This window comes from Aotus nancymaae, unplaced genomic scaffold (assembly GCF_030222135.1).
Source record: "Aotus nancymaae isolate 86718 unplaced genomic scaffold, 86718_ANA_hifiasm-v0.15.2.pri h1tg000008l, whole genome shotgun sequence".
Taxonomy (NCBI): Eukaryota; Metazoa; Chordata; class Mammalia; order Primates; family Aotidae; genus Aotus; species Aotus nancymaae.
Window position 1 is genome coordinate 6,604,698 of NW_026988419.1, and position 109,405 is coordinate 6,714,102.

General features: G+C 38.0%; 1 protein-coding gene across 9 annotated transcripts; it reads right to left on the reverse strand.

The window, feature by feature from the left end:
• Positions 1-5,326: 5,326 nt before the first annotated feature.
• Positions 5,327-76,735, reverse strand: AGFG1 (ArfGAP with FG repeats 1). 9 transcript variants are annotated; one of them, XM_021666399.2, is made up of 15 exons: positions 76,566-76,735; positions 61,754-61,847; positions 37,901-38,016; positions 34,067-34,229; positions 33,081-33,234; positions 28,259-28,378; positions 27,260-27,331; positions 25,739-25,948; positions 24,189-24,369; positions 22,759-22,838; positions 22,467-22,559; positions 16,197-16,244; positions 14,061-14,219; positions 12,714-12,799; positions 5,327-12,075 (listed from the first exon to the last, which is right to left on the reverse strand). In XM_021666399.2, the coding sequence occupies exons 1-15, from the start codon at positions 76,730-76,732 to the stop codon at positions 12,016-12,018; spliced, it is 1,803 nt and encodes a 600-aa protein (XP_021522074.2). In that variant the 5' UTR covers positions 76,733-76,735; the 3' UTR covers positions 5,327-12,015. The 9 variants fall into 9 exon arrangements, with proteins under 9 accessions (XP_021522074.2, XP_021522071.2, XP_021522088.1 ...); XM_021666396.2 differs by having other exon boundaries at positions 12,714-12,805; XM_021666413.2 differs by lacking the exon at positions 27,260-27,331 and having other exon boundaries at positions 12,714-12,805.
• Positions 76,736-109,405: the final 32,670 nt, after the last annotated feature.

The window sequence follows — 109,405 nt, forward strand, 5'->3', positions numbered from 1 at the left end:
ATTTATGATAGAAAAAAGTTACTATTAAACCTTGAAAGCAAATAAGCTACACAAATTGTACACAAGAAAGCAATTATATAGAATGTATATACACACACAAAATAACTAAGAAAAAAATATACACCAAGTATTTTGAAACCAGTGATCTCAGGGTAATGAAGTCAAGCGTATTTTGGTGGCAAAGGGCTCTCCTTAAAAAAAAAAGTTTTGTAAAAGTGCCAAACAGATGTGCAAAGTGAATGCTTTTAAAATTTCAAAGGTAAACAGGACATAAGAAAAACAGCTTTAAACACCATTTCTTTAGTTCAGGAACCACTGCCCCTTTTCAGCCAGTTTCCGACATCTGTGCCATACCTTGGCCAGCAGGGTGTACGATTAATGTATCCTCTTCCTCCTCAATGCTGCCACTCCTCTGAGCCAACTGCTCAAATGTGGACCAGCATTAAGGAATATTTCAGGTGTTCTCAGGTGCTTTTCTCATCTGCAAAGCCTCCTTTCCTCTTCCAGTGACTTCATGATGACAGCGAAACCTGTGCTCTTACAATTTTCCTCTTCCACAGTATCTTCCAGGGGAAGTCTACTGCCTTTGCGTTTATCTTCATTGCATGGCATCACCTAATGACTTTATGTGTGTGAGGCTGATACCAGCATACTTCTCTACTACTTTTTGCACAAACTCCTGACTCCTAGCAATACATGTATAAAACTGAACACACATAAAAAGGAACTTAATTCAAATGTACTTGCACGGAATTTATTTTTTCCAATCTCCCTAAGATTCTCCAGTGATTTTAGTATGACCAACAAAAAGCTATATACAAAAATGATATACCTAACATAGAAACTAAATTAGTGCTTTCTATTCTTGAATTTCCATACAAATCACCTGGGGATTTTGTTAAAATACAGATTCTGATTTACTACCCTGGGATGGGGCCTGAGATTCTGTATGATTAACAAGCTTTGAGGTGACTACGTCCAGGCTGTAGGTCCTCAGACCACATTTTGAGTAGCAAATGACTGTAATCATCTTTAACGCCTCAGGTGCTACACAGAATTCCAATCTAATACTACTTCACACTAATTTTAAACACAACTATTATACCCATTCCATGTTCTTCATGCCAAAGGGATCTAGAAAGGAAGTATTTTACAGTAAGTACTCTTACACCGACAGACACACACACACACACACACACACACAACCATCCTTTAATCAATGCCCTGAGGAAGACAACCTGTCCAATATATTTTCAGATCCCTGCTTGTCCACCAATACAGCATAACCCCAATATACGGACTTATTTCCTTCCTGCTTCCTTCTCACTCTTCCCCCTTAGTCTTACATTCTACTGCTCCTTCATAAATCTAGATTAGGTCAGACTGAGATGTTTTGTACTCTCCCACATCCCCACTTTCTAGCCCTTGGTGTGGACTTACATGTACATCATATTCCCTTACAAGAAGACCAGCTCCTTCAAGGCACTGTGGTGGAATGGTTCTGAGCACCTACTCTTGAGCTGAATTCAAAGCTCAGTTCTGCCACTTACGTTACTTGAGCAAGTAAACCATCATTTCTAAGCCCGTTTTGTCTAGTAAAATAGAAATCATACCTACATATAAGATTGTGAAAATTATAGGAAATACTATTTAGAAATCACTTAGCAAAGTGGCACCAAATTAACACCTACTAAATGGAAGATACTAGGACAATGACATACAGCATTTAGTGTGATTTCTGTTACATGAGCAGCTCTCAAACATCACCAAATAAGCCAAAATTGTTCTGCATTTTAAAGTATTATTTCTTAATAAGAAAAAAAAAATCTCTCTGGCCTGCTAGAATTTGCAAGTTTCTCTAAAGTTTCCATAGTTGAGAAAACTGGAAATCTTATCTGGAAGGCCTGGTAATTCCTCTTTGCTCTTGTTATTTGGGAGACCTACCCAAATACAGTTAGCAACTAAAATAGAAAAGCTGAAAGAACCTGTACTGTTCTAAAATCGTATTATGATTTATGTATTCTAAATTTATATTCTTCTGTGATAACTTCATGGAAATTTAGTCTGAATTGATACTGATAGCCATAAACATTTTAAATGTTTAAAATCCTTCAAGGATTCCAAAGAATTTTACTTAATTCCTTCTTTAAAACCTTTATAAACATTAACAATTAATGCAGAAAATAAGGCAATTAATACTTCAATACAGAATGGTTAAGAAACTTTCGGAGCTGGTAGCAACACACACACACACACACACACCAATACAGATTCAAAAAGCATATCAAATCCCATGCAAAACACAAAAATAAAACACCAACATTCAGACACATCACAGTGAAACTAACACACCAAAAACAAAAATAAAAAAAATACAACAGCCATTATTGTGTGTTCTAGATACAGGGTAGAGTGAAGAAATAAGCTTTTAAGTCTGAATAACAAACAGTTCAACTAGAGTATCAGAGTAAGTTATCCTTCTCTGATTTTTAAAAAATGATGAAACTAGAAGAAAGTTAACAGTTATCTAGATTTTTCAATGTCTCGATTAGATTAGGTTATTCAGCCTAAAAGTTAAATGGCATCATTTAACAATAGAAAAGTCCCAGTTTGTGCCATCGTTACCCCAAAACAATGAGATATAATGAATAAAAATGTAAATTTAGTTAATCCGATTAATGCCTTAAACTTTTTTTTTTTGAGATGGAGTCTCGCTCTGTCACCCAGGCTGTTAAAATAAACTTTTAAGACAATTCCTAAATGAGAAAATGCAAGTAGAAAATCATGAAAAAAATCAAACTCACCAATAATCAAAAAAAGAAAAAAATTAGGAATCTTCTGAAATTAGCGATCATTAAAAAGAACTGGAGTAAAAATGGCCCATGTGACTTTTTTGGCATTATATAAATTAAAACAATCTCTTTAAATAGTAATTGAGAGAATGTTAATCCTTATAAGCTAATAGTATAATTTACAAGTATTTATTCCAAGATATAATCCAAATGAAAGGTTATAGTGAGGTATTCAATTAACATTATGAAAAATGACAAATGACCACAAAAACTACACTGCAGTAGAGAAAAGGAGATGCATCAATATTCTTAAGATGTACATTGTTCACTTGGCAATTCCATTTCTAAGAACACGATTCCAAGTCACGTGTACAACACGGGTAAAATTCCTGATGTTGAAAACTGGAAATAATATCAATATTTGTCATAGAGATTATGTGAACTCCATATAATGAAACTTCATTGGAAGAGAATCTGGGTCTATACTTACACTGAAAGAAAACCATGATATATTGAGGAAAAGATTACAAGATACCAAGTATAATATGCCATTCTGTAAGAAGTCTTAATATTTACCCATAAAACAAAATCCAGATATACTTATGATATACCTGCACAGGATTAAACTTTCATTTTCAAATTCTTTGCAGTAAATATATATTTTCACCATCAGAAAAAAATAATACATGTATTTTGTTTGGAAGAAAACTGGTATGTAGGAAGAGTTCATTATTAACACATCAATGCCAGAAGCTGCAAATATTTGTGAGTGAAAAATCAGACTTTGGCAATAATCTTGAGCAGTAGGATATAAATAACTCCCACAACAAGCTTAGTGTTCCAATAATGGTACACTAGGCATAAATGGGTTAAAAATTAACTGGCTATGGTCACAACAAAACTATTTCACATGGGCAAGAAGGAAATATGGAAGGAAAAAAACCCAAAGTTGAATCACTGGGGACAGAAAGGCTGTGAGTAGTCCTTACAGTTTCCAATAGTGCTTGTTAAACAGGTTTGTTTTTTTTTTTTAATATCCATACTCTTATTAAAATTGCTAGAATGAGGAGCTTCAAAGTAGGAATACAATATTGATGGGAAGATGAATTGTAAAATCAGACAGAATTCTACTCCTGCCACTTACTAATTAGCTGTGCAACCTGGCCAAGTGAACACTTGTGTTTTCTTCTGACCAATACTACCTTAAAGGGTTTTTGTGTCCATTAAATGGGATTAATTACATGAGGTAAACGGCACAAGTTGATTAAAAAATTAGGTCAAAGTTGCTGACACTTGGCAATTTTTATCTACAAAAATGTGTTTTATATGTTCACTCTAATAGCTTTTTTTAAATAATTTTTTTTTTTTTGAGATGGAATCTCCCTTGTCATCCAGGCTGAAGTGCAGTGGTGCAATCTTAGCTCACTGTAACCTCAACCTCCCTGGTTCAAGCGATTCTCTTGCCTCAGCCTCCCAAGTAGCTGGGACAACAGGCACCCGCCACCACCCATGGCTAATTTTTGTATTTTTAGTAGAGATGGGGTTTTATCATGTTGGTCAGGCTGGTCTCGAACTCCTGACCTCAGGTGATCCACCCATCTCGGCCTCCCAAAGTGCTGGGATTACAGGTATGAGTCACTGAACCCAGCCTAACAGCTATTATTCTGAAATGTTTAATTCCAATTCCTAAAACATTACTGTGTAATTTAAACACATACTCCAAATGGCTGTGGAGAATCTTATTTTGGAGGAGATCTCATTTTAAAGTTGGAAAAGTGGAATTATCTGAATTTCCCACCCCAAACCAGTTAATGGCAGAAAAGAACACAGGCAACTTGACTCTGGCATAGTACTTTTCACAGAGTCCCAAATCTTGAGGTCAGCAAAAATCATTAGCATGCCACTTATGAAAAAAATATGAAGAAAAATAAATTGAATAGTTTCTCATTAAAGAGGCTAAAACAAACATTAGTTCTTTCCTTCTTGTCCCCACCCCCGGGTGGTGGAAATACTTGTTGATTCTAAGGAAACAAAATTTTCTTCTGTGTTCTGGTGATGATTGGTGAAAATAATTTAAACAAACCACCAGATGTACAGAATAATCAAGATGGACCCATAACAAATAATAGTGAGTGACCACTACAGGGAAATAAGATTAGTGGTGTGACAAACACAGTTCAATATTTACCTTCTAAATTTCAACAGTAGTAAGGTAAATAAAATCCCATTACAACGCTTTCTTAAAATCAACATACATCAAGGTATGTGCAAGAAAAAAAATCAGTCTTTGAAGAAAAAAAAAAATTGCAAATTAAGTAACAGATCCTGTTTTTTTTTTTAAATAAGACTTTTTAATTAAAAAAAAACAAAAAATGGACAAAGTTTAATTAATGGAATAAAACAGGTTAAGCTGGAAGTAAATGCACGAGCTGTTTTACAGGAATGCATAATGTGAGTGACGAAAGAAACAAATATTCTTCCAATTTTCCAGATTATTTGACACCCATTTAAATGAAAGAGGCTATTCCCAAATGGTACACAAATTCATAAGTCTTTATTTTGAAAAAAATTCTTCCAACAGTATTTCACAATGAACAAGAACTTAACCAAATGTATCTATCATACTAAAGCATTTCAGAAATGAATATTGAAATCAGCCTGTAAGTTTTCATCCAATATTTAAAACCACCTCCTGAACTAAAATTGGTCTTCAAAAATCATGGTGTATTAACATTTTCCAAACATGCCCTGCTGACTAGAAGGTCCTGTTATTCTTTCTTTTGAACTTCTCAGTAAGTTTCCTTGTTCCCTATTTCTAGGATTTAAAGTGCAAAGGTACTTTCTATCAGCTATTAGGACAAGTATTCCTTAAGGAAAATAAACTTTTGCAGGAAACAAATCCTGTGCTTGACTAACAGCAAATACAAGTTAAGAAATTTCTGAGCTCTAAACCATGAGGAACCAAAATAAGAACTTTCGGAGTAATAACTCACATTTTTTTCTAAAGCATAGGAAGCTAATTTTGAAGAAATAATGAACAAACGTGGTTGTGCCAAAATAGTTTGCCATAGTTAATTGCTATTTTCTCTTCTTAAAAATAAGGTATAGTCTAAGCTAATGTAGATAAGAAAAGGCACGATACCAACAAATTGTAAAACAAAATACAGCCCCAAGCCATGCACTTTTAGAGTCATGAGTAGGGACAACGAAAAAATTAAGGTGCAAAATAGATGTGAGTTTGCACAATCTTTCAATGAACTGAGTCCCTTAATAGTTTTAATTTAAAAGCATAGGATTTTTCATGTATCTTCAGTCAATTAGAGAGATTTTTTTTTCCTTCTTTAAATTGAAGAATTCCTTTAATAGGGAAGCACAAGATCATACCTACACATCTGGTGAGTCTCAAAATAGAATGATGTGTATTTTATTAAAAGTTTCCAGTCAGGCAGAATCAAGAGTAATCTTCATATATGCATAAGGATATTAACATTTGTAACAATATTTTTAGTAGAAAATTCTATAAACAACTGTTCTCCCAAAGGGACATCCATATAATGGAATCCTGGAGACATTAAAATAATGAGTTAGAGCTGGATGTGGGTAATATGGAAAGACAACCAAGTTAAACAAGAACAAAGTCACAAAACTGAACATTTAAAATAAGGAAGAACAGGAAGAGTCATACAGAGAGAGGTATATATAAAATAAATGATAACATTTCTGAAAGACTATACAAGAATACAAGAAATTATATACCTCTTGGGTGTGAGAATAAAGTCACAGAGGGAGACATACTTTTTGACTTTATGCCCTTTTGCATACTGATAATTTTTAGAAAACATAAGCATATATTATAACAAACAAAAAAACCTTTAAAGTCTTTAAAAAACCTGATTGCAACCAAAGCATTCTATGAAACATTGACTATATAAGATTAGTTTACAACCCCTTGCTGCCTTTAGTTAATGATCATATAGTCAAAATTAGAAGGCTCCTTGGCGTTTGCTTCCTGTCTCTCCACTCAAGATTGAGGGAAGATGCTGAGAATTTAGACTTCAAATTTCATTCTCATTGCTTAAATTGTAACATGCATAACATATCAAGATTTCAGAGAACCGATTAAAAAAATTAAACTATGGGCATTTTAATAACCATTGAAAATATTTTATCCAGCATCACTGTATCTTTTTTATAAAAGCTCAAATCACAACATTCTCTTTTTATCAGCCCCTACAGCCCTATGTTGGACAAGCACAGATTTCAAAAATACACTGAAATATATGTTGAATTTTTATCCACTAGAATAAAATAATCAGAATGGTATGGATTCTTGGCAACAGTCTTCACTGGGAAATACCATTGTCAGCCCAAACTTACACAACTGACTTCAAAATCAGAATAAGATGTGGCATAAGAAGAGCCATTTCCTACCTTCACTATCTATTCAGGATTTGCCAACTCAAAGGCCTTGAAAAGCATGTGAATGTTTGAGACTAAGGAAAACTGAGAGTGGTAAGCTAGTAGCCACCTTAAGAGTACATGCCCCATTTAAAAAAGTTGAAATCAGAATGCAACATTTTAAAATACTGTGCTGGTCAAACAAAACAGAACTGTACACACAATTTAGAGTATAAGCTTTGAATGTACAATCCCTATAAGAGCACAACAATTGGACTTTTTAAAACCATGGTTCACAACACTTGGCTCTTTGCAGATTAAATACCTCAGTGCCCAGTATATCTCTAAAAATGAACAAGTGTCCAAATGCTTGCTGAATGAATTAACAACATAAAAGCTCTTCAAATATTGGATATAATCATCAAATGAACAATAAATGTAATTAATGAGTTGTGGTATTATATGTCCTTACTGTGCTAGAGCTGGTTTGTAAAAGCTTGGGAGAGCCACTGGTCTGCTATCTCTTTAAACCGCATTTAACGACATCAGATTGGCAGGTAAAATCACCATGGAGATAGTATTTATACCACAAATATTAGTAAACCTACAAAACAGGGCCTTTTTTCTTTCGTGAAAGATGGCTGTTAAACATTCAGCAGCACACTAGATTACATCGTTTTTATATATTCGCTTGTTCACAAACAACCACAAGAAAAGTTTAATGTCACTAAATTTTAAAATATAAAAAGATAATTTTAACTAATGAGGATGAATTCAATACAACAGGTTAATTTAATACAAATTTTAATTATACTACCTTTTAAAAAGTAAAACTGTATAGGGCACAAACTGTAACAATAAAGGTGGAATGCTTTACAAAACAGGGGAGTCTGTGATACTTCAGATGAGTCTTCAATTTAAAACATGCTCCACTAGTTACCATATTACTTCTAAAGTTAAAAAAAAAAAACCCAAGAATAAACTGTACTGACTTCATCAAATTATGAAAAGAATTCAAGTGATTGAAGTTTTTTTTAGGTTTACAAGATATAGAATGTAACTTGTTCCGAATTTCAAAATATTAAGAAGGAATGTACTTGTAAGGAAATGTGACAGCATTTTCATCCAAATCTGTTCCCCAGAGCAAAAGCTACCACTAGCTTCACCTCTCTGTGCTTTGCTTCTTTCATCCTAAAAGTATGGGTCCACTGCAGGGACTGGAAGAGTTGAAATATGAAAATCATTTGGCAAGTGACGGTCTAATATATACCCCATACATAATACCACTGCTATTATTACCTTGAAGTAGTTAGTGTTAAAACATCTGCAATTTCAGTTTTTCTCACTAGCAAACACAAAAAAACCTCAGGGGGTAGTATGTTAGAACAAGGGAATACTGTTCTAACAAATTTAAAGTACAGTGGTTCTCAAAGGGTCTGGAGACCCTTAAGGTCTACAACCCTTTCTTTGAAGGGCTGTGAAAGGTCAAACTATTTTCATTGTCCTACTAAGACATTATATATCTTTTTCATTCTCATGATTTCACAAGTGCATAGTGGAGTTTTCCAGTGTGTATACTGGGTAATTTTTTTTTTTAAGTTGGAATGCTCTCACTGCTTTTATTAAGCCAGTTTTTTTTTTAATGCATAAAATGTAAAACATGTTCCTGTTCTCATTAGTTTTTGCTTTGGAAAAGTTATTTTTATCAAAAATGTTATTTATGCTAGCAAGTAGTTTATTATTGTTATATTTAAATAAACATGTTTTAAAAATATCTCAGTATTAATTTTAATACAGTATTTTCTGAGAGATATAACTACATCAACAAAAGCTCTTTGAGGATCTTCAATAAGAGTTATGGTCCTGAGACTAAAATGCTCCAGAGATGTTCGTACAGTGGTAAAGCAGCAGCCAGGTCACCTTCTCCATGTTGCCAATTGGTGGGAACTGTACTAAAGAGTGAGTGAGTGAGAGAGAGAGAAAGTGTGTGTGTGTGTGTGTGTGCGCGCGCGTGCGTGCGTGTGTAAGAGGCAGGGAATCTCACAGGTAAAGAAATGACGTGCTTTTACAAATTAATAGAAGGAATTATTTTTTCATAAAAATAGTAAAATATTCTCTATTTCAAAAAATGAGGAAAAAATGTCTTTAAACTATGTCAAAAGTTTGGATCCCAAAAAAAGATCTTCCTTCCTTAACAGGGATATCTGCAGATTGATACCTGAACAGGAAAAATGATCTGACTAAACCAGTAAGCCAGGAAATTTGGAAGTTTTCAGCCTTGTTACCCTTCCAGGATGTTTTTCTCCTTTTTAGTACTCAACATAATTTTGATGGTCTATATAAAACTAGAACAAATCTGAATATAAAAGTCTAACAAAAGCTAATTTTCTTTAATAGTAAACAGTGAATACCATAAGAAAAACTACTTTAATACTTTTAATACTTTAAAGCTACCTCTCTCTCTTTTTTTTTTTTTAATTCTTTTGAGATAGGATCTCACTTGATCACCCAGGCTAGTGTGCAGTGAAGTGATCACAGCTCACTGCAGCCTCCAAATCTTGGGCTCAAGTGATGTTCCCATCTCACCTCCAGGGTAGCTAGGACTACAGGTTCTGCACCACCATACCCAGCTTGGGTCTCTTCTTAAACTAAACATTTCTATTTTATAAGCACTAATTTAAAGTAAGTAGGAGCTCCCATTTAATTACAAACTTCAGTAGTTACCCAGAAAAAGAAATAGTCTTTAAAACTATTTTGATAACAACTGTTTAATTTACTACTCAGAAGGAAAGCCTGGTAGGTTATTTGGGTAATGGCCTATAATTAGGTGGTATAACTTCATACGCATGAATCAACTGGGACCCAATACAATCTAAAACAGAAATTCAAATATTGTTTCCCTCAATGAAAAGGACTGAGGAAGTCCCCCAAAATGCAGAGATATTTCAAGTCTACATCAACACACACCTGGACCTGTGAAGCATTCATTTAATTCTAAAAGAAGAGGCATACTGCTCAGAAAAGGGGCAGAGATTTCCCAGTCATCTTGCTTATTAAAACGGTTCAGATAAACCACACTTTCAGCTAGATGTACACTGGACAGCAATGTTTTAACAAGTCTAAAACACCATACAGATTTTAAAATACTATGATAACAACTCAGTCATCATTGCAAAAGGCATTCAACATGAATAAAATGTTTGAGGAAATTGATGTTTACCTCTTTGAATACCAAAGCTTTTTAAAAAGTTTTAATCAATTCAAGATAAAACTTTTAAAACATGTACTACATATCTGTGTATGCAATTTCACCTTCATTACCTTGATTACCTAGAGGCACAGTAAAGACCGATCATCAGATGATGTAGTATAGTGATGTCCTCTAGGCTGGCTAGTGGGTCTTACATTAATGGCTTTGGACAGTGTATGCTCCTCAGAGTTTTTTTTCCAGTCGCCTTCCTTGCAAGCCATCCCTTCTAAACTGCTAATATGCTATAGTCTGGACAAGCAAATAATCAAGTTTATTAAAATCTCTCATAAAAACAAATGCATAAGCTCTAACACACAGACTCTGTGATTTATATGGGTTGCTCAGAGGCATTTTTTAAAAAACTATCCCAAGTTTCTGAGTTGCATACTAAACTTAGTATCTTTGCCTTTTTAAACAAAGTATCCCGTAACTTCAAGGTAACACTGAGTTCCAGTTTCTTTCCCCTAAAAAACAAACATAAACAAATATCCTAGATATAATATCGTTTGCCCCAAAAAAGAAGAGAACTGAGGTGCAATAAATGTCACAGTTAATGCATGTCTACTTCCAATACATTCAAAGACAATATTGTTTTTAAAAAGTCAATAGTTAAAATAGGCCTTTTGCAGTCTGAGAATTCAAGATACTTAGAAAAATTTGTAAATACACATACATGCAAATTCTTCATATATACAAATTTCACAAAATTAATAAGCCGCAAAGAAATTAGAAGGATTATGGAAAATCTGACAAGCTACATTTAAATGCTTTACCACTGACATATTCCTGAATGTAGCAGTCATAGTAGTTTTAATAAATTTTCTACATGGCCTTTTTATAAAAAGTCACTAAGAAGTCTTTTAAGAATTCAAGATGTTCTCAATTCACTACTCATATTTAAGGCCACTTTGGTAAAGGCATTGCAGCAAGAACACAAAAACAATAGCATATTTTATAATATTTATTTTTTTCACCTGCAAACTGTAGCAAAACATGATCAGCTTTATTATGCAGACAGGTATCCCTCTACATTTTAAAAGAATTTAGGCATGTATAAATAGAAGAGCTCTTTAGAAAGGAAAAATTCAAGAATGAATAAAACCTTCCAATTTTGACTCTGTAACTTTCCAGTAGCAATGGTTAAAATGATTTTAGGTCATTCATTCCAAGATATACGACAGCACCTTAAAAAGTGGCTGATCTATTTCCCCAGTAACATTTCTCACATAACAATGTGTTAAAGTTACAAATACTGATATGCACAAATAGCTAATTTCTAAGAAAAATATGTACAGTACTGCAGCATAATGAATGTGGTATCTGCAATAACTTAATATTAGCCAATTTTAATATACACGATACCGCTACCCTTTTCTGCCAATTCACAGGTTAAAAGGTGTTACTGGAGCCCTCGGTTTTGCACATATCACCTGGTGTTTAATACACAATGCAGGCTTTTTAAAGACTTCTCTTGTGTTTAAAGCTAAGATCAGTGAAACAAGACAACAGTGCAAGAGGTGGAGAGATGTAATGTAACCACATAAAAGTTCGTTCCAGTAAATTGTCTATATAAGGCTATAAGAAAGGATTGGTTGATGAGCTTCCTGTTGGAAATTGTCCTGTTGGTGCACCAGTCTAAAGGAAAACATAAGACAAATAAAGAGATAAAAGTGGTACATGTACAGAATATAAAAACATTACACTGAATTTAATTTTATTTAATGAGACATTTTGGTTAAGAATTCTTTTTAATTATTGGCAATAGCATTTATTTGTTATTGGCAATATGCTATACAAAACTATTATGTGTCAGGAACTGTGCTATGTCTTTCATAACCATTATTTCACAGAGTTTTTGTAACAGATTCTAGGAAGAATATTAGAATGGTCTTAAAAAGCACTTAGAAAAGATTCAAATGAAACTTCTGACTCTTAAGACCTCTTTTTTATGTTCACTAATTCTTAGGGCCTCTGATAAAGTGTTATTTTGACAAGAAAGCAAATAAGTTTCATATTATAAAACAGCTGAACTACTGTCAATGCTTTAATTTGCAACTAGTTTTTTTAAAAGGTCAGAAAAGCATCACACATAATGGCTCCAAGTCAATTTGTACAATTTTATCATGTCACATCAACAGGATACCAAATACCATCTAGGAATACCATCTAGGAATATTAATATCCTGCTATTCCTAATTTTAAAATAAGATTTAATATTTATTTTTATAAATATAAAATAACTTATAAAGTACTTAATTTTAAATTTTGCTTACCATAAAAGGATTACTAGATACTCCAGCAGCTGCAACTTGACCAAAAGGGGTTACCACTGGCTTTGTTTGTCCAAATGCTGCAAAACCTGCACCTTGTTAAAACAGAACCACCAATTATAACCTATATCTTTAAGAGACAATCTGATGCTTATAAAGCCTCGTAATAACTTTCAGAGAAATTCCTATCAGAGCAACAAAAATAAACTATCAAAGTTAGGTTGTTAGGCCTCAAGCTCTTTCAGATACCAAAGAAAAACTGACGGTAGCATGTCTTAAAATAACTCTTTTTTGAAGGCAGGATCTCACTCTATTGCCCAGGCCAGAGTCCACTGGCATGATCGTGGCTCACTGCAGCCTCAATCTTCAGGGCTCAGGTGATCCTTCCACCTCAGTCTCCTGAGTAGCTGGAACTACAGCCACATGCCACCACACCCAGCTAATTTATATATTTTTTGTAGAGACAGGATTTCATTATGTGGCCCAGGCTGGTCTCGATCTCTTGGGTTCAAGTGATCCACTTGCCTTGGCCTCCCAAAGTGCTGTGATTTCAGGCATGAGCTACCACACCTGGCCAAGAGAACTTTCATTCAGCTCTTTCATTCCAACTTGTCTCAATAACTAAAATTCACAGGATTTCATTACTAGATGAGCTTGTGACTATTTGGGACAGGCCATGCAGACAATGCAATGATTTCTATGTAAACATCACAATATTTTGTAGAAAATACTTTTATTATTTATAGCTCTTCCATGGTCCATATTTCAGATTTTTAAATAACCATTTACTTAAAAAAAAATGTAGTTGTGATTCAAGAATCTTCCAATCTATACACTTTAAACTTGAGCAAATGACAGAAATAGGTAAAAATGGTCAAGTGAATCTTCCCATCTCTTCCTAAAATCAAATAACAAACTCTAACTACAGTAGAGTTATCAAATTAGAAAAGTAGTCTCTTTTACACACACAAAGGTACACATTTCTGTGATGAAAGGAAAAAAAAAACCCAACATTTTAGGTCTATGAAGTCTCCTTTAAAAATCGAGAGGCATATTAGAACATATAAGACAAATCAATCAGAAAAAGGCTCTAGAAACTCTGAGAATGAAGAGATACTCTTTACATAGTCACTGATTTCCCATAAATCGTAACCTGCTCACAAAAGCTTACAAAATCACTTAGTTTTCTGAGGTCCAAATCACCAAAAGCTTTTATTTTTGTGTAGTTAAATACTCAGTAGAAAATGCTATAGCATTCATTAGAAAAGTTTTTCTGCCCAAGTACACAACATTATGATATAAAAAGAATAAATAAAATGAACTTACAGCTTGCCAAATGTTAGATCTTACCATTGGGCTGTTGAGAAAAAGCTGTCTGTTGAGGGAAAGCTGCTTGGGCCGGGAAGGCAGGCTGCTGGAAGCTGCCACTAAAGCTGGTAGGAAGACTGTAGGGAGCAGGAGTGCCAAATCCCGTGGGCATGCTCATGGATGCAGTGCCAAAGGTTGCCGCTGACAGGAGAAGAGAAGGGCTGATCAGTTACATAAAACAGGACATGTTTTGTTTCTTATAACATTGTAAAAAAGACATCATCTACCTTGAAAAATACTAGGATGTACATTAAAGGCAGTGTTAATTCCAAAATTCCAACAAAGTTACCAATGAATTTTAGTGCTACACTGTTTTAACATCACCTGTAGAAATTTTGTTCTCCTAAAACCCAGTGCCCAGAATGAAACTACTAAAGCCGAAATTTGAAATCCCAAGAAAATTTCTCAAATTATAAATTCAAATCTAAACAGTAGTCTTTTTAAAGGCTCATCATCATGCAATTCACATGTATACTAGTGAATGTATACTAGTATACATTTTTGCTTTTAGTTTTGTTTTGCTATATGTAGTAAAATAACAGCCAAAATTTAATCTACTGAAGTATCTGCCATAACGTAATATGTGTTCCTGGAAAAAAATTTAAAAATCACCGAAAAATAATTCGTTAAAAAGAATAGGACTTATAGGAAAAACAGGGTTAGTTAGAGGCAGACCACTCAGAACCTATGCAGCTTTATAACTACAGCCAGAGAGAAACAGAGAGAAATTCTATTAACAACACTAACACAATTAAAGGACATGTTCCTATTAAATCAATTATATGGATATATATACACACATATGGACTCCCACCCTCTTCTGGAAGGTAAATAAAGACAGCTTTGGAAGACTGAAGGAAGGTTAGGGCAGCTGAGCTATTGAAATTAGTGGGAAATCCACAAAGACTGCATTCTTAGAAAGAATGCAGAATGAATGGCCATAGTGTTCAATGCTACTGTACTCTTCCTTGCCTTGTCATGTCTAGCTGGTATTACTTCGTGGACAAGGTATCACCACATTGGGGGAAATGTGTGTTATCAACTGCTACATATGTGGAATGCTGCCGTAATTTCCCTATTACTAATCACTTAGGAACTAAAGTGCGTTATAGAAACATATGCAATAACAGAGCAGTATGTTATTTATTACTAGTGAATATTAAAAACAGAACGGCCAACTATATGTTCTAGGAAGGGTCTCAGTAAAATAAGAGCCAATAATGTTGCTTTAAATACAGACTACTAGTAATTACATAATGAAATATTCTTAGCATGATGCAATCAAAATAACATGCTAATTCACTAAATTTACTGATTTTAACAAATTTACCAATTAGATCACTGATTTAATGCACAGAAATTAAACACTAAAAATGTTACACAGAATGTCTTTCCCATTTTTAAAAAGCTGAAAAACAAGTAATTGATGTTGTCCAACGTAATCCCTGTAGTCGTAATGTTTATAACAATGCAATTTTGCTCGATGAACCTAATTAGAATATCAAGAAAATTACTATTTTATTATTGATGAGAAAAAAAGGAAAAACAGGCCATCGGGAAGCAAGTGAATTAAAGAATAATAAGCACACTGCAAGGGTAACGGGAGGGCTTCATAACAGACAAAAATGCATTGACATAACTGACAAATGACTTTAAAAGAGCACTAAAAAGCAAAACTTGGATACAGTTAAGCAAAACCAAACTCCATGAAATAATGCATTAAAATGATTTGCTATATCAAAAAGGCGACAAAGTATCATGAATTCAAACTCAAGAAAAAGAATCATAACGGCTATTAACATTCTAATGTGACCATGTAGGTAAGCAGTAATGCTTTTCAGCATTTACACATAAATCACTACAAAATATTTTCATGGAATTTTAAATACAATGTAATCTGAAAGCCACACATCCATGCCCACTCCATTTTAAATGTGAAAGCCACACATCCATGCCCACTCCATTTTAAATGTGAAAGCCACACATCCATGCCCACTCCATTTTAAAACACGGAAAAAACTTAATTCCACATGCAGGGATCCAGAACACTAGCAGAAGCTTCCACAAGCAGGTAGACAAATTGCCACACAAATCTAGATATTAATTGTGGCCACCTACCAAAATGAGCGTGAGGAAACACTTGAGAATGCATTGCTCCAGAAAGGCCTTATGGAAAGCCATAAAGAGACCAATGTCAATTAACTTGTGGATAACTATTGTTAAAATAAAAGTAAATCTGTTTCATTAGAGTTATAAAATTAGAGTATACTGTTGCTAAGGGGGTAGCATAATACATAACAAAAGCGCATTTACAAAATAAGCCTTTTAACTCATGAAACTAATATTTATACTGTTTGAAATAAAGGGGAGATTAGAATAATACATAACAAATTAAGAAACAGTGATGAAATCAATTTTTTAAACAAATAAGCATCAACTTTTTAATAGTCATTAAAAAACGCTTTGTAGGCATCATAAGCTACATCTAAATATGCTGTTCATAGAATCATCTGAAATTATCCAGCATCTACATTTGGGATCGAAACCAAGTCTTGGGAGACAGCGCATGAACAATGCTAGATTGTTTTATTTACAATTCAGCACATTAACTAGAAATACACGAATAACTCAAATGAACTAATTAAGTCTTACAAGGGAAAAACTATTAAATATACTAGTTCATAAGAACGGTAAACAGTATTTTCAGGTTAAAATATAAAGGCTGAAAAGGAGAGAAAAAAGCAAAACGGATCTTGTATAGATCTTACTCACCTGGCATGTTTGAAGATAGACAGGTTACATATAAATTAATAGAAAGTAATCCTAGATTGTTAAATACTAGAACCTTTTTTTGTTTAACAATCTGAAGTAAGATTGTCTCTAAAATATATTTCCATGCATTTAAAATCAGAATACTTTTAAAACTGGCATAAGAATGATTAAGAAATTGAATGGTTCTGAGTTGTGGTTCTGTCATTTTCTAGCTGCATAATGTTACTTTATTTTATAAGCTTGTTTCCTCATTTGCAAATGGAGTAGAGGTACAGAGATATTAGTATCTACACTTCAAGCTGCTGTGAAGAGTAAATGCAACAAGGAATTAAAGTGTTGGGCAGTAAATACTGAATAAATGTAACTTTCTTGCAAACTTAAAAAAGTATCACTATGTTCCAAATACAAAAAAAAGGTTAATTGAGGGAGATGGGTCTGTGAAAAATAAATGTGACCCTTATAGTTATCTCCTTTCTTAAAGCACTTTACAGGTTCGGAGCAGTCCTGCATTAATGACATTGGTTAAACTGTGTTTATTCCAGCATTTCCCACATGTATTTAGACACAGAATTCTTTCCATAGAATTTTGCTAACAACATTACAGGAGACACATTTCACAAAATACACTGGCAAAAACTGACTTTTAGACAACAGTGACTGTTAGCCAATATTAATCAATGTACCTCAGTCTGCAACAAGATGCCCCCCAAGCTCTGGTCCTGAACTGCTATAAATTTTTTTTAGACTTTATACAACTTTTGGAAATATAATTCACATACGACACACAATTCATTCACTTAGAGAGTTCAATTTTTTAAAATATATTCTCAGGGTTGTACAACTACCATCACAATCTAATTTTAGAATATTTTCATCCCCCCTCAAAAGAAATATCATACCTATCAGCTGTCATTTCCCATGCTGCCCTACCACTACTAAAATCACAGCCCCTGGCAATCATTCATCTACTTTTTCTTTCCATTTCCGGATATTTCATACGAATGGCACCACAAACATGTGGCCTTTTGTGACTAGTTTCTTTCACTCTGCAGAATGTTTTCAAGGTTCATCATGTTGTAGCATGTATCAATGCTTCATCGCTTTTTATTATCAAATAATTTGTCATTGTATAACTATTCAACATTTGGTTTCATCAGTTGATGGACATTTGGGTTGTTTCTACCGTTTAGCAATGATAAATATTGATGCTATGAACATCTGTGTACAAATTTTTGTGCAGATGTATGTTTTCATTCTTCTTTTGTATACTCCTAATAGTGGCACTAAGTTACATGGTAACTCTATGATGACCATTTTGAGGAACTGTCAAAATGTTTTCCAAGGGGTTGTACCATTTTATATTCCCACAAGCAATATATGAGGTTTCTAATTTCTCTACCTCCTCGCATTGTTCATCATTGTCTTTTCTTTTACTGACCATCTGTATCCCTTCTTGGAGAAATGTCTATTCAAATATTTTGTTCACTTTTTAATTGGGTTGTCTTTTTATTTAGTTGTAAGAGTTCTTTATATATTCTGAATACAAGTCCCTTATCAGATGTATGATTTGCAAATATTTTCTCCATTATCAAGTTTTCTGTTGTGTAAATTTTTACAACTTTCCTGTCTTTTTTTAATTACTAATTTGGTAATTTTTACTTCTGGCTCCTTTTTAAAATACCAACTGTAGAGTATTAAATATTAGAGATGTCCAACTATTAAGAGTAAACTGAGAATGAGAGACCACAGGGAGAGTAAATCACCAATGCTATAAACAAAATATGTCCTTCGTAGCTCAAGGTAATTCTCTACTTAGGGTTTTTTCTTCGCTTTTCGTCAGCTGCCTCCAACCCTTTTTTGTATTAATCCTCACTTTTGGAATATGCTAGGTAAGTGAGGTGAGCCTAATGGATATTTAGATACAAGGAATATTTCATAATGTTAATTTGTGAATGTTTGATCAATGTGAAACTAAAGTATAAATACGGAGGTAACCGTACTGGAACAAAAATAGTGTTGGTTCAGAAGTATTCTGGGTGTTAAAATCAGATCAGCCATTACTGAATTTTGAAACTTTAAGGCAAATTAATTAAATCTTAGCAAATCGATTTCCATCTAGGTAATAAAACAAAGATATGAGGGTTAGATGCCATCCAACAGGCTCTGCATTTCTGTAAGTTCCTTTCCTTGGGGAAAAAACATCTTTGAAACCATTCATTCATTAACTGCTAGGAAATGATGACTATTCATTCAGTGACAAAGAAGAGACCTAAGAGTTATAAAAATTTACCACTATTTAAAAATTATTTTACCTCTATTAATTAGATTTAAGAGCTCTAGGGGAGAAAAAAGAATCCTAAATATCACAGAATCCTAAAATTAGGCCATAATAGGTAACCTCCTAATGAGAGTTCCTATGTAACATTACAGTTTTTAAAAAAGCTAAAGCCTCAAAGTTTTATAAATCCAGAAAAAATGATTATTCAAATGTTATTTTAAGAATGATCATGGTGCAGTGGCTCACACCTGTAATCCCAGCACTGTGCAGGGGCCAAGGCAGGTAGATCACTTGAGGCCAGGAGTTCAAAACCAGTCTAGTAAACATGGCAAAACCCCACCTCTACTAAAAATACAAAAATCAGCTGGGTGTGGTGGCATACACCTGTAATCCCAGCTACTCAGGAGGCTGAGGCATGAGAATCGCTAAAACCCGTGAGGGAGAGATTGCTGTGAGCTAAGACTGCACCACTGCACTCCAGCCTGGGTGACAGAGTGATAATCTGTTATAAAATATATATAGATAAAACTTTTCAAATTTCACATAAAACTATTATGCAATAACCCCCCTCCTCAATTTTTTTTTTTTTTTTTTTTTGGAGACAGAGTCTCACTCTGTCACCCAGGCTGGCATGCGGTGGCACAATTACATCTCACTGCAGCTTTAACCTCCTAGGTTCAGGTAATCCTCCCACCTCGGCCTCCTGAGTAGCTAGGACTACATGTGCCTGCCACCATGTATTTTTTGTACAAACAGGGTTTTGCCATGTTGCCCAGGCTGGTCTTGAACTTCTGGGCTTCAAGCAACCCACCTGCCTTGGCTTCCCAAAGTGCTAGGATCAAAGAGTGCCTCAAAATATAATTTCACAGTGTTAATATATTAGTTTATTTTTGAGACAGAGTCTCATTCTGTCTCCCAGGTTGGAGTGCAGTGGCACAATCTTAGCTCACTGCAACCTCTGCCTCCTTGGTTCAAGTGATTCTCCTGCCTCAGCCTCCCGAGTAGCTGGGACTAGAGGCGCATGCCACTGCACCTGGCTAATTTTTGCATTTTTAGTAGAGACAGGGTCTCACCAGGTTGGTCAGGCTGTTCTCAAACTCCAGGCTTCAGATGATCGACCTGCCTCAGCTTCCCAGACTGCTGGATTACAGGCATGAGGCACTGTGCCTGGCTAGTGTTAATATATTTAAAGGTCACAAAAAATTCTTAAATAATATTAATTTTGATGGTATAAAACACTAGAAATTCTTAAGCATAGTGCATTTGTCAAAGTATTGTTTGTATTTCAGCTTCAACAGAAACATATGCAGTTAATGTTTAAGTGATTTGGTCAATTCAATAATAATCTAATAAAGGTGATCAATGTGATAAATTCAAAATGACTTATAATGGAAAAAATGTATTACCTTGAAATAAACATTTGTAGATACAGTAGTTTTACCTTTCTAATAAATTTTTGTTACTTAGTACTAAAATTATCTTATATCATCTAAACATGTTATTTTATATCCTATGTAGAACTTCAACTTTTATAAAACTTTCATACTCTAAGTAAAATAAGCAAAAAAAGCCCTTAACTCTAATGATAGAACCAACGCAGAGGTATAGTCATGAAAGAAAAATAATAGGTCTGATTTACTGAGCATATGCTGTAATGCAAAGACCATACAGGATAAATTTGCATCATCTAATTTCATAACAAACCTGCCAGCAAGAGAATATTGTTCACATCGTACAGAGAGGGACAACAGAAAGGCTCAGAAACATTAGGTCAACATGATTAGCCTCAGTCAAGGCATAATTTGAGCTTCCATTCATCAGTTCTTAAATGAGGTTATGTATCTATGAAATAGCATCTTGTGAACAGATTTATCACAATAAATGTTTGAACATCCTCCTATCATTCTTACCCCACTCATTAAAAGAACAAAATTCAAAAGACTTTCTTATGGTCAACCAGCAAGTAACTATAAATCAGAACTCAAACACAAGTTTGGCTGGCTGTTCTCAAAATATGTCCAATTAACTTTTCTGGGCCTGTTCCCTCAGCTGTCACACAATTAAAATATTTATTCGATGAGAGCTGAGTGGATTAAATGAGGCAATACACAAAAATCCATTGTATCATGAGACATTTTACAAACTCAGTCCGCTAAATCAAAACAGTATACTAAGAAACAGAAACACTGCACATCTCATGCACCTGATGAAGAAATGCTATGAATAAAAATTTAAAACAATCATTCATCAGGTACACTTGAATTAAAAGAAACCATTTATAAAAAGATAAATTTTGTGTGAAATTCAAATATTTACCAAACATCTATTATGCTAGTTGCCAACAAAGTATAAGTGAAGACATTTATGTGAAAAGAAAATAGTTAGGTTCAAACTCCTAATATTGCGATTCTTAATCTTGTTAATGACAAAGAGATTTACTAAAAACTAGTAATTCTTAATGGTTTAATTTGATTACAATGTTACAAGTACCTAATCTCTCAAGATTTCATATCAACAGTTGCCATAATGGAGTTTAGGCTTTAGTTCTACATTATTGTGGCAAATACACAAAAACAAAGCATACAAACTCTACATTTAATGGATACTCAGCCATACCACATGCACCTGCTGACATTCCAAGATGATGGCAAATATCTCTGGTGTTTAAGGTAATACGACAAAAATCAGAGATATAACATGAGAAAGATGTGACTGGCTTGCAGTATGAATCAAAAAGAAAAAAGGGAGAAAATAAAGAGAAATTAAGGGAAAAAATTATCAAGACAAAAATATTCAGTATTATACCCACAGCTAAATCAAGTTTGTACAACTTAAAAAATGTTAACACGTGAAAGAGAGATTCACTAGAAAAAGACCTAATTATTAAGAATTCATGAAATAAAGTAATTTGATGCAATCTCATAGGGAAAATAAAAACTTCTCTTAAGAAGCTTCCATTAAGACTGCATGAGTTAAAACCAGTAATTCTGAAACCAGACCACTAAATACGTCTAAATTGCTCTGTTCAAGTTCCATCTCTGTCATAAATTCTCTGTAGAGTCTCATCTCCACGTCTGGCCTTCCCTACCTGAAAAAATGAAAGCTTTAACTGGAAAGGGTAGACACTAGATAATTTCTAAGGTCTCTCTCAACTGTTAAATTCTAGGATTTTATAAACTTTCAGCTAGAATTTGTCTTTATGGAGAAATTCTTCTATCCATTTGCCACTCACTTCACTAAGAAAGAGGCCCCATTTTCTGGTGTTCTTCACATGATGTTTTTGTTGATAAATACCTTCCCCAAAGCTTACTGTTCCACTGACTGTCTCTTTTTCTTACCTGTTGCTCCTCTGGCATTGGTCTGAAATGGATTTGTAGAAGATGCCACAGAAGGACCAGCAGCAGCAACAAATGGATTTGTGGAAGGCGTAGCTTTAAAAAATTATAAAATACACTATAAAATCCTAATACATTTTGTATTTAAGATTTAAATTATTTGTTCATTATATTTATCAAGATAGAAAACTTAAGGATTCTGATAACAAATCATTGCTTTGATTCCTAAGAAAATGCTACACAATATATAGTTGGGTTCTTTATAAAAACCAGTGTATATACCAAAAGCACATACCTCCAAATGGAGCAGGCACACTTGATGAAGCAGGTTGTGTCTGTGCAGAAGCACCCACTGGCACTGTTCCAAAAACATTGCTGAGAACAAACATTGAAAGAGTTCATTTTTGTTTGTTTGTTTTTTTAAAAGAAAATAAAAGAGAGAAAGTAAGGATAATCAATCTACAGGGTAGCCATAAAATAATGAACATATCATGTATCACAGCATCAATATCAACACAAAGAAAATTAAGACATATTTAAGTGTAAAGATATAATAAACAACTGTTACTTAAGAATAAGTCATTTAAAAAAGAATAGTCATTTAAAAAATCAAAAATACAAGTAAAACTGTATGTGTAGTGGGGAGGAATAGGACTATTAGAATGACCAGTACAGTTTAATGCCACTATCTTAATTAATATTCACGTTAAGACTCCAGCAAGTTTTACTTGCCATTGTTTTTGCACCATCAATACAAATGTCAATTACTCAAAAGGTAAACAATCTCTCATAATTATTATTAAGAAAGTTTTAACCTCATAGACCCCATGAAAGGGTCTCAGGTACCTAAAACATTCTACAGACCATACTTTGTGAGCCCCTAATGTACTGTAATGCAGTATCAATAAATCATGTATTATATATAAAACATACGTTTCCAGACTTTATGTTTCCAGAAGTGTTAAAATCCTAACATTTTTCTCTAGAAAAGATATTAAAGGAAAATAAGCTACTAGAATAACAAAAGAAAGCAGTAAATATAATCCATAGGAATGGAAAACAGAGATGAATAAAACATTGTTATAGGTAAATCTCTTGTATTTCTGAGACTATTTCCACAACTCCTAAATAAAGGTAAGACTAGAAGAGTTTTTTAAAAGTGTCATGTCCTTAAAATGTGTTAGATTTCCTGCTGCCAAGAATTCTAACAGATATATTTGAACAGAATAGCAGATGTGCTTACTTATAAATACGGGGATGACACTGAAGAAATATAGAACTGATTTTGGGCTTTGGTGCAAACACTTCTAAAAGTCCGTATTTACTGTAATACAGTACTTTCACTGTTTAATTTTCATGACTAAAAACTGTATTTTTAAAGTATTTTTTTGACTACTAAATGGATTCTCTGAGTACAATCTGCAAATAAGTGTCCATTTTGAGATGTGTACATGCTGTCAAATATGTTTTAGTGTTCAAGGACAAAACATAACAAAAATGTCTGATTCGATAAAATCAGAAAAATTATTGAATAATTTTTCTGAAATTTTTCTGAAAAGATAAAATTATCACAATTATTCAAGGATTATAATTAGCAAATTAAATTCAAATTTACAAATATATTCAAGAATTTTTAAATTATACTTTGAAACGTCATTTTTTAAATTGATTATTCAAAGCTGGAAAAAAAAACACAAAGCAGGAGGGCTAGCTAAGACAAGGTACCTGCTAGCATTACTTGTGGAAGTATACGCATTACTGGAGGTGGCTGCAGAACTGAAAACGCTGTCTAGTTCTGCCAGAGCTGCATACTTGTCTGAAGATGCACTTGACTGACTGGGAACTGAAACCACAGAACCAACAGGAGCTTTACCTGTGGTCCCAAAGCCACTTCCCTGATCACCACCTGGGAATGAACAAAATCAAGTTACACCAAAACTTTAAAGTTATGCTTTCAACTTATCAACCACATTTGGCATGAAACATGTGTAAACTTAAAATGGAATCAGCGCTAAGCAGGACTCCAAAGCCTTAATCGAATAAATAACCTGACCACACTGGAAAGGATTAGTTGTTACACATAACACTGTGGTAAAGACAGAATACTTTTCTTAACAAAAATTAAGACTCTGCACCAAAAAAAAAAAAAAAAAAAAAAAGTCTAGATTATGCCTAAGAAAGAACTCAAGTATTATTACATTAACTCATCCAAGATGGGTAGATCTTGTTCAAGTGAACATATAAATTCATGTAACGCTAAACCTAATGTGAACAACCTATCAATAATGTCATTTCCCCAGCATTCTCCTAGAGTCAGTAATAATGGGAAACACTTTCTGAGCACTTACTATGTGCTGGGCACTGTTCTAAATGACTTACATGCAGTAATTATAGAACACAACTCCATGAGTTCAATACTTATAACCATCCTCATTTTGGAGAGGAGAAAAACAGGCCCAGATATCAGAATGGAGAATTCCATTTAGCAACACACTCCTGCTATTCACCACTGCCATATGCATTTTTAGAGGCTACTAGCCATAAGATAAAACTGGATATAAGAATATACTATAAAATTCATCAATTTTTTTAAAAAGAAAAAACCCACCAAGATGTTAACAGAAAATCGTTCAAAGTAAATATATTATAGAAACCACCAAATAACCCCCCATTCAGCTCTGCCAATGGAGTTTCTTGGCTCTTTATAGCCAAAGAAAAGTAAAGCATGCCTTCTATGACAAAATAAAATTTTTCTCAACTATTAAGACTGAAAGTTTACAAATCAGCTTCTATGTCTTCAGTTTTATGGTTGATCTTTCAGGTCCAAAATGTGCCAAGTGAAGTGTTTTTTTTTTTTTTTGAGACAGACTCTCACCTTGTCACCCAGGCTGGAATGCAGTGGTGTGATCTCGGCTCACTGCAACCTCCCCGTCCTGGGTTCAAACAATTCTCCTGCCTCAGCCTCCTGAGTAGGTGGGATTATAGGCACCTGCCACCATGCCCAGCTAATTTTTGTATTTTTAGTAGACGGGGATTTCACCATGTTGGGCAGGTTGGCCAGGCACAGAGGTTCACACCTCTAATCCCAGCACTTTGGAAGGCTGAAGTGGATGGATCATGAAGTCAAGTGAACATTTTATTCAAAATGACAGTGTAGCCAAAACTTCTATACAACAACTGAGAAAAGTATAACATGTCCAGATTTTAATAAATATAACCAAATTAAGAGCATCGTTTAACACAAATTTGTATTTGTTTTGTTTAAAGCTCGATACCTTGCCCGGCACTGAAGATATTGTCTAAATTAGCAAGTGCTGCATATTTGTCTGCTGTCTGTAAACCAGCTTTATTCGTAGAAACTTTACTAACAGCTGATGCTGTTTGATGACTCTGGGAAGTATTGAAGGTTCCAAAATCAGCACTGGAGGATTTGGGGAAGTTATCAAAATGAGCAAAATTAGCATTTACTGATGCAGCACTTCCACCTGTAACAGAATAAACAGAGCACTTGAAATTTCTAAGCTTTTCCTAATACCCTCTCGTAGACTGTATGATCATTTCTTCCTAAATTAAATGTCCTATAAACAATCCCACAACCTTAAAATCAATGACTGGCAAAGGCTTTTGACTACAAGTGACATTTTATAATTTGTAAAAGTAGATTTCTCAAAGGTCTTGGCAACATGTAAAATAACATGTTTCTGTTTATTACCTACCATGCAATGAAAAATTAATTTATGAGGAGGTAACTCCATGCTACCTGGTTTGAGATTCAGTTACTTTCTAGTCCAAATATGCTATAGCCTTTTACTAGCTCTCCCTAAACAGATTGCAAACAAGATGCAAAGTATCTTACTTGAAGAATTTCAAACTTTTGTGACTCCATGGTGACATAGTTTAAAAAAATATCAGGGGTAGCGATTAACAACATGTAAAATGTGTTACAGTGATACAGAATTTTTTAAAAGATGGTCATTGACATTTACACTTACTTCACATTTAATTCCACATAATAATTTAATGTGTATACAATATCATGATGTTCACCATAAAATCATGCCCTACCATATAGGTCAAGGCATTAAAATTATAGTACATAATACATTATAGCAATTTTTGACTTTATAAACCACAGTTCATCTAATGGCCACTATTGTGTATATCTTGTTAAATCTTTAAAGTCTGTTCTCTATTATAGAGACCTCCTTTAAGTACTACCAAAAGACTAAAACCAGTATATTTCATTCTATGTTTTTGATCCTACACCTTTGGGATATTAGTTCTTTATTTCTAAACTTTGGTTTCAGCAATCAAAATAGTATATATGCATAATTATACATTAAAGTAATAGAAAAGACAACGGCAGATAATTTTAAAACAGAATTCATGAACCTCTATTAAAAAATATGAACACTTTCTATCAAACAGGTTTTTATACATTCTAAAACAAATACATAATGATAAAATTTCTTTCAGGAGTTAAGTTTCAATTAAAGCTAAGTAATATATGTTGGTATGTAAAAGACTGTGACCTGTTACAAGGAGCTGGCAAACAAAGTGCATACTAAACTTTCAAAATTCATATAAAGAATATTATTTCAAATTATTAATGATTAAACCAAGTAACTCTTTGTCTACTACTGTGTTCTCTAACTCTGAGTTTAATAAATAGAGTTGGAAGAGATCTTTACGAAGGATTATTACTAAAGATTAACAATCTACAATTGGAAAAACCCTTGAAGTATAGCAAAAATATACAAATTAGTATAAGATGCCTACTTGACAACAGAACTTACTGTGGGTAGCCTGAAGAGGAAAAGCTGAAGTAAATTCACCAAAACTGCAGCTAGATGAAAGCATTCTAAATGCTGGACAGCCAGAAATTATGTAAATGATGAAAGTTAAAGGAAAAAAAAAGAAAATTGAAAGAAAAGGCTTTAAGATAATACATAATACATAGAGTTAAAAGGTGAAAGAAAAGTAATCAGCCAAAGATCTAAATAAGGGTTCAATGAATTTCCAAAAACAGCACAATTTATAGAAAGAGTATTCAATGTTTAAAGACCAATTCCTGCACAGAAAACTATTTCCAAGTTTGACTTAAGTGATCATTAATCTACTCTTGTCTAATTAACATTTAAAAATTTTTCTCAAGCTTGTTGCCCTGAAAATTACTTACATTTTTCACTCTGTGGAAGCAATTAGCTTCCTTTATTCAGAGGTATAATGTCAGCCTAAATCAATAGATTCTATGAACCTTAAAAAACTTACAGCATTGGCTGAGCACAATGGCTCACACCTGTAATCCCAGCACTCTGAGAGGCCAAGGCAGGAGCACAGCTTGATGCCAGAAGTTCAAGACCAGCTTGAGCAACGTAGTGAGACCCAGTCACTACCAAAAAAAAAAAATTATCTGGGAGTGGTGGCATGTGCCTGTATTCCATGCTAAGGCAGGAGAACCACCAAAAAAAAAAAAAGAGAGAGAGAGAAATACTTATAGTAGTGTCAGGCCTCTGTCCTCTGTGCATGGTAGATACAAGGAAGATTCATGTGCAGGAAAAGAAGGAGAATGGATGTTGTCAAATAGACAATGACAATACACCAATTAATGCAGAAAAACAAACGAACATAGAAAAAAATAAACAGTTCAGGTTTCCCCAGAGCTTTTTAAGATAGAACCATTTTAAAGTCAGATAATTACAGATATTTAAGTTTAGACTAATTTTTCAAAACTACACTTAGAGAGTTTTGTTTTGTATAGTAAACATTTAAGCACAATGCTGGAGAAGCTCTACCTGTAGTTTGGGGCTGAAAAGGAGAGTGACTTGCTGTGGGGAAACCTCCAAAATTACTCGAACCACTAGACTGTCCAAATGCATCAAAGTTTGCAAAATCTGCATTTGCAGAATTCTGAGCTGTAAATGGTAAGGAACAACATATGTTAATGAATATGAAAACTATAAATGAAAATACATGACAAATGAGTTTAAGAATTGCATGATAAGTTCTATGTATCAAAACTCACTTAATAGAGAATTTGCTTAGAAATCAGATATTAAATCCTACCAGCATTTAACCCAATTACAAGTAATTTACTAAGGAGTAACCAGGAATTTCCAAAAACACTTTATGCAATGACAAATTTGGACACGATACTCTGTATATGACAGAAAAGTGACTCTACTAACAAAGAAAACTATTTCAGAGTACTGAGTTACAGTAAAGCAGACAAAGATGTAGAAAATATTCTGGAAAATTCACTGAGTACAAATGCTAATCAACTATGTGAATCTGAATAATAAATATTTAAAATGATACAAAGATGGTTTAATTAATAAAGAAAACTTTTTTAAGTTTACAAATGTGTCACCATGGTCATATATAAAAATTTAAAAAAGGACAAGATCACCAAATAAATTAAAGATATTCACATTCTATTAGAAGCCTGCAATTTTAAACTTATTAAAATATAAGAAACAATAAATACTAGTATAGAAATTACAGCATATGATTCAGAGCCCCGAACATTAACTGAATACCTATTAAATATGGCAATTCAGGATTTTGTAGTACTTGTATCCAATTTCACTTCTAGGTACTGATCTATTCACTATCTTCAACAATCGATTATAAATGTCACAGAATGAAATTTTGAAAAACACAACTTTGGAAATTAAACACTAATAAATTCAGTATCAGAAAAATTACTATCTGGACACTCAAGCAATCTATGCATAAAGAAATCCAAGCTAAGGAGAACGTAACACAATGGTAAAACTGACTCTCAATTAATTGTATTTCAAAAAGTACAAAGGAGTCAACTTAGTATGAAACTTAAGATACCAAATTAATGAGCCGGAGTCTTGCTAATAGCTGTCATTCCTCCTCAATGAGAAACAGATATTCATGAGACAGAAAGACAAGAGAGAGATCATAGGATGAAAACTAGCAGCGCTCAGCAAATTTATCTGACAGATATGCTTTGTTGCATCTATACAGTATTTTACATTGTTTCCCAACAATTCCCAATATTTAAAGAGGGTATTTCACAATAAACAAAAAGACTTCCAGCTTCTCTTATTAAAAAAAAAAAAAAAATCAATATATCTCGTAATCCTAAGTCCCTATCTCCATGTGATAACAGATTAGAACATCTCCTTTAAAAAGGGCACCACTGTTCCTTAAACAGAGCATTATACTACTCATTTGTGTTACCTGAGTTGCAAGGCAGTTGGGTTTAGATCCTACAGTACAGAGTGTGACAAATATCAGTTACAGTTTACAGTGCGCAGGTTTTGTGATGATTGATGTTTATCATCAGGCAAAATAACTACTAAATTCAGCAGGTGAACTTTATTTCTAGTTTCATGCATATTTCTGTAAAAGATGACTTTTCTGAACCCCATACAGCAACATACATCCACAAATACTATACCTCAGCCTGAATGCTCACATAAAGAGTAAAGACTGCTGGCTTTTAAGTCACTAAACTTTCTACAAAAGAACAAGTTTTCCTACAAAACAGGGCTAACCAACCAGACTGGCATATTTGAATAATTGTCATTTGCCATTAAAGGTTCTGTCAGTCATAGCAAACTGTTCAGGATGACATTCTCATCTAATATTTTTGAAAAATTAACAAGAATATCAGGATGAGAACTTGGCAATCAATAACTTTATTTGTGAACCTTATATGGAAAAATAAAGATTCTGAATGCTTGGAAAGGCTCTGGAAAAAATCATTTCAGTTAAACCATGACCTAGGTTTTATACCTAGAGACTACTCCAAGGCAAAATGTCAAAAGATAGTATCAACCGTATAGAAGGAAAAATAAATGAGTAATTCAGTAGTTTCTTCTTGTAACAGGCATATACATTTTATTCACCTGTAATCAAACCAAAACTCAAATAAAGAAAAAAAAGGTAATTTGAGCAGTCATTTTAAAGTAAGAACTTTAGACTAAAAAAAAACTCCTCTTATGCAACCTGACTTACAGTTAGCCTACATTGCTATTACTTTCTTTCTTCACAAAACAGTTAAGATCAACCACTTTCTATCAATCTGATCAAAATAGAAGTTTCTTTTCCTTCACTGCATATTCTATAATTAAATGATGGTGACTGTTTTCAAAGTGCATTTTAAGGGAGTTATTGAAAGTAATAGTGCAACCATGGTACAAGTTAGTCTGTAGAGTTGCAGTGATTTATCTAACCATTTTTGGCTAACAGAATTACAAAGAAAATTTCAACATTACCTGTGAAACTCACAAATTGCATTTAAAGAGAGAGAAACAATGGGAACAAGAAATAAGTTGCAAATTTACAAAAGAAGTTGGTACTTATCAGTAATTTCACATTATATTTCAATAATCCTGAAATGAAGATTAAACCAGAATATATTCATAAATTATACAAGGTTTATTATTTATTGGTTTTCCCACCAACTCTTTTTACCAGCATTCAAAAGCAAGAGGTGGGAAAAGAGAGTTGGGGTTCTTATCTGGTCAGAGGGGAAATGGATTTCTATCTAGAGGGTTAAGGGGAAAGAGGTTCTCCAGGTTTTCTGGGATTTTACAGCTCAGTTAATACAGAAGAAGGAAATCTACCACAACCTCAACAACTTAAGCAAAAGAAACTCACAATTTCTTATCCTCATCAGTATAACTTTTCCTGAAAAAAGAAACCCATGTCATCCTAAGACTCCTTTTTAAAGCAAATACACACATGAGACATATAAAAATTATACCACAATTTCCTTCTAAAGCATGTCCTTAGAAAATGTTTTTATTAATATTTGAAACAAAAGGTTCCCTTATTGCTTGCTAGAAAGAAATGTGGCTGGAGAGAAGTTTTTCCACAATTTTTCAAACTATACCAAACAGAACATTTTGGAGTGTGATTACATGTAATATGCTTTATGTCATCATTATCCAAAAAGTTGGGTCATCAAATTGAAAGAAAAAGGAAAACCATTACAATCTCACAAGTAAGTAAAATAAGGCAAAATAAGTTCTAAAATACAAATAGAAAATCAGTTCTATCAGCAATGGTTTCTGCTATGCTCATAAAATTGTGAAATACATCTTTTAGAAAAATAGTCTTGAATTTTTCTTGTCCATAACTGAACTTAGAGAAAATAATATAAAGCAAAGTTTCAAATTATCAAATTAAAACTACAAAATGACTAAATTCCTAAATTAATGTTCTACATCTGGTTTGATACTTATGTAATCACTCAAAATGCAAACGGGTAAACTTTCCATGATATCAACATCACAGCTTACCGGCATCCAAAACAGATTCCATACACATTTCCAACACAAATACTACTATGTATGCTTCTACACTGTTAAAGCATAAAGCAGGAACTGTAAAGATTCAAGAAACTACCAAGCTGTTGGGAAATGAATCTAAACCATTTGAGGAATCTTAACTAAGATCGAAAGATTAAAACAGCACAAAAACTTGCTATAAACTGTGATCGTTTTTCTTAAATGCACGATAGGTAAACATACAAACATACATAAGTGTATATGTGTATACATATGTACATATATATGTAAAAGGTATGAAAAAGAGAGAATACTTATTGTACCTTTTAGATGCTAACCAGTTAAATGCATCATCTCATTTGAACCTTGCCACTTATCAAAGACAATTTATAGAATAAAAAATTTAGAAATGTTAGGTAATTTGCCCAAAGTTACATAGATAATAAGCAAGAAAGCCAGCATTTGAACCCAGGTTGTACCAACTCCAAAGCCCAGGTTCTTTTTAATACATTATGCCACTTCCCTATCAGACTATTGCTATCACAATTAAGGAGAGACACGAGTGACCGAATCTACACTTCAATAATCAATTTTTAAATATTACCTAGTACCTCTGCGAGCTTTGCATATTTGTTAACAAAATAAAACTCCATAAATCCCAATTTCTGGTGACGTGCATTAAACTGTTTGTAACAAATATGTTAAATCTCAGAATAAGGAGGGAAGAAAAGGCCATTCAAAGACCACAAGTGTTCTATCAAAAAAGTATCTTTAGGGCTGGGCACAGTGGTTCACGTCTGTAATCCCAGCACTTTAGGAGGCCGAGGCAGGCGGATCACCTGAGGTCAGGAGTTCAAGACCAGCCTGGTCAACATGGTGAAACTCCGTCTCTCTACTAAAAACACAAAAATCATCCAGGCGTGGTGGCAGGCACCTGTGGTCCCACTTACTCAGGAGGCTGAGGCAGGAGAATTGCCTGAACCCAGGAGGCAGAGGTTGCAGTGAGCCAAGATTATGCCAGTGCACTCCAGTGTGGGCAAGAGTGTGAGACTCCATCTTAAAAAAAAAAAAGCACTTTGGGAGGCTGAGGTGGGAGAATCCCTTGAACCCAGGAGACAAAGGTTGCAGTGAGATCTCACCACTGCACTCCAGCCTGGGTGAGAAGGCGAGATTATAGACATTATATCCTTTCCCCATTTTTCCACGAAAACAGGTCATGCCAACAACTGACAGAAACATTCTCAACAAAAAATGTTTACTGATATTCAAAGTGTGATAAAGAAGTAATGTTTCTTGGTGCTTTATATACATTCCCCAGCAAAAGTTGTTGAGAAAAAACACTTACCTGCATGACTGTTGAAATGTGCAAAGTTAGCAAAATTGGCTGTAGCTGTTGACTGAGGAGCTGGAGCAGCAAAGATGTCTGAGCCAAGATCACTTAACAGGTCAAACTGCTTCTTCTCCTGCTGCTGCCCTTGAGAACGACCTACAACTGGGGACTATAAACCACATATTAACTATAAAGATATTACAGTCAGATCTGCAAAATCTTTATACAAAACTATCTCTAACTTAAAACACACTTAGATATAGGAAGAGTTACAGTATACTGAGTTAACCTTTCTCATTTTTCACTTAAACCTTTTGTGAAAACAGAGAAATCTGTCCAAATGTTCTAGTATGTGTTATCAAAAAGGATTCAATCCATAGTACTATGCTTTTGAACCATTCTTGTATAGGATAGAGGCTGCAATACTATACAGTAACAGATCGGTCACAGCCCCACACAACTATAATAAAGTACAAACTTTAGGTAGCAACTTATGAAAAGATTCCATTTTGTTCATTTCTAAGAATAAGGTATAATGCAAAGCCCCCTGTGTTTTAATGATCAAAATGCTTCACAATCACACATGTGGGAAAATTGCACTACTAAAGAAATTCCTTCCTAGAAAAGTGTATCACAGAGACTTTATGTTTTAACTCTGATAGTCACCACAGATTCATGTTTTACTAACTGCATAATAAATGATATATACATACATATATATATACACACACACACATATATATAGCTATAGCAACATTCCTGTAGAATTCACCTTTACAAAGCTGCAGAGAAGTCAAAGAAACTCGTATTAGCAACAGCAAGAAGAACAAACATAAATAAATTTCAACCACTTAACCTACAATTTCTTAATGTATAATAAACCACTGGAACATAATGCTACTGGCATACAAGGTTATGCTGCTGTCTTAAAGAATTCTCAAATTCTTGATACTCAAGCCCCCTTAAGTCGAACTCCCTACAAAGATTCAAAGACTACTCACCTGACTAGGTGTGCCCTTATTTAAGTGCAGTGTTGGGGCAGAATCCCCTAAGAGAGATTTCAGTGGTTTGACCTCAGGTGTGCTGCTTGTGCTACTGGCAGAGGACCCTGAAATAGATGCATGAACTGATGCCACGACTTTGGCCTGTTCTGGTGGGACATACCTAAAATATGTAAAAACCAGTTAACTACGAAAAATGTAGGTAATTCTACAACAAAAAATGATAAGCTTAATTCTAACGTTGTACGAGACTGTTTCACCATTACTCTTATCTGAAAACCCTCTCACACAGAACTGATACCTATTTTTTTAAAAAGAAACAATAGCTTAAGACAACACCCATTAAATAAAAATACTCAGAGAAAAAGAATAACCACAAAACTCATTTCAATTACTTATTTATAGTTTTTCTAAGATATTAAGTACAATATAAGAAATAACTGCTTTTAACTGAAGACCTACAATTAATCATCACAATGAACAGTTAATAGTATAATTTTAAAAATTATCTTAGATCATAAAAAACTTTAAGACAAATGAGGAAGGAAAACACTGGTAATATTACAGTTAGGAAAACACTGGTAATATTACAGTTAGGGAAACACTGGTAATATTACAGTTAACAGCCTAAAATATAAAGGCTTAGAATAAGATCATCCCATTTTAAATGAACAAAAGAAGCAATTCACAGAAAGAGACATAGAAATAAAAACACTTTTAACCTAACAAAAATGCAAATTAAGGCTTTATTCACCTATGAGCTAAGTGTGAACTTCACAAATTTTGTATTGCTACCTACTAAAATAAATAAGTGTGCTTTGTACACCAGAAGTATCACTTCCAGAAACTTATCCTTAAGAATTGGTAAGTCTATAGATAAATGTATGCATGGATGTTAACCACAGTCCTCTCTTTATCATTTCAAAAAAAACTGGGAAATCCAACGTCTATCAAGAGAAAAATATTTAAAGGGATTATGCTAAAAATCACTGGAATACAATACTCATAGCTACTCTGCTTTGACGTGGAAAGATAAAACTTCACAGTTCTTGCAGATTTAATTCCAGTCATGTAAATACATGATTTATGTGAGGAGGCAAGTCAAGAAAGAGGCAGCAAGGATATAATAATGTCCAAACATCGGCAATGCTGACCTCTAGGTGTGGGATTAAGTGAGAGCTTTTGTTCTTTGTAATTCCGGGTTTTGTCCTACAAAGGACAAAATAAAAAAAGGAGGCTTTTTATTTCCCATATTTAGTAGGTGAGGAAAGAAGGAAAACCATGTTTAAGAGCACCTGTTTCAGAAACAGAGTTCAAATCCCAGCTCTACCACTAAATGGCTGTGAAACCTTGGGTAAACTATTAATACTTCAACTCTTTGTACTTCCATTTTCTCACTGATAAAATGGAGAGACAGAGTTGCTGTGAGGTTTAAATAAGTTAACATTTGTAAAGCACTGAGAACACATTCCTAGTATAGATATTTGCTAACTACATAAGTGTTGTCACCAAACTACATTATAGTCACAAACAATGCAACTGCTTTTTTTTTTAAGTAAATGGGAGAGATAAGAGATATGAGAATGAATACAAAAAGTTATACTTTCCCATAATTTAGCACACTACTGATATAGCCAAGTCTTATCGAAGGATAAAATCAGATGATAGTTATTGGTTCAAGACTGACCTGACACAGTAAAGAAACTAATCTTGTTTAACACAGAAAGTGCTTTTGAGAACTGGTCAAAAGAACAATTTCAAAATCCCTTTGGATAACAACGGCATCACTGTTTTAAGTACAGTTACAGTGAGTATTTTTAGGGAGACAGCATCTTAATAGTGCTTATTCCATGTCAGAAACCAATTTCACTGCTCTCTAGCTGTATGTTACAGGTGTGCAGGAGTCTGCATTAAAAACATACAGGTTCTGGACCTCTTAATGATGGTTACCTGTCCCACCACGTAAAGTCTGTATTTGTATTACTCTTATTATCCTGTTTCTCAGGGAAGGAAAAAAAAAACACATAAATTATAATTATTTGAGGTTTCCAGGTACTTGGGTTATAGTTTAAATGAATAATACATCACTGTTATAAATGTAGGGGTAAGGATCTATGATTTTAATTCTACCAACTGTTATTGACACTCATTTTTCTCCTGATATCTAGAGCTGACCATAAGCTAATCCCTAACCAAACTCACTTTCTGAATTGGTAAAAGTAACACAGCTGAAAAAACAAAACTAGGTTAGGGCTACGCAAGGAGAACAGTCTTTCCTACAGGATGGAATGTCTAGGAAATTCAGAACCAAAACTATAAAAGGATAATTATACCTTTCATTTTAAAAGAATCATTTATGCTACCACATTTTTACTATAGACTCATCTTCTAATATTTACTTCTTTCCTAAACTTGTATTTTACTGGTGTATTTTAATCTATTTTCATACCTGATGTCTTCTGGTATAGCTGAATAGAGCCCTGACTAACCTTGCCTTGCAAAAAGTAGTCTATTTTAGGCCGGGCACAGTGGATCACACCTGTAATCCCAGCACTTTGGGAGGCTGAGGTGGGCGGATCACCTGAGGTCAGGAGTTTAAGACCAGCCTGGCCAACATGGCAAAATCCCATCTCCTGTATCTACTAGAAATATAAAAAATTAGCCAGGCGTAGTGGTGGGTGCCTATAATCTTGGATACCTGGGAAGCTGGGGCATGAGAATCACTTGAACCCGGGAGGCGGAGGTTGTAGTAAGCAGAGATCGTGCCACTACACTCCAGCCTGGGCAACAAGAGCAAAACTCAGTCTCCAAAAAAAAAAAAAAAAGAAAAAAGTAGTCTATTTTGGAAAGCAGTAAGAATACAAATTTTAATACAGCATGCAAGTCAGAGCTAATGTGCTCCTGAATGAAGGTAAAGACCTCTGCTGTAAACCACGTCAAATGTTCTCTCAGGACCAAAACAGGCTCCGAACATATTCTCCGGGTTGAAAGACAATTTCTCAGACAAACAAGAAGCCCGTTACTTCCCCATTATCTACCCCCTATTTTGACTCTCTGCCCCATCTTCTTCACCTCCCAAGATGAAATATCCGTTATTCAATACTATTAAAGAAACAAACAAAAGAGTTCATAGTAAAGAGTCTTAGTAACTATATTTAAATTGTGCTCATATAGCTCAAAATGAAGAGCCCTGAGTAGATGAACACTAGCTTTATGTATATAGTCCCTATTCCATTGTAAGGGGCTTACTAGCTATATGAACAATCTGTTGGAATTAATTTTTAAAAATTAACATCCGATAGATTTAGTTAGGGAAATCCAAATACTCCCTTCTTAACCAGGAAGTAAACTGATTTCTTAGGTAGTAAGAAAAAAATATTTTGAGTGAAGACTACAACAGACAATTAGGTAGACAGATTACTACACCAGAGCTTTAGCACAGTGCCTAGTATATAGAAGATGCTACTCAATAAATTAAAAAAAAGATATGACTCAATAAATACTTGCTAAATTAATGATTTTTAAGACTGGAGACTTTGTAGGAAAAAATACATTTAAAGAAGCTAACTGAGATAGGGAATGAGTAGAAGGAAGAATCCCTAACTTTCCTAGTAATTATTATAAAAAAAGGCTGCTGCCAGGCACAAATGAGTTAAGATAAAGTAGAAGTAAAGGTTTTTGGAAACCAAACCAACAAAAAGCCAAGGGATAATGAATTATATACTTATCTAGTTCTCACTGTCTGTCTTTTATCCTTCATTGTGTCAGACTAACCTTATCCATAGTTAATATGATTTGGGGAGGCTTTATTCTACATACAAACTATTCACTCACCATCTTTTCTTTTCATATTTTTCTTGTAGAAACTCTTTCACTTTTTGTGGATCCCTGAAGTCTGGAATTGCTGAAGATCTATCATCAAACAATCCTAGCCAAATCTGTTTACAGACCTTTGGAAAGAATCAAAAAAATATATATGTTAAATTCAACATCTTCACTTAATAAAATTTTAAGGGGAAATAATGATTCTTTCAGGAAGCTAATCTACATAATAATTTTAATAATATGCATTCAATGAGGATACTAATAATCAGATATAAAGAAACTAAATTTATTTTTAGTATTTTGCAGTATGTAGTAAAATTTTAGCAACAGAATCATTTAAAAAGGGAAATGAACAGTGAAACGGGATTTGAGAGGACCTGGGGCCTTTTTGGTCTTGGTGGAATCATAAACCTTACCATTAGCAAAGTCTTGTAACCTGTATAAACCTCAGTTCTCTTACTCACAAAACAAAGGAACTGAACCAGTAACAATTTTACAGGCCTTTTAACAAGTCTAAAAAACCCAAAAGGAACACACAAAAATACTAGAATCGTAAACAATTTACTGTAAAACTGTAACAATAAACACAAATATAAGGCAGATACACTATTAGCTTTACAGTTGTCTCCTATGATTTTTTTGTCCAATAGCTTAAAAATGAGAATCTGAGATATTTAACTTTCAGAAAAACCAAAAGAGAAACGAAATAAAATAGCACAAAAAGAACTATAAAGAGAAAAACTTATAAAGTAGACTTCATCAACAAGTTATTCTTCAAAAAAACTTAAAAAATAAAAAACAAGACTCCAACTGATAAAAATATTTGCAAAATGTTTAAGAAATTGAAACTGGAATATATAAAGAACTCCTACAACCCAATTATAAAAGACAGATAACCCAACACTTGTTTGGGGTTTTTCTGGTTTGTCTTTGAGAAAAGGTCTGTCTCTATTGCCCAGGTTGGAGTGCAGTGCTGTAATCTCAGCTTATTTGTAAACTCCGCCTCCTATGCTCAAGCCATCTTCCCACCTCAGCCTCCTGAGTAAGCTGGGACTACAGGACTGCAGCACCAAATGTGACTAATTCTATTTTTTGTAGAGACAGTTTCACCATGTTGCTCAGGCTGGTCTCAAACTCAGAGCTCAAGCGATCCATTCACCTCAGTCTCCCAAAGTGCTAGGATTACAGGCATGAGCCACCACACCCAGCCAACACTTATTTAAAGAGGGGGCAAAAGATCTGAACAGACACTTCACCAAAGATATAAGCAGCCCACTGTCATCAGTCGTGTATAAAATGCAAATTAAAACAATATTGAGGCCAGGTGCGGTGCCTCACGCCTGTAATCCCGTAACTCTGGGAGGACGAAGAGGGTGGATCACCTGAGGTCAGGAGTTCAAAACTAGCCTGGTCAAAATGGTGAAATCCTGTCTCCGCTAAAAATATAAAAAAATTAGCCTGGCGCCAGTGTGTGCCACTATGGCGCACACCTGTAATCCCAGCTACTCAGGAGGCTGAGTATGGAGAATCGCTTGAACCCAGGAGGCAGAGGTTGCAGTGAGCCAAGATCACGTCATTGCACACCAGCTTGGGCGACAAAAGTAAAACTCCGTCTCAAAAAAAAAAAAAGACACTGAGACTCCCAAGATAGACACGCATAGATACCACTAGAAAAGCTAAAAACAAAGTTATGACCACACAACGTGCTGGTAACAATGCAGAACGGCCAGAACTCTTTAGAATATAAAATGGTATAAGCGCTTTGGAAAACATTTGGCAGTTTCTTAAGAGTTAAATGTAGACCTGGTATATGACTTAGTCATTCTACTTCTAGGTATTTATCCAAGAAAAATAAAAGCACTTGTCCACACTCAGACTGTACATAAATATTTACAGCAGCTTTGATAATAACCCCAAACTGGAAATAACCCAATTGTCCATAAACAAGTGAATAAAAAAATGGCAGAAAATCCACAGAAGCATATTATTCAGCAATTAAAAGGAGCAAACCATTAATACAAGAAACATGAATAAACCTCAAGATTACGTGCACCCCCCTCCCCACCAAAACATATATACAACATATTTCCATTCATTTAAATCTTTAATGTAAACCTGTCTACAGCGAGGAAAAGCAGACCAGTGGATTCATTACAAAGGGTTGCACAATGAAATGGATGCTCTCTTGTTATTGTGGTAGTGGTTTCATGGTATATAGATATGTCAAAACTCATCAAATTATATTTTATGGACACGTTATCAATTTAAATATGTACAAGTTATCAGTTATTCCTCAACAAAGTTATCAAAAACAAGTCCACAAATTTCCAAAATTATATTATTTTAAAGAATAAGCAATTACGACACTATGAAAAGAACACAGTATCTCGTTTCAAAAACCCTGACAAATATTTAAGACATGAGCGAAGGAAAAGCATGCTTCTCAATCTTACCTGCTCACTGAACTGGCTATGGGAGACATAAGAGAAAGAATAGGAAAAAGGACTTGCCCCTCTCCCTCCTACCAAGTCCCCAAACATGTTTCAAAATATTTCTTGTGGTTCCTTCCTATTTCAGGCTCAGTACAGATACTATAAAGTCATTTTGGAAGTGACAGTTGACACGAGTGAGGACTAGAGTAAGGCATAATCCATTATGAAGACATTTCAGTGTCAAAGCCTGAGACGTACAGACACCCAAGAACAGTAGTGCAACTTACTGCCAGAAATACCATAAACCTTAAAGAGACCCAGCTTGTCCAATTAGTTTTTAGCCACTTAAAAAGAACTACATGGGACTCTCCTCAGGCAGAAGCCTAACTAATGATTCTCCCAAACTGTAATTCTTTAAGATTTTTAAAGATCTATCAATTACGTTCATAAACGGAGGACTGCAAGTTTTTAATTCTTCTATTTTAAAACTTCCCAAATGAGAAAACAAGAGACGTGGTAGTTATTTGCCCAAAGCCATGGAACTATTGACTGTACTTGACAGAATTACTTCAGGACACTTTAGTCTCTACTTTCTAAAACTTCTGCCATATACAACTTCTAAAACTAAAATCAATAAATGAATAATAAATAATAAGCATACAAATAAATAAAATGAAGCCGACAGACTAAGGGCAGACAGATCATAGAGCTGCCATCTTGGCACTCATAATGGTAATGCAAAGCAAAGATGGAGCGCTTGACTGTAAACTATTTGACATAAGCAGATCGTAGGATTTCCTCTAAACTGCATACTAACTGCCGTGGTTCTGCACCTGCTCTCTGAAAGGTCACACTGCTAGAGAAAGTCATTAAAAATAGCTGCTTGGGTCCTCTACAAATTCAAAATATCTCACTGTCAAAGTTCCTCAGTTATTAATCAGCTTTAATTTCCTATTATATTGCCCACAGCAGCTATTTCCTATATTTATAGCTCAAAATCCTAACCATTCTCGACACTCTTGGCAGTTGAATTCTTACTCAAGTGAAATGACTCAATATGTGATTCCCAATTCCTTAAATCAGCAAGCAACATCAGTGTCACCTAAGAACGTGTTGGAAATGCAAATTTTCAGGAGCCACCCAAGACGTGTGAAATCAGTCCCTCTAGGTAGAACCAAGCAATCTGTTTCATCAAGTCTTCCAGGTTATACTGAAGTAGGCTAAAGTTTGAACCAATGCTTCAGTAACATCTAGGCCAGCAGATGGAAACTTACTTCCTACCTGTAACTTTTCACCTTTCCTTGCCTCTATCAGAACATCAGAGACAGAGGGAAAGAGAGATTCAAACTATATACAGCTTTCAGCATTTCTCAAATTTAGCCAGTAAACCTATTATGGGGCAAGATTCATTTAACAAAGCCAGTGTTTCAGTGACACATCTGGGAAAACATCAGTCTCTAGCTCCTTATGACCTACTCACATTTTAGTACCTGAAAGGTCACCTTCTGCTCCCAACACTCTACTAACATTACTATTTCAGGCATCTAGATTTGCTGATAAAGTCTCTTTTCTGCTTGTTTTTTTAGTAAAACCAATACCATCAACTGAAAAAGGGGTTTCAAGGTTAGAAAAAAAGGGTGAGAATGAATTGACTAAGAAGCACTGAAGACTTGGGGCCATGAATATCTAAAGTGAAACTAGCTTTATCTGGCTATTTAGGTAAAAGTAGGTAGAATATTGGTTTAATCGGGCAGAACATGACAGAGGTTGGAAAAAGGTGACTATATTAACAGACCATGGAACCTAAGCTAAGAAAAATAAAGACATCATGAGGAAGAGAGATAACAACATTTAGTGAAATGAAGGAGTGGAGGTCCTGATAATTGTCCCAAAATTGTTGGCTCCAGTATTAGAGGGCATAAGCTGGAAAGAGAATCAGTGGTGGTCAGAGAACTGGATGCTTGAAACTGAAATCTGGGAGTTGATACAGTTATCAATAAATAAAAGGTTTAAAGTAGTATGAAGGATCACTGGAGGTCACGGAATTCTGGAGGCCATGGAGCTATCTGTGTGGATACTGGCCATGCCAAAATGATTAACACTAGTGGAAATAAAAACAGTATTTAAAATGAATGAGGGGGCTGAGCACGATGGCTCATGCCTGTAATCCCAGTACTTTGGGAGGCCAAATCGGAGGGACTGCTTGAGCCCAGGAGTTCAAGACCAGTCTGGGCAACATGGCAAAACTCAGCCTCTACAAAAAATACAAAAATTCGCCAAGCGTGGTGGTGAATGTGTAGTCCCAGCTACTTGGGAAGGTGAGGTGAGAGAATCACCTGAGCCTGGAAAATAGAGGTTGCAGTGAGCCTTGATCATACTACTCTACTCCATCCTGGGTGTCAGAATGAGACCTTGTCTCTAAATACATATATACATATATACACACATACATACATACATATATACATACATACATACATACACACACACACACACACACACACACACACACACATACTGAATGAGGGAGTTTGACTGGTACAATTGCAACAAAAAGATGCAGCCACTGATAAAATCTATTGACATGAAAAGTGGGGGCAAGGCACTAAAAACAGCACCGAGGAGCAAGAATGACACTTAAAAACAAGGAATTATACAGAACAATGGAATTAGCTTTGATCTTTTGGGGGAGGTAAATAATCAGCTCTAATTATAGAATAATGTGGTGGTGATGGTAGTTAATGAGCTTGGACTAGGGAATCAGACTGCATGAGTCTGAATTCCAATTCTCTTTGCTATTTGACTTGAGCAAGTTAATTTTTCTTTACCTGTAAAATACAAGTAATAGAACCTATTTCATAGGGAGGTTTAGCAAGTTAAATAAATACATGTTTGGTAACAAGAACAGGTATATAAACTTTTAGTATTAGTTTGGTCAGGCGCAGTGGCTCACGCCTATAATCCCAGCACTTTGGGAGGCCAGGGGTTCGAGACCAGCCTGGCCAACATGTTAAAACCCCATCTCTACTAAGAACACACACACAAAATTAGCCAGGTGTGGTGGCATGCACCTGTAATCCCAGCTACTCAGGAGGCTGAGGCAGTACATTTGCCTGAATACGGGAGGTGGCAACCGCAGTGAGCCAAGATTACGCTGCAGCCTGGGTGAAAGAGCAAGACTGTCTCAAAAAAAATCGTATTAGTTATATTACTTTTAGGCCTGGTCTCTTAAGTGGTTTGCAGTGATGGGCTATGGAGTGATAAGATAAGCAATGACTGGGAAGGGTGGTCTTACCAGGAAAATACAGGAAACTGAAGATCTCCCTTCATTCCTGCTGCAGACACAATTAAAGTGGTCTTGACAGAGCAATCTCTCTCCTCGACTTCTAGCATTTTGTAGCTCTCACAGGAAACTCATTCCAAACTGCCTAGTAGTAGAATCATGGAGCATGTGTCTCATTTACTTTTGGATTCCCCATAATACTTTAAACAATGGGTTGTGCCATATTAAGTGTACAATAAACTGATAATACTCAAAGCCAGATCTTACAGAAGAACTGAAAATCACACCAGACAACAGAATAAACTCATAAAATTGTTAATTTTTCCCTTGATAGTGCTAATCCACTCTAGAATTGAAATCATAATAGCCACTGACAGAATCTAAAATATGTTAAAGCATATTTTAATCAGTCAGTTACCATAGAAACAGGCGGCACAGTCAATTTGGATAATTTGAAGGAAGTTTAATAAGGAGACTGTTACAAAGCATAGTTGAGTTGTTAAGGAAATCACAAGTGAGAGTGTTCTATCCCAAGGTTAGTAACAGCAGGGCCTACCCCTACCCATTGGCAGTCAAGCAGGGGAGGAAAGAAAAACATCAGCAGAATCTTAAAACAAAGAGGGCTGCCTGATAGGAACTGCAAACTTCAATGGAAGGATGCAGCCAGGCTACAGAAATCCCATAGGAAGAAGTAAGGAAAGTAAAAATCCTAACCTCTCTCTCCTCCTTTCCTTCAATCAGCTGAAAATGTTCCCCACCAGCTGAACCCAACCAGAAACTAGGGATAAGAAGCCCAACTGTATATCCAGACAGACCAGTTGCTTGGAGCCAGAGCAAGGAAAAGGCTAGAGTCAGAAGTGCAGATAACAGCTATCCAACACAGCAGCCAAATCATGATAATAAATATATACAGGGCAAGCAATTTAACAAACTCAGTTATGAATACCAAAAATAGGAAACCTTCATACTCGTTCCCAATTACTCATATAAAAAAGGAAAGGTAAGAAACAGTGTTATATCAGTAATCCTTGAGGGGGACAGCAAATTGGAGGGGAAACTTGCTGAAATGGATATTCACCCTTATTTGGACAAAACCTTATTTTCACAAAAAGGATAAAAAGAATAAACCACATGACATGACTCTGCTTGCAACCTCTGCATAGAAAGATCTAAGAATAAGGAAAGGACAGAGGATCTGGAATTTAAAGAATCTTTTTTCACTAAGCCAATCTACATACATCTAACTAGATTTCAGACTTTCTTTTTTGTCCTTTCTTTACTTAGTAGAGATGGAGGAATCCCCTAGGTAATCCTGCCTCCTTTTGTATGTAAGATATAATCACAGCACTTAATAATACTGCCCATAAAACACAGGAACAAAAGAACAGTTTAAAAATAAAAAATCTGATGAACAAGCAACCAATATCCACTTTTCAGAAGTAGACAGAAAAACTGAACAAAAATAAACATTAACAAACAGAAAATACCATTAGAAGCTCTCTAGACAGGTATCACGGACCTATACAAAATTATATCACCAATATATTATTTTGCCCTAAAAGGAAGAAACGAGGAAGAAAAAGTCCATACTCAGAAAAATATCTCAAATATATGCCATGACTCAAGTAAAATACTGGAAAAACAAGTACGTTATTAATGTTAAGTGCATTATTGCCATTTTCTACACCAATCCAGCCTACATTAATGTGACTATAGTATTTCCAGATCACCAGCTGATTAGTTCTCAGTGACACATATCTGAACAATATATAAACTGAAAGATGCCTGCAGAAACAAACAAAAGCACTATCCGAATGTGCTTTATGCAAGAGAAACTGAAAGTTTTGCATTTACATACATTTTTTAAGAAACTTTACAATACATTCTATCATAACATTTGGTTTTATAAAATGTGCTGGCAAGAATTAGAACTTATGCAACTGAGTAACTAAAAATAGGCACACACAAGCTGTATGTGCAGATCTCTGAGACATAGTACCTTTGAGAAGCAGCCACATAAATGGACAGGTAAGGGAATATCAGACATATGAGATATCAAATCCAACTTATTTACTTTGTCCTAGGGTTTTAAAAAAAAATTAAGCACAAACTACCTTATAATAGCTTCCTCTTAACCTAAGAATCAAATTCTTCATCACAGCCTATTAGGCTCAACAGAATGTGACCCCTGATCAGTCCTCCAAACTAATTTCTAAACTCTCCAGCCCACTGGCCTCCACAGAAAGTCTTCCCTAACCACCCAATCCAAAGGGGCATTTAACCCCTGTGCCAAATCCTAGATACACACTCTCACAATATTTTCTCAACCTTTATCTCATAATTTTTAAATGCAAACTGCATGAGGCAGGAACCTCCTCTTTGATTCAACACTATTTGTATGCTTGATACCTGACACACAGTAAGCACTTAATATCTGGTGCATGCATGAATGCAACTTCCTTAACAGCCCTCAAACGTATGCACAACAGAAATTATCTTTTTTCTTTTGTTCCACCTAAAATATACATGCTGACCTAGAACATTTAGTTTCCTAACTTACTTGGTAGAAATAATAAATTCACTGATCCAAATTCTTCTGTCCTATGTGGGCCAGGGATCAGAAAATTGGGCTAAATCTGGGGACTTTGTTTGCAGATAATGTTTTCTTAGAACACAGTCACACCCACTTGCTTACCTATTGTCTATTACTACTTTCGGCTACAACATTAGCATTAATTGTAACAAAGACCTTATGGAACCCACAAAGCCAAAAGTATTTATTATCTGACTCTTCATGGAAAAAGTTTGTCAATACCTAACATACCTGCAACCATGGACTATGCTATCATTCCAGCATCCGAAGACAAGTAACAATTTAAATACATTAATAAAAACCTGTTTTAGAGGCAGGTATTAGAATGCGCACAGGGATAGCACAGAGATGGGCAAAAACTTTTCCCTGGAGGAAGAACTTCCTAGGAGCAAGGACTAAGAGGCAGTTTATTATACATACTGATTTACTTGATAATATAGGAGAAAAAGTACCAGAATAAGTTCTGGTGCAAGATGAATAGGTACTTAACACTTGTTTTCTAAATAACTACTAAGTACAAATAAATACAAATGATAAAACATTTGGAAAGGGATTACGAAATCTCACAAAGGAAAAGACAGAAGCAAATGCTTAGAATACTAGAGAGAAATAAAATGCAATAGATAGTAAGAAAACTTACAAGTATCTGCATTGTAAAGAAGAGCAACAGCTCTAATTCAGACATCTAGCGTAAAGACGTAGTAAAAGGCAGCATACACAACTCACATACCCATAATTTATTTCACTTGAAGTCTCTAACATCAGAACTGTGTTCCAGATAGGCTAAAAAGAATCAAAACCCAGCTATATTACTTTGGATAAAAACAGATTTGCAGACAGCATACACCAAAGCACTCCACCAAAACAAAACGAATACTTCATGGGAACCAGGTATGCAAACAGGAAACCATCTGGGACCTGGGCAGTCTGAGTGTCTCTTAAGTCCCCTCTCAACTAACCCCTCCACCAACATAGTTTATCATTTGCTTCTCATACTATGTCTTGTCCCCACTTTTGCTTATCTAAGTACAACTTTTGTTTGTTTACTTGTTAGCCTGCACAGAGACTAACAAATCTATTGAAAAACAAACCTACCTAACAAATCTATTGAAAAATACATACAATTTTTCAGTTCAAATGCTCATTGTTTGAACATAGCCTCTGTGAACCTTAATTCAATTTCTGAAAAAACAAGACCTGATAAAGTCACTAGCCCCAGGGTTAGGTGTCCATTTCTGGTGCAATCAGGGGCGTGCATGTGTGTGTGTGCATGTGTGTTTGTGTGTGATGCTGTGTTTCATGGATTTCCCAAGGCAATAAGCCTTTTCTTCTTTCAGCAAGGAGCATGAGTACAGTAAGCACCCCTCCTTATCCCCCCAACACACAGGTTATTTATGAATGTGCTTTGTAAATTACAAAGACCTTTATAAATTTAAGACTTATTAAGTGAAGTCACAGTAGTTTCAAGAAAAATTATCATCTGCCTAACTTTTCAAACTGAGATCACATAAGTAAATTACCCGGTATAGTATAGTGCCTGGCACAGAAAAACGGCTCTGCCTTTTAATTTTATTTACTGTGCCTTTCATGAGCTTCCTTGTTTTATCTAGTTAAATATATCAGTTTTTACTTTGTGACTTCTTCCATTGCTTTCAGTCTATATAAAGTCCTTCTGCATTCAAATGTTAAATATGTAGCTGGGCTATTTGGCTGTATTTTCTATAGTAATCACCACTTTGTGTTTTACTGTTACCCACTCTCCCCCCATGTATACATCCTTAAACATTACAATTTAGTTTTGCTTGGTTTTCTATTTACAAAATATTTTACAGAAAAGCTGATAGTAGAAACACATCTCACATACCCTTCACCAAGTCTCCAATGCTCTATCATTCTCCTGAGAAAAATAATTTTTTAATGAATCATTTAAATTGGTGACATAACAAGCCTTTTACCCCAAATGTGTATTTCCTAAAAATAAGTACATTCTTTTACATAACCATAGCACAATTACCAAAATCAAGACATTAATATTTTATATTATCTAATGTAAAGATCAGTCAGTAATCTTAATAATGGCCTCTATAAAAAAAGAAAAGGTTTTCCTTGTCTAGAATCCATTAACTGTCTCATCTCTTTTAATCTGGAACATACTTTACTATCCCCACCCCCCTCTTTTTTTTTTTTTTTTTGAGACAGAGTTTTGCTCTCATTGCCCAGGCTAGAGTGCAATGGCATGATCTCAGCTCACCACAACCTCCACCTTCCAGGTTCAAGCAATTCTCCTGCCTCAGCCTCCTGAGCAGCTGGGATTATAGGCATGCACCACCACACCCAGCTAATTTTGTACTTTTAGTAGAGGGGGTTTCTCCATTTTGTTCAGGCTGGTCTCAAACTCCCAACCTCTGATGATCCACCCACCTTGGCCTCCTGAAGTGCTGAGATTACAGGTGTGAGCCATTCTTTACTCTGTCTTTCATGACCATGACATCTTTGAAGAGTACAGACCAGCTATTTGGTAGTATGTTCCTTACTTTGGGCTTCCTCATGATTAAATTAACATGAGGTATTTTGGAGAAGATACCACATGAGTAATGTGTCCTTCCCAGTGCATCATATCAGAGATATACAAGGTCAATTTGTCCCTGTACTGGTGATATACTTAGATTACCTGGTTAAAATGTATCTTCCTCTCCATTTTAAAGTCACTGTTTTTCCCCATTGGGATTAATAAATATCTTGCAGGTACATCTTTTGAGACTATTTTCTACATGTTTTTGGCTTCCTTTAATGACTTAATGCTAAAATTTTTCTGAAATTTTGGTGTACTATGTCAGTTAACATTCTAATTAATTTTCCATTTACTGAATAACCAATTTCCACAATGAATGTTGAAATTCATTCATTTTACAAGATCATTCATATTTATAATATATGTCATAAAGGTTATGGTATATCTCAGGATCTAATCTATAAATCTGTGCCTATCCTTGCACTAGTTTCAGGCTGCTGTAATTACTGGAAGTTTATACCACAAATTACTGTGCATAAAGAAGACAGAGATTACAAACAGTAAATAATTTTACAAATTATTCCCAACTAGTTCTACTCTTCTGTCCTTTTGGATGAGGTTTAGAATTATTTCCCAAAAAGAAAAAAACAATCCCAACAGTGTTTACATTCCAATTGTTCTAAACTTATTTTGTGAAGCCTCCTAAAGCAAAGCATTCTCACTCTCAAAGATATTATGAATCTGGTAAGAAAGGTTGCTAAGAAGGAAAAATTAACCAATGGTGTATTCCTGCCTCCCTCTCTCACATATAGACATACACAAAGAATAAGCTTTACATTTTTCACATTTCCCAGAATATACCTAGAGCAAACAAGGAGTTGAGCAAGGGAGTAGCAGAAGGGGGCTAGCTTGTTTGGTCATATAACCTTTAGAAATCATTGTTAAGAACATAACTTTATATTTTATTTTGTCTTGATATGAAGTAAGAATTGTCTGTGGATTATCTATGGTTTAAGTTATCATCAATACCAGTGGCCACCTCTAATTCAAACACATTCATCCATTATTTAGTTCAACCTAGGACTCAATGATAGTGATCTATTTGTACTGACACTCTATTGTCTTGTTGTCCTGGTGACTGAAGGTATGCATTTGTGAGGCAGCTGACTGAAGTTTGGAATGTAGTCACTGGCCAAGGAACAGAGAGAAACTAGCCCAAATTCAAAACAAGCCTCTGAAGTAAACCTCATTTGTACCGCATTCTATGTAAACAAACCAAAAGGTGAGGAAGAAAAGTTTTCTTTCAACATTTCTGAATACACAGGTGGCTATCTCACTGAACAATGGGGAAAATTTGAGCATCAGTAAAAATAACTGAATTTGGGTGAAACATATCAAATAAATAAATTCACGGTATTTTTTAAAAACCTAACCAGTTGCTATTGGAAATGTTATGGAACTATTCTGAAAACAGTTCAATATTGAAGAATTATCTACTGATATTTATAAATAGTTTTAATGTTCTTAAAGAAGAATGACAATAAAACTATTGCATTTTAATGTAAATAGCTTTTATTTATAAAAATAGCTATTTTAAAAAAAAAATAGTGAAAAGTCACTGTTTTAATTTTTGTAAACTTCATTAATGCCTAGTTAAGTAGAAGTCAGCTGATTTCTCATCTGTTTCTACATTTTTATGTTATGTAGCTTCTGGAAAACTCTGTATACCCATGAAAACAGGAGTAAAAAACAGCAAACTGAGTCTCAGTAATATTATTAAACTTTTTTTTTTACTTTAAACAACCTCTGAAAAGGTCTCAAAAGGATCCCCTGCAAGTCCCAAACTGTAATCAGAAAACTATTGATTTAGAATATCACCATTTTACAGTCTCTAATTAATAGATGTAGGCACTGAGCCTTAGCTGCTAACAGGACCAAAAATGAAAACTTTTTAAAGTGGTTCTTGATAAAAGAACACACCACACAACCTATGAAACAGTGGATCTTTCCCCTTCCTTAAATTAACCCTGAATCTTAAGAAACTACTATAGCCAACCATCAGTTTATAGGTAACTGGGAGAAGAAAGGAACACTGACACTACATGGATGGCATTAGCAAAATCCAGAAGGTGGGAAACTTACTGAACAAATGACTTGGTGAACAGAGAGTAAGAATGAGTGACTGGAAAGGAAACTTAGAGGATAAAAAAACACTTAAAGGGCAAACACTATAGATTCCTTCCAGTAGTGGCAAAAAGACTCACATTAAAAACCCAACTCTCCAGCAGATAACAACTATAAACTCTGGACAAAGATTATAAAGACGCTAAAGAGCAACCACAAATAAGCTGAAGAGGAAAGAAACAGCACTAGGTATGCGCTTTTTTTACTTTAAGCATCATCACTTGAAAACAGTCATGCAGGGTTGCTACAATTCAAACAGAAACACACAAGTCTTAAAGCTTAAAGTACCAGAAGACAAGAGGTTCACCACAGCCACAGCAACTGGAAAGTGAGGGGTAAATCCCCGAAGAGAGATGAGCAGAGAAATAAAATAGGTACCACAAAATGTGTGTTATCAACTTCTCCCAAATCTCTAGCTCACTCCTGACCTATGTGTACATGGGGCTAACTTCAAACAGTTCAATTAAGGAACTGAGCAAAGATTTCAGCTGGAACTCACCATGGGAAGCACAGTTTGCTAAAGTAAAAAACAAAACAAACAAACAAAACCGATAGTTTTTGAAGGAACAAAACAGAATCCAGAGGCACATATACAAAGGAACAGGAAATTATGACCCAAAACCAAAAGAAAAGTCAATCCGTACCAGATTCTGCAATGATAAAAATTTTAGAATAAGGAGACAACGACTTAAAATAGCTAGTATATCCATATTCAAGAACATATTATAGGCCAGGCATGGTGGCTCACATCTGTAATCCCAGCACTTTGGGAGGCTGAGGTGGGTGGATAACGAGGTCAGGAGTTCAAGACCAGCCTGGGCAAGATGGTGAAACCCTGTCTCTACTAAAAATACAAAAATTAGCTGAGCATGATGGCAGGCGCCTGTAATCCCAGCTACTCAGGAGACTGAGGCAGAGGATCACTTGAACCCAGGAGGTGGGGATTGCAGTGAGCCAAGATGCCACCACTGCACTCCAGCCTGGGCAACAGAGCAAGACTCCATCTCAAGAAAAAAAAAAAGCAGTAAAGAAAACATGATTACAATAAATAAAAATGAACAAAATCTGAGCAGAGAAATGGAAACTCTAGAAAAAACTCTAGAAAAAAATGTAAATGTTAAAGATGGAAAAGATTAATATCTAAAGTTAAAACTTAGAGCTTAGAAATAACAGAAGAGTTGGGGATAAGAGAGAAATTGTCTGATCTGGAAAGTATAAAAATGGAGGGAGAAAAATTAAGAGAACCTCTGGAAACTGCAGAACAGTATCAAAATGCCCACCAACCAAGCAATCGGAATCTCAGAAGGAGAGCTAAGAGAATAATGAGGCAGAAAAAATACTTGAAGGGAAAATGTTGAAATTTTCTCAATTTGGTAAATGAAAATGCATAGATTCAAGAAGATCAATAACCATAAGTAGGATAAATACATATACACAGACAAAGCATGTCCAGATACATCACAGTTGCATGCTGAAAACAAAAATAAAGTGCTTCACAACAACCCATCACTATAATGAAAAAACAATATAAATATGAGATAAAGTAAATTTCAAAAAAAAAAATCAAACATAAAGACAGACATTACATAATGATAACATAATCAAGAAGACAATTATATACCAGCACCAATAATAAAGTTTCAAAATACATGCAGGAAAAAATGATGTATTTATTATAGAAAAAAATATGAAAATCCACACCAGCTGTCCAATTGTTCTATCTGCAGTTGCTCAACTAAACAAGATCAGTAAGGTGGATCCACAACATCTAAGTACCACCATCAATCACAGAGCTGTAACTGTCATTCATAGAATACTACACCCAACAGGCAGATCTGGCCATTGTCCTATGGCTTTGAGCAGTCTCTACCCAAGTCCAGAGTCTTCCTGTAGCTATTTAGGAAGCAGGTTCTGAGAGACAACGTAGCAAGATAGCCAAATCAGGCTCCCTGCAGGCAGAGCAGCTGGTAAACCACTGCGCTCACAACGCGGCCGGGGAGCGGGGGAGGGGGGGGGGAGTGGGACCTTCTCACCTGCCAAAAGACCTATTGACACTATGCTGCCATTAGATGGCACAAAGCAGGACAAGTTCTCCATCAAAAGATAACTGCTCACAGCGACTCCATCCTTGGAAAGAACCTAGCATCACAGGCCAGTATGAGACTGTCCTTGGGAAAGTGGTGGAGTCATGTTCCAGTAGGAGACTGACCAAAAAGTATCACCCAAATCAACAAAAGTTCCTGCAGGCATGGCCTTTGGCTGCTACTATTCAACCTTAAACATCATTACAAATTCCTCAAAATTCTATGGGGCCGGAAGGCCTGTTTATTTTCTTCTTACCAGCTCATAATGTACCCCATAACCAGAAGGCACACACTGTTGCCACAATGAATGTCAGTTGCTGTCCTGACAAGCGGGCTTCTTGTTCTGCAGTAAGAACGCAGCATCTATTTTCAGGAGACTGAGTTTCAGCTGATGCCAGAGCAATGGAAAAGACACAGATAAAGGACTGCAACTCAGATGTGTACCAGGTAGCACTTATGCTGCCTGAGTGTCCCACAAGGCACTGGAAGTTACCTGAGCTGCTTTGTTTCTCAGGGACTTTAAGCTGGCAGGGACCTCAGGTTACAGACTCTCCATTCCCAGAATAACTACCCGGCCTGAGGCCCCCACTGTCTTAACACAAACCTTTGCCTGAATCTATGCCACATACCACTAAAACAGGCCCATTCCAGTCCAATCTTTGCAGGTGTCACTGTGAACCATCTAGCTTCCTTTTTTTTTTTTTTTTTTTTTTTTGAGACAGTCTCACTCTGTCACCCAGGCTAGAGTACAGTGGTACCATCTCAGCTCACTGCAACCTCTGCCTGCTGAGTTCAAGTGATTCTTATCCTCAGCCTCCAGAGTAGCTGGGATTACAGACACAAGCCACCAAGCCCAGCAAATTTTTGTATTTTTAGTAGAAATGGGGTTTTGCCATGTTGCCTAAGCTAGTCTTGAACTCCTGGCCTCCAGTGATCCGCCTGCCTTGGCCTCCCAAAGTGCTGGGATTACAGGCATGCACCATGGCGCCCAGCCAAGCATCCAATCCTTTATAAGCAGTACAAAGTTTTAAAGCCCATTTTAACCACTCAATGTGTGGATCTTACTTGGATCCTCATTCAAACAGACCATTAAGAAAAAAAAGAAAAGATATTTATGAACAACAGAAAACTTTAATGACCAGATGACTAGATTATTAATTGTTATAGGGACAAAAATAGCACTGTTGCTACATATATTTTCAAGTCCTTGACGTTCACGGATAACATGAGAGTTGAGTTTACAGATGAAATTTTATATCTCGCATCTGCTTTAAAATAATAAGACAGCCACGGGTTGACAGAAGTTTCTTATACTATGTACTTGTGTAAATGCATGAATACCTCCACAATAAAGTCCTTAAAAAAGAAACAAAAATGTCTAATGATTTATATATTTTTAATTAGAGTCAAATAAGATTTTTTAGAAGATAACACACAATGGCAAGGAAAAAAATAAGCTGAGAGATTATAGGAAGCTAGAATGGTAAGGCAAATAGCTAGAAGGAAATAAACACTGTAACATTGAATATGTAGTGTAACAAAAAATTAAATGAACTCTCCAGTAGTCACAAACTGACAACATAACAACATCTAGCTTATTCTATAATGCTCTGGGTTTTCTGTCATCATTCAAAAAGACCCACATGTTATGATATGTACAAAACAAAGGCATTTCTACATTTTTCTTAATTAGTATATTTCTCTGAAAGCCAACAGTTAATATCAAAGAATATACTCTAAATATTTTCAACATTACTAAGTTACTACTGACTAGATTCAGCTAATATTTATAAGAGTTACAGCTCATGCCTTTCTCTCAAAATGCTTAAAAGCCCAGACGTGCATAAATATGCAGACACTAAATAAATATCCTTTAAATAATACAATAGTGTGCTTTAGTATTTTAATTAGATTGTTTTAAACCTTAAATATCCCTCTAGGAAGCTATTCCCTCAAATAATTAATTTTGTAGCTTAAAATGTTTTTCAGTGTATTATCAGTGAATGTTTTCATTTATTAATTCAGTCAATATGATGGGATACTGACTGAAATTCTACAAAAATTTATCTCCACCCTAAATTCAGCTTGCAATATAAATCCTTTTATGGATTATGTTCCTATTTGATATTTATTTTCTGAGTTTAGGAATCAACTGGAAAAGTACCTTTGCATGTAAAAGCATGATCTTGACAGGTTACTAAACCTGGTGAAAAATTTTTTTTAATTTTAAAAACAAAAAGAAAACTATGATCTTACATCTACATAATACATCAATTTTCAAAATGTTTTCACATATACTACCTTCAAATCAACCTCACGAAATAGGCAACACAGATATTTCCCACAGATTACAAAGGAAAATGAAGCTCAGGGAAAAGTGGTTTGCCCAAGGTAATAAGGTTCATATATTAGTGGTAATCAAACTAAACCATGGATTTTTTTGAGTCCTAGTAAATTAGTCAGGCATGGTGGTGCATGCCTGTAATCCCAGCTACTTGTGAGGCTGAGGCAGGAGAATTTCTTGAACCCGGGAGGCAAAGGTTGCAATGAGACCAGATTGCACCACTGCACTCCAGCCTAGGTGACAGAGTGAGACTCCGTCTCCACAAAAAAAAAAAAAAAAAGAAACTCACTTGGGTATATATGCTTGTGCATTTTCACTGCTTTAGGTATAATTAAAAAGTATGCAAGATTATGCCACAGAAATGTCTATAATGTCTTGAAGGCAGTAAAACCGATACAGAAGAAACTAAGAGCAGTAACAAAAAAAATTTTTTTGTAAATCTTATAGTGAATGCTATTTTTAAAAACAGTTTAAAATACATATGGAGATGTTAGTATCTATGAGAGATAAAAACTCCCCAAAGACTGATAGGGTTAGAAGAGAAGAATCAAGCAAAAATAAAAGCCAGCATCAGTAAAATGGCAAGAAAACTAGAACACAGAGAGCATGTATGGAAAAGACAACAAAGACCATTGTAGTTAAAGTATTTCTGCTGGCAATAATATTAAGAAAAGATTAGCTAAGTTAAGATGCCAGATCATAAAAGGATTTATATTGCAAGCTGAAAAACAAGAGTTCTATACATCTTCAATCAACAGGTCTTCAATCTACAGACCAAACTGGGTCAGTGGCCTGTTTTTATACTGCCTTAATCTAAAAGTGGTTTTTACACTAAAGAATTGGGGGCGGGGGAGAGGCGGCAGTGGATTTCAAACAAGAATATGCAACAGAGAATGCAGGTGGCCCACAAAGCCTACAATATTTACTATCGGGCCATTAGAAACAGTTTGCCAACCCCTGCAATGAGTAACATAATAATTGTAAATTCTGAATTAATGAGTATGTAACTTAACTTTCCCATTCTACAATGACAATCTGTTGTTACTAAAATAATAGTATTTTCATTATTAAAATCAAAGTTAAAACGCTCCAAGAGTTTAAATACATAATCCAAATAGTAATGTAAATGATATGACAGTATGCTATGAAAACCAAAAAAACCCCTAATGAAACCATACAAACCAGGAATGAAAATAAAAATTGATAATTCTTCTTATGACTTATACCACTTCAGATTCAGATTCAATGAATAAATATTATCTGACAAGAAATACACTGGGAATCTTCCCAAGTTGGCCTAGTTCAAAAAACCCTAGGATTTCTACACATAGGTATTATAGTTACTAATAATATAAACTCAGGCTCAGAAGCCTCTTGCCCAAGGTTCACAACCTGCATAGTCCAAATCTGAGCTGTCAGCACAAGACCTCTGTACTTTTATTGTGTCTCCTTCCCTACAAGACTGCAAGGGGAGGGCAGAAGTCATCTCTGTTTTTGTATCCCTAGGACCTAGGGACAGTTCCTGGCACACAGCAGGTAATTTATTAATAAATCTCTGCTTCAAGAATGAATCAGTCATGAATGTTAACAGGAGAAAAGTGTGCTATTTCATGGGTTTATTTTCAAAGCAATCATTTTGGTTTGTTTTTAATCCAGTATAAAGATAATCAAATACTGGTATGCAATGCCTGAGTTTACTCCTAACACACAGACTATGCCTGTGGAGCATCAACAGTAATGCTTTTTGTTTTTTTTTTTTGAGACAGAGTCTCACTCTGTTGCCCAGGTTGGAGTGCAGTGGCACAATCTCACTATAATATCTACCTCTCAGGTTCAAGCAATTCTCCCACCTCAGCCACCAGAGTAGCTGGGATTACAGGTACACATCACCGCGCCTGGCTAATTTTTTAATATATATATTTTTAGTAGAGACAGAGTTTCCCCATGTTGGCCAGGCTGGTCTCGAACGCCTGGCCTCAACTGATCCATTCGCCTCAGCCTCCCAAAATGCTGGGATTACCAGCATGAGCCACCATGCTTGGCCAGTAGTAATGCTTTTCCTCTTAGTCTTAAAACAACTAGGAAGGTTAACTTGATACTATAAAACATAAACAATATATTTCAAAATAAAATTATTTCTACATTTTTTTTTCTTTTTCTTTTCTTTTTTTTTTTGGGGATGGAGTCTCACTCTGTCTGGAGTGCAGTGGAGTAATCTTGGCTCACTGCCACCTCTGCCTCCCAGGTTCAAGCAATTCTCCTGCCTCAGCCTCCCAAGTAGCTGGGACTACAGGTGTCCACCACCACGCCCAGATAATTCTTTGCATTATTAGTAGAGATGGGGTTTCACCATATTGGCCACCCACCTTGGCCTCCCAAAGTGCTGGGATTACAGGCGTGAGCCACCGCACCTGGCCCTGCATTTTCTTTCTATTGAATTATCTATCTATAGCAGTGTTCACCAGCCTACCTTCCATTAAGTTTATAATGAGAAGTTAACCCAACTTCCATTAACTAGAAAACCATGATTTGCCCATGACATTACAAAAAAGGACATACAGAAGATCACTATGGAATTTTTTTTTTTTTCGAAACAGTATCTCACTTTGTCATCTGGGCTGGCGTACAGTTGCATGATCATGGCTCACTGCAGCCTTAAACTCCAGGGCTCAAGCGATGCTCCCACCTCAGCCTCCTGAGTTAACTGGGACTATAGATGTGTACCACTATGCCTGGCTAATCTTTAAATTTTTCTACAGACGGGATCTCACTTTCTTGCCTAGGTTGGTCTCCAAGTACTGGCCTCATGGAATCATCCTGCCTCTGCCTCCCAAAGTACTGGGATTACAGGGGAGCCACAGCGCCAAGATCACTACAGATTTGTTTTAAAAATAACTGTATCATACAAAAGAAAGCATTACAAAATAAATACGTGGAAATTTTTTATAAACTATTTTGGTTTTGAAAAAATGACAAAAATTACTTCACCAACTAAATACAAAGTGCTCCAATGCAAAATATTTTACTAGCATCTGGCGTATTATGTTCTATAACTTAATAATGTACATATCTGCTTCACCAAACACACTGTAGAAGTCTATAAACACTAAAGCAATAGTCAAGAAATTTGTAAACCAACTTGTGTCATTACTTTCTGTAGAAAGTAATGATATACTCTGTAAAAAGTATGGTCTCTATGCATAATTAGTATTGCCATCAGTTGTGTGATTGTATCCATGCCATTTGCTCTGTAACTTGGTAGCCCACCCCACTCTGATTCCGGGCTTGGAGCATGACTTTTTTTTGGCAATAGGATGTTGAACTATGATCCAAGTATGTAAGACAAAATTAAATTATATATGCAGATGATCGTACACAGATGTTTCCCATATATAAATGTCTAGAGGAATATTCATAGCATATGGTATGGAGGTTAATTCTGTCCAAAACATTATAAGTCACTCATCACTCATGGCGCTTGCCTGCTTAAGCCAGCAACATCCTCCAATAGTGACAACAACCAAACATGCCCCCATGCATACTATAACTCCCTGGTGGGGGTCAAAGATCCAAGGCTGCTGCCAAAGCCAATACACTTTCTGATCTTTTAGTTTTGGAAATACCCTTCTTCAGGCATGAACCCATTCATGCACAAGATGTATGGTAGTGCCTTTTTAATTCAAAACTTATGTGACTGAATATGGTCCTTTCCAAACTACTGAAAGGTGACGAGAGAAACATGGCAACTTATTTTGAAATATAAACTTAAGTTCTGGTACTATTCCCTACACATGTGATACTTATGATTTAAAGGTTTTAAAAAGATAAGCTGATAATAAAACACTTGTACTTGAAATCCACAAAGATTTGGTTATAAAGCTGCAGCAACTATCTCACACTTCATATCTTCATCCTCTAAACACCTCTCAAAATTTTAAAAACAAAGATACTGTTAATACTATAAAGAACCAAATATACCTGTCCAATTATTTTGGTTCTAAGATGTCCTTTGGTACACTATGAGAAGGTATGTTTGTCTTTCTTAACAAGCATTTACAAGGTTAGTATATTTTCTAGCAATCTATTGAAAGTTTCCCTTTTTCTTTTTGTATTGTTTGCTCCATCTTCAGTGACTTTCTCTATCAGCTTAGGTCCTAGTTACCCTCAAAAACCAGCAAATGTGTTACCTCTTCTGTGGGGTCTTCCCAATCCTCTCCTTCCCACTAAAAGACTAAGTCCCTTCTCCATACTACTTCTGATACTTCTTATTCTTATCATTATTTATCTAACACCATGCTGCAATTATGTTACTGATCTGTCACTCCAACTGTGAGCCCTCTGTCCACTAAGCCAATGTTACATATCTATAACCACATCCATAATGCCCAGCACAGTAACAGTGATTGTCATGGTAAGTGCTTTGAGTGGTCTATCAACCTGCATACCTCTTTGTAGGACTTAAGATTCATGAATGCATTTCATATATTTTGCTTCTACTTTCTGATACAGTGAGTTCCCTGAAATCAACTATTTATTTTATATATTCTAAATTTACCTTAATGCTACAGCCTTAAAAAATACTCCCTTTAAAATCCGGCCATACATGACAATAAAGATGAATCTTGAGGACATTACACTAAGTGAAATATGCCAATCACAGAATGACAAATATTGTTTAATTCCATTTATATGTGGTATCTAAAATAGTCAAATCCATAGAAGCAGAGAGTAGAATCAGGGGCACCAGGGGCAGAGGATAAAATGAGGAGCTGTAATTCAAATGATATAAAATTTCAGTTATACAAGATGATTAATTTCTAGCGATCTGCTATACAACACTGTCTCTATAGTTAAGCATACAATATTGCACAGGTAAAAATTTGTTAAGACGGTAGATCAATGTTCCTACCACAATTAAAAATATATACTCCTTCAATCTTGGTATTTTTTCGACCAGTTTCCATCTAACCTTATGTCACATGTTATTATATTTTGACTTCTTCAATGGACTGCTGTTATCATAGTTTTGTTACTCTGGTTTTACCTATTGTCATATTTTAAATCTAAAAATAGAATAATATTCTTTATTTCTGATTCCATTCTAATTTCCAAAATTTTGCACACTAAGCCAATATTCTAAGAAAGTAACTTCAAGTGTGCAGTGTTAAGTTAATCCTACTTGTAAACTTTATACAAATAGTTAAAATTGTATTTTAATCAATATATATATTGTTCTATGCTTACTGTCATTAAAAACCTCCTACCCTTTCATCCAGCTTTACACATTCTTATAATGTATTCACATTAGTCTGGAATCTGAATACTGAAAATAATTTGTCATTTGCAAAATTTGGAGACTTCAAAATATGCTCTCTTCTTTAAATCATGTATTTAAAAATATTTCATAGCTGTGAATTTATATTTCCTCACTATTTTAGAACCAAAAGCACATGGACATTGCAAGTAGGCAAACGGTTTTAAGATATGACTTTCTAAGTATTAGGAAGAAAGGCAAAGTGTAAAACACTTGCACATAATTTCTAAGGGTCAAAGAGAAGATTAATACTTATAAAATCGTAATATTTAACTTATTTTATGTTTATTAAGGATATCAAAGATGCAACTGGAAGAGTACCACTAAAGTACTACTTATTCCTTTCTAGAAAATAAGACTTTTCTGTGAAATAATAATAGCTATTATTAATCAACTTGGGTTGACTGGCTCATCCTTACCCCAGGATTATAAAAAATGCCTACTTTCTTTGTTAATTTTATTAATTTAAAAAATATTAGAAAAAGTTTTAAAACTTTTACTAATAGCAAAACATATACCTAAAAGCAAACAAGCAAACAGAATGGAATTACTGGAAGCCCATTAAAGGCAAGAAGAAAAAAAGCTTCCAACCAAATCTTTATATCACCTGGCTCCCCATGACACTTGGCTGCCACAGAGAACTACTAACCGCTTCCCTACTGAATACCTGCTAAACATTACACATCACATATATATCCAAAGATAAAAATTTACAAAAAATAAAGGAGAGGACTTCAAGTGAAAGCTGAACATACAACAACAGCCTAACAAGTTTAATATAAAATCGCAAAATAAATTATCTTCCTTTTTGACTTTTAAAGCGAAGACTAACAGTAATTGTAGTAATGACGTACTCTGAAATGCCTTTTATATTCAAGACTGATGAATTTGAAATACATTTCACCTCAGATTTAAAGTGTTTATGTAGTAGAGATTAATTCCAAATATATTTTTAAATGAGTATATTCTAAAATATCTAAATATAGAATACAAAAATAACTTTTTTAAGGCCATGAAATTCAACATTTTAAACAACTCATTAATCTTATTAAAACGACTGCCAACAAAAAAGTTGAAAATTGAAAAAAAAAAAACAAAAAAAAAACACACACTTACTTCATTTCCATGTTTTTGTAAGAACTCAATTTCCTGTTGTGTGAATGTTGTCATGGAGATAGATTTCACCCTGTGTGGTGGATTTAATCCTCGCCTAAAAGATAAAATATTTTATAAAATTTACTAGTACATACATTTTTTTAAATGACACATATAGTGATTCAAACATTTTAACCGACACACAAACTTGAAACAGTGTTTTCATTCCGTAAACTCCAAGTATTTTTAAATTATTTTAAACTATTAAGCTTCATAATAGATGTTAAAGTAAGTTTGGTTATACTCATTAAATAGTAGACTTAACAATAAATTCAATTAACTACCTAGTTAAAATAACTGTGACACACAAGCTTCTAGGAGATGCAAAGAGAGCTTTAGTGTGTTTCTGATGATAGGAAAAGACTATACATGTGAAGAGCTCCACAGTAAAGAATTGTAATTCTTTAAATATTTCATATTTCCTAAGAAACCAACAATGATATATTAAGACTGAAGCTATACAAATATCCTTATCAGACAGCTGTTACCTTTAAGTAAGTTTAAGACTAATTTAGAAAACAATATGAAAAGTAATGTAACAAAATGAGACAACCAATGGGTAAAGTCCTATCGTGCCATCAATTCAAGTAAGAATTTATAATAAAGAACATTTTTAGTTACCTCAGAAGGCAGTGAGTGTACAAGAGGAAATCGCAGGGACATGGGAAAGAGATATAAAAACCGCTGAATGCATGATTAAATGATTTTTAAGGTCCTTTACAACCCTGAGTCCTTTTCTGTATGGATGGCCTTAAAAAGACTTAATCTTGATGTTTGAACACACATGAAAAACTGAGTGGAAATGCACTCAAAGAGAGTTAATAACTATTTACATGTTGTCCAACTATCTTGTGAGCAGGTCCACCTGCAAGAATAATGGCCAAATAATTTATGCAAAGTAACAAGTAACCTATGCAATGCTCCATAAAACTACTTTGGGGTCATGGCCTCTGACAAAGGTCTCATTTGAAATCTGGGTCTTACAGAAATTACTGTAGCAATATTTTTTAAAAATCTGTCAATCAATTTGTAATCACTCTTGCTAACTAAATAAGAGATTTAACAATGATGTAAAATATAAAATAGTGAATGTACCAAAAGTCTTTAAAAAATATTCTGAGAACATTTTGAATAATTAAATATGGTGCATAACATTCTAGAAATATATGCTATTTTGGTGGCAGACACTGTGTGGCTCATGTCTGTAACCCCAGCACTGTGAGAGGCCACGGTGAGCAGATCACTCAAAAGACCAGCCTGGCCAACATGGCAAAACCCCATCTCTATTAAAAATACAAAAATAAGCTGGGCGTGGTGGCATGCACCTGTAATCTCAGGTACTCAGGAGGCTGAGGCACAAAAATTGCTTGAACCCAGGAGGCAGAGGTTGCAGCAAGCCAAGATCGCGCCACTGACCTCCAGCCTGGACGACAGAGCAAGAATCTGTCTCAGAAGAAAAAAAAAGTTGTCAAAAAATTTTGTCAAAACACTAAGTAGAAGCTCCTCAATTCACTGCTTCTTTTTCTCCCTCCCCCTTGTCATAGATAAATGTCATCTTTCAGATCATGATTTTAATTAAGACAAATTACACTTCATTTGTTTCATATTTCGAAGCAGGGAAAAGTTAACTTGGGTTTGACTGTTGTTTTACTTTGCTTAAATTTTATAGTGATTTTTTTTCCTTCTGTTGTCATAAAATAGGGAAATAAAGATTGAACAAGAAGAAGTAAGTTAATGAAATTTTATTCTGGTAAAACTCTCAAACTTGGCCAGGCACGGTGGCTCATGTCTGCAAACCCAACACTTTGGGAAGCCGTGATGGGCGGATCACTTGAGGTCAGGAGTTCGAACAAATTAAAGCTCTACAGATTAGTTCCAAATTTCCAAAAGTGGCCAGGTGCGGTGGCTCATGCCTGTAATCCCAGTACTTTGGGAGGCCAATGTAGGAAAACTTGAGGTCAGAAGTTTGAGACTAGCCTGGCCAAGGTGGTGAAACCCTGTCTCTACTAAAAACTACAAAAATTATCTGGGCGTGGTGGCACACACCTGTAGTCCCAGCTACTTGGGAAGCTGAAGTAGGAGAATCGCTTGAACCCAGGAGGCAGAGGTTGCAGTGAGCAGAGATTGCACCACTGCACTCCAGCCTGCGCAATAGAGTGAGACTCCGTATCAAATAAATAAATAAATAAATTTCCAAAGTGAAACTTAAGAAAAGTCATTATCGCTCACTTAGGGCGCGACACTGTTTCCAACTCATCAGTATTATGAGAACAACATTTAATCCACTACTTTCAGGGAGGGTTTAATCATTTGATAAAATACTTATATTCTACTTTGTTCCAAAACAATTTAAAAAGTAATTAACATATTATTGTTCTCTCAAACGCCTTTACTACTTCCCTCTCACTTTGCAACTTTGTCTCTCCTTATTCTGTGACATCTCCTCCTTGATCCAGACAAGGCTTTACCTTTCCACTTTCTGGTAATATCTCCTTTTTAAAAATGGAAAAGGCAAAAGAATAACTTTCTGATGAAGAAATATGAAACACTATTAAAAGGATTATGTTTTAGAAATTTTGGAGCAAACAACTATACCTGTATACTTCTCAAACTGTTCAGTGAGGAAACAGCAATTCATAAAGCTAACCCTGACTCTTTTTAGTTACATCACACATATGTAATCTCACAAATGCAGTGCAGTGTGTAAATATATCCCAGGCCCTACCATATCACAGGGTCTATTAATGCACAAAGAAGGTATTCATATTACCTAAATAAGTGAACAACATTTTGAACTTATGAAACAAGTACAACCAGAATGTACTCATAACCAAATGAGGAAAGGACATTTTTTCCCAAGTGAAATCTGTTACAGGATTTGTTACTCATTACAGGATTTATTTAAATGAGCTCTCTCTCGGTACATTCAAAATAAGATTCAATTTACAAAATGACAATTTTACAAGGCTACATTTATTACATAAATTGAGTAACCACAAGGAAATTTTATGTGTGTTCATGTTGCTTTCTCTGATTGTTCTTTTATTTTCCATTTATCCAGGGAGATTAACTATATTCTCAATCCAAGGCTATACAAAGATTTTTCATTTTTTAGTCTTCCAAAGCTTTGTACATGGATTTTACATGCTTATAAGAGTCTGAGAAAAAGCTGAAGACTGACTGATTCCATGAATGTCTTAAGTAGCATTCAGAGTGATGAGATGCAAAGAAAATGAGTAGTCTTGCCCCCCCACCCCTCCTCACCAAAAAAATGAGTAGTCTCAAACACTGATAGTGGGATAAACTCACCATTTTTTATTAAGAACCTCATTACTGTCATTTGACCCAGCTATGCCACTTTTGGGAATCAATTCTAAACAAAGAATTCTATATATAGCTGACCACCTATGTACAAGACATTCACCAAACATTATTCACAATAGGAAAATATCAGAAACACCAAAAAGGAAGTGATTAAATAAATTACAATTTTTAAAAGTATGACATTATGCACAATTACACTTGTGCTTTAATTTTTTCAGATAAAAATTATATAATATTCTCAGACCATTTTTTTAAATTTGAAAAAAAAATCCAAATACTCCAAAATGTTAATAGTTCTTGCATATAAGTAATGAAATCAAATAAACATGTTTACCAACAATAACATTTAAATGAGGTGGGTGCGGTGACTCACACCTGTAATCCTAGCACTTCGGGAAGCCAAGGAGGGTAGATCACCTATGGTCAGGAGTTTGAGACCAGCCTGGCCAACATGGTGAAACTCCATCTCTACTAAAAATACAAAAATCAGTCAGGTACGGTGACAAATGCCTGTCATCTCAGCTACTCAGGAGGCAGGAGAATCATGTGAACCTAGGAGGCAGAGGATGCAGTGAGCTGATATTGCACAACTGCACTCCAGCCTGGGCCACAGAGCAAAATTCTGTCTCAAAAAAACAACAAAAAAAAAACAAACAAAAAAAAACCACTTAAATGAGACTACTTTGTATTTTTAAAGACCCCATATTAATATAACATTAAAATGTTGATTAAATCTGGAATGTTATCAATAGTACAATTTCAACTGTGACCTTAAAAGAAGATGGAATTCTACCAGTAAAAGGGAAAATCAAAACAAAACCAAAAAATTTTGTCAATGTTTTAATAAAATTAAACATTATCTGCCATACAACCTAGCCCTAGATATTCACTCGAGTGAAATGAAAACTTATGTTCAGCCAAAAACCTGTGCATAAACATTTACAGCATTTCTATTCATATATATCTCAAGAACTAGAAACTCCTCAAATGGGCAGTGGAAAAACAAACAAGCAATGGAATACTACTCAGCAATACGGAGAAAAAACTATTAAAATAAATGACAACTACCTTGGATTAATCTTAAGATAATACGTTGAGTGAAAAAAGGCAATCTAGAAAAGTTTTAAGTCCATTTACACAACGTTCTTGGAAAGACAAAACCGGTAGTGTTGGAAGGACAGATCAGTAATTGCCAGGAGGTGAGAAAAAACAAGGCCTAAGAGTTTTTTGGAGTGATGGAAAACTTGCATGTCCTAATTTTAGTGGTGGCTACATGAATCTACACGTATGTTAAGATTTACAGAACCGTATACCAAAAAATTACAATGCATGTTCACTTAAGAAATAAAAAACTAAGCCAGGCACGGTGGCTCACACCTGTAATCCCAGCACTTTGGGAAGCTGAGGTGGACAGATCACCTAAAGTCAGAAGTTCGAGACCAGCCTGACCGATATGGTGAAACCCCGTCTTAAAAAAAAAAAAAGAAATAAAAAACTGTAGTCCTGATTTCATGTTTCTATAGTAACCAAAATTTTCACACTAATTAAATTTTTTATCATTAGCAGACTATCTTCACCTACGAAATTTGATCATTTAAGTGAATAAAATCCTTCATAAATCAAAACAAATATTTTTAAGATGTATTTCTGGAATCTGGTGTCACTTCCCTTTCTTGCTAAGGCTCGTCTAGCTGCAGGGTGAACTCAGTGTTTATAAAACACTTTTCTGTAATGATATTAGTCATAACTATAGGATGAAAGTGTTGGGTAAGTAAACCACATTACTTTTATAGGGCCAATACTGAAGTATCACCCATTCCAGATCCTAAAATGCACATTTTAAGTCTTCAGGTTTGTAGTAAACAAACAAACAAGAAAAAAACCTCACTTAATAACTGCAGTTTTGATATTCTGAAAATATGTTTACAAGTTAACTGGTTTCAAGAAGTTCAAAGTAACCTATTGGTGCAGCCCAGTATGTTTTTGTAGTGTAATTAAGTCATTTGCAGATCCCCAGGAGATTTAGTTTTAATGACCACCACCCAGGTATGACTATAACCAGATGGTGTGACTCATTCCATATGTCCATCAGTATGCTGCTCTTAAACTAGGCCTCAAACAATCTTGCTAATAGCCATTTGTTCAATTCACATAACAATCTGTGCTGGATGAGTAAGTAGGAAAGCTTATTTAGTTTTATTAATTGTTTTTCTCCTGCTGTGGGAGAAGCTGGTTAAAATATTTTTAATAACCTGTGGAAGTTTATGTGGTTGCTAATAATATTGGCAGAAAGTAATAAAGTTGACATTTAGATCTAGCCCATCCTGATTATTTACTAAAAATTTTACTTATAATGTTTCATAGTATAAAATAATACATTTAAAATCTAGAACAGATGGAAGATGCCTTTAGTAGGTTATCAAATCTACAAACTATTGATGCCGAGACACTGTATATGTTGGCTAGTCCAAAATATTCGTCTATCCAGAGTCCAACATTAAAAAACTGAATATATTTAGCTTTCCATATATAATAATAAGCATGATATAAATCCAATTGCTATTTTGGGTTTTTGGGAAAGCCCCAAATACTATGCCATAAGGTCCTTGTAACACTTAGAACAAGCATCTAAAAAATAATATTCAGGTTATGATTTAAACCTATTTAAGTCATTCTAGTTAAAAGTGGTAGACAAAATCTAAATGTCTTCACATCCCCAAACCCCCCATGAAATGACAGCAAAGGAATACGCAGGTATTAGCCCACAAGAGACAGAGGGTTATCATGATGCGTTTATCTCACACTGTATGCCTATATCAAAACATCTTGTGTACCTCATAAATACATACACCTACTATGTACCTAATACATACACCTACTATGTACCCACAAAAATTAAAATAAATAAAGAGACAGGGTCAGAGAACAAGAGAGGAGCCCAAAGCACACGACAGTTCTCTAATAACAAAATTTGGAAGATTAAAAAAAAAAAAGGCTGAGTGTGGTGGCTCACGCCTGTAATCCCAACACTTTGGGAGGCCAAGACAGGTGGATCCAAGAGGTCAGGAGATCGAGACCATCCTGGCCAACATGATGAAATTCTGTCCTACTAAAAATACAAAAAAAATTGCTGGGCATGGTGGTGCGTGCCTGTAGTCCCAGCTACTCCTGAGGCTGAGGCAGGAGAATGGCTTGAACCCAGGAGGCAGAGGTTGCAGTGAGCCAGAATCTCACCACTGCACTCCAGCCTGGCAACAGAGCAAGACTCTGCCTCAAAAAAAAAAAAAATTCCTGCAGTGTTATATCCTACAGCAGTGACTGACTTTATGGAGAAAGCGAAAACAGAAGCTCCTGCAAAGGTGGGAGAAGCCAAATAGAAATTGATTCCCACCACAGGGCCTATGAAGATTTACTGAAGGAACCGGATACAGGGTGGGGGCTAAAGTGGGGTCAGAAATCATTAGACATTTCAGCTTCTCAACAGTCAAAAGCAAACTCCCACCAGCCCTAGGCAGAAGTCTGAAGGAAAGTTTAAAGAGGTTATAGCACAGAGACTCCAAACTCAGATACTGCTGAAGACCATGTTAAAAACTGGAGGATTATCTAACACTGAACACAGAGAATGAGAGTCACCTCCCTCAGCTTGGCTTCCAGAACAGTGGCATCACGGGCTTTTATATTCCCCAAAAAAGAAGACTGGAGAAAATATGTCTGAACTATAAAAAGCGTGAGTTTCCAAACAGAGTCGAAAAAAAAAAAAAGCCTAAAACACTGAACAAAAGACCTACACCAAAATACTTCAATATGAGGTTCTGAACAGCAGGAATAAAAGAAGATCTTATATACTCCAAAAGAGGGAAGAAAAAAAAGTGGGTCAGAAAGAATCAGTAATAAGAACAGCATCAGACTTCTCAACAGCAACACTGAAGGTTTGAAGACAACTAAGCAATACATTAAAAGTTCCAAGGGTAAAGTATTTTCACCTTTGTGAGTATAGACAAACTAAGTTTAAAAATAAGGGCAGAATAAAACATTGTCAGCTTTGTGGCTTTGAAAAATGACCTCTCATTCACCTTTCAACAGGTGGATAATGGAAATGTGGGGGTCCTGGAAAAAGAGCGTCTAACATAGGTTACAAGTGAAGGGAATTTCCAGAATGAAGGTAGAAGAAAAGTTCCGGTATGAGAGCTGCACAGCAGACCTAGACAGCAGCACTTCTAGAGCAGATGATTACAAAAGTACCCAGAAACGGTTTATTTAAAAAAAAAAAAAGGAGTTGAAACATCTGATCATACTAAAGGAAGCACATTATAGCTCATGCCTGTAATCCCAGCTAACAGAGAGGCTGAGGCAGTAGAGTCTCTTCAACCTGGGAGATGAAGGTTGCAGTGAGCTGAGATGGTACCACTGCACTCCTACCTGGGAGACAGAGCGAGACTCCATCTCAAAAATAAAATAAAATTAAAAAAAACAGAAATGCGGAAAAAGACAAGAATTTTTGGAATCCAATAATTGTAAGGAAAATTCCTTTTTCCTTTCTAAACATAAACTGTTTCTCCATAATGTACGAACACTGGTGTTGTATCTCCCCCTAGAGTCATAAAAATAAATCTATTACCTCTCCCAATGCCTTAAATTACCCAATGACAGCGATCATGTGTACAGCTTCCCACTGTCTAATCTTTTCTTCTTTAGCTAGTAGCATTTTTGGTTCCTGCAAATGTTCCTCTAATACATAGTTTTAAACTTTTTTACCATCTTGATTACATTCCTTGGAGCATGCTCCAGTTTGTTAACATTCCTTCTACAGTAAGCAACCAGAATAAAAGTAAGGTATAATTACGACCTCCCTCCCTCTACAAAACATGTATGGTGTCAATCAAAAAGATTGCTACTTAGTCAGAAGTCTTTGAGCAAAGTATGTTCTAACTCAAACAAAAATTCATTCTCTGTATTTCAAACAATTCAAGTAAGTTTCCTGTCCCCACTGTATAGTTAGTTCATGAATTTCATTCTAATGTTCAATCAGGTGTCTTTAGCAATAGTTCCCATGTGTAAGGTTGTAAAGGATGTCAGAAGGAACATTCTACTAATATAAGTACTCAAAGTTATAAATGATTTTAAAACGTTTCTTATATACATTAAAGGTATCCAAGTTGTATTTCCCTAGACAATCACCACTTTGATTTGAAATAGAAAATGCATTATGGAGTGAAGAAAAAAATGGGAGGGTGGGGGTAATAACACCTAGTCCTGAATATTCCCATAGGAGTTTCTCACAAATCTGAGCATCATGCATGCTGCATAGAAAAGACCGAAAATATCAAATATGGAGATTTGCCTGTTTTCCAAAGAATGCTATCATAACAGATACAGAGGTTTCTAAAGAGGCAATGATTTTCATATAGAGATCCAGAGCTCAGCAAATTCCTTTAAAACAATATTTTAATTATTTTCATTTATAATGCACTAATATTATAAAATTTAATGTAAATTTAATCTAAACTGTATTTTATCCTCTTTGAAACTAAGGGCCAGTGTTTAAAAATCACATGCCAAAAATCATGGCTGAATGGTAACAGAAAAAGCCTTAATATGGAAATGATACACCTTCATACCCAGTTATGGTCAAATGATGTCACCATGCCCTGAATGCTGGAGTTTTCCCAGTATAAAAGGTACCCACAGCGCTATACAGAAGAGTCCTTCTTATCCAATTTGCTGGTTAAATCTATGTTTCTCCTTCCCTCTGAAAAAGCTAAAGTTAATGCCTACTGCACAATGAACATTCATGGCTGGAAGGCCACTCTCTCCTGCTCCTCTCTCAGGAGAGTGAGTTTTATGCTTATCAAAATTTGTTTGGTATAGTATTTCATAAAACAGTTGGTATCATACTTGGTGAGTATATAGTTTAAATGAATGTCATATAAAACAATGACACAAGTGAGAAGAATTGTTTCCATTTAAACTAAGTATTTTAGAGACTAAAACAAGTCACTAAGATAAGCTGCTATTTGACCACAAAAAAAGAACTGTAAAGGACTGTGAGAAAAAAAATCATAAAAACCTAGAAGAATTCAGCATTCAAACTGTTTTCTAAGTACATTAAAATGCTAAAAATCACAAATAGCACAGCATGAGTCTGGGTTATATTAGAAGACAAAGAATCTAATCAGTGGACCTATATTCAAAGTCTTACATGCCAGCAAATTAACAGTTATATGTTAAAATTTAAAAACCTAATCTTGAGACAGGGCACAGTAACTCACGCCTGTAATTCCCACAATTTGGAAGACCGAGGTGGGAGGACTGCTTGAGCCAGGAGTTGGAGATCAGCATGGGCAAAATGGCAAAATCCCATCTCTACAAAAAAATACAAAAATGAGCTGGGCATGGTGCACGCACCTATAGTCCCAAGTACCTGGGAAGCTGAGGTCAGAGGATCGCCTGAGCCCAGGAAGGTCAAGGGTGCAGTGAACCATGATATTGCCAATGCACTCCAGCCTGTGCAATAGAGAGCCTGTCTCAAAACAACAACAAAACCCAAACAAACAAACAAAAAAAAACTGTGTGTGCTAAATATATATATATATATATATATAAATAAAATAGATACATGTATATGTATGTGTGTATGTATATATTTTTTCTCTTTTTTACTGATTGCTTGCTTTAACTGAATTTTTTTATAAATTTATCTACTATCAATCCTGAGTGCATAGAATGAGAGCTTCTAATTAGAGTTCAAATATAAAAAACAGCAAGAGAATTACGGCACATGGTAGTATGGACATGCCAAATTCAAAAGAATTGCTGGTGGAATGCCACCATCTTCCCACTGAATCTTCTCAATAAAACTCAAAAATAGGAACACACATTTTAGAGTTAAGAAGTTACTCAAAAATAATAAAAGGCATGACAAAGCCATAAAACAAACATTTATGATGCATCATAAAATATCTATTCTGGGCAGGGCATGGTGGCTCACTTTCGGAGGCCAAGGGAGGTGGATCACCTGAGGTCAGAAGTTTGAGACCAGCCTAGCCAACACGGTGAAACCCTGTCTCTACTAAAAATACAAAAAAAATTAGCCGGGCATGGTGGTGCATGCCTGTAATCCCAGCTATTTGGGAGGCTGAGGCAAAATAATCACTTGAATCTGGGAGGCAAAGGTTGCAGTGAGCTGAGATCGCACCACTGCACTCCAGCCTGGACCACAAGAGTGAAACTCCATCTCAAAAAAAAAAAAAAAAAAAGTCTATTCTGCCATTTAAAACACAATGAAGTAAAATCTACCATTTAAATTCCCAAAATATAGAATTCACAACAATTTACAGTAACCATGGTAACCATACATTCTTTGGTGGTGGAATCAGCAAAGTTCCAGATCCCAACTTCTAGCAGGTTATAACAGCAAAACACTAAGAGTACTAATTTTACAACTTAAAGTTCAGTTTAGATAATAGCACCACCTTCCTCATATGACTGTTACTAGAATGTCTGTCACACAGCTAGCACTCAAATAGTTTTTATTTTTTTCAATAAATACTTTAACTGTTATATCTCCAGCACATCAGCTAGTAACTGGCACTTAATAAACATCTGCTTAAAATAAAAAATGTGTCCTTCACGAATGAAAAAGTATCCAGGCCAGGCAAGGTTGCTCACGCCTGTAATTCCAGTACTTTGGGAGGCCAAGGCGATGCATCACCTGAGGTCAGGAATTCAAGACCAGTCTGGCCAACCAACATGGCAAAACCCCATCTCTACTAAAAATACAAAAACTAGGTGGGCGTGGTGGTGGGCACCTGTAATCCCAGCTACTTGAGAGGCTGAGGCAGGAGAATGGCTTGAACCCGGGAGATAGAGGTTGCAGTAGGCCGAGATCGCACACTGTGCTCCAGCCTGTGCAACAGAGTGAGACTCTGTCTCAAAAAAAAAAAAAGAAAAGAAAAAAGAAAAAGTATCAAATATTTTGGCCACTTACTCTAAATTGAAATGGTACATTATCAAAATACGTAACGGAATGTGGCCACATCAAAGTATCTAAAAAAGGAATTAAGAATATAAATCTACTCTATTTTAAAGGTTCACAATCCAAATTCAGTTACACACTCTGAAAGAACATCATTCAAGCATATAGGAGAGTCATCTGGAAAAAAAGAAACAGGAAAGATTAGCTCCAAGTCTGGTAACATTAACAATAAGATACTAGTTCAATTTACTTTTTAAAAAGATATTACTATAAATGATAGAAGGGATGCCACTATCCTAAAATTTAGAATTCATGACAGTGGATACTATTTGCTACGATTCATATTTTCCAGGTAAATCAAGGAATGGCAGTTAGCATGCCTTATTTCAGTATCTCTAACTCCACTGATTAGCCCTATCCTCAAATACAGTAGGTGCTCAATAAGTATCATTTAATCCTCTTAACAAGCCTGAGCTATATGTTATCTTCTTATCACAAATAAAGAAACGGAGGCTAAGAGGATGGATCTAGGCCAACCTGCACGAAGTGGCCTAGCTTAATGCCTTGCCCTAAGTCATGAAGCTAGTAGCATTGTCAAAATCTGACTTCAAAATTCATATTCTTTCAATTATACCATGTCATCTAAACAGTAAATACATAATTATTAAACCCAAGAGTTATATTATTCTTCCTAAATTATGTTCCTGCATTAGTGCTTGCCAAAGAAAAAAATCTTCAGCAGCTATTGTCTCTTGAGTGTTCTACTGTAGACATTTGATGGCTGCCACTCCAGTCTTCATTCCCTACATCCCAAGAATTCTAGAGTTCAGATTTGAGAACTCTATTTGGGGATCCTTGTGACAATAAAGTAGAACATGTGTCCAGCTGTAACATGATCTAAGCTAACCCAATCAGAAGGAAATACAGAACTCCTGAAAGTGTTGGACCAACGACATAATTAAGGCCGTATGTATGCCCCAGGAGCTGGGGACAACCATACTTGAATGAGGAAAATCTAGGCATTATTATTAAGCCACTGGATAGCTTTACTTTAAAATTAATCAATAAACCCTTCGTATTTTTAAACCAATTTGATTCCGGTTTTGAGTCACAACCATAAAATCCAAAATGATAGATTTTTATTAGGATATTTCTCGTTTAATATCTTTCACATATAGTATTGTTCCCTTACTCATGGAATATCCTCTCCCTTGATGCTTCTCATCTATGGGGCACTTATTATACATTATTTTTAATAATGAAAAGAAATCTACATCCAAAACCTACAAGGGAAATCTTATCCTCACTGTTTCATATATGAGAAAACTCAAGCTCAAATAGATTGAGTGGCATTCTGAATACCACATAATACTTGGAGTCAGAATTCAAAGCCATGTGTACCTAGTACCATGTGTTTACATACTTAGAAAGCACGCTCCATAGAACAGTTAAGATCCAGGTACTCCAGTGCCTCCCACAGTATATGACACAGGACAAGTGGCCAATAAATATTTGAGGAATAATGACTCAATAGAGAAATGCAGTCCTATCGGCCACAGATTAAATTTCATTAAGACAGACAACTGTCATTATACTGAGATATCCTTTTATATAAAATGTTGTTGAAATGTGGTATCTAGAAAGAAATTGGAAAATATTTCCTTGATATTACATATTTACTGCTGTACTTACAAGGACTACACAGAAATGTCAGAAATCCAGAACTGTAGATATATGTATTTTTTTCAAACCGAATACTTTAAATGCATTAAAGGACCTGTGTTTAGTAAAAGCAGGACATACTTCTTAAGCATATAATAAAAATCAAATACAATTAAAATTGTTCTATTGTCTTCATTTTGGAACCAACGTTGTCCAACGTAAGTAACAACTTTCTAGCTTTACTCCTTTTTCTGTAAATGAAATGAATGAACCAGACTACATCTCTGATATCACCTAGCTCTGTGATTCCGTAGCAATTCAAGAATATCACTAACTGGCAACTTCTCAGACTGTCTGCCTGATTACACAGCCTAAAAGTAACCGTGAGGACTCTCCTATCAAACAATTTGAATGCTCAGCACAGTACTTGGCTATGACTCTTTTTCTTACTTATGAATCCCCACTAGACTATAAGAACCAAGAGAACAAGACTTTGCTGTATTTGCACACCCCAGGGCTTTACACAACCTAATAAGCACTCAAAAAATGTCCTCTGAAGAAGTTATACTCATGTAATACTAATAACGCCTCTTTGCCCAACTTTAAAAAGCAAATAGTGTATTACTGGGCATGTTCTGCATTTTCTAATAAATCAATGTTCCCACATAAAGTATTATATGCTTTGTCTCAGTATTAATCTTACAAGCAAAGGTTTTAAGAATACTTAGCAACTGCCACGTTGTAACTTTGAATACAAAATAATCAGTAACATAAAGGCATTTTATCAACTCCAAAACCACCTGAAATTTTTCCAAATGAAATTGCACAGCAATAAAAATCTTTGTCAAAATAAAGCTTAATGAAGCAAAGAAGAACAAACACAAATCATCCCAGTAACTCAGGACAGTAGTGTCTTTCTGAAAACATGCTGACTAGCTAGATCTCCTCATTTCTGTGTACAGCCAGGGCACTTGGGTACTGATAACAGATACAGATACATCTCACAGATACCTCCATCATATTTAGAATGATACAGCTCCTAGTCTGTACCTTATTGCCATTAAAAGTTTCCCCAAACTCCTCAACACTCTCTTCGGACCATAAAAGTAAAACCTCATAACTTCAAATCTGCTCCTCTGCCTTCCGCTCTCGCAATTAATCCTTTCGAACTTTTCCCTGGGGATTCACATATCTGCCATTAAGATGTTTTCGTCCTGCTACTATTCCGAAGTGCCTGTTTTCTTCCAGTTACCTAGATACTCTCGATCCAGGAAAAAAGGCACTGGCAAGGCGTCCCTGCTCTTCCCACCTCCGCTTCTCCCCGACCCCCTGCGCCGGCGCCCGGCAGGTGCCTCGCTCCGCACCGCCGTGCCCGGGCCGCTGAGAGGCGGGGCACACAAAGGACCCGCACGGACCTCCCCGGCCTCCCAGCGTCTTCCCCCCACAGCCCGGCAACCCGGGGAGCTGGGGAGCGAGGGCGGCAGCCGCAGGCTCGGCGGAGACCCGGGAGGCTCGCCCCAGCCGCCCCCTCCCTGACCCCAACCCCACCCACGTCCCACCCACGAAGGCTGCCCAGAGCGTCAACCCTCACCCGGCAAAACCGAAAGCGCATCCCCAGCTCGGCTGCCCCGGCCCAGCGCATCCAGCCCGCAGCCTCCCACGCCGCGCCCGCCAGCCGGCGCCCAACGGCCGCCCCCGACCTCCTCCCACGCCGCCCCGCGCTTCCCTGGCCCCGGCAGGATCCTGGCCCCGCCGCCCGCTCCCCCACCTCCCGGGAAGGGCCCGACACCCGCCCGGCCGCCCCGCACTCACAGGCTGCCGGAGCAGGAGGTACACACGAAGGAGCCGACCGTCATGTTCACGTAGGTGGGGCCGCGCTGGTCGCAATCGAAGCACTTTCGGTTGTGCGGGAGGCCGGTCATGTCCCGCAGCATCTTCAGGTGCTTCTCCTCCTGCTTCCGCTTCGCGCTGGCCGCCATGGCCGCGGTGCCGAGGGAGGAGGCCGGCAGGGCCGGGAGCCGGGCGGCGCTGCGCCGGGGGCCCGCGGTCCCACGGGCCGCCCTGGCCGCGGCCGCCGCCCTCCGTCAGCGCGCGCCGCCCGCGCCGGACCCGGCCGCCGCGGCTCGGCTCTACTGGGCTCGACGCGGCGCAGGCGCTGCGGTGCGCGGGCTGACGGGCCACACCAACCGGCCCGGCCGGGACAACCGCCACCGCCGCCACCTTCCCGATTTCTCCTGAGGGGAAAAGACGAGGAAGGGGACGGCAAGAGGAGGCCCGCCCCGGGCGGCCGGTGGCCAAGTGTCGGCTGGCGCCCTCTGCTGGCCAGGAGGAGTCACTGCGGCCGCGCTGAGGCATGGGCCGGGTCTGGAGCAAAGTAGGGAAGACACAACGGTGATAATAATATTAATAATAGACACTATTTACTGAGCGCTTATATATGCAAAGCGTTTCACAGGGGTTACCTTCCCCTTCTGTTTAAAATTCTTCAAGGGCTCCCCACTGCTTTGGGATAATTCCAAATTCCTCACCATGCCCTGAAAAGTGCTCCATAGTTTAGCCCCGTCCACCTCATTCTTCACCATCCTCACTCAGCCACACTGGATTTTGAGTTTTCCGAACACAGCAAGCTCCTTTCTGAATGCTGCAGGACCCTTGCCCCTGTTCTTCTCTCTTTATCTATGGACCGGCTAATCTGGGGGGCTTTGGGGTGTCCTGTGCACTGTAGGATCCCGGGCGGTGTTCCTAGCCTATACCCACTAGATACGAGAACAAACCCCCCAATCCGCAGTGGTGGCAACCAGAAATCCCCAGACATTGACAAAAGTGGAGGGAGGTTTAGGGCGGTGCAGTCGCCTGGGTTGAGAACCGCTGCTGCACATGGAAACCCGGATCATCCATAGCTGACGTCCTCTAAGTCAGGTGGGGCTCAGATGTCACCTCTGCCAGACTGTCCCAGATCAGCCTAGTTAATGTTGCAGCTCACCTTTCTCGAAGTTGCTGTCCATCAAATTGCTGCGTTGTATTTTCGTCTCAGTTCTAGCTATTTGAAATACTTATTTAGTGTTTTAGCGTATGTGATCTGGGCTCTCCCTTTAGACTCTAAACAGCCCGGCCCCTATATTTTCTTTGCCACTCCACCACATTCCCCTCCCAGAGCTGGAGAGCAGGTGTTCAGTATTGGTGGAATGAATGCTTGAAATCGTTCCTGTAATCTTCACAACAACCCTTTGTGGTCAGCGTTGTTGTTATTTACATTTTACAAAACAGGAAGATGAAGCCCTGAGGGATTAAGTAAATTTACCCAAGGGTATACCTAGGGGAAAGCTCGATTCCAACGCAGACAGTCAGACTGCAGGACCCAAATCTCTTAGTCACTGCAACTGTCAACTTTCGGGCAGGATGGTAGAAATCATTACCATCTCTCATTTTCCAAAAGAGTACAGGGAGACCCAGAGAACTGAAGTTCCCAAATCCCTGGGCTGGTGAATGGATAAGAATCTAGGTTTTCTAACATCCAAGACAAACCACCACATCTCCCATGAAATGGACTGGGTGAATCAAGAAAGTGAGACTTCATATTAATATAATACTACTAATAATAATTAATGTTTTTAATATTAAAAGAAATGGACAGATAGATTGGCCAATGAATGTTTTTAAACTATTTTTTTTTTAGACCAAGTATCGCTCTGTCGCCAGGCTGGAGTGCAATGGCGCTCACTGCAACCTCCGCCTCCCGGGTTCAAGCGATTCCCCTGCCTCAGCTTCCCGAGTAGCTGGGACTACAGGTGTGGGCCACCATGCCCAGCTAATTTTTGTATTTTTAGGAGAGACGAGGTTTCGCCAGGTTGGCCAGGATGGTCTCCATTTCTTGACCTCATAATCCTCCCAACTCGGCCTTCCAAAGTGCTGGAATTACAGGAGTGAGCTACAGCTCCCAGCTTTTTAAACTTTTCTATTATGGAAGATATTAAACTCCCACGAGTCCATGGACCACTTTCAACAATTATTAGCTGATGGCTAATCTTGCTTTATGAAGACCTCAACCCATCCCTCTCCATCCCCTCTCCTATTATTTTAAAGCAAATTCTAGATTTTGTATAATTCATCTAAATGATTCATAGTTCCATTTGTCTCGCTAAAAAATAAAAACTTGATCGCTTACACACTTAACCATAATACCATTAGCATATCTGAAAAGTTAACAATAAGCTAGGCACAATGGCTCACGCCTGTCATCCCAGCACTTTGGGAGGCCAAGGCGGGTGGATCACTTGAGGTCAGGATTTCAAGACCAGCCTGGCCAACAGGGTGAAATCCGATCTCTACTAAAAATAAAAAATATTAGCCAGGCATGATGGCATGCACCTGTAGTCCCAGCTACTCAGGAGGCTGAGGTGAGAGAATCACTTGAACCCGGGAGGCAGAGGTGGCGGTGAACCAAGATCGCCGCTGCACTCCAGCCTGGGCAATAGAGTGAGACTCCACCTTGAAAGATTAAAATTAAAACGTTAATAATTCCTAAATATCAACAAATATCTCACTAGTGTTCAAGTTGGCAATGATCAATATTTTAATAAGATTTTTACAGTTTGTTCGAACCCACACCTTGCAACTGGGTAGTATGTCTCATAAAGTCTCTTTGGCTTTCTCCATTTTTCTTTAATTATAATTTATTTGTTTTAGTAATTGGGCACTTTATTCTGTAGAGTTTCTCATAATCTGTATCATTTGACATGTTCCTCGGTTCCATTTCCTAGAAATTGGTAGTTGGATCTAGCTCACTTGTATCCAGTTCAGTTTTTTTGCCGGCACAGGCGTTCATTTAATTGTGTTCTATCAGGAGGCACAAAATTGAGGAGAAAGTGTCTTTTACATGATGTTAGTAGCCACTGATGATTAATCTCTAGATTTATTCATTCATTAACAATTAGAAAATAGTGATATTCTAATTCTGCCATTCTGGCTGGGAGCGGTGACTTACACCTGTTATCCCAACACTTTGGGAGGCTGAGGCAGGTGAATCACCTGAGGTCAGGAGTTCAAGACCAGCCTGGCCAACATAGTAAACTCCTTCTCTACTAAAAATACAAAAATTAGCTGTGTGTGGTGGTGGGCACCTGTAATCCCAGCTACTTGGGAGGCTGGGGCAGAATTGCTTGAACCTGGGAGGCAGAGGTGGCAGTGAGCCAAGATCATGCCACTACACTCCAGCCTGGGTAACAGAGTGAGACTGTAGCTCAAAAAAATATAAATGAATGAATAAATAAAACTAATTCTTTCATTCCTTCATTTATCAGCTGAAAATTTTCTATAAAGAAAAAAAATTTCCCTCCATCTACCATTTTATTTGGTATCGTTCCTGTCAGAAAGGCAGGACAAATATTTGTTTCCTTTTCTTTATTCACAAATTTTCAAAATAATATTGATCAAAAATAATGTATTTTGATCAATATATAAAGAGAGATATATCTATATCTGTATTTTGGAGATAGGTCTCACTCAGTCACCCAGGCTAGAGTACAATGGTACAGTCATAGCCCACTGCAGCCTCAGACTCCTGGGCTCAAGTGATCCTCCTGCCTCAGTGTACCCCATCAAGAAGCTAGGACCACCACACCTGTCTTTTTTATTTGTTGTAGAGACAAGTTGTTACTATGTTGCCCAGGCTGGGCAATCAATATTTTTAAAGTGCTATTACAAACTCAAGGATTTAAACATATTTAATATACTTTATATCCCCGACGCTTACATTGTCTCATCATTGGCCAGTGGGAACTACTGAAAGCTGGCTCTTGAGTATTTTGACAAGGCCCTTGACTTAAGGTAAGCTGAAGTTTTCGTTGTTATTGTTGTTGAGATAGAGTCTTGCTCTGTTGCCCAAACTGGAGTGTAATGGTGCAATCTCAGCCCTGCCTCCTGAGTTCAAGTGACTTTCCAGCCTCAGCCTCCTGAGTAGCTGGGATTACAGGCATGCACCACCATGTCCAGCTAATTTTTGTATTTTTAGTAGAGACAGGGTTGTACCATGTTGGCCCGGCCAGTCCCCAACTTTTGACTTCATGTGATCCACTGGCATTGGCCCCAGAATGCTGGGATTACAGGCAGGGAGCCACTTAGGGCCCTGAAGTTATATTCTGACAGGGCCATTCAAGAGATGAAAGCAAAGGTGAATCCTTGACTGATCCAAACAGAAGGCTTACTTACCAGCCCCATGCTGGCTAAATATGACACCCAGCAGTCTCTTATTCATAACTAACAAATGCCCCCATGCCACAGACCGCGGCTTATTTGTTTCTATATTTGCAGTCCTCCCTTGTCATTTGTTTGTTCTCTGGTTGCTCATCTCTTCATAGTCTATCATCTGACAAATTCCCAAATCAGAAGGCCTGACTGCAGCACCTTACACAAACAGTTGAATGAGTGGTTGGTTGATTCTTGTGTTTTTGTTGTTTTAAAGAGACAGGAGTAAGGCTGGGCACAATGGCTCATGCCTGTAATCCCAGCACTTTGGGAGGCCAATGTGGGAGGATCGCTTGAGCCCAGGAGTTTGAGACCAGCCTGGGCAACATAGTAAGACCTTGTCTCTACAAAAAAAAATTTTTTTAATTAGCTGAGTGTGGTGGTGTGTGCCTATAGTCTCAGCTACTCAGGTGGCTTAGGTCGGAGGATCACCTGAGCCCAGCAGGTTGAGGCTGCTGTGAGCTATGATCATGCCACTGCACTGCAAGCTGAGTGACAGAGTGAGACCCTGCCTCAAAAAAAAAAAAAGAGAGAGAGAGAGACAAGAATAGGTACAGTATTTCCAAACTGTGGATCTGTAGGAAGGTGAAGTTTAGGTCTAAGATGTTTTCCTCAAGTAAAGATGTTGTCTGTTTCATGCCACACATAATGTCAAAGTCGGTTTCTACTTTAAAAAAATCTCAAGGCGAGTTCACTGTGTAATGAGCAAGACTACTTATTTAATTTCCTTAACTCTCACAACAACGCAGAAAGAGGTATCATTACCGCTGTTTTATGTACGAGGAAACTAGGGCTCTGGAAGACTGGCCTGCCCAAGGCCACGCCGGAAGTGAGGCATGAAGCCAGGATTCAAACCCAGATCTGGCTGCAAGGCACCAGCCTCTGCTTCCAGTAACTGAATACTGACCCTGCTTATTGGATTTACAAAGGAGAAATTACCTTTAGAGATGTTGACACTGCAGCCAGAGTAATCATTTCAAAATGTAAATGTGATTCATATGTCCCCAGTCCCCTCCCCCTACTTAAGCCTTTCAGTGACTTTTGCATTGCTCTTAGGATGAAAGAAAAGCTAGGAGACTCAGAAGCCCTACAATGGCGGGCTCCTTCCTGCCCACCCTAGGTTTTTCCCAGCCTGGCCCAGGACTCCCTTGTCCCCTGGCCTCTGCCCCATGCCCCAGTGCCTTGGGGACCATCCTAGGTTCCCACAGCTCTGCTCCAGCCCTGCTTCCTCTCTGTTGTTTATATTCTCCTGGTTCCCACCTCAAGGCCTTTGCACATGCTGTTTTGTTGGCAAAAATGGTCTTCCAACTCCTCTTTCCCTTCTCAACCATAACAGATCTGTCTTCCATTATTGTTTTGTTTTTGAGACACAGTCTCACTCTGTCGCCGAGGCTGGAGTGCACTGGCATGAACAGATCCAGCTTAATATCTGTTTTTCAGAGATCCGTTCCTGACATGTCTAACCATGTCAGACCCCATTATATGTACTCACAGCCCACGTGCTTCTCCTTTCTAGCATTTGCTGCTTACATTGCTTTGTGATTTTCAGTTAGGATCCCTCTTCTTTCCCCCCAGCCCCATACACTGCAGGCCTCCTCCAGGAAGGGACCAAGTCTGTGTTTGCCCACTATTGTTTCTCCAGCACTTACTGTGAGACTTGGCACTTAGAAGGGGCTCAATAAATATTGGTTGAATGAATAAATAGATGCAGCAATGGGGAGGCAGAAATAAAGCTTCCCTCACTTTCATGCAGCAGGCTCAGCATTCTGCGTATTGTTGTCTATGCTGTTTTGGCTTCCAGAATGACGACACTCCTGTCAAAGCTACAACAGTTTCATTAAGGAACTTGCAAATTCTGGACTCAAACTTCCAGTGGTAAGAATCTAAAACCTCCTGGAATGCTGTCTGACTTGCTTAAAGGTTCTTGGCCTGTCTTATCACTAGTGGTGAGTCAGAGAATAGATCTCCGACAAATCCTGGTGTTTGGAGAGGCCCCAGGGAGCCAGGGAGCCTGCAGCAAGCAGCCAACTCATCTCAGGCTGCTCCACCCACCATGCCTGCAGGCGAGGCCCCAAGAAGAGGCCCCTGTTTACTTGAGAGCAACGCAGGGCTAGCAGTAAGAGGCATCCTGGGATGGCCAGTGGTGGCTTTGTCCCTGGAGGGCTTTCCATTCATAAAGGACCTTAGTTTAGACTTTTTTTTTTTTAAACAGAGTCTCACTCTATTTCCCAGGCTGGAGTGCAGTGGTATAATCTGGCTTGCTGCAACCCCCGCCTCCCAGGCTCAAGCAATTCTCCTGCCTCAGCCTCCCAAGTAGCTGAGATTACAAGCATGAACCACCATGCCGTGTTAATTTTTTAAAAATTATTTAGTAGAGACGAGGTTTCGCCATGTTGGCCAGGCTGGTCTCGAATTCCTGACCTCCAGTGATCCTCTCGCCTTGGCCTCCCAAAGTGCTGGGATTACAGGCATGAGCCACCCGCCCATCTTCGGTTTAGAATTTTGACAGTATCTCTGAGTTACTGCAGTGTCAGAAAGATCCAACAGAAGATATTGCCAGACCCACATGCATGTCCAACGCCGTTCTCACCACCCTCAGTGTGCTCATATTTTTAGTAAGTCTTGGACCTACTTTGTGAATAGCGCAATTGCTGTATTTTCTTTGTTTACTTGTATATTAAGATTAATCAATATTAAACTTAATATATTGATTAAACTTAACATATTGTTTGAGTTTAATTATTTTAAAATATGCCACAGTTTTGGGAGGCCCTTTTTTAAACAATTCAATGGTATTTCATGGGAGGCCCTGTTTTGACATCTCTTCATGTGTTAATATTCTGGGAGCCTCAAAAAAATTGAACTGGTCACAAAGCAAGCTGCCTTCTTCCCCAAGCCCCCACGTTCCTGTTCATCTTTCCCTAGCCCCGAGTCTTGGAGCACAGAGCCTTTCTCAGAAACCCCCAAATCCTCCCTCAGTCACCCAGTTTCAGTCAGATAGGGGTGGCTGGAGACCCTCAATATTGTCCATTCTTTTTTTTGAGACAGGATCTTGCTGTGTCACCCAGGCTGGAGTGCAGTGCAGTGGCCTAATCATGGCTCACTGTAGCCCCCAACTCCTGAGCTCAAGTGATCCCCCTGCGTAGCTAGGACTACAGGCATGCCTACCACGCCCAGCTAATCATTATTCTTTATATTTTTTGTAGAGACAGAGGTCTCGCCATGTTGCCCAGGCTGGCCCAGGAGTTCAACTCCTGCCCTCAAGCCATCTTGCTGCCTTGGCTTCCCAAAGCGCTGCAATTACAGGTGTGAGCCACTGTGCCTGGCCTCAATATTGTCCATACTTAGGGTCTTCAGATGTTTCTTTCCTCTGCCCCTGTGCTGCCCGGAACTGCTTTGGATTACAGAGAGGAGCTACCTGACAACAATCAGCATTTACAACGTAGGAAAACTGAAGCTGTAGCTTTTGCGTTTTGATTAACATTCTTCCTTCCCCATGGCATGACATTTCCCACTTTTGGCCGTGGAGCCAGTGCTCATTTGTACAGCCCACATAAGTAATGCAAAAGAAAAGTAATGGCGGCCCCATTAACTCCCCCAGGCTCCAGTGGGTTTCACAGAGTGAATAATCACAGGGCCTCAAGTATAAAGCACTGTGGAATAATAGTTGACTCAATCCCCCCCCACCCCCATCTCTTCTTTTGAAGGTAGCTTCCTTTAGCTGTGGTTTGATTATTTTTAACATTGCTTCCTGACTTGCTTTTTAATTTGTAAGAAGCAGCATGATAGAAAAGAAAGAGGGGGCAAAACCTACAGAGAACAGCAGTTGGTGTATACTTCCTGGAAATATCAGTGTGGTTTCTGGGTAGACTCTACAGAGAGCACCAGGAATGTAGAAGCTAGACACCTGAAGGGCACACATCCCTCACCACCAGTGGCTGTGGCACTGACAGGTGGGTACCCGGCCTCTCTTTCCCTAGAAATGCCAGGAAAGACAGAAGCTGCATACCTGCCCTCCAGCTGTCCGTGTTGCTGGAGACCTGCTTTGCTCTTACCTTGGTCCATTTTCCACTGTCATTTGTGAGCTTTGTCTCATCAGCTGAATTTTGTGCTGTCAGAGAGCAGAGACCAGGTCACATCCTTCTGTGTCCCTGCTTTGCTGAGCCATAAAAGATCTTTCATAGGCTGGGCATGGTGGCTCATGCCTGTAATCCCAGCACTTGGGGAGCCTGAGGCAGGTGGATCAGTTGAGGTTGGGAGTTCAAGACCAGCCTGACCAACATGGAGAAACCTTGTCTCTACTAGAAGTACAAAATTAGCCAGGTGTGGTGGTGCTTACTTGTAGTCCCAGCTACTTGGGAGGCTGAGGCAGGAGAATCGCTTGAACCCAGGTGGCAGAGGTTGCTGTGAGCCCAGATCGCACCATTGCACTCCAGCCTGGGCAACAAGAGTGAAACTCCATCTCAAAAAAAAAAATCTTTCATAAATGTGCCAGTTGGTTGACTGATCCAACCTCAGGCCATTCTAAAAGCCCAAAACCATTGCAACCTGACTTTAGTTATCCATGTATCGGAAAGACTTTATTTTTTGGATTTTAGAGGGAAACCAGAAGTACCTTTCAGCCTTCCTTCATTCATTCATTCAGTGAAAATTTACTGAGCATCTGCTCTCTGCCAGGCACTGTGCCAGTCACTGGGGATTCAGCAATGAACAAGACAACATCTACTTTCCTGGACTTTATGTTCCATCGGGAGGGAGAACAGACAAACACATTAATATAATGGACCAGGTGATGCTAAGTGCTGTAATGGAAAATGAAGCAGGGTAAGGTAATAGAATGTGAAAGGAGAGGATGCTACTGGGTGTTTAGGGCAGGCCCAGAGGAGGTGAAGCAGGGGAAATTCTAGGGGTTGCACATCTCAGAAGCCACGGGTGAAATGACCTGGCATGGCGGCTCTGCAACCAAGCAGCCTCCCTCCATTTGGTCAGTTTGTGACAGAATCAGGATTCCTGGGCTGCCCTTGTTGCCTGTAGAGGACTTGAATCATAATCTTCAGAAACCAAGAGAGAGAGAAAAGGTCCCTGCCTCTGCAGTGCAAAGAGTGTCCAGGGTAAGAAATGCTCCATTCACATTGTCAATGGAACTTTGTTCTTGCCCATTACTGAAAAGAGAAAGGGGATCTTCCCTTCTGGTTCAGGGGAAAGAAAGGGGCCCCTGTGGGGAGAGAAACCTGCTTTAGTTATCAGAAAAGAAACACCAGTGGGGCTGGCTGGGCCCACAGAAAAGGAAAATGGAGCCTACCCATCAGCCCTCCATTTTGAAGGGGTCAGATGGGGGTATTTTAAAAGTGGGTCTCTAAAAAAACCGCATCTCTTTCTTTTTGTATTTCTCAACAAATGCTGGCAGATAGGCAGTGGCCCTTTAGACAGCACATGGTGAACTGAGCACAAAGCAGCTCCCTTGAGTCCAGTTGACTGATGTCGCCATCATACCCCATCCCCTGGGAAGGGAATCGCTTGCATAGAGCTCCACTGTTGATACCCCAGTAACAATGACTCATGTTACCTGGTTGACTAAGCACCCGGTTAATATTCACGGCAACCTTTGGACATAGATTTCATTGTTGTATCCATTTTACAGATGAAGAATCTAAGGGTCCCGAGTTGAGAGCTAACCAAGGTCCCATGGCTGGGAAGTGATGGAGCCGGCATTGCAAGGTCAGTGGTTGGACTTCAGAGGCCATAATTTAACCTTTATGGTCAGCACCGTACTCTGTTGAATCCTTTTCTTGCGAATCCAAATCAATGCCACATGAGAACAGGAAAACCTAGGAGACACTTCCTGGTCTTGAGCTGGGCACTAGGAATACAAACACCCCAGGACATAACTGGGCTCTGTTAGCCTGACGTTTCCGCTTTATAAGGATGCTACGCCAGCCCCAGGGCTTGAGGCTGAGCACCTGATGCTCTTGAAGGACCTGTTTTGACTCAAGAAGTTATTCAAATGAGGGAAATTACCTGAAAATTTACACATACCACTTTCCCACAGTGAAAACATCCTGAATATTCATTTAGGTAACTGTGGCTATACAGTGGTGTCCCTGTCTGCATAGAACTTACAGCAAAGGACTTTAACAGTGAAAAGTCCAAGGCCACTTATGAGTGGGGAAGTCCCTGGAGCAACTTTACAGGAACAAGGCCACTGTCATTTTTACCAGAAGGACACCCTTATCGGTTCATCATTAGTCACCACCCCACCTCTGGGTCTATTAATGATTCAGAAGATTGCAGTAAAAACAGAGTAAGACAGTATACTCAGAGCAGCACCTGGCATAAATGTAAGCACCGCTATCATTTTTCTCATTGTTTTAAATATAGTATACCAATTCCTTCTCCGTTCAGCGTGTGTTGTTTGTAAGTTACCAAGTCAACCGGAACTACAGTTTAGCTGTAATTTGCCAGAAGCTGCCATAAGTGAACCACCTTGTGCGTGGCTACCCTTTGCCCAGAGCATTGCTGCACTTGGACTGGTTGAAACTGTGCTCTAAGTGATCTGAACAGCAGTCAGTGATATGCATGAACAATTATTTTTTACTCAGTTCATGCAAGTTTTTATTTCTTCTAAGTAAATATCAGACTATGTCCAGTTCAAGAGATTCTGCAGATAAAATTCTCCAGACACTTCTAACCACAGAAACAATGTGTTCTTTTACAGATGCTTTATTTGAAGAGAAAAAGGAGAGTGTCTGTGTGTTCAGGAAGTGATGTCAAAGTTTCTTTTTTTTTTTTTTGAGACGGAGTCTTGCTCTGTCATGAGGCTGGAGTGTAGTAGCGCAATCTCAGCTCACTGTAACCTCTGCCTCCTGGTTTCAAGAGATTCTTCCACCTCAACCTGGTAGCTGGGACCACAGGTGCGTGCCACCATGCCCGGCTAATGTTTTTGTATTTTTAGTAGAGACAGGGTTTCACCATGTTGGCCAGGATGGTCTCAATCTCTTGACCTCGTGATCCGCCTGCCTCGGCCTCCGGGATTACAGGCGTGAGCCACCGTGCCCGGCTATGTCAAAGTTTCTTGACTCAGGCCTGTGTTGCCTATGTGTGCTCAGATATGAAGGACAGTAGAGCATGTCCTTCATGTCTGGTTATGAGGACAGTTTCTGATTCAGACTGTCCAATCCTGGCTGTCCCCTAGGAGCTTGAGCAAGCAACTTAACTTTTCTGTGCCTCAGTTTCCTCACCTGTAAAATAGAAATGATCATATCACCTACTTCCTAAGGTTCCTATGAGGATTAAGTGATTTAATATATATGAAAATCACTTAAGACGGTGTCTGGCAGAAGCATTCTACAAGTGTTAGCCATATCATTGTATTCCCCTCTTTCCCCATCAACCAGCTCTTCTACAATCTAGACAGAATAAGCAAGTGTATACGTGTATACATTAGCTTCCCATCACACCCTTTTTTTGTTTCATCTTGTTTTTTGATATCCTAAGTAATACATGAATACAATCTCGTTTTGAAAAGAAAGCAAAACAATGCTGGTATAGTGAGTTGAAGCACCTCCTAAAACTTCACATTCAACCATTACCTCAGGATGTGACCTTATTTAGGAATAAGACCTTTGAAGATGTGATTCATTGGAGAACTCAAGATGAAATCCTTCTGATTTAGAGTTGATCCTAAATCCAATCACTAGTGTCTCTATGAGAAGAAGAGAGGACACACACAGACATATGGGGAGGAAGGCTGTGTCGTGATGGAGGCAGAGATGGGATTCATGCTGCCACAAGTTAGGGAACATCTAGGACCACCAGAAACTGGAAGAGGCAAGGAAGGATTCTTCCCTAGAGCTTTTGCAAGGAGCATGGATCTGCTGAGTCCTTGATTCCTCATCTCTAGCCTATAGAATTGGGAGCATAGCCAGGCATGGTGGCTCATGCCTGTAATCCCAGCACTTTGGGAGGCTGAGGAGGGCAGATCACGAGGTCATGAGATCGAGACCATCCTGGCCAACATGGTGAAACCCCGTCTCTACTAAAATACAAAAAATTAGCCGGGTGTGGTGGCGCACACCTGTAGTCCCAGCTACTCGGGAGACTGAGGCAAGAGAATTACTTGAACCTGGGAGGCGGAGGTTGCAGTGAGCTGAGATGGCGCCACTGCACTCCAGCCTGGCAACAGAACAAGACTCTGTCTCAAAAAAAAAAAAAAAAGAATTGTGAGCATAAATCCCTGTTGTTTCAACCACCTAGATTGTGACGGTTTGTTAGAGAAGCCCTGGGAAGCTAATGCAGCCAGTAAAGCCAAAGGTCCCCTGTCCACAGCTCACACTCTCCCATCCACATCCCCTCATCCAGCAGTAGCAGCACTTCGTGAACTTTCCAGGCCTTTTTTTCCTGTGCTTTTATATATCCGATACTATGGATTGGATATGTAATACTTGAAATGCTGTTACCATCCAAGTACATGGAATGCTTACTATCTGCCAGATACTGTTTTAAGTGCTTTTCATATATTAAATCACTTAATCTTCATAGGAACCTTAGGAAGTGGGTGATGTGATCATTTCTATTTTATAAGTGAGGAAACTGAGGCACAGAAAAGTTAAGTTGCTTTGCTCAAGCTCCCAGGGGAGATCCAGGATTGGACAGTCTGATTCAGAAACTGTGCTTGTAACCACCATACTATACTTCATCTAGTTGACAGCAACCACATTTGATGAATGTGGCTAAACCCGCAGAACAGCAACCCAGCGTTGTGCAGCCCCGGTTGCAGCCAGGCATTGTGGGCCACAGCCAGGACAAGGCTGCTGCTGCCACCACCCCCAGGAGACCCGGGGAGCATGGCCTTGTCTCCCATGAGCATTGCTTCTGATTTGCAGTCCTTAAAAGGCAGGAAACCCTCTAGAATAATGACTCCTTTTTATAACTCATGGGCTTTCGGGGTAATTTTAACAACCCCTATTTCTCCTTTCTTATACAGGTTACATTCTTGGTCTATTTTAGACATCTTCAAATCTCATAAGTAGGGGTCCATTCTCTCTGAGAACTAGAAGTTGCCATTTGAAGAGTATTTTGCTACAATTTCCTGCTGTGAGCATGATACATAGGTATATGATTGCATGAAAAGGGATTTTCTTTTCTTTCTTTCTTTTTTGGAGACAGAGTTTCGCTCTTTTTGCCCAGGCTAGAGTGCAATGGCTGGGTCTCAGCTCACTGCAACCTCCGCTTTGAACAGGGTTCAAGTGATTCTCCTGTCTCAGCCTCCAAATTAACTGGGATTACAAGTGCCTGCCACCATGCCCAGCTAGTTTTTGTATTTTTAGCTGAGATGGGTTTTCACCATGTTGATCAGACTGGTCTCCTGACCTCAGGCAATTTGCCCACCTCAGCCTCCCAAAACTCTGGGATTACAGGCATGCGCCAACGTGCCCAACCCCTTCCCTTTTTTTTTGAGATGAAATCTCTCTGTCACCCAGGCTGGAGTGCAGTGGTGTGATCTCGGCTCACTGCAGCCTCTGCCTGCTGGGTTCAAGCTATCCTTCCACCTCAGCCTCCCAAGTAGCTGGGATTACAGGCATGCACCAGCACACCCAGATAATTTTTGTATTTTTAGTAGAGATGGGGTTTTGCCATGTTGGCCAGGCTAGTCTCTAACTCCTGATCTCAAGTGGTCCACCTGCCTCAGCCTCCCAAAGTGCTGGGATTACAGATGTGAGCCATGGCGCCTAGTGAAAATGGATCTTCACATACAAAATTTCAAACCGAAAGGATATTAGAAATCACGTAGACCAGCAACTCAACAGGTTTGGGGTTAGAGTCCCTTTTGAGAATCGGATAAAAGATACCACATCTCCTTTCCTTAACCATGCACCGGACATGTAAAATATCATCCCAGGCTGATTCCGTGCCCAGCAGAATGATTAAAATCCCCCTCATTCTGCTGAGGAAAACAAGGGATCTATTGGCAGAACCAAAACAGGAACCCAGATTCTCCACAATGCATCATTTCCCTGAGGTTCCCTCTGTGTGAGTCTGAAGTCCCCAGTACAGGGACAACAAAGGTGGGGGGGTGGGGAACAGAGAGAGGGGAACCCTGGATTTAAGAAGGAGGATGGGTCAGAGGAAGGGGAGTGTCTAACATCTAAACCAAGTTTGTCTGACCCACACAGCCTGTGGGCCACATGTGGCACAGGACAGCTTTGAATGCAGCCCAACACAAATTCGTAAACTTTTTTAAACACCGTGAGGTTTTCTGTGATTTGGTTTTCTGTTTTCTTGTTGTTGTTTGTTTGCTTTTTAGCTCATCAGCTATCATTAGTGTTAGTGTATTTTACGTGTGGCTCAAGACAATTCTTATTCTTCCAATGTGGCCCAGGGAAGCCAAAAGATTGGACACCCCCGATCAAGACCACAGACACAGGTAGATTCCTGGACACGGCACTCCTCCATTCTCCCCAAAGGCCAGGACAACAGAAACTAGCTTTACATGAGAGCAATCCCACCTCGGATAAAACAAGAATTCATTTAAAGTAACAGTCTTTGCATTTCTGAAAGGATTATAAATCATGTCCTCTTCAGGCTCTTTTTTTTTTTGTGTGAGATGGAGTCTCACTCTGGTGCCTAGGCTGGCGTACAGTGGCAAGATCTTGGCTCACTGCAACCTCTACCTCCCGGGTTCAAGCGATTTTCCTGCTTCAGCCTCCCAAGCAGCTGGGAATACAGGCATGTGCCACCATACCTGGCTAATTTTTGTATTTTTGGTAGAGATGGGGTTTTGCCACGTTGGCCAGGCTGATCTCGGACTCCTGACCCAGGTCATCAGCCCGCCTTGGCCTCCCAAAGTGCTGGGATTACAGGCTTGAGCCACTGCAGCAGGCCAGAGCTTTTTAAAAATAGAATTAGCATCTCATCTTACTAAGATGGTCTGAATGTAGACAGATAAGAAGGCAAGAGGACCAACTTGCCAGGAATGTTAACTATGTGCTCTCTGTCCACCACTCCTGCCTCTTTAGCGTGGAGCCGGCATCACTCGTGCTCATTGTACCATTTCTGGCCAACACCATATGTAGCCCTGTAATCCCTTGTAACTAACTCTGCTCCAGAAGATACCGCTAATGATCCCCATTGGCTGTGAGATCTGTGCCCTGTTTGCCGCTCTGTGGCTAGCTGACCTTCCCACATTGCTTCTAGTCTCTTGTGATATTTCCCTGTAGTCTCATTTAAACTTTCTGATGGCTTTACTTGGTTCAGCAGAGGCCCAGAGACCTCTCTTTCTAGGGCAATAATCTCTCCTAGGATTTCTTCTAATAGCTGTACTCCTACATTCTCAGTCATGTGAAATAATTAAGAGAGCCCCAAGTATTCTTGCTTCTAACTTATGTCTACACAGACTATGAAGGCAGTTCCTCAGAAGCATCAAGTTGAATCTCATTATTGCCTTTCAATCTTGGGTCTTAATTTTATGATGACCTTTCATGTATCAGTGATTGTTCTGTCACTGGACCATATTCCTAATATTAGACTTTGAAATAGAAAAAAAAAAAAGGCCAGGCATGGTGTCTCACACTTGTAATCTTAGCAGTTTGGGAGGCCAAGGCAGGGAGATCACTTGAGGTCAGAAGTTCAAGACCAGCCTGGCCAGCATGATGAAACCTCATCCTATTAAAAAATAAAAATACAAAAATATCCTGTGGTGGCTCACTTCTGTAATCCCAGCTACTCGGGAGGCTGAGGCAGGAGAACAGCTTGAACCTGGGAGGCAGATATTGCAGTGAGCCGAGACTGTACCACTGCACTCCAGCCTACACGACAGAGCAAGACTCCATCTCAAAAAAAAGAAGAAGAAAATAGACTGACACAAGTCTAAGCTGCATCATGACAATTCAAAGGCAAAGAGTGAGGTAAGGTACGCTGTTTTGCATCTTGTTACTCCAAATATCAAAGAACATGCTCTCTGTGTCTTTCACATCTGTGACACACAGTGAGCAGAGAGCCCCTGCTGGCCCCTTTCCCTGATTTCATTCCTGGCTTGTGTCACCAAGCAAGCATTCCAGAACTACTTCTGGAACTTTCCACCCTTGCATTTGCCTCAGTGTCCCTTGACTTGATGATTGTCTTCTGTGACGTAATTGCATTGTCCCCACAGGGCACTACCAAGTTAGCTTAGGTGGATCCGATGCTCTTCCAGTGTAGGAAAGCCAGGGGGCTGGGAATGTTGTACCTTCCTCCAGGAGGGTGCTGGAGTTTCTATGCAAGGGACGCAGTCCAAGAGGGTGACTCAACAGGGGTTTGTCTTTTTGTTTCTAGTTCTAAGTCTGGTTTACAACAATGTAAACAAAAAAGGGTAGAATATAATAATTCAGTCTTCCTGCTTCCACACCGAGCCCCTCCACTGTCCATTCTCAACCCAGTGCTAGTGGGGTCCTTTGTTTGTTTATGTAGAGCCAGGGGTCTCACTGTGTTGCCTAGGTTTGGTCTCAACTCCTGGGCTCAAGCACTCCTCCCACCTTGGCCTCCCCAGAGTGTTGGGATTACAGGCATGAGGCAGCATGCCAGGCCCTAAAGGGGAATCCTTTTAAACACTGAGTCAGATCACGTTGCTACTCAAATTCCCGCAATGTCCACCCTGTCCCCCAGCACCCCTGACTTCCTCTCCCACAAAGCTCTTTCTTCTCTCCCATTTATTCCAGCCACTCTGACCTTTTTGCCACATTGGGAGCATGCCAAGCTCCTGCCTGGGGCCTTTACTCCAGCTGTTGCCTCTGCTTTAAGTCAGATATTGGCTTGGCTAACTCCCTCACTTCTCTCCATCTCTATTTCTCAACGAGGCCTGTCCGTGATTACCCTCTTTAATATGGCAGTCTGCCCCTTCCTCCCTGCTACATACACCAGTTCTCCACTTGTGCCATTATGTTTTCCAGATCACTTGTGAACTTTCAATATACTATATAGTTCTTGCATTTGTTATGCTTATTATCTAACTATCCCTTATGACACTGTAAGCCCCAGGAGGGCAGGGATCTTTTCCTGCTTTTTCACGAATGTATTCCAAATGCCTTGAATAGTGCTAGACTCATAATAGGTGCTCAATTAGTATTTGATGAATAAATGATTGAATGGATAAATAAATGAATAAAGCCATCGTTCTGGGTTAACTGCTGGTCAGTAGCAAGAACATCACCTCTAGAGGGTTTTTGAAGTAAGGAAGTGGAAGGGAACAGACTAGAAAGTCTGAACACATCGTAGATGTCATTTAGCTCTCTCCTGAGTATATATTCATTGATGTTATTTACCTATTTTAATGGGAGCAAAATTGACAAACTGCAAGCAGAGTTTACACAGTAATTTATTTTAGGAATAGTAATTTTTTTAATAAAGAATTTTTTTTTTTTTAATGAAAGAAGGTTCTAACAGTTCCTTGGGTCTTCCTGGCCCAAAAAACAAAACAAAACAAAACAAAAAACCGGTTACCTAGATTATTATTCTAATAGAACATTTGGTTTTGCTTCATTGGATGATGAATATAGGAAGCAAAAATGCATGTACAAGGAAGTTACTTAAAAGTCAGAAACATTTTGCCAACAGAAAGATGCTTTTGTGGTTGAGTGATGGAGTAATTTATGCTAACTACCTTTTAGGGACTCATTTTGCATGCAAAGGTGAGCTCATGTGTTTAGGAGCCAAAAAGCCTTAGTGAGACATGATCTCTGGACTGTTAATGAAATGACAGGCCCAGGGGTCACACTAAGACTGTGTAATGTATTATCATTGAATAACCATCATCCCATCCAATTAACTTTTGCAGAGGAAATGACCTTGAATCTAAATGCTAGCAATATGTGGCCATATAAAGACATCCTGATTCCATCGAAAAGAAAGTCTGACGCTTCAGGCCTGATGAAATTGTGTCTATAAAGCTATGAATTTGAGAGAGAGGAGGAAATTTCATGCAAAATAACAGGCAAACTTGACATACATTAAGTCTTCGTGATTCTTAAGGAAAGTGTTCATTTTTGTTGCAGTTTGTTTTAAAGACTGGAGGATGTTTATTGTTTTCTTCAATGTGCTTTGCAGACTTGCTTTTCACAGTCTAGAAGCCAGCTTGATTAATTAGACATGCACACAATGCCATTCTACTGTGCAAGCTTGAAAAATTACTAGTCTAACCTTTTTAAGAAATATACATAATTGCCAGGACCTGGTGAGAGGTGACACCAAATGAAAGCTTTTCTGGCAAAAGTCAAAGGTCAGCAGCATTTTGTGGACAGAGCGGGGGATTACCTTGCCCTCTTAGACAAAGTAGCCTCCTAAGAAGACTCAGGCCATGTGTTTAAATCTGGCCTGGACTTGCAAAATCTGGAACTCTCCTTTCTGCCTTCATAGTCAACAGGTAAGAATTGGGTTCAAAGGCCAGTTACCTCTCCGCAACTTGGTGACAACACTCTCCCTCGGCCTTTTGTCTCCCCAGTTTTTCCATCACACAGGGCTCCGTTCTCACTGTGCCTCCATCCTGTTCACACTACTTTCTCTCGGGAGAAAGACCCTAGGCTTTTCATCCATCATCTCTGCACCTGTAACGCTTTGTGTTCCCTGTCTTCCCAGTCCCTCTCACCTTCCGGCTCCCTGTCCCATTCTGTTTATTTATTTATATTTTTTTGGAGACAGTCTTGCTCTGTTACCCAAGCTGGAATGCAGTGATGCAATCATAGCTCACTGTAGCCTTGATCTCCTGGGCCCAAGCCATCCTCCCACCTCAGCCTCCCTAGTAGCTAGGACTACAGGTCCACACCCTCCCTTGCACCCAGCTTATATATATATATATATATGAGATGGAGTCTTGCTATGTTGCTCAGGCTGGTCTTGAATTCCTAAGCTCAAGCAATTCTCCTGCCTCCACCTCCCAAAGTGCTGAGATGATAGGCATGAGCCACTGTACTGGCCCCCACTGCCCCTCCTAAGTGGTGGTTATGAGCTGAGGTTCAGGAACCAGCCTGCTTGGATCTGGTCCTTGCTCTGCCCCAAACCATCTGTAAGACTATGAGCTAGTCTCTTCATCTCTGGTACCTCAGTCTTCTTATTTGCAAAATGGGGATGAAAATACCAACTGTGTTTTGGTGTTAAATGGGTTAATACATGTAAAGTGTTTTCAACAGGATGTGGCAAATATTGACCACTGCCGCTATTATCTTCAAATGAAGAAATCTATTTGTACTCTGAGCCTCTGCTCACGTTCTAAATATTCTATAAAGACTTTCCAGACTTTTCCAACTAGATATAATGGTTCTTGCTTATTAATTTGAACCTTATAATACCAGGTAGGCACTTTTATTATTCTTTGGAAAGGTACCATTTACTGAGCAACTAGATGTGACAGGTACCGTGTCAATACTTCATGTGTATTATCGCCTTTGTTCTTGAAAAATAGTTATTACTACTTTCATTTACAGATGAGGAAACCAATACTCACAAAAGATAAGCCGCTTTTTTAGATCCACAAAGCAAACAGAATTAAACTCGTTTTTAAATGTAATTTAAAAGACTGGGTGTAGTGGTTCATGCCTGTAATCCCAGCACTTTGGGAAGCCAAAGTGGGCAGATCACTTGAGATCAGGAGTTTGAGACTAACCTGGCCAATGTGATGAAACCCTGTCTCTACTAAATACAAAAATTAGCCAGGTGTGGTGGTGCACGCCTGTAATCCCAACTGCTTGGTAGGCTGAGGCAGGAGAATCACTTGAATCCCAGAGATGTAGGTTGCAGTGAGCTGAGATCTCACCACTGCACTCCAGCCGGGGTGACACAGTGAATCTCTGTCTAAAAAAAAAAAAAAAGGAAGGGGGGTAGGGGAAAGAGAGAGAAAGAGAAAGAGAAGTAAGGAAGGAAAGAAAGAAAAAGAGAAAGAAAAAGAAGAAAGAAAGAAGGAAGAAAAAAGAAAGAAAGAAAGAAAGAGAGAAAGAAAGAAAGGAGATAGATTAAGGCCAAGTTTGATGGCTCGCACCTGTAATCCCAGCACTTTGGGAGGCTGAGATGGGTGAATCAGTTGAGGTCAGGAGTTCGAGACCAGCCTGGCCAACATGGTAAAAACCCATCTCTACTAAAAATGGAAAAATTAGCTGGGCATGGTGGCAGGTGCCTGTAATCCCAGCTACTCAGGAGGCTGAGGCAAAAGAATTGCTTGAGCTGGGGAGGCGGAGGTTGCAGTGAGCTGAGATTGTACCACTGCACTCCAGCCTGGGCAACAGAGCAAGACTCCATCTCAAAAAAAAGAACAACAACAAAAAAAAGCTTAAATACTCTGCAAAGGCAAAGTCAGCATCTCTTAACTTTCTGTCCTCTGTACCTCATATGGAGAAGATGTTCATAAACACCAAGTGCTGATTTGAAATGAATGTCATGTTTCAATGTCAGAGTCTAGGGATACAGAAGGGAGGGCTGGTATTGTATAGTACTATATACGATTACTATCTCATTAAAATCTCACAGAAGTTCTGGAAAATAGTTATGGTTAATGTCTCTATTTTTCAGATAGGAGACTGAGAGGCAAAGACTTAGCTTTCTGCAAACCCAACTGCCAATAGTGGAATAGCCCAAACTCAAATGCCATCCTCTTCCACATGCTGTCCCGTAGACCCCCATTGCCTTTCCCCGCAGTACCAGCTGAGACTCAAAACTGGCATGTGGTCTTGGTGACAAAATCAACTTTATATAAAATTCAAATCCTGCGAAAGGGGCGACAACCACAGAATAGCAGAAAATATGACACTGTTTGGCCAGAGTTTCAGATCTTAAAAAGAAAAAGGAAGACAGAGATATCCTGAACCAGCCAAGGGAAAGAAATCTAAGAAATCTAATTCTCATTCTGTGGGGAAAATATTCAGTTTAAATAGTTCCTTTAATCAAACTGTGTGTCATTTATATAAAATAACAAGCCAATAGGTTTTTTTGTTGTTGTTTTTTTTTAAAAAGATTCTAAATGTTAGCCAGGCATAGTCGCTCATGACTGTAATCCCAGCACTTTGGGAGGCCAAGGCAGGTGGATCACCTGAGGTCAGGTGTTCAAGACCAGCCTGGCCAAGAAGGTGAAACCCCATCTCTACTAAAAATACAAAAATCAGCCAGATGTGTTGGCAGATGCCTGTAATCCCAGGTACTCAGGAGCCTGAGGCAGGACAATCACTTGAACCCTGGAGGCAGAGTTTGCAGTGAGCCAAGATCACACCATTGCACTCCAGCCTGGGCAACAGAATGAGATTAAAAAACAAAAAAATTAAAAAAGCTCCAAATGTTGACCATCCTCATTTGTAAGAATTCACTTCTGGAGCGTTGTCCTTTTCAGAAAGATCAGGTGTGATGTCATTTTGTCTCTCTGGCAGTGATCCCTACAAAGGGAATGGACTTATATAATGTAATCATTTTTATATTTCTGAATGTGCAAGTGCAGATTGGTGTGTTTTACAACAGGTGGTGGGGAATAAAAGAATGGCCGTGTATTTAGTAGCATGCCCCCATTTCAATAAGCAGCCAGTGTTTCTGAGGGAGTTTGTTCACTGCAGATATCTAGAAAGATATGGAAGCAGAAATGCTGACACATGTTTGCAAAGGGAACGATTGCGACATTAGTCCAGGGAGTTGATCTATGACAGGCCTTTGCTTTTCTTCCTGGGACTGCTGATAGAGTTGGAAAGGAGCTGAACTACATTATCTCACCCTCCAGATGGACTCACTCTGGGTAGAACAAGTATCAGACACCAACATGATATCTAATGGGTCATTCATTTAAATTGTTATCTGCTAAACAGTGTACAAAGTCCCAAGTCATGTGGTGTGGGAATGGAACAAGGAACCAGAGGCAAATCCTGTGCAAAAAGAGTTTTTGATGTAATAAAAAATGAAACGCAAAAGATCTTAAAACAAGACAGAAAGTGAAGTGTCACAAGAGCGGTGACATAATTCACTAAGGCAGTTCATAGGAAGGCATGAGTCCCTCAGTCTTGAAGGATAAGGGAAGGGAGACTTCTTGGAGGAGGTGACAGTTAAGATGGGCAGGATTTGGAGGGCACATGGCCCTGGGAGGAACGAACATTCTCAAGCAGAGGAAGCAACCTGGGCTAGGGCTGGTAGTGGAAAATGCAGCCCCCTGGGCTAGGGCTGGTAGTGGAAGATGCAGTAGCCAGAGAATGGAGTTCAGTTTATAGTACAGCATGCTTGAAGGTCAGGTTATTATTGGTTTTTAACTTTTAACGCTAATTTCTGTTAATGGGTCTAGAAAGCACTAACAAGGATGTCTTTCAAGAAAGTGAAATCCTTACAAATTAGCCACTCATTGGTCTGACCCCCTCTTAACTCTCCCGGTAGAAGGTGTTTTCTGACCTGTAAAGCCAATGGGCAGTGCCGCCATGCAGCCAAAATCGCTCACTAGGAAGCCGTCCATGGAATGATGTTTAGCTTTTACAGCTGAGGACTTGTCCTTGGCTGGTGTAATCTGAAAACTTTTCCAAGCTATGGAGAAGCTCTAGTAAAATCTACTCTCTCTTCTTTATAGCACTTGCTAATCAACTGTTTGATTTCAGATGTTTAATTAAACATTAACAGTATTCAATACATGTCCTGCCTGTCCACACCTTATGCCTTTATTTCGCAATCCAGATGTGTTGAATCAACTTTTCTTCTATGTGTGAACGCTGTCAGAAAAAAAAAGGAAGGAAAGAAGAAAGGAAACGGAGTGGGGGGAGGGAGGAAAACTGGTGTGCTTTTTGCACCATCTCAATTTCTGCATTTCATAATTCAGTCAAATCTAGGAAGAATACCGTGATGTTTTTCCCGAACAGGAGATAAGTAAGGTGTTCTACTGCCAAGTTGACCGTATAGGTTCAGCTGTGATTTTTAAGCCACCTGGTAGCGTATTTCAAGATTTCTCCTTTTGTCGCTATATCTTAGCTCCATCCGTGTATGAATGTATACTGGACTTGAACACAATAAAAAGAATGGTTTTTACTTCTCCTTGAATCACGGGAGTTTTCTGCCTTATGAAAAATGTACACTGCAATGTTATGTCTGGTCCATGCTACTAAAAAAAAAAAAAAAAAACTTTCCTCAGGAGGATTTGACCCTGTTCCCTTTGTTTTCTCAGCATGTTTTCAGCACAAGCGCATTGATTATGCTGTCATTAGCCAGGATACTGAGACAGAAAAAAAGATCTATTAGATCATCAAAGCTCACTCCTTGGAGCAGGGCCAGGTCTCCAGGGAGAGCCTGTGACATGCTGTCTTAGGCAAATGACCAAGGAAAATTTAGAGCCATGTAAAATTTTACTCTGTCCCAGTTTTTAATTTTTGAAAGTTTCTGAAATAAATCTCAGGGAGACACTGTTCATAAAACAGTCTCACTGCTGAATTTAGGTTAGTAGTTCTCAACTCGGGGTAATTTTGACCCCCTGGGGATATTTGGCAATATCTGGAGACTTTTCTTGGTTGTCACAAATCAAGGAAAAGGGTTGCTACCGGCTGGGTGGTGGCCAGGAAGGCTGCTAAACCTCCTACAGTTCACAGTACAACCCCAGGACAAAGGGCCATCCAGCCTGAAACGTCAACAGGGCCAAGGTTAAAAAACCCTAATTTAGGTGTTTTCCTAAGCCTTTTTTTTTTCCTGCTGCTTATCTATTCACTGCCCCAAACAAAGCAGATTACTTGACTGATTAAATGACTCTGAGGAGCACACATTATTTTGAAATAAACTATTTCAAACAAAATTTCTACTAAATCTATCTATCTTTCTTCTATCTTTCTCTTTTCTTTCTTTCAAGATGGAGTCTCTCTCTTTTGCTCAGACTGGAGTGCAATGGCACAATCTAAGCTCACTGCAACCTCCACCTCCCAAATCCAAGCAATCCTTCTGCCTCAGCCTCCTAAGTAACTGGGACTACAGGCATGCACCACCACACCTGGCTAATTTTTGTATTTTAGTAGTGGCAGGATTTCACCGTGTTGGCCAGGCTGGTGAAATTCCTGACCTCAGGTGATCCACCTACTTCACCTCCCAAAGTGCTGGGATTACAGGAGTGAGCCATCGTTCCCAGCCTACTAATTATATTTCTTAGTCCCAAGATAAGTAAGTATTAAAAATCACACAGAAAAACAAAATTACGTTTTCTGGTTGTTCTAAGATTGATTGTGTTGAGTTTAGTAAGACTCTAGATTAATCAAATAACTTTCTAGAAACCTGGGGCGGGAGGGGAACCCATTAAATGTAGAAGGGAAGAAAACCCCTTGCCTCAATCATTAGGGCCCTGTTGTTAATCAGAAGCTTGTATCCATGTTTCTATATATTCTTCAAGTTTGTTTAGGCAGAGCAGAGTCAAGCAAAGTCAAAGACTTAAAAGTGAAAAGCTTTTCATAGCAAACAAATGTCTCAAGAATATTTAAGAGATAATCCCCCAAATTATGCTCTTCATTCATTTTTTAAAAGGGAGAGTTCAATTTCTTAGGCAAAAAGAATATAAGGAGTGATACAATAAGAAAGGGAAAAGAAAAAGAGAAGGGGAGGGGAGGGAGAAAAGGAAGGGAAGAGTTTGGGAAAGGAAGGAAAAAGGGAAGTCTGGGAAACATTTTTTTTCCTACAGGTTCGGAAGGATTTTGGCCAACAGAAGCTTCCTGATTGGTTGGTCCATCCCCAACTTTTTGTGGAATTGGGCACTGGCCTTGGTCTTATCTGTAATGTAGATTTCAATGCCTATTGTCAAGAGGAGAATGGATAAGGCAATGTGCTTTATGAACCGTTACTGAAATACTAGCGTGAAAAAGCAAGCAGCAATTACAAACAACAGGCTTAAGGTTATCACGTCATCATATTATTGCTTGCTTCTAGTTTTGTGAATCTAAATTAATATTTTCAAAGACCAAGAGAGTTGTTACAAATTCCAGGTTAGAGCAGACATTTTGAAAGTAAAGGAAGCAAGCCAGATCCACGGTATCCTCGTTAAATATGTTTTTTTTTAAATAATGTGTTGATATCATTATACGAATAATGCTTGTATACTTGAAACATTAAATACATTTACTCTTTAGCCTATCGGGGAGTTATCCATCCCTTCCTTGAAATCTGGCCTTGATTATGACATTCTTTTGTTTCTGCTCCCTCTCCACCCCCAACAGAATCAAGATTGGACTCTTCTGCACTGTTGAGCTAACTTGAATTAAAATCTGTCACTTGTGTTCAGTCACAACTCTGTTACATTTCCTAATGAGCTGTGTCTGATCTTTGGGCATTTCTTGGGGTATTTATGAAAAGGGTGCAGCTAAAGCTTAGTGGAAACTCCGTGGTGATATTTACTATGTGAAGCATCTGTACAAAGCATACAGTTGAGAATGTTCATCATTTATTGTTGTTAAACTCAGTCACTCACATTCCTTCCCTACTGAATGAGGCTTCCAAGGACACCCCAAACACGAATTCATCACAGGGAAGACAGTTGCACTGATCATTAACAGAACTAAGAATCAATGCATCAGGTCCTAACTTGCTCTATCAACTGGAGATACATTTAATAAACCTTTTCCTTAGATTTATTTTACTTGAAAAAATTACAGTAGTTGGCCGGGCGCAGTGGTGCATGCCTGTAATCCCACCACTTTGAGAGGCTGAGGCAGGTGGATCACCTGAGATCAGGAGTTCAAGGCCAGCCTGACTAACATGGTGAAACCCTGACTTTACTAAATGCAAAAATTAGCCAGACATGGTGATACATGCCTGTAATCCCAGCTACTTGGGAGCCTCAGGCAGGAGAATTGCTTAAACCTGAGAGGCAGAGGTTGCAGTGAGCTGACATCACACTATTGCACTCCAGCCTGGGCAACAAGAGCAAAACCCCGTCTCAAAAAAAAAAAAGTACAATAGTCATATGAGCTCATGATGTGTGAAAAAAATGTCTACCACATAGAATGGTGGTGAAAGTAAGATTTCCTTTCCCCACCTGTTCAACCCGAAGTCCCATTGCTCAGAAGTAAGCACTATTAATAGTTCCTCATGTGTTCTCCTAGAATTTCTCAGAAAGGAGAATAGAGGCAAATTGTTTTTTTCTGTGCTCCAATTTCTTTTCTTTCCCTCTCTGTCCCTAGAGCTCACAGTACTACCTATTATCACTAAATCTTTACCAGGTCAGACCCATAAATATCTCAAATGATTCCAAACAAGTTAGAGGAATGATTAGAGAAAAAGATTGTGATTACCACTAGTGGCAGGTTTTAAATAACGTTTTTCCCAGACTTCAGTGGTTTCTTTTTATGTTTATGTGCTTTTAATCCAAGTTCTTGAGTTCACTTTGAATTTTGAAGCTTTTAAAAAAATTTTAAACATAGCCTTCATTTACTAAAATTAACTGGGGTCTTAAACTAACATTGATCCTTTAAATCCACGGAGGCTGCCGGACTTGGTGTATTCATTAGCGGACCAAAGACCTGAATGTGGTGGTCCTATATCAACACTTGGTTGCTTCAAGATGCTGTACCCTCACTATTCCCTCTAAATCCCATAATGGAATGTAACAGCCCCGGCCTGTCTTCCTGACTGGTTTCCTGTTCTTCCTAGACCTATCTTTAATCTTTGTTTTTAAACACATACTGGGAACACACTCCTGTATCTGAGTGTGTCCCCCAGGTTCTCTGTGGGTTTATTCTGGCCTTCAGTCTTCTTTTAGGGAGACCTACCACATCACCCAATCCACTGAGGGGCGTGGCAGCAGATCCCTGTCATCCTGTCACTGATTGGGAACTCCGTCTTTCCGTCCACTTGGACTTGGAGCTCCGCCTGGGTCGTCTCTCCCCAAGCCTGTACATCTCTCCTTGTGACATAAGCCCAGAATTTTTAAAAATAAGTAACATTCCCCACCTGGCTCTGGCCTGAAGCCTTTTAGCACATATCATCATGGACAGAAAACATGTAGAAGAAAGTTTCTCTTTTCTCTCTCTTTTATTTTTTGAGACAGGGTCTCGTTCTGTTGCCCAGGCTGGAGTGCAGTGGCGCTGTCTTGGCTCACTGCAACCTCCACTTCCGGGGCTCAAGCAATCCTCCCACCTCAGCCTCCGGAGAAGCTGGGACTACAGGCATGAGCCATCATGCCGGCTAGGTTTCTCTGTTCAAGTCAGCCAGGAATATTAACCCCCAGTACTACCTGATTCATAGAAACAAAACCAAACAAATCTGCAGAAAGAGAGAGGCATGAATAAAAGCCATAGCTTGACTGAGGGCTGTCAGGGAGATTAGGATGGACTTTATCATTAGCCTCCATCACCCCTGCAGAACCCTGACCCTGTTTCTCAGAGGTGTTTGAACCAGAGCAACTCCATTTTGAGTGAGGGCTAGAAAAATGAGACTGGGACTTGCTGGGCTGTATTCTCAGAAAGTCAGGCATTCCTAGCCTCTAGATGTTTACAGTTAAGGCAACAAATTAATAATGTTTTCTCAACAGACCCAGACTTGGGAGTATCCCGATATATCCCAATATCTAGCAAACAAAGGCATTCCTAATTTTACTTTAAAGATAATGATATCGATTCTTGCAAAATATAATAATTAAGAAAATTAATCCTTTATCACAAACCCTTGTAGCAGAGCACATCTCCTCAAGATCTCCTTTCATCCTGTATATAAGCAAGCATGGTACCTAGGGTGGACGTGTTCCTCCTCTTACTTTCGGGAACGTCCTACTCTGTCTATGGAGTAGCTGTACTTTCACTACTTTACTTTCTTAATTAACTTGCTTTTATTTTGCACTGAGGACTTGCCCTGAATTCTTTCTTGCGCAAGATCCAACGACCCTCTCTTGGAGTCTGGATCGGGACCCCTTTCCTGTAACACGTTCAGGTAACCACCCTTCTCCCAGACAGCCCTCAGATCCTCAGGGGCATGAAGCGTTCAGGATGGGCAAGAGGCCTGGCTGGTCTGGGGGGAGTCCATCCCCACTGCCAGCAACTAGCTCAGCAATGGGCATGTGAGCCAATGGAAGGAGAAGTTTCCTGGGGCATCCCGGGGGAGTCTCCTCAGGCCAAGAAGAAACCAAGATGAAGAGAGGGTTTTTCTTTTTCTCTGGATGTCATCATATGAGGATATGAGGCCTAGAACTTGCCAGCATTAGGCTACAAATGAAATCAGCCCACAGGGGAATGCAGAGCCCCAGGAAATGGAACTGGAGCCTCTGGATTCCGATGACCTTGATCATGCTCTATCAACACCCTCCCCCTCTGAGGGCCAAGACAGTTACTCAGTGTTTCAGCCGGTGAAGTTCAACGTCTGTTACTCGACACCAAAAGCATTCTAAACAACACAAAGATAGAGAAGTGGGCATCAAAGGAACCGAAACAAAATTTCCACTCCACAGAAGACATTTTTGTCCCCTTGGGCAAAGGAACTGCTTTGGAAAAAAACACTATGGGTCTTTTCCAATACGCTTCCTTATGATTTCTTTGAATTCTTGTAACTTATGGTGCATTTATTTGGGCCGGATTTTTTCTCTGTGGAATGAAGACCCAAATTTTGTGGGGGGTTTTTTTTTTTGTGTGTGTATGTGCTTTCTTTCTAATTTAGATCCCTTGGACACAGCTAAATACACAAAAATAATGGTTTATCAGTAAGAATAACCACTGCATTCAAGACACGGGATTAAATATGGCAGTCATGGGAAGTGATGCAAAGAAAGATAAATGACAAAATGCTCTCATTCTGATTTTACCCCAACAGAATCATGGAGGAAGAGCAGCTAATGTCATTGTATCTGACAATAGCCTTGAGTGGAGGAGACATTCGACCTGAGTCTTGAAGTTTTTTAAAAAAATTTTTAATTTTTATTTTTTGAGACAGTCTCCCTCTGTTGCCTAGGCTGGAGTGCAGTGGCACAATCTCGGCTCACTGCAACCTCCACCTCCCATGTTCAAGCGATTCTCCTGCCTCAGCCTTGTGAGTAACTGGGATTACAGGCGCATGCCACCACACCTGACTAATTTTTGTATTTTTAGTAGAGACAGGTTTTTGCCATGTTGGCCAGTCTGGTCTCAAACTTCTGACCTCAGGTGATCCTTCTGACTCTGCCTCCCAAAGTGCTGGGATTACAGGCATGAGCCACCACCCTGGCCAAGGTATTTTTTTTAAAAAAATAAAATAACTTCCAAACATAAAAACTACAGAAAACTCTATAATACACACTAATGTACCCACCAACCGCTTTTATAAATACTAGCATTTTTGTTTCAGTTCCATTTTAAATTAAACTTTTCATTTTGAAATAACAGCAGGTTCACATGTATTATAAGCGTTAAAAGATGAACTGAAGCACATTAAAATTTTAGACTTTCTTTGAGCAGACTGTGATTCAGGAATCGGGCAACACCCACTGCAAGCAGCTTGGGTTCCACCAAGGGGGCCAAGGGGAAAGTTTCTATAAGGTACTCCTGGGAGCAAGACAAAATACAGCCACGTGTCCCGTAACAACAGGAATACGTTCTGAGAAATGCATGGTTAGGTGATTTCGTCATTGTGTGAACATCATAGAGTGCTCTTACACAAAACTAGATGTTGTAGCCTACTACACACCTAGGCTAGATGGCATAGCCTGTTGTTCATAGGCTACAAACCTATACAGTATGTTACTGCACTGAATAACTGTACAGTAACACAATGTAAGTTTAACACAATGGTAACTGTCCATCTAAACATAGAAGGTACAGTAAAAATACAGTGTTATACCCTTTGGGACCACCATCACATATGGAGTCTGTTGTTGACCAAAATGCTGTTATGCAGTACATGACTGTATTTGGCCAGTTAAGGTGAAACAGTAGCTTTAAAATCCCTGTTCTGGCCACGTTCAGTGGCTCACGCCTATAATCCCAGAACTTTGGGAAGCCAAGGCAGTGGATCTCTTGAGCCCAGGAGTTTGAGACCAGGCTGGGCCAACGTGGCAAAACCCTGTCTCTACTAAAATACAAAAATTAGCCAGGCACGGTGGCATGCTCCTGTAGTCCCAGCTACTAGGGAGGCTGAGGCACGAGAATCACTTAAACCTGGGAGGCGGAGGTTGCAATGAGCCAAGATTGTGCCACTGCATTCCAGCCTGGTGACAGAGTAAAGACTTTGTGACCAAAATGCTGATAAGTAAGACATTATCTTTAAGAGATTGTCAGTCTTTAAGAGATTGACAAGAAAAAGTAAAAAGAGAAAGTATTTGCAAATCACATATCTGACAAGGGACTTCTAGATAAAGAACTCTCAAAATTCAACAGTAAGAAAACAATCAATATTTTTAAAATGGGAAAAATATTTAAGCAAGTGCCTCACCACAGAAGATATACACATGGCAAATAATCATATGAAAAGGTCTTCAAATTACTCATAATTAGAAAAATTCTAATTAAACTACAATGAGGCCAGGTGTGGTGGCTCATGCCTGTAATCCCAGCACTTTGAGAGGCCAAGGCAGGAGGATCACTTGAGGTCAGGAGTTCGAGACCAGCTTGGTGAAACCCCATCTCTACTAAACATGGTGAAACCCCGTCTCTACACTCATAGCTGAGCCATAATTATGTCACATGGCTGTAATCCTAGCCTTCCCTTCCTGGGGAGGCTGAAGCAGGAGGATCACTTGAACCCTGGAGGCGGAGGTTGCAGTGAGTCAAGATCATGCCACTGCACTCCAGCTGGGCGACAAGAGCAAGAGTCTGTCTCAAAAAATAAAAATAAAAAATAAACTACAAGGAAATACCACTGTGTACCAATTAAAATGGCTAAAAAAACAGAATAAAAACCTGACAATGCCACGTACTGGTGAGGATGTGGAGCAATTGGAACTCTCATTCAGTCACTATGGAAAACAGCCTGGCAGTCTCTTATGAAGTTGAACAACACTTAACCTACCACTTAGTGATCCCACTTCTACATTTTTACCCAGGTGAAATGAAAATCTATGTTTATACCAAAACTCATATATGCAAATGTTTATAGCAACTTTATTCATAATTGTCAAAAACTGAACAGTCTCTCAACAAACTATGGTCTATGCAAAATGTAATATTCCTTAAGAATCAAAAAAAAAAACTATTGATTTTTGTAACAACTTGGATGGATCTCAAGAACATTATGTTGAGTAAAAAAAAAAAAAAATCAGTGTAGAAGGTAGCATCCCGTATGATTCCATTTATATGACATTTTGGAAAAGGGTATAGTTGCATATTACAGACCAGTGGTTGTCAGAGAGAAGAGGGGTCTGAAAGAAGACTAAAGACACAGTACAAGGAAATTTGAGGGTGTATGTGATGCAACTGTTCTGTGTCTTGTTTGCAGTGGTAGTTACACAATGTATGCATTTCTCAAAACTCACAGAACTGTACACTAAAAAGTGAATTTTACTGTGTACGACAAAAAGTAGAGAAAAAAATTTGCATGAATGTTGTCACACTATGTTCATCTTTCTGCAACATTTTTATTCACTCAGCATTTTTTAAATTCCCAGATCCATTCACGTCTTTAGCATTTTTAATAGAAGAATGTATTCTAAGTGGAGGGACTGTTAGGAACAAGCGTTTAGAAGTGATATGATCTTAGCGTCATCTATGCAATGGATTCCAAAATGAAAAATGTCATTAAATGGTGTAGGTTCCAGTTGATCCTCTGGGAACATTGCTTTGATAAAAAGGTTGACGGAGGTTATCCATCGCTAGCCGTTGACCCTGATCTTCAAGGCTGTTATTCCCAAAGTGAATTCTTTCAGAGACATTAGCTATGTCAACAGTAAGTAAAGAACGAGAGGGAAACCAGATTCTACATTCTCTCTAATTTGTTTTCTGTTTTGTTTTGTTTTTTTGAGATAGAGTCTCCCTCTGTCACCCAGGCTGGAGTATGGTGGCACGATCTTGGCTCACTGCAACCTCAGCCTCCTAGGTACAAGCAATTCTCCTGTCTCAGCCTCCCAGGTAGCTGGGACTACAGGTGTGCACCACCACGTCCAGCTAATTTTTGTATTTTTAGTAGAGATGGGTTTTCACCATGTTGGCCAGGCTGGTCTTAAACTCCTGACCTGAAGTGGTCCACCCACCTCAGCCCCACAAAGTGCTGGGATTACAGGCGTGAGCCACCACTCCAAGCCAAATTTGTTTTTGTCCAGTCCTGTAAGAATCAAATTTTTATAATACATGTTGACATAAAAAAAGAACCAGGTAATTTTTAGTCCTGTTCCATCAACTAAATGGTGGGTGACATTGGCCAGGTGTTTAACCACTTGGAGTTGCTTTCTCTTTCATAAAAAAGTTGTGTTGTCTTCGATCATTTTAAGTCTCTTTCTAGTTATAAAATATCATATGATATTAATCAAACCTCTGAAGCATTTCATTATCCATTCAACCACCTAACATGTCTCAGAAACTGAT

Excerpts from the sequence above, each read along its gene's own strand:
- AGFG1 (XM_021666396.2), bottom strand. The coding sequence starts at position 76,732 with ATGGCGGCCAGCGCGAAGCGGAAGCAGGAGGAGAAGCACCTGAAGATG. Across the intron at positions 33,235-34,066 it reads ATAAGGGCACACCTAGTCAG|TCCCCAGTTGTAGGTCGTTC; the intron begins GTGAGTAGTCTT and ends TGTGGTTTATAG. Across the intron at positions 22,839-24,188 it reads TCCACAAGTAATGCTAGCAG|CAATGTTTTTGGAACAGTGC; the intron begins GTACCTTGTCTT and ends GTTTGTTCTCAG.